The sequence below is a fragment of the Natator depressus genome, chromosome 2 (assembly GCF_965152275.1).
Source record: "Natator depressus isolate rNatDep1 chromosome 2, rNatDep2.hap1, whole genome shotgun sequence".
Classification (NCBI taxonomy): Eukaryota; Metazoa; Chordata; order Testudines; family Cheloniidae; genus Natator; species Natator depressus.
Window position 1 is genome coordinate 255,428,953 of NC_134235.1, and position 130,825 is coordinate 255,559,777.

A 130,825-nucleotide genomic window follows, 5' to 3' on the forward strand; every position below is an offset into this window, starting at 1 on the left:
CACTGTGGAAATACAGCTGCAGCGTAATCAAGAAGCGAAGAAGTCAAGGAAACGGTGTCCAGTGGAAGCGCAGGGAAAATATTAGGTGGGCAGGATGTAATTTGGCCAGGACATTAGTGTCTGTTTCCCCTACGCCTTGTGCAGTCATTTTGGCCAGTGTAAGGTGAACACACACCGCTATCAGATCAGAATGGTTGCACTTTACACTCCTTCTGCACCGGTGTGAATAGCGACACACGGCAGTGAAGAATCAGGTCCCAGGACTCTCATTCTCTCGCAGAAGATGCTGTCGGATCTTTTACCAACCCAAAGAGGTCAAACCCTGTGCTTTACTTCCTCATCCAGGAAACAGGTTCCACAGTATTGCCCAGATTAAAACCTGCTTGTGCTAAGCCTCGGAAGGTCTGAGCTGAATCCCCCACTCCATCCTCCCCAGTCTTCTGTGGTTTGATGAAATAACGAGCCTTGGTACCTGGCATGGAGAGTCAAAGCCTCTCAGGAGACGTGTCCCTGCATTTCACTGTGAACAAAGACGCACGGGATCCGGAGCGGAGTTTGGAACCAACCAGGATCCCCTGTTTCCAATCAATAGAAAAACAGCAGTGGAGAAAAGACAATGAGGTTGTGATGTAAGTGTCTAGTCACTGGAATAGGAGGAACCAATATTGTATGCCAGGTCCTGCCCCTTTAGATTGGTGGAGCCCCACTGAAGTCAAAAGACCTGCAGGGGTGTAAGAATCTGAGATGAAATCCTGGTCCCACTGAAGTCAATGGCAAAACTCCCATTGACATCAGTGGGGCCAGGCTTTCACCCCCATGTCTAGTTTAAGTAACCCATAGACCACTTTTCCCAGGCTCCAGCAATCTTCACTGAAGGGAGGGAAGGGATATTTAGAAAGGGAAGAAACTTGTGCCAACTGGAAACTTACTGCAGCTCTTACAAGGTAACCTGGAAAAAAAAAGAAAGGAAAAAAAGGCTATTTCAGAATGAAAGCCCTGAGAGACACGGACATTGAACACATCCTTAATTATACAGACCTGGGCCTTGTTCTAAATGCATTAGGGAGCTTTGTGTTGGCTATACAAGCATTACAAGGAAAAGCTCTATGTTCCACAGAGAAACCATTTGCAGGATTTCCAACCCCCAAACTTCAGCAATTGTGAATTTTTACCAGGGAGGGTAATTAACCATTGGCACAGTTTATCAACGGTCATGGTAGATTCTCCATCACTGGAAATTTTTAAATCAAGATTTGATATTTTTCAGAAAAATCTGCTCTAGGAATTATTTTGGGGAAGTTCTCTGGCCTGTGTTATGCAGAAGGTCAAACCATGTGTTCACAATGGTCTCTTCTGGCCTTGGGATCTATGAGTGAAACCCCCTGTCTCCCCCCGCCCCCCAACCCATGAGATTGGCTTAGAAACCAGAGATTTAAAAAATAATAAATTTGGGATGGGGGTGGTGGTATTTGCCTTCTGGGTTTTGAGCCTTTAGGGTTCATGTTTCCAAGCTTTACTCTGCAGCCAGGAAAAATGGAATCTCACCCCAAAAAAAAAAAAAAAAGCAAAAAAAGCTGGAGTCTGATGTAATCACATGACTCCAGGAACTGTGGCTTTAAAGAAAAACAGCAAATATTAAACTAATGATGAAATGGCAGAGTTGGCAGCACTGTGGGAGATTCACCCCTCCAAAAAAATACTGCTAAAGTTATTCAACAGTACAATGCAATCCATTCTCTAGGGAGGCAGTGTGGCCTAGTGGGTAGTGCCCTGAGTTGGTATTTAGGTAGACCTAGGTAGGTTCTATTCCTGGCTTGTCTGCTGGGTGACTTTGGCAAAGTCTTTTCCTCTGTGACTCAGTCTCCCCATCACTGAAATGGGGATACTGCTATTGATCTCCTTTGTAACTCTCTTTGAGATGTACTGATGATAAGAACTGGGGGTTATTATACTGCAGCAAAGTCTGGTGCCCAGGTTTAATAGCAAATTACACTGATTGGAAGGAAGTCCCACGTTTACAGTTCTGCCAACACATCCGTCACGTATGGAAGGATGGTCCAGTGACTAGGGTGCTAACCCCTGACTTAAGTGATCTGGGTTCGAGTCCCAGCTTTTCCACATACTTCTGGTGTGAGTTTGAGTTTGGGCAAGTTACTTAATTCCCCTCTGTGCCTCAGGTCACCATCTGTGAAATGGGGATAACTGCCCTGGCCTGCCTCACAGAGATGGTGTGAGGATACATACAGTAAAATCTGAGGTGCTCAGTTACCATGGTGTAAGTACCAGAGACAGCAAGCCATGCACAGGAACTCAACACTAGAAGGCCCCAAGTCAAAGCATCACCCATTCCAATATCTCCTCACTGATCTCCCAGCCCATGGAGCAAACAACCTCAGCAAAAAAAAAAAAACTGGAAACTGCTTGAGATACGAGAGCAGCTGGGATAGAACAAGTGGAAGCCAAGAAGCTGGGCTGTGGCAGAGCCCTGCAGCGAAGTCTCTTGCGGCAGCAGCCCCACATCCCTGCAGGAATATTCAAAGCCAGGTCAGACTCATGCCAACTGGAGCCTCTGTGACCATAACCTAGTGGTGAGACATAAAGTCCACTCTAAGCCACGAGGGGAACGGGCGTGCAATCAGTGGGCCCAAGGAGAGAATCATAGAATCATAGAATATCAGGGTTGGAAGGGACCTCAAGAGGTCATCTAGTCCAACCCCCTGCTCAAAGCAGGACCAATCCCCAATTAAATCATCCCAGCCAGGGCTTTGTCAAGCCTGACCTTAAAAACTTCTAAGGAAGGAGATTCCACCACCTCCCTAGGTAACACATTCCAGTGTTTCACCACCCTCCTAGTGAAAAAGTTTTTCCTAATATCCAACCTAAACCTCCCCCACTGCAACTTGAGACCATTACTCCTTGTCCTGTCATCTTCTATCACTGAGAATAGTCTAGATCCATCCTCTTTGGAACCACCTCTCAGGTAGTTGAAAGCAGCTATCAAATCCCCCCTCATTCTTCTCTTCTGCAGACTAAACAATCCCAGTTCCCTCAGCCTCTTCTCATAAGTCATGTGTTCCAGACCCCTAATCATTTTTGTTGCCCTTCGCTGGACTCTCTCCAATTTTTCCACATCCTTCTTGTAGTGTGGGGCCCAAAACTGGACACAGTACTCCAGATGAGGCCTCACCAATGTCGAATAGAGGGGAATGATCACGTCCCTCGATCTGCTGGCTATGCCCCTACTTATACATCCCAAAATGCCATTGGCCTTCTTGGCAACAAGGGCACACTGTTGACTCATATCCAGCTTCTCGTCCACTGTTATCCCTAGGTCCTTTTCCGCAGAACTGCTGCCGAGCCATTCGGTCCCTAGTCTGTAGCGGTGCATGGGATTCTTCTGTCCTAAGTGCAGGACTCTGCACTTGTCCTTGTTGAACCTCATCAGATTTCTTTTGGCCCAATCCTTCAATTTGTCTAGGTCCCTCTGTATCCTATCCCTACCTGCCACCGTATCTACCTCTCCTCCTAGTTTAGTATCATCCGCAAATTTGCTGAGAGTGCAATCCACACCATCCTCCAGATCATTTATAAAGATATTGAACAAAACCGGCCCCAGGACTGACCCTTGGGGCACTCCACTTGATACCGGCTGCCAACTAGACAAGGAGCCATTGATCACTATCCGTTGAGCCCGACAATCTAGCCAACTTTCTCAGACATGGAGACCCAGAGACATACACGGGTGAGAAAGAGGTTTTCTCAATCTTAAGCCTTCTTGTCACCAGGCAATGAGGGGACTCTGGGCCTGGCCAAGGGAGAGAGATGGCATGGGGATCTGGAGCAGTACTGCCAAATGGGCTCAGGGGATCAAGCCCCAAAGACTGCGTGCCTCTCTTCTGAGGGGCCTGCCATTTTCTTATATTTTGGCAACAGAAGTATAGCTTGTCTTGCCATTAGAGTCTCATAGGATTGAACTGTCTGCCTCCTGCATGTGTGTGTGTATCAGATACATGTATGTGAGGTGTGTCAAATGCATGTGTGTGTGTGAGCTGTGTTCAGAAGGGTACCTGTGTCAGATGCGTGTGTGTGTCTGAGCTGTGTTCAGAGCGGTATCTGTCAGATGTGTATGTGTGTATCAGCTGTGTTCAGAGGGGTACCTGTGTCAGATGCGTGTGTGTTGGGCTGTGTTCAGAGGGGCACCTGTGTCAGATGTGTGTGTGTGTCAGCTGTGTTCAGAGGGGTACCTGTGTCAGATGCGTGTGTGTCTGAGCTGTGTTCAGAGGGGTACCTGTGTCAGATGCCTGTGTGTGTTGGGCTGTGTTCATAGGGGCACCTGTGTCGGATGCGTGTGTGTGTCAGCTGTGTTCAGAGGGGTCTGTGAGTTGACACATCTGTCAGAGGGGTGCGTGCTTTGTGTGACTGTGCATTTGTGTCATAAAGCCGATGTGTGCAGGGAGGGTAGGTCAGAGGGGGGTTGTGTGTCAGAGGCATAAGTGGCACGCAGAGGAGAAAGAGAAGTGTGTGGGTGTGGGTGTGTGTGGGGGGGTAGTGAGTGTGACAGAGCCAGCAGAATAAGTGCCCTGTCTCTTTAAAGGCCCAGACACAGCCCCATCTGATGCGGCGGCTCCAATCAGCAGCCCCTGGGCTCTGGCAGCAGCAGGAGCCTGGGCTCTGCATTCCTCCCTCTTCCTAAAGGGCTAACATGGCGATGGCAGGATGAGGGTGAGGTGAAGACGCAGGGGGATGTGAGAGCAGCAGCTGCCCAGACACACAGGCGGGGCGGACAGCGCAGCAGGGGGGATTGCAGCTGAGGAAAGGAGAAGGGAGAGGAAAAAAAAAATAAAAAAAAACACCCAACCCAACATTTTCATGGAGAGCAAAAATCCCATGCAAGCTGGGGAGGATCAGGACTCCTTTGAGCTGAGACCCTTGCATCAAAATGGTAGAGCTGCAAACCTTTCCTTTCTCTGATTCTTCCTCTTGTTGATTTCTCCCCGGGCTTTGCAGACTTTGCAGAGGCCTCTGAAACTTGCCTAAATAATTGCAACCACGTTGGGGGAGGGGGTGGAGGAGGGCTGAAAAAGAGGTGCATGGTTTATTTTATGTGCATGCTGCAGCCACAGATTGTGTGAGGGGAAATACAGATCTATGCACACTATCAAGAGGCAGGGTTGGAGGGGAGTGCGCTCTTATTTCTGGGGGTGGAAGGGGGGGGTTGGAAAAACGATGCCAAGAGAGGGGCATCTCTGGATTTTGAAAGTGGATTTGCAAAGTGGGAATGCAGCTGGAGCAACGATAGCTGTCTTGTTGCATGCAAAGAGTTAAATTCCTTCATAGCAGGCTGATGCCTTTGCAAAGGGTTAGGTCACAATCCAAGCATTTTAATTATAAGTTGATTTTTTTTAATGCCCCGCTGCCCCCCCCCCCCAAATGCAGCACTGAGAATTTTGCTTGTAGGTGGGTGCAATAAAGATAATGACACCCCCCCCCACCCTCCCGAGGATCTTGAATTAGAAAGGGCAGCTGTTTGGGAATGAGACTTGGGCTGGGTTATTATTTTTCCGTTGGATTTATTTGCCCTCCCCTGTTTGTAACAAGGAGCAAGTTTGTACTGGGTTCCCCCCCTCCCCTTGCAGGAGAGGGGAGGTGGTGGAACTTGCATTGCAGATGTGAGCAAATGGAGGGTGTTGGGGCCTGGGGGGAAGGGGTCAGGTTTCTGCTCAAGGGCAGGAATCGAAACAGTTACTGTTTCTGGCTGTGGGGGTTTACTTTGCAAACGGGGGATCTTACCTGCAGGTGTCAGAGCTTGTTCTCTGGAATGTGGAAAATATTCAAGTTGGATTTATTTTGTCCCTTTGTGCTTAACACTCCAATAGAGAATTCATTCATCAGCAGCTCCCCCTGTGCCCCCACCCCTTCCAGATGATGCCCTCATTTAGACAACTTTCTTCCCTGCTTCATCCCCTTCATATGCGGTTAGCATTTTTCCATCTGAGTCCTAAGTGCTGGGGAAAGTTCTCTTCTCTTTTCTCCCAGTGCATCTGTGGAGGTGTTTGAGATTTAAAGCCCTGACCGCCACAGGCTTGCTGCCCTGATCTGGATAGCAAGAGGGGCATGAACACTCTGCCATGGGTGGAATGTATGGAGTTGAATGTGGGTTTACATATATCCCGGTGTCATGCAGTGCATTTCACTTTCCATTAGTGTCTGATTTTTAAGTTGATGTGAGATTCGAATCTAATGTGTTGTTCCATAATGGCTGACTTAAGGGCTTCATTCTGACTTCACGCTGGTGCAAATCAGGAGTAAGCACAAGGAAGTTGGTGGGAGCGCAATTGGAAATTGGAATCAAGTTGCAGATGTATATGAGTATGTATAGGCCAGGGGTAGGCAACCTATGGCACACGGGCTGATTTTCAGTGGCACTCATGCTGCCCGGGTTCAGGCCACCGGTCCGGGGGGCTCTGCATTTTAATTTAATTTTAAATGAAGCTTCTTAAACATTTTAAAACCCTTATTTACTTTACATACAACAATAGTTTAGTTATATATTATAGACTTATAGAAAGAGACCTTCTAAAAACGTTAAACTGTATTACTGGCACAGGAAACCTTAAATTAGAGTGAATAAATGAAGACTTGGCACACTGCTTCTGAAAGGTTGCCGACCCCTGGTCTAGGCATTTATCACACAAGTGGTGCTGTATGAATCTGTGTCAATAGCTGCATCGACTTGGCTGGGCCGTTTTGATTGGGGCTGCTAGGAATGCAGATTTGGGCCCAGTCCGAGCAGCAACAAACTTCCTTTGGGGTTGGTGGGAGTTCAGGGTTTGCAAGGGGTGTAGGTCCTGGCCCCGTAGTGGTGACATGCTTGAGGTGCAGACTTTTACAGCTGGGTAGTTTATCCTTGCAGAAAGCAGGCCTTCAACTAAGTACTGAAACATGTAAACAGAAATCCAGTTCCCCTCATCTAACGACAGCTCAGCAGCGTATTCTCCGGGAAATCTGCTATGAGTGAGGCCAATAATCCATGGATCTCACCAAACAAATACGCTCTAGCTCCTTTTTTTCCTCTCTTTCAGTAAAAGTCTACTATTATGTTATTGCCAGAGCGATGGCACCATGCCCATAATAACACAGACGGCAATTTGAGTAGCTTTTAGGAAATAGCAATAAAGTGCTAGGTTTGAAAATAATAACAACTTGGGCATATGAGTGTGCCCTGCTCTGGTGTGTGTGAGATAATTATTGGGATGTGCCGAGTTCTTTCCTTAACAAGCCTGCTGTTGAACCCGCTCAGCAGTGCATTGACCCACACTACGGCCCTGATCCTGCAGTGGGGCCCACACGGAGAGGCTGTGGGGTCGCTGGTGGGCTCCGTTGAAGTGGGTGGGTAGAAGGGTTGGTCCGTTATTAGTATTGTAGTAGCACCTAGCAGTCAACCGAGAATGGGGCCCTATTGCGCTCAGCGCTGTACAGAGTAAGAGACAGTCCTGAAGACACTGTCCTCTGTGTAGACAAGGCAAGAGTGTCAGAGCCTAATCGTAGTGCCTGATTCCTTGCTTACTAAAAATGACCACTGATGGTGCAGTGCAGGAGTGGCCTGGTGAGATTCAGTAGCCTCTTTAGGAGCAGCATTTAGAGGAACGCTGCCAGGTCCTTTTGTGCCCAAGGATAGAGTCCATGAGGTTTTACACAACAAATATGAATAATGTTTTATGACTTTTTTTAATAAACTGAAATGAGAGAAGCTGTTTTGGACCCTGATGCTGCAGTCTTGGCTTGATGGGAGTCTTCGTGGGTCTTGGGCCCCGCCACACGGATCAGACTGCAGGCTTGGTTTGGATTGAAGCATTCCCCCTGCAGAGTCTGCCATCCAAACACCACGGATCCAGCTAAATCCCTGAGAACTGGGAAGTGAAACTGACCAGTTGCGTTTCACTGTCCGGCGGGAGTCAGAGTCAAAAAATAAGCAAATGGTGAAAAGTAAACCAGATTTAAAACACAAAATCTGCTTTATTCGCAAGATCATTAAGTAACGTAGGAAAGCTGTTTTATGGGAAGGATTTTTTTCTAAAATCTTAATGTCCTTTTAATGTAATGTTTCTGGACCTGAAATAAAACTTTCTGCAATGCAAATGCAATGCTAGCACTCGTACTATTGCAATTTATCCAGTCAGTTGGATCTGGTTTTGAGCTGTAAGTAAATGCAGTGGCACAAACTTGTGTTTGTGTGTTCCCAAAAGGTAACCTAGCAGACTTGTACAATCTTTTGCTTCCTTCTTAGAAACGCAGGTTATCTTTGTTCTCTTTGCAAGGAATTTATCACATATTCGAATGTTGTAAGGCAAATGCTAGAATAATAAAAGTCAAACAGCCCAGTATTTCCATTCCCCTGCGTATAGGAAAGCCAGGTAATGTAGTTTAAAAAATAACATGGTGCTCTCTGTGAAATTTCTAGTGCATGAGAGACGGGGGAGATTGTTGCTTGTGAGTAGATTAAATATTGGTTATTTTTAAGATACGGAATTAATGTACAGGAGATCTGCTTAAGAAAAATAAGAATAAACCTTTTTGCATATGAACTGAATGTGTCAAAACATCAGCCGTTCTTTGAACATCTTGCATGAAACGCTTTCTGACTGCGTGTACGTGATCCACCGTATCTCACTAGACGATAAAACTAATCAGTCTTTGGAGCTGTTGCATTTCAGTTTGTCAGCTTAGAAGGGCATATGGGAAGGGTGCATCGCTTGGTCTCTCGCCTCTTTATGTATAAACTTTTTTCTTGTTTTTTTTTTTTTTAAATGCAGCCCAGAGGAAATGGGGAAACTCCCACGTCTCTCTGTTACTTGTATCGCAGATTACCTGAGCCCCTGCTGTAGCCTCCTACCCTCTAGTAGTCCCTCTGACGGCATGAGTGAAACTGAAGGATGAGCACGACAGCATAATGTTGTTGCTTTTAGGGTTTGATCCTTCATCTGTCTTTGCCTGTGATAAAGCTCTTATTGACTTCCTTTGACGCTTGGAGATGAAATACTGTATGTGTGGGGAGAAGGGGTGCTGGGGAAACCAGGTATTGTCTGTAGGGTTCCCCCCCCGCCCCCCCAACCTCGTGATCTATAGATTCTTCTCACCTCTTCTCCTGCCTGAACAACTTCAGTCTTGATCAGGCGTCTCCTGATGCCCGCTTATATCCAGCAGTTAAGGGTCCATGAAGATGGGAACCCTGGGAAGGGTGATGTGTGTGAGTTGTGGGTGGAGCAAGGAAGAGGTGAAAAGCCAAAAGCTCTGGGGGCTTGCATTTGCACTGTTGAAATCGGAGAGAGTCTTGCCCCTTGCTTCCATGGGAACAGGATTGGTCCTGGGAGAATCTGGCCGTAGCTCTGCAAGCTCTGAGCGCATGAAACCCCCTTTGGAAAGAAAAGGTTTCCCTGGCATAGCTGGGCATCACTCGCTGTACTTACGTGTAAAATTCTCTTGTAGCAAAGATGACCAGCATCTGGTCTGAGCAGGGGGCAGGGTGAGTCAGGGACTCCCGAGATCAAATCCTGCCTTTAACTCCTTCAAGTCAGTAAGGTCTTGATCCAGCAAAACTCTTGAGCACATGCTTGGTTCTAAGCATGTGAGTAATGCCACTGAAGTCAGTGGCACTGCTCACAGACTTATAGCTAAGCCAGAGGTCCCCAAACTGTGGGGTGTGCCCCCCTTGGGGGGCACTGAGGAACGTTCAGGGGGGACACGGCTGGGGCATGGGCCAGACCCCACAGGGGTAGGGAGGGAGCTCCACTCAGTTCTACTCCTGGCCCCGGCTGCCAGCCCGGGGCCCCAACTGCTGGCCTCAGCTCTGCTCCCACCTCTGGCTGTGGCCCCAGCCTCGGCCCCCTTGCCCCTGTCTGTGACCCCCCTCCCCCCCCCCCCCCGGAGCTGCGGCCGTGCTCCCGGCTCAGGGGGGAGGGGGCGTGCGAACTAGGGTAAGGTAAGGGGTGTGAGGTAAAAAGTTTTGGGACCACTGAGCTAAGCACATGCTTAAGTTCTTTGCTGGAGTGGAGCCCTGGCTGCTCTGTGCCTCCATTCCCCCAGTTGTACAATGGGAGAGATGGTTTGTATTTGACTTGCAAAGGGGCTTGGAAGGTTAGTTCACATCTCACAATGGAAGTACATAGCGCTGGAAAGCATCACCATTTATTATGCATTTGCTCTGTACAATGTGCAGCAGAAAACCCAGATGCTGAGGGATATGTAAAATGGTGAACAGCAGCTGGCTCACAGACACAGTGGCTGGAATAGAGAAATGACACCAAACCTTGAGGTAGGGGTGGGGCAAACTGGAGAGGGACGGGTTGGGGGAATGATGCTCCGGGGCAAATGCTCTTAACCAGCTGTGCAGAGTGGTTAATTGCAATCAGTAAGAGGCTTTTTTAAATTGTCTTTTCCAGTACCATGCGGCAGTCTGTCCTTTTCTGTGGAGCGAGGATTGTTAACCGATCTGATTAATGTCTCTCTTTCAGAGTTGCTGAATTTGCTGGACAGTGGCAATAAAAAATAAGTTACTCGATTTTTATGTGCCGTCATAAAATTGTTAAACCGTTGACTGGCAGGGGCTGGAGGGAGGACTGGATTATCTTCCAAATAATTCTGCATAGTGAAGGGAAATCTGATTTACATACCTTGGTAGAAAAGGGAGGCTGGATTTTGGATCCCAGCAGCTAGAGGTGGAAAATACCTATTAGGTTAACTCCATTCCACTCCAAGGGCACCTGCAGTCCCCACGTAAAGATGTATCCAATGTTAAATTAATACTCTGGTTGATCTTAGCAAACTGGTGAGTCAGTCCTCTGAGAAGCATCAGCCAAGGTGAAATTAAAATGATGATAAATGGTGTCAGTAGCTGAGACAGATTCCTGTTCTGGGATAGAAAGTTCTGAAGGAGACAAAAGGCCGTATGGAAACTGCAGGCAAGATACCTTTACCTGACACATTCTGTGCTGTAGCTGCGTGTCTGGGAAATTCTGCGCTCAGTCTTTCACCGCTGTAGCGATTTTGTGGCTCTTGAATAGTATATTTTAGACACCAGATAACAGATCTCGGCATTAACTGGCATCTAGCCCTAATCAGAGCCCTAATTAGGTTTGTCCAAACCTTTGATGCATGGAGACAAAATAAGAACATAAGAACGGCCATACTGGGTTAGACCAAAGGTCCATCTAGCCCAGGATCCTGTCTTCCGACAGTGGCCAGTGTCAGGTGCCCCAGAGGGAATGAACAGAACAGGTCATCATCAAGCTCATTCCCAGCTTCTGGCAAACAGAGGCTCGGGACACCATCCCTGCTCATCCTGGCTAATAGCCATCGATGGACCTATCCTCCATGAACTTATCTACTTCGTTTTTTTTTTTTAAATCTGTGGTTTAAACATATTTGTTTTAAAAGGACTGAATAATACAGACCATTCTTAGTTGTGATGATGATAAACAGCAATTTAAAACCAACCAACAATTGCGTCTCTGTACCCTGGGAGTGAAGGGAAGGGAGAGCTGTGTGTGTTAAAGAAACGTCTTTGTCTTGTTAAGGTTCTTGGATACCAGAGTGACAAGCCCAGTATAACTCCTTAGCTAGAGGAGTAGTTAAGCCTCATTGCTAGTGGGGGTTAGGAATGAATTCCCTCTCCCTTGCCCCCGCAGCCCTGTGAATAGCAGCATGGTCTAGTGGATAGGGCATCTGGCTATGAGTCAGAAGATCCATAGTCTAGTCCCAGCAATGCCATTGTTCTGCTGTGACATTGGGCAAGTGAAGACCTTCTCTTTGCCTGTCCTGTCTGTTTAGCTTGTAAGTCCTTTGTGGGTAAGGACTGTCTTGTTACATCTCTGTACCTCTCCTGGCACTGTGGAGTCCTGGTCTTGCTCGGGGCTTATATAGACAATATCATAATACAAATTGACCTGGATCATTACACAGCAGGATGGGATTTCCTTCTTACCGTGCCTCACTGACGCCTCTTCCTGCTTCGTGTCTCATTCCTGTACCGAACAGGCTCAACCCTGCTTCGCTTGAGATCCCATTCCTAGACGGCCGGGCTACTGTGCTGTCAGAATTGGCGCCTTTGTCCGGTCCACTGGTGGTCAGCAGATCTGTAAGAAGACAGTGAGCACTGAGTCTTACCAGGGCCTCTAGTTTTCTCCTTTACCTCCCATCCCTGGCATAAATTCCAACTTAAGCCACTGTAACGCCTTAGGCTGGTAACTAGAGGGGTTGGCATTTCTTTTTTCCGATTTCAGACCCTGACTAGCCAGTGGCTGATATGAAGAATGGAGCCCTTAATTGAGTACCCCGGGACAGCACTGTCCTCCTTCCCAGCAGGGAGAATTGTAAAATGAAGGCCGAGAGGGGATAGGATTGTGCTCTCTAAATCTCACCGAGCAGGGCAGGGGAGCACCAGGGAGGGAGAAGAGATATGTAAGCTAAAGGACAGTGCTGGCACAAGAACAAATGGGGATAAACTGATTATGAGTACGCTGAGTCTGGCAGTCAGAAGAAGGTTTCTAACCATCAGAGGAGTGAGGTTCCGTGAACGGTTTCCCTGTAGGAGCAGTGGGGATAAGAAACCTCGCTGGTTTTAAGATGGAGCTGGATCAGTTGTATGAACAGGATGATATGACAGAACTGCCTGTCAACTTGTGGAACTCATTGCCAGGGGATGTTGTGAGGCCAAAACTATAATGGGGTTGAAGAAAGAATTAGATAAGTACATGGGGGGATAGGTTCATCAATGGCTATTAGTCGAGACGGTTGCAACCCCATGCTTCGGGTGTCCCTAGCCTCTGACTGCCAGAAGCTTGGAGTGGACAGCAGGGCATGGATCCCTCTATGATTGCCTGTGCTGTTCATTCCATCTGAAGCACCTGGCATTGGCCACTGTCGGATGACCGGATTCTGGGATAGGTAGACCATTGGTCTGACCCAGTATGGATGTTCTTGTGGCAGGGGACCAGATTCAGTGAGCCAGGAGGTCCCTTCCCGCCCTAGGGAGCTTTCAGCAAACCTAGTCTAGGCATGCCCTCAGAATTCATTGGCTAACGTATGCAGCAAACACCGCTGTGCAGCATTCGTCCAGCTTGATACCCTTAGTGGGCCCGCCAAGCTATGTTTACACTGCCAGTGACCATCTCACTGGAGCACAGGTAGGTTTTGATTTAGCTAGCACATGGAACAATTGTAGTGTAGACATGGCAGCATGGGCTAGCAACCAGAGTATGTTCCCAGATTGCTAGCCCATGCTGAATTCTAAATCCGCCTCTAGGCTACATTTGTTACCCTGCTTGTTAGATTAAAGCCAGCACAGGTGTGTCTACCTGTACTCCAATCACCCTTTCCCTTGCAGTGTGGCCAGAGCCTACGTGTTTGAATATATGCTTAGAAATACCAGTGATATTCAGCACATATTTTCAACAAATCTCCTTTCCTGCTTGTTGACGGCGGCTGGCCAGAAAAAAGGAATCATTAAAATTTTCCCCCCAAAACGTATATCTTTTCCCATTTTCTTTTAGCTGATTTTTTTTGTTTTCATGGGCCTTTTCTAGCCAGCCCTGGAAAGAAGTTCCTCTTGATAAAAATGAATTAGAAAGTTTGATGCTAGTGTCTAATAGTGAAGGCAAAGAACTTGGTTGAGTTTACAGAAGTGCCTAAGTGAGTTAGATGCACAAGTCACATTGACTTTCAATAGGGCTTGTGTGCCCAAATCACTTGGGTGCTCTTGGAAAACCTCACCCTTATGCGTTTGCTTAAGTGCATTGCTGAATCAGGGCTTCATGGCGAGACTCCCCCCTGGGCTGCTGGAGAGGACATTTTGTTTTAATCCCCTTTCTCTCTCACATTCCAGCCTTGGGGGAAAAGAGCCATTTCCCTGCTGACAGGTAGTGAGCTTATGAACTCTTCCCTCCTGTTTAGGTGCGTGTGTGTGTGCACAGGGCTCTGGTTTCCCTCAGGAGGGGCCAGTGCTTCACACACACTCACAGGGTACGTCTACACTGCAATGTGGTGCCAGGTCTTTGAGCCTGGGGCAGCTGACTCGGGCTGGGGCTGCAGGGGACATCTGAGCTGGAGCCTGGGCACCCAATCTCCCCGCTCCTTGGTTTTCAGAGCCCAGGCTCCAGCCCAAGCCCGAATGTCTACACTGCTGTTATTAACCCCGCCCATTGACCTGGGCTCTGAGACTCAGCACCGTATAGACATGTGTGTGCACACACACAGCCCTCATCCTCCCCAGCAGGGGGCAGTGCTGCTCACCTCGTTCCTGGCCCACTGACAGCAGGCAGGGTTTGATTTACCAAGGACAAGTCTACATTTAAGAAGTGTTTAGTTAGGGGTGCGTGAGGCTTTTTACTGACACAGCTGTGCTGTCAAATCCCTCCAGTATAGACACAATTATATCAGGATAGCTTAGGCCAGTCCATAAGCTATATTGGTGTAACCGTGGCCACACTAGAGGGTTTTGCTGGCACAGCAATACTGGTGAAAGCCATATAGATCAAGCCCTCCTTGTGTAGTCAGGATCTTGGGGTCTGCAGGGTTGCTCCCTCAAGCTACAGCCCCCGCGGGTGGCCCCATGAGAGCCATGCTGCAGTACATCTCGTGGTCCAGCCTGCTTTGCCCGGCTGGCTGGGCTGAGACCTGCACCGGGGTCTTTTCATCAAGTTGTCGGTGGTGAGGGAAGGCTGGTGTCCTGGTTCAATTTCTGGCTCCATTGACTGCGTGGTCAGAGTCTGCTCCTGTTCCCACTGAGACCAGTGGCTGAACTTCCCCTGAGCGTGAGGGGACTGGGATTAAATCCGATGTGCTCCCTGCACGCATTGCCTTTGCTGTACACACATAGCCTCGCACTTCTACACGCAAGTCTGAGCAGCTTGTCTGCAGGGTAATGATGCTCACTTGGCCTGTCTGGGCTGGGGGCTTCTGGGGCCGCTGGCCACGGGGATTTTCCCTGTCACCGTGAACTGCAGCCCCAGCTCCACTGACGTGAGGGAGCCATTCGTTTCAATGGGCCGCTGGTACAGCACAGGAGAGATTTGCTCTGCGGAGCCTGCCGAGGAGAGGGTAAAAGGACTGGGACAGACGACTAAGGGGGGGATATGATAGAGGTCTATACAATGACGGCTGGTGTGGAGAAAGTGAATAAGGAAGTGTTATTTACTCCTTCACAGAACACAAGAACCAGGGTCATCCCTTGACATTCATAGGCAGCAGGCTGAAAACAAACAAAAGGCTTCTGTATTTCTTCACACCACGCGCTGTCAACCTGTGACACCCGGTGCCAGGGGATCTTGTGAAGACCAAAAGTGTAACTGGGTTCTAAAAAGAACTAGGTAAATTCATGGCGGAGAAAGGTCCATCAGTGGCTATTAGCCAACATGGTCAGGGATGCGACCCCCGTGCTCTGGGTGTCCCTAAACATTTGACTGCCAGAAGCAGGGACTGGATGACAGGGGATGGATCCAGGGGCACTGGAACAGGGGGCTAAGGGAACACAGCTGGGGGGGGAGAGGGTGGAGAGGAGCGGGTGAGGCCTCGGGAAGGGGTGGCACAGGGGTGGGGCCTTGAGGGGAATGGGCCGTTTAATGGCGGAGACTCTGCGGGGAAGGGACGGTAGTTCGGGCACTGGTGGGACCTCCCACTTTTAGGGAGCTTCTGTCACTCCTGGATGGATCACTTGATAACTGCCCTGTTCTGTTCATTCCCTCTGGGGCACCTGGCACTGGCCACTGTCGGAAGACAGGATCCTGGGCTAGACGGATCGTCGGCCTGACCCAGGATGGCCGTTCTTACGTTTTGATCCTTTTGATGCTTCCCTGTCCACTGTCTTGTTCTGCTGTCGCAGAGGCTACTTTGGTGCCTAATGGACCCTGCAGGGAGACTGTCACGGTTTGGGAAGCTCTAGGATGGCCATGAGAAGGTTGGTCCCCTGTGGCGTAAGGAGGGAAAATGCTTGAATAGAAATAGTGAAGCCAAGAAATGCAGCTAGGAGAAAGGGGGAGGGAGGATCGCCAGCCGCTGAGCAGCCCAGCATGGTTTTGATTACAGCCCAGCCAGCGAGTGCTGCTCCCCTGTTCTCCACAAGCGCTAAGTGTAAGTTGGATGCAGCTTTTAAGTCACTGCAATAAATGGACCCCTCTCCAACTCTGGGCAGAGGGCCCAGGATCTTCCTTTGTCTGCCAGCGGCTCTGTAGATTAGACGATGCTTATCTCTGTGTGAGCTGTTAGTGCCCTTTTTAATGTGACTTCTTTGGTTTGGCCTTGGTGAGGGAGGATGTCGCACGCTGCCCCTTGCCTCGCTCTCAGATGCGTCTGGGCTCGGTAACGCTGCGCTGACCTGCTGGAAGAGCTGGGTGCTCAATACAGCTGTTGCAATCTTCCTGTAGCGAAATGAACGTGTTGGAATTCGTCCGGGCGCCAGGTTAAAGGCAGAGTCACGTGGACCTCATTGACTGAGGACTTTGTTGATTGCACGATGTGACAGATGCTACTTAGGCGGCTTCCAGGAATCCATTCAATTCCTCAGTGATGGGCGCAGTAGGAGAACCATAAATCTGTAAAAGCCATGGCCTTCTCCTCCTTTTAAATCCTTCCTTAAAATCTTCCTCGGCTCTGGTGCCTATGATTGCATCTGTTTGGCTACTGGTCAGGCAAGTGGTGAGCTGGGACTTACTTTGTTTGTTTCATTAGCTCACCCACTTGCCTGTCTCTGCCCCTTTGCCGCCTTGTCCCCCCTGTCATGTGCTGTCTGACCGAGGGTGGCCAGATGTCCTGATTTTTATAGGGACAGTCCCGATATTCGGGGCTTTTTCTCATGTAGGCGCCTATTTACCCCCCTGCCCCCGTCCCAATTTTTCACATATGCTATCTGGTCACCCTAGTCTGACCCCTCCATGGTGAACGTTCTGGGGTGGGGACTGGCATCTTTATTACATGTCTGTACAGCGCCAAGCACAAGCTAAGTTTTCCTTGATGGGGATTCCTAGGTGCTAGCCTACTACAAATAATAAGACCCTGAACAGAAAAGGGGTTTGCAAGAATGGGCCTTGGGTTTCGCTCCACAAGGGTTTGCAGCCTCTAGCCCCACATCCTCTTCCCCTGACTGTGAATTCACAGATCTCGCAGTAAAATTCGGTCTGGCTCTCAGAGTTCCCATCTGATTCTTGAGCTGAAACCATGTGGATCTGCGGACACAAGTGTTGTTTTGCTGCAAAACCCCGTCCGTTGGCTCCAGGGTCAGGAGCCTTTTGCTTGAAGCCGGCCTGCGGTTCGTGTGGCTAATGAAAGCAGGCAGGCTCTGTGTGATCTTCGCTTTCTTGGAGAGAGGAGAGCGCAGCTTTAGGTAATGTCCCTAGCGGGACAACACGTCTCCAGCGTTCTCAGCTGGGCACCGTCTGGCGTTTGCTCACTAACAGCTGATCAGCACGGGGGTCGTTGATAGGGTGACGGGCTGGGGATGGTGGTGAGCATCGGGCATGGACATCGCCTCAGCGTGCTGCTATCTGGGCCCTCGTTACAAGGTACCCAGCTGGAGCCTGGGAAGGATTCTCCTCTGCTGGGGCGCACGGGCTCTGTAAAAACCCTGCGGGGGATTCCCTAGAGCAGGCCCTTTGGCCAGCTCCTCCAGGGCTGCATGTGCTGTGACTGCTGCCAGCAGACCCAGAAACTCTGCCTCTGCCTCTGTAACGTGGTGGGGGTGAGGAACGGGGTGGTGGTTAAACTGGTTGTGACTTTCGGAGACTTTCCTGACTTTGCCCAGGCTGCGAGAGAGCTGTGGGAGGCCTGGCCCCGCGTCCCTTCCTGGCCCATCGCTTTCCAGCACGGCCCCGGGCCGGGAGGGAGGGGCTGGCCTCCTGCCGCCTCTCCCCCGCTGGCCTTGGCCCGCCTTCTGTCAGGGATGGCTGGTGAGCTGGCCTCTCGCTCAGACACCTGGCCCACGGCCCGGGGGGGGGAAGTGCGTGTTGGGTTTTGTCCTTGTTTCCCCCCTTGATCTCCCTCTGCTGCTAAACCTGGTTTTTCTTGGTCCATTAGGGACTGGCCTTTTTGCCATGGAAGGCAAAACGTCCGCTGCCCTTCGTGGGGGCAGGATCTGGGCCTCTAATGCAACAGAGCGGAGGGGGTTACTTGGGGAAAGGGAGGACTGATTATCAGAAAGCCTGTGGTTCTCAACCCCCTCCCAGCCAGCAGTAGGGGAGAGCAGGGTGATCATGATTTCCCCCCCCCAGACTGAGCACCCCTGAATAAGTGGGTTAAACAGGAGGGATCGCTGCACCTTTAGGGCTCTGTCTGTACTGGCCTCCTCCCTTAAAATGTCCCGCGTATGGTAGCAGTGGGGCAGCTCCTGTGTAGACGGAGAGCCGCTCGTGTGTTCACCCTGCGTCACTTAGCTTCCTTCAGCACCCAACTGCGCTCCAGCGGCCAGATCCAAAGCCCACGGAAGCCAGCCGGGTTCCTCCGATAGCCTGGAAGCAAATGCAGCTTCTTAATAGCAGCCATATTTAGCACTCCCATAACCGACTGAGTTCAGGGCCCTTCCTTGCCCCCTCCATTTGGCTCCTTACGTTCTGGGGACAAAAGCCTTGGCTGTTGAGGTCTGACCTCTGTGTGCCACCCCCTGAAATCTGGGTGGCGATTTCAGGGGCCCTTCGCTGTCCAAGGGTTGTGTACAGGAGCCGAAGCTAATGGGAGCGCTGCCGCAGATTCAGGTGGCATCTGGGTCGGACCCGTGGTGGCGACTGCTCCCAAAACGGGGAATCTCTGCCCACAGCCGAGCTTACTGCACTGGACACAGGAGCATTCCCTGGCTTCCCCCCAAGGATACTGAGACCAGGGGCAGTTGGCATCCACGCCTGCCGATGGGTTCTGAACCCCGCCGCAAGGGGATGGAAAGCCGCTCTGGTGCACACGGGACGGGAGGCCATGATTTGGTACTGACTTTTGAGCCTATTTCAGTGCCCTCAAGTAGAACTGTGAACCCCTCCTATCTGCAGAGGAAGGGTGGCTCACTGGCTAGGGTGCTCACCTAGCACTGGGGAGACTGGGTGCAAGTCCCCGCTCTGCCACAGGCTTCCTGTGTGACCTTGGGCAAGTCACTTAGCCTCTCTGTGCCTTAGTTCCCCATCTGCACAATGGGGACAGTAACACTGCCCTGCCTTATAGGGGTGCGGTGAGGATAAATGCATTAAAGAGTGTGAGGGGCTCAATCCCATGCGATACGTACCAGCAATTTGTGTGTGTGTGTGGAATGGCTAAGCTGCCTGTTCTCGGGCATGGAGAATTCCCTTGGGATGCCAAAGGGGATTTGGGTTGCCTGTTCCAGAGCTGAACAAATTCTTATTTCTTGTACACTCTCTGTGACAAGCGAGGAGTCCCAGCTAGAGCCAGCTACAGGCCCAATCCAGAGGCCAGTCAGGTCTGTGGGAGCCTTTCCATAGGGCTCGGTGGGCTCTGGCTCAGGCCCTCAGTCAGAGTTCCTGGAGGATGGGCAGAAATGTGTAGCCCTGGACATGAGGAGCAGTTTCTTGTGCGGGGAGCATCTCCGTCGCTGACGAGACGGGGTGTTTCTGGGCTGCTGTGGCATAAGGTTAATGTCACTTTGGTGACCTTTACAAAATACATTGCAGGCACCTGTAGCTTAGGGCTGATGTTGGACTCCCTGGGGCCTGGATTTCCCTTTCTTGGGGGTTTGGAAATTCTTCCTGCTGGCTCAGTCCTGGGCAGATCCTGCCGGTCAGGTACTTGTCACTGCTCCTTGTAGGGCTTATTTTGGGATCTGCGCTGCAGGAGCTGCAGTTTTGGCCGGAGCTAGAACTCCGCCCCGACCGCTTCTCACGGCCCTGCTCTTTGCATTGATCGTACACCTAGCCCTCCCAAGAGCGGCGTAATCACAGTCCCGGGGTGGGGGGGGGCCTCTGGACACTGACCCATCCTCCCTCTCCTGTATGTGGCTCCCTGCCACGACAGGGCTTTAGCTGGGCACCACACTGGCTCTGCCCTGCTAGGATGGGGTGGGTGCATAGCCAGCATGTGCATGGGTCCGTGAATTCATTGCTTACAAACTCCCGTGTCTGGGGGGGTAAACGGGGGTCACAGCCCCGATTCCAGCAGGGGGCCCAGAGGGGTGGCAGGAGACGGGCTGCAGAGCACTGCAGTATCTGGGGTGCAGCCCCCTCTTCCAGCTTGCGCAGGCCTGGAGCAGAGGGAGGGTCCTATGCCCCTCCACGTTCCTATAGCGAAATTACAAGACTTGCCAGAGCTCGTGCTCTGTGTGCCGACCCCCAGCCGGTGCAGCTCTTTCCTCCACTGCTCGCCGGGGGCCGGCCCCCACAAGATGACTCTGCCCTCTCACCTTTCTGCTCTGGCTGCGTGGAGGCCACCTCTGAGCTCAGTCTCTCCCCCCCCCGCCGGTCTCAGTCTCTCCTTACCGCTGGCCTCTCCGAGAGGGGGACCTGCAGGATCAGTTATGGGCAGGGTTGGGGAGCCGTGCAGCTTCCGCGGGAAGAGGGAGGGAAACACCACCTCCACTTAAAGCCTAAAAAGCCTGGGGGGAAAACATGGCTCTTAGTCCTGTCTTGCTCCCTTCCCAGGGCTTTCAGCTCCCAGTAACATTGTCAAGTGCTGCCCACCCACAGCCACCTCGTTAGCAAGGGGAGTGTTACTGGATCAAACTGGAAAAGTCTCCCACCCCAGATGTCTCCCCCTGGGATATGAACTGTGCTTGGCCCCACCCTGCATTTGCAGCCTGAGAAATAACTTAGGGGCTTGTGAGATGAGAGGGCTTATCCCCATGAGTCCCAAGCCTTCAGAAATCCCGTGGTGTTGTCCGCTGGAGGGAGGTTTTGTCCAGCTTTACGTGGACCCTGGCCTTCCGACAAAACAGGATCTCCCAAACGGTTCTGTGGAGGGAGCAAATGTTGTTCCAGCAGCACCTAAAGGCCTCCGTTGTGCCGGGTGCTGCACACATGCAGAGCAAGTGACAGGCCCTTGTTTTTTATTACTGTAGCCCCTAGGAGTCTGGACATGGGCTGGGACCCCATTGTGCTCGGCGCTGTACAAATGCAGAACTAAAAGATGGTCCTTGCCCCAAGGAGCTGACAACTCAAGATAGATGAAGGTTAGAAGACAGGAAGTATTAGCCCCATTTACAGATGGGGAAACTGAGGCCCAGATTGCTGGACTGGTGACCCGTCCCCATCTCCAGAGAGTTTGAGGGAGTCTCATTCAGTCTGCAGAACCCAGACTGGTCTATCCTCTTGTTACTGCAGCCCCTCAGTATTGTACTGCCCTGCCTGGGTGTGTTCTGAATAACATACACAGACGGATAACTGTGGCTTGGTTGACAGCGGCCTCTGTTCTAGAACTTTCCTATGGGAGGAGGAAGGGAGAGGTAAACAAGTTTGTGGCGTGGTTTAGATGCTCTCCTGCATCCGGGAACTTTGAGGCCAGGGATCCCATGAGCAGAGATGGGCTTGTATGTGCCAGTCCATTCCTACTTGTGACCCACTGGTCCACAGTCCCTTTGAAAGCAGAATTTAAACAAACCCACTCCGTGGGTTGAGGTGTTTCCCCCCCGCATCCCTGCACCCACACCAGCCACCGCCGCCTCCACCCCGCACTTCCCCCAGCTACTTGTGTGCCTGGCACACCATTATAATAACACCCGTCCTGTTCACCTGGCAGTATCCAGAACCTGGGTTCAGCAGCACATTGGCCATCTGCACTTGGGAGCCTGCACGGGCCTCATAATTCTCCACAGGGCAGAAATGTGTGTGGTAATTAGTGTGGTGGGTGTGGCAGGACGGATTTCTCATGAGGCTGGGATTGCTGCATGCATGAATGAGTTATGCAGGTCACCCCATACGAGTGTGAATAACACCTTTCGTACCACACCGCGCTGCCGTGGGGAGAGGTGGCAAACTGACAGAGCTGGAGACGGAACTCTCTCCACAAAACGAGTCCGGATGGACAACTGCGGTGTCTCCCGGATGCCATTGTGTTTCAGCACTGATCTGGAGGGACCACGTCTGTGGCTAAGCTGGATCAGACTCGGTGGCTTATTGAGTCTTTGGCCTCTGCTCCTTAGATGCAGCCTCCTGTACAGTAACCCGAACCGGGCATATTCGTTCAGCCCAGAACGGAGGGTTGGAAGGCTGGGAATTTCTGGATATAGGGAGGAAGGTATGTTTGGGTGGGGAGTGGCTGTTACGATGGTGGTGGATAAATATTGGGACAGGAGTCTTTATTGTCAGATTTCAGTGCTGAAAGCACCTGCTTTCCCAACTATACATATAAAATGAGGGGGTCTAAAGTAGCTGTTACCACTCAGGAAAGAGATCTTGGAGTCATTGTGGATAGTTCTCCGAAAACAGCCACTCACTGTGCAGCGGCAGTCAAAGAAGCGAACAGAATGTTGGGACTCATTAGGAAAGGGCTAGATAGTAAAACAGAAAATATCATATCGCCTCTGTGTAAATCCATGGTACGCCCACATCTTGAATACGGCGTGCAGATGTGGTCGCCCCATCTTAAAAAAGATATACTGGAAAAGGTTCAGAAAAAGGCAACAAAAATGATTAGGCGTATGGAACAGCAGCCATATGAGGAGAGATTAATAAGACTGGGACTTTTCAGCTTGGAAAAGAGATCACGGGGGATATGATAGAGGTCTATAAAATCATGACTGGTGTGGAGAAAGTAAATAAGGAAGTGTTATTTACTCCTTCTCATAACACAAGAACTAGGGATCACCTGATGAAATTAATAGGCAGCAGGTTTTAAGACAAACAAAAGGAACACACAACGCACAGTCAACCTGTGGAATGTCTTTCCAGAGGATGTTGTGAAGGCCAAGACTATAACAGGGTTCAAAAGAGAACTAGATAAGTTCATGGAGGACAGGTCCATCAATGGCTATTGGCCAGGATGGGTAGGGTTGATGTCCCGAGCCTCTGTTTGCCAGAATCTGGGAATGGGTGACAGGGGATGGTTCACTTGATGATGACCTGTTCTGTTCATTCCCTCTGGGGCACCCGGCATTGGCCACTGTTGGAAGACAGGATACTGGGCTAGATGGACCTTTGGTCTGACCCAGTATGGCCGTTCTTATGTTTTCCATATGTACCTGGGGTGCTAAAAAGGAGTTTAATATAAAGAAGCAAATCTGCCAGCACCTATTTACAATATGAAACCACCCAGAATGACAAGCACTGAATCGACTGTTGTAAGCTCTTTGGGACAAGGAACATCCTTTTGTTCTGTGTCTGTTCGGCACCTAGTGTAATGGTCCCCTGGTCAGGACTGGGGATCCCAGGCACTGTGGAAATACAAATAACTATGTAGAGGTGCCGTCCTGCATTCTGCAGACTTGGGTGCAGTACTGGGCCCCACTGCTGACCGGTCTTCGCTCTGGCTCCCAAGAGGAATGGCTGGGGCAGTTAGATTTGGGGAGGGGAACTTAATCGGGTCTCTGAGCTCTGGCTTGGCTTGAGCAGAGAGGTCGGAGCTCAAAGCTGTCCCTGCCAGCCTGGATTGTTTCTCTGGCTCCTACCACAACAAAGCGTTACTGTGGCTCGGGTGCCCTGGGCTGTCCATGCAGAACAAAAGGAGAAAGATACACAGAAGAGCTGGCAAGGAAACGGGGCTTAAAAAAAAAAAAATGTAACCGACCCTAGTTAACCCTGTGCTGATCACGCTGCTGCGAGATCTCAGTGTTGCTGCGGGCGCTCCCAGCTGGAGTGAAGGGGTAAAGTTCCTGCCTCTAAAACCTTCACCCCCTGCTGTGCATGCAGTTCTAGGGACGGACAAGCTGGCTTAGATAAATTAGCCCCACCGCAACTCCAGCTGTGCGTGAACCTTTCCCCATTTGGATCAGCAGCTCTGGCTCCCCCTCTCCCAGCCCCCCGAACAGGCCTCCTTGCTTTGTTGAGATGCCAAGCTAGATTGCAGCAGGGCTGTCAGCCTCTGCTGGGCTGGCAGATCTTGTGTGTCCTGGGGCTGCATGGCTCGGAGTGCTTGGCAGGAGCTCTCTGACTCACTGCGCAGGAGGGGAGGAGGGGGAGCATGTGTCCTAGAAAGGCCTCGCTTCTCAGGGCCTGCCCCGTGACCCTGTCAAAAGAGGGGAGGGGGCTTCTCCTGGAGGGTCCGACCTGAAGAGCCGGTGGAGCCGAGCCTGCCGGAGCACAGCGTTCTCCTCCCATTCCCCTCGTGTCGCCGGTGCCCTTGTGCACATGCTGGCGGGGTGGCACTTTACACCCCCACCTTGCACGGGGGTAAGCGACTGTGCCAGGTGAACAGCAGTGGAGGACTGGCCCCGCCGCGCCACTGTCCTGTCCTCCTTCACACAGCTGTGGGAGCTGGTTGATGCTGCACGAAAACGGCTTGCTTGGGGCGTTCGAATTCCAACCCAGTTCCCCTCCGTCTCTTTCCTGCTCCAGAGCTGCTCCAAGCCCTGCCAGGTTGCTTCGGAGAGAGCTCGGCCACCCAACTCCCCCTTCTGCACCCTTCCCACTCTCCCTGCCACGCACCTGCTCACCCTCGATGGCAGGGGAGGTCGGCGGCTGTGCTTTGACTAGCACCCCCGCCACCCCCCCCCAAGCTGTGTGGGGTGGAGAACAGGGACCTGTCCAGGTTTTGCGGGAGACAGAACTCGACGGGCTGAGGCCAAGGGCAGAAAGATGGGATCTGGCACAGGGAAGGAAGCAGGGGGACCTGCTGTAAGTGACCAGTGACAAGCAACCCTCTTCTAGGAGCTGGATGGACGTGTTGAGGTTTTGGGGGTGGTAGGGTCAATCAGCCAAAATCCTTTTGAAGTTGGAGAACAGACTTGTCATGGCCAGACCCCAGCAGCCTGTCTCCTCCTCTTCCACTCTCCATGACTGGCGGGTGAGAGCCACAGAGTCCCCAGGCAAGGTGATCTCTGCCGTCCGGTTGTGCCTGCCCTGCGGCTGATCTCTCGGTGAAGAGAGCTCAGTGGAGGCAAGGTCCCTCCCAGCCAGCGTGGTGGGGAAGATCAGGGCTTCCAGCCTTCCGCAGTCCCACCTCTGGAAGCTGGGCAAGCCCCAAAGGTGCTTCAGTCTTTCTTGACCCCCTGTGTGTGGTTCCCAGTGGCACCTTCAGCCTTGGAACTCCCTAGCCACAGGGATCTGAACCCCTTCCTCAAGCATACCTTGAGCAGTGGCTCGCCACCTTGCCAGATTACGGTACCCCTCTCAGGAGTCTGGATTTGTCTTGCGTACTCCCAAGTTGCACCTCACTTAAAAACTACTTGCTTATGAAATCAGACACAGCAATACAAAAGTGTCACAGCCATGCTGTTACTGAACAGTTGCTGACTTTCTCATTTTTCTCATGTAATTATAAAATAAATCAATTGGAATATCAATATTGTACTTACATTTCAGTGTATAGCAGAGGTGAAAGTGAGGGTACGCCCTGGTACGGTGTACCGGTAAGAGCCGGTGCGCTGTACCGGGACCGGCTTTCCGAGAAGGCAATTTAAAGCCCTGGGGTAGCGGCGGTGGGGCTCCGGCGGGGATCTAAAGGGCCCCAGAGCTCCAGCCACTGCTACCACCCTTTGAATCCCCGCCGCCACTACCCCAGGGCCCTTTAAATCTACCCCCCCAGAGCCCTTTAAATCTCCACCTGAGCCCTGCTGCCCAAGCCCTGGGGTAGCAGTGGCGGGGCTCCGGAGTGGATTTAAAGAGCTGGGGCGGTAGCGGCGGCTGGAGCCCCGGGGCCCTTTATATCCCCGATGGAGCCCGGCCGCCGCTACCCCAGGGCTCAGGCGGGGATTTAAAGGGCTCGGGGCTCCAGCAGCCGCTACCACAGCGGAGCCCTAGGCCCTTTAAAGCTCTTCCAGAGCCCCGGGGTAGCGGTGGCAGCCGGGAGCCCCCAGGGCTCCTCAGTGATTTAAAGGGCCCGGGGCTCCACTGCGGTAGCGGCAGCTGGAGCCCTGGGCCCTTTAAATGGCCCCCGAGCCCCGGGGTTCCCAGCTGCCTCTGCAGCTGGTAGCTCGGGGGTGATTTAAAGGGCTCCAGGCTCCCGGCCACCACTACCGTAGCTGGAGCCCTGGCCCTTTAAATCAAGATTTAAAGGGCCTGGGGATTTAAGGGCCTGCCTCTTCCGGTTGAGGCCACGCCTCCTGCTCAGGACTCCGGTGTACCGGTAAGTCCTCTAACTTACTTTCAGCCCTGCTGTATAGTATATAGAGCAGCATAAACAAGCGATTGTCTGTCTGAAATTTTAGTTTGCACTGACTTTGCTAGTGCTTTTTATGTAGCCTGTTCTAATACTAGGTGAATATCTAGATGAGTTGATGTATCCCCTGGAAGACCTCTGCATACCCCCTGGGTGAGAACCACTGATCTAGAGTACTCAAATGGCACTGATCAAATCACTTTACCTGTTCCCATAGAACTGATATGGGGAGAGAGGGGTGTTCTCAGAGTAGTTTGCACAAATAGGGGTGCTGATACCTGGCACTGATTAATGCAGGCTCAGATTTTCAAGTGTGCACGCCTATGCACCCGCTCAGCGTGCAAATGAGATCTGTGCATCGGGCATTGCAAAAGTACAGGCAGGCCGCGAATTGTGCCTCGTCCCAAAGTGCTCTGCCATGCCAAGCAGCCTGGCTTGTGTCAAATGTGCTTACTTGCTCGCATTGACTGCTGTGGCTCTGTGCTGGAAGGCTGAGACCACCTGGGTGAGCAGAGGTTGCAGGATTGTTCCCGTAACTTTCACAGCAGTGACGCGATGCAGGGCATGGCAGCGGCTTAGAAGCCCATAGCAATGCTGCGCAGTTTGAGAGGACTGAGAAGCACCTGAAACTGCAGTGAGGGATTTTGGGAAGCAAAGTGTAATTCCCCGAGTTGGGCTCAGGATCCCGAAGCAGCTAACCTCCTTTGCCCAACCAGCCCCACCCACAAAGGGATCTTCCAAGCGTCACCTCCAGCTGCAGCACCATGTTCCCGACCTGGAATGTCCCTGAAGAAACACTCCACGCTCAGTTCTCACACACTGCCTGGCACCGTGATCCCCGAGCGTAGGGAGCTGCTGCGGGCGCATCACTAGACCTGGAGAGCGATCCTGTGCTTTGCTGACTCCTCCTTTGTGCTCTCCTGTGGGTAAGGTCTGGGATAGCCATTGCTGGCCCCTTCCAGGGGACGGATGGACAGACAGACAGCTGCTGTCATGCAGGGTTTGTGCTACACTGAGGAGGGAGTTCTCCCCTTTCTTCCTCAAAGCTGTATGTGGAGTTGAGTGGTCTGGCCACTTCCCCTTAGCCCAGCTTGGGTGGGGAAGGAGGAAGGGACCAGCTTGCCGGAGGGCGGTGCTGCTGTCACAGGAGACGGTCAGGCAGTCGTACCGCTCTGCTCTACAGAGGGCGAGGGCTGGTGCGGTTCAACTTCTCCGGCCATAGCAGGGCTCTGGCTCCTAGCCCGTTCCCTGCCCTAGGGCTGGCTCTGGGCTTTAGGAGATCCTGGAAGGCACAGCCCCCGCTCACTCCAGTTCCACTTTCGACCTAAAGTAGCTTGACAGTTCTGCCCCAGCAGAGCTGTGTTTGCCAAACCAGGGGGTAGCCAAGAGCCACACTCGCCCCTTTCCATGCCATGTCCCCCGCTAAGAGGCCGGCAGGCTCCTCGCCTGGCTGGGGAATGCTAGACCCTGCTCCCTCTGGAGCCCCGGGGGTTCTTGAGTGGACTGGCCCCAGGGAATGGGGCTGCTGAGAGGCCAAGATGAGGTGTTTCCCCCGCCCTGAGAGCCTAGGGTGAAGTCTGACCCCACTGGCCCCAGCTCTCTCCCTCCCTTCGCAGCTTCCTCTGTCACTGGAGTGAGCAGAACTGGAAGCGCTAGCGTAGGGCCGGCCATAGTGTCATCCAGGCACGTCACCTGCCCTCCCTGTACCTCAGTTTCCCCATCCGCAATACCTCCCTCCCCCACCGCAGGGGAGTGGTGATTCATTGACGCTTGCTGAGTGCTTGGAGATCTCCAGCTGGCAGGCTCTCTTAGGAGGGCACAGAGTGTCACAGGAGAGGCACCCGCGCCCCGTCAGACCGTCCTCCCCGGCCAAGTCACCCTGTCCGCTCGGCCAGATGAACTTTGTGCTGCACAAGAGGGAGAATGCCTCGGATTGGCTGCCAGGCTTGGCTGAGGCGGGCTGGCTGAACGGGCCACTTGGACCTCTCTCCCACTCCAGAGCCAGCCCTGCTCTCCAAAGGCTGTTTATTTTCACACCTGGGACCTGGCTGGAAAAGTTCCTGCCGCATGATAGCTGGCCCGGGTCGAGTAAACAGCAAACCTGCCGGACTCAGCTTTTGCCTGGGGGTCGGGGGGAGGAGGAGGTTTCTCTTGGCGTGAGAGCAGGTGTCTGTTTCCAATCCGCTTACTGGAAAGACGTGTCTTCAGCTGAGCCCAGGGCTCTATAAATATTGAATTCTGGGAAGTAGTGTCCAGCCTCGCCCTGGCCAGCCGGGGTAAACCCAGCTCTCTGTAAAGCAAGGACAAGAGGTTGAGAATTGTTTCTTGTCGTTGTGCTATTCACGGTCAGCAGGCCCTCAATAGCCTTCCCTTCTCCTGCCTCTTATCCCCTTTAGCCTTTCATGGCCAAAGGCAGGCTGGCTGAAACCTCCCTTCTGAGCCACTTGGCTTGGCCGCCGGGGGGTCACTGCAGAGCCTCCCAAAGGGTTCCTTCTCCCTGCTCGCCTGGGAGTGGAGCGAGAGGCCCCTGGGGAGTGAAATAGCTCCAGGGTCTTCCACGCTCTCCAGAGGGCCAGCAGCTCTGCTTGGATCTTCCATGGAATCCGGCCCCAAAAGCTCGTACTGCCCGTAACTCACGCTGGCTTCGTTGCACCCCGTGTGAAGCAGCCGATGGCCTCCTCCCCAGAGGCAGAACCTTGTAGGCACAGAAGTGGGGTGGGGAAGCACATGAAGGGTTGCGCATTCCCAGCACAATCTCTCACTCTGAGCCATTGCTCCTCCCCCGCTATCCCAGATCCACCTATGCTGTTCCCCATAACTTCCCACAGCCAACCTGCCCTTGGACCCCCAGGTCTAAGCCTGGACCGTGCCTGTCTGCGGGCAGCAGTGTCTGCGGGCAAGACCTGTGAGTGTGGAAAGTCCTGCACTAGGTGCTGTGTGCCCTCCACTCCCCTTGATTTCCTTGGGACTCTGCAGGTGCTCAGCACCCTGCAGGATTGGGTCCAAGGTGGGTGCAAGTTAGGGGCGAAGGAGCAGTGTGTTACGTGGCTCAACGGGCTAATTGGTTTCCTGCTCTCAGACGTGAGCAGACCCCATTAATGGGGCTGAGGGGAATGGGGCATAAGGCAGCTGGGAAGGTTACGGCTGAGCTGCCTTCTGCATATCCCCTTTTTAAATCCAGTTTTTCTGGAAGGCCTCCATTGGTTTGTCTCCCCCCTCCCGTGTCCTCCCGTTCCCATCGATTCTGTCCCTTCCCTTCTATCACAGCCTCTGCAGGGGGACCCCGGCTCCCTGTGTGCACAGGCCGGCCCACACAAGATATAGGGTCCCAAACGGGCTGAGGGCCCTTAGCTCCCACTGGCTGCGTGGGCTGAGTGCCGCTGAACATCAAGCCCGTAGCTTGAAGCCCTGATACCTGTTCAAAGACGCCCCCAGCAAAACCCATAGCCAGCCGTAGCTAGTCAGTAACGTGCTCCACTGCGTGTCCGCTGCCTCTTTTACGACCGCCAAAAGCGGCTGACCTTGGCGTGACTGCAGAAGCGCTGAGCTGTCCCCTTTTAACGAGCAGCCCATTGGTATTCAATCAAACTCCAGTGCTAGCTGCGTTAATGCCTTTCCCAATCGCCATCTAGATGATTTACTTGTGGACCCATCAATCCACTCCTAAAACTTCCTGATTTTGATTTTCATGTTCAGCCCAGCTAGGATCCGATTCCAGCGCACAGACAGGCATGCGTGCGCTCCATAGCAGCTCTCTATGGCATAAGAAATTCCCTTCAGCTTCCTATGAGGTGGTTGAAGAACATTTCACATTGAATGTTTTGCTGGTTCTGCATACTCTGTGGGGATGTGAGGGGTGGAAGCTGGGTTCCTTGCCTTGAATCCATGGCATAGTCAACCGGGGGGGTTGGTAGTCGCTGCTCTGAGGAGTTTTGATCACCTCTCATGTCTAGAGAACAGCTTCGTCTAGTCATTTAAGACTTAGGCCTCCAGCACTTTGACGTATTTGATCGGTGAATCTGAATAGAAATTAGGGGTGGAAAAGGCCTATCATGGGGAGGATTGTTACCTGCAGTCTGTACTGAGGGCTAGCAGAATTGTCCCCTCTGTGGCGTATTCCCCAGGCTCTGCACCCCAGCAGGTGATGGGGACAGGGCAGGAGTTTCCCCTGTGGTGGATTGTCCAGTGTTTTGTCCAGTTTGGTTTTCAAGTGCTCTATGCTCTGGAAAATGACTGTGTCAGAGGCCCGTCAGAGGCTCCTGGGCTCCATGCTTAGTGTCTCTCCGGGACTCCAGAGCCCGGGGTGTTCAGCTCCCATGTTTAATCAAACCAACCAGTCGTCCCCCTCCCCCTGCCAGCTCTGTTGGGCTGAGCTGAGTGCAGCCCCGTCCATCAACCATGGGTAACGGAGGGCAGGCTCTTCCGCAGGCTTCACTAACATGGGGCTGGAGCCGCCAGAGCCTCGTCTACACTAGAGCTTTCACTGCTACTGCTGCTGGTTGATTTGGATGCAGACCCGACAGGGAAATAACGCTCCACTCCCTTGCTGCCTAAACCCTTCCGTGATGAATGTGTGCAGCCCTCTGCATTGCACCAGCCTTCTTTGAGGTGGTGTCTCACTGAAAGCCCTGGCTGAGTGTCTCTAATGTACCCATCACCCGGCTGTCAGGATTGAAAAAGGATAGTCTTGTGGTTAAGACTGAGTTCACGGTGTCGCTCTGTGCCTCAGTTTCCCCAGCTGTGAAATGTCTCCTGGGGTGTTGTGTCTCACATGTCTCATATCCTTGTCTCCGGGGGTGTTGTGAGGATAAGTCCATACATACTTGGCAGGTATTTGGATCTTACGGTGATGAAGGGGCCTGGGCAGGACGTAGGTAGAACAATATAAAATTAGGGCTTGCTCCTGTCCACAAAGAATCCAGATTTGCACGTAGTGTATTGAGCTATCAGAAATTACACTGGGCTGGTCTCTAGCCCTTGTCTCTGAGGGAGGGGGCTTGTGGGAATCTGTCGCATGTCACAAGCTATAGTGGCCTCTTCTGATCCTTCGCAGTCAGAGGCCCCTCTCCCTGCGTCCCAACGGTTTCACCGGTGGCTCAATCACCCTCGGCATCCCCGCTGATGGTCTCGCAGATGATGCATATGACCCGTGAGGCATGTTGTCGCTGTGTCCTTAGACACTAGACACCAGAGACTCCAGCTGAAATCAGGGTCCCATTGTGCGAGGCTAAATAGACTAGATGGAGGGTAAGGAGAAAGGGGAGCTGAGGTACGGAGGATAAGTGATGTGCCCATGGTCTGCCGCGGAGTGTGTAGCAGAGCTAGAAATCAAACCCAGCACTCCCGAGTCCCGTTGCCGTGACATAACCCCAAGACGACCCTTCGCCTCGGAACGCGGCTTGTGCCCCATGCACTGTTCCTACCCCCTGGGACAGCACGAGCTGGTCAAGTCTGAAGACACTGTTGCTGCATTTGTGAGACTGAGACTAGAGCAACTCGGGCAGCCTTTAAAACGGCTGCAAATTTTGGCCTCTTGTGTGTGTGGACTTCCCTATTGTGAGCTCCAGCTCCTCCCTGAAAAGCAAAGGGCAGAATAAGCCAGCAGCAGCCGCGGCAGCTAGACTGGGGAGGGATGGAGAGTTACTAACTGTGAGCCACCTGCACGCGGGGGTGGGTGGGAACAGTTCACATCTTAGCAGTAGAGACCACAGTAATTAGCAGACTTTCCACTGCTCTTCACGCTGGGTGTCTGTTCAGTCATGACAATAGTGTTCCCCTGGGAGCAGAGCTGGAGGGAGGCCGGGGTGGAAGTGACCTTGAATGCCACCAGGGGCTCGGCTGGAGCCGACTTTCAGCAGCCATCACCCCATCGCTGCTGTTACTCAGGGCTCTGAGGGGTGGAAGAAAGGCCTCAGAATCACTGAGAGGCTTTGCAGAATTTTACCCCCAGCGCTCTGTGGCCAGCACCTCCCACCTCAGCATCCGGAAGCGCTTTCCCACTGTTCATCAATGCTCCTCGCCCCGCTTATGGAGGAGAAGGGCCGGAATCGTTATCCCTGTTTGACGGATGGGGGAAACTGAGCCCAGCGAGGGGGAGTGACTTGCTGGCGATCACACAGCAGTTCTGTGGTAGCGTGGAACCCAGCAGTCAGAGGCGATGCTGGGGGGGTGGGTGGGGGGTACATGGGGTCACATGCCCCCCCAGATTTTTGCCAGGATTTGCTGGCCCCGCTTAGTCACATGGTGCAGTGAGCCGGTCACAGCAGGCACCATCATCTTTGCCAGGAGTCCTGCTGCGGTCTCCCTTTAGAATTGTTGTTTCCCTGTGTACTCAGTACCTGGTGCAGCTCTTGCTGCTCAGCCATTGGTTTAAGCCCTCTGTCCATCACTGTCCATCAACCTATGACGCTGTGACGTTCCCCTCTGGTGTTATCTGGACCGGTGATCTGCTAGGTCACTCCAATCCTTGACTCTGGGAGCCAGCCTTACCCTGCTCTGCTGTGAGAACCCCCACTCCTGGGCTGGTCACACACAGCCTCTGGCATGTAAGCTGCTCCTTGGATCATTTTGTGCAACTGAATGACACTAGCCAATATCTCCCGTCCCAGACCCAACCCTGGGAACCTCCGTCTTGCAGTGTCCAGTTAGGCCCCCTGGACGCTGCAACCTTATATGAGTTTATCAATTTAACAAAGAAATTGATATGCACCAGGCTTCTTATCCCAGGGGAGTCTCTGACACTCTTCAAACCAAACGCACTGCTTCAGGTAGAATAAACAAACAGATTTATTAACTATAAAGACAGATTTTAAGTGATTATAAGTCAAAACGTAGCAAGTCAGATTTGGTCAAATGAAATAAAAGCAAAACACATTCTAAGCTGATCTTAACACTTTCAGTGCCCTTACAAACTTAGATGCTTCTCACCACAGGCTGGCTGGTCGCTCTTCAGCCAGGCTCTCCCCTTTGATCAGCACTTCAGTCGCTTGGTGTGGTGTCTGTAGGTGGGAGAGAGAGAAAGAGCATGGCAAATGTCTCCCTTTTATCATGTCCTTTCTTCCCTCTTGGCTTTGCCCCCGCCCCCCCCCCCCCTCCGGCTTCAAAGTCATAGAATCATAGAATATCAGGGTTGGAAGGGACCTCAGGAGGTCATCTAGTCCAACCCCCTGCTCAAAGCAGGACCGATCCCCAACTAAATCATCCCAGCCAGGGCTTTGTCAAGCCTGACCTTAAAAACCTCAGAAGAAGGCAATTCCACCACCTCCCTAGGTAACCCATTCCAGTGCTTCACCACCCTCCTAGTGAAAAAGTTTTTCCTAATATCCAACCTAAACCTCCCCTACTGCAACTTGAGACCATTACTCCTTGTTCTGTTATCTGCCACCACTGAGAACAGTCTAGATCCATCCTCTTTGGAACCCCCTTTCAGGTAGTTGAAAGCAGCTATCAAATCCCCCCTCATTCTTCTCTTCCGCAGACTAAACAATCCCAGTTCCCTCAGCCTCTCCTCATAAGTCGTGTGTTCCAGTCCCCTAATCATTTTTGTTGCCCTCCACTGGATGCTTTCCAATTTTTCCACATCCTTCTTGTAGTGTGGGTCCCAAAACTGGACATAGTACTCCAGATGAGGCCTCACCAATGTGGAATAGAGGGGAAAGATCACGTCCCTCAATCTGCTGGAAATGCCCATACTTATACAGCCCCAAATGCCATTGGCCTTCTTGGCAACAAGGGCACACTGTTGACTCATATCCAGCTTCTCATCTACTGTAACCCCTAGGTCCTTTTCTGCAGAACTGCTGCCGAGCCATTCGGTCCCTAGTCTGTAGCGGTGCATGGGATTCTTCCGTCCTAAGTGCAGGACTCTGCACTTGTCCTTGTTGAACCTCATCAGTTTTCTTTTGGCCCAATCTTCTAATTTGTCTAGGTCCCTCTGTATCCTATCCCTACCCTCCAGCGTATCTACCTCTCCTCCCAGTTTAGTGTCATCTGCAAACTTGCTGAGGGTGCAATCCACACCATCCTCCAGATCATTAATGAAGATATTGAACAAAACTGGCCCCAGGACTGACCCTTGAGGCACTCCACTTGATACCAGCTGCCAACTAGACATGGAGCCATTGATCACTACCTGTTGAGCCCAACGATCTAGCCAACTTTCTATCCACCTTATAGTCCATTCATCCAGCCCATATTTCTTTAACTTGCTGGCAAGAATACTGTGGGAGACCGTGTCAAAAGCTTTGCTAAAGTCAAGGAACAATACGTCCACCGCTTTCCCCTCATCCACAGAGCCAGTTATCTCGTCATAGAAGGCAATTAGATTAGTCAGGCATGACTTGCCCTTGGTGAATCCATGCTGACTGTTCCTGATCACTTTCCTCTCCTCTAAGTGCTTCAGAATTGATTCCTTGAGGACCTGCTCCATGATTTTTCCAGGGCCTGAGGTAAGGCTGACTGGTCTGTAGTTCCCCGGATCCTCCTCCTCCCCTTTTTTAAAGATGGGCACTACATTAGCCTTTTTCCAGTCGTCTGGGACCTCCCCCGATCGCCAAAGAGTCAGGTGAGCATTACCTCATCGCAGTCCCAAACTGATCAAAGGAAGGGGGGTGACTCACTCGGGAGTCCAACAGATCCTTTTGTTGCTGCCTAGGCCAGCATCCTTTGTTCCTGTGAGACCAGGCTGGGTTTGTCCCATACATGCCCTGATGAGGTGTGAACTGCCTCTCTGCTTTTGGAGAGTTTTTGCCTGGACTTATTTTAAGCCATGAAGACACATTTTCAGCCTCATAACTATATACATGAAATTATAACCTATAACATTACTGTAACAACAATGCTCAGTGCATCATGAGCCTTCCAAAGACTCCCGACATGACAAACTTTGCACTGGGTACCACACAGTCATTTTACAAGGATGAACATGGGGGTGCTGGGTGTTCCCCTGAGGTTCAGAGCATAACAGAGGCCCAGTGCCTCTCTCAATGCCTGGCTTGGATTGAGTTCATTCAGTTTCTTCCAGCCATTTGGATGACTGGGTTTAATGTTCGCTAACTTTGCCCCTTAGTCGTTAGGGGGATTTGGGCTGGGGTGGCAGAACAGCCAGGGGCTGTTGAGAGTTGAGAAAGTGGCAGCATGGGTAGGCATTGGCTTGGAAGGTGGGAGAGCTGGGTTCTAACTGCAGCTCTGCCACTGGGCTGCCGGGTGGTCTTGAACAAGTAGCTTCATGGCTCTGTGCCTCAGTTTCCCCATCTGACGATGATGCTGACTTCCTTTTGTAAAGTTCTGTGAGATCTACTGATGAAAAGTGCTACCTAAGAGCTAATATGATCATCTGTGCTCAGGGTGGGGGGCTGCCTCTTGCTGTATATCTGTACAGCACCTAGCACAATGGGGCCTTGATCTCGGTTGGAGCCTCTGGGCACAGAGTCCAGAGGCAGGTGGTGTGCCTGGCTGAGCAGTGTTGATTCGGCTGGGATGGTGGGCTGGCCCTGTGCTCATCCTGAAGGAATCCAGGCTCTCGGCGATTACCCCCTCAGGGTGAGGAGCCTGGTTCTAAGTCACCAATTGAAATTCCCAACCCCACGGAGCTCGTTGTGTGAGCGGAGCTGATTTTGTTCTGGCCTCCTCAGGCGACCCTGGCCTTGGCCTTCCCTGGGTGGCCCTGAGACTTGAACTGGTGGCGTGGAGAAGCACTCGATGCAGGGAGCAAAGAGGCAGCCCCTCAGCTGGGGCTTCCTTCCCTTGGATGCCATCCTGCTACGGCCCCCTTTTCTAATCCCCATGCTCCCCGTTAGCCTGGGGATGCTTTTGTATTAAACATGGGGCAGGCACAGGCAGAGTCTCCGGGAGGTGGGATCTAGCTCACACCATGTCCTGGTGATTAACCCTGCACAGCTAATTGAGCGCAGGGAAAACCACCCGCTGCTCTGTTGTGCTACACGACTTCCTTCAGGTTTCAGGCCTCCCGCTGTGGCTGCCCAGGCCCTGGATTTCGCTGTAGACACAGAGCCCTGCCCTGCCCTCAGGATCCCATCAGACAATATTGGAAGGGCTCAGGCGTAAATCCCCCTTGTATTTTTTTTTCCCCATCCAACTTTTCTTCCTTTCCCTTTAAGCGCTCGGCTGCTCTGAGTGTTGTTGGTAAACATTTACCTGAGCGAGATCTGAAGCGAAGCAGCAACAGGTGTGACAATAGGGCGCACGGTCGAGCGGGGATGCCCTTGAACAAGATTGCTCTGGAGCGCTGCAGAGGAATCCTAGCTGAAGAGAGACCGATTGCTGATGGAAGCCGATCTCTCACTCCTTAATGAGACAGCTGGCTGTTTTGTAGGGGCACAGGCACCGAGTGTGGGATTTCCACCCCAGGATCTGCTCCCACGTGAAGCAAACTCACCCCCATTGTGCCCCTCCACATTCTGCTTTCCAGTTTCCCTTGCGCCGGTTCGCTTGTGAACTCACTGTGACTGTCCGGTGCAAACGTAATTCTTGCTCGGAGCAAGACAAAGAAAGCCTTCATCTGTAGGAAAGCTTGGGATGCTGGGAAATCCCAGCAAAGATATTCAGTCAGCTGGGCTCCTGACTTGCAATCCCAGCCCTGATGCTGGTCTCCCTCTGCCTCAAAACATACAGTTCCTTAAGAAGAAGGAAAATCCATAAGGGGGCGTTTTCCTTTGATTTCATTATCACAGGGAGAGAACAGGGTGAGCCAGGGCTGGGAGCCGGGAACTCCTCAACCCTGAGTGTCAAGTGCTGACCTTGGCCAAGTGACTTTTCTTGGCCCTGTCTCTGTTTCTCCCCCACCCTCCGTGCAGACAATGCTGATGAGGCCCGACTTCGGTTCTGAATCACTGTAGTGCTGGGAAGGTGCTTGGAGGAGGGAAAGATGCTGAAGAGGTACAAAGAGATGCTGCTTGAAACAAACCCTGTGACTCTGGAGTGAGCCTTGGGGGCCTTTGACCCTCAGGCCAGGATTTTTTTTACTACCATGGCAGCTAGTTACATGTGTCCTGTTTAGAAAGGCACTGATTTTGGTTTTGTGGTAGGTTCTAGCCGTAAGGTGTGGGTGGGAGGCGATCCAGGAGTGGGCAGGGGATTTTAACTTCTAAGTAGGATACTTTAGACTGTCTCATCTTAATACATGCACAAAGCTTTCTGCAACCTTGGTTGCATGAGTCACGCTTCCTGAGCTTGAAATCCTGTGGAGTAAGCAGTAAAGAGCAGCAGGCCTGCAGGGACCTGAGGTGAATCTGGGCCTTGCGGGACCCTGTGCGAAGGAATTCCAGCGTGGATTTTTGCTGGCTTTCCATTCCCTCTCCGTACCGGCCGTGCCGCACCATCCCCTCTCTTTGTCGTAAGCAGTCAGATTGTTCCTTCCTGTGCTGAGCAGCTAAGCACAATTCAGGGTCCCCTGTAGCCTCCTCACTTCTCATCTGCTCCTTCTCCCACCGCGGCTTGTCCAAGTGCTGAACGCTGAGAAACCTGCCACCTGTGACCGGAACTCCCTGTCCTTTGTACAGCTGCGTTCTTTGTGCAAGGAGGAGGGTAGTTTTGTGGCGACAGCCCTGGCCTGGGACTCAGGAACTCTGGGTTCAAGTCCCAGGTCTGCTACAGACTTTCTGTGTGTTCTGGGGCAAGTCACTTAATTTTTCTGTGCCTCAGTTTTCCATGTGTCAAATGGGGATAGTACTACTTCCTTTGTCTTGTCAAGACTACAGCATGGACCAAATTAATCCCTGACAGCCGATTGCAAGCAGTGGGGTTATTATACCAGGAATGAATTTGGCCTCAAATCTTTAAAGTCTCTCTCTAACCAAACATCAGCTCCTCCCATAGCCAGAGCTATTAGGCTGAGTGAATGACCAGGTTAACTAGCTGCCTCCTTCCGCTCATGGACTGTCCTATGGTCAGATCCTAATGATCTCAAAACTAGTTGCTGCCTCAGTCTGCTTGAACAAATGCTTGACACAACTCTTCCTCCCAGGATGGATCTTAGACAGTGTCCTGGTTCGCTGGACTCAAAATTTCAGCTTTGCTGGTTAGCACTGCTTGGTGACATAAGTCATGTGCTGTTGTTTCGTTCTGTTTCGATCTTGAGAGCTGCCAAACTGCAGAATGCTACTAGGTCAGTGTCCACGACCCATTAAATCCTTGCTCTCCTCCCTAAGGGTGGGGTGGGAATTTGGTCCCAGTTGTGATCGTGAGTCTTAATATATGAGGCTGACATCTGCCCCATTGAGGGTTGGGACCGAGACCACCAAGCTAGTTTCGTTTAGGTGTGGGTGTATCATGGTGGTGGGTGCCTTGGAGACCGTCAGCATGGGCACCAGGTGCTGCTGTGTTATCTTAAATTAAACCTGGTAGTTCACTTGGAAATATTGACTACAATGGTGCTTGTGTTCCTGTCTCTTAGGTAATTGAATGGCCCCCGTTGCTTGAGCACCTCGGTGTTTAATGTAACACCCCTGTGATGCAGGGCAGTGCCGTTACCCCCATTTTACAGATGGGGAACTGAGACACACAGAGATTAAGTGACTCACCCAAGGGCATACAGGAAGTTGGTAGCAGAGGAAGGAACAGACCCCAGGTCTCCAGCTAGAACCCTACCCCTTGGAACGTTCTTGCTGTGTCAGCTGCCTCTTAGCCTTTCATGTTGTGGAGCTGTAGATCCAAAGGTCAGTAAGAGATGGGAAGGGACCTTTCAGCTCTGGGGTCTCTGGTTTTCTCCATCACACTGAAACAGCCAAAAAGCTTCAGTGTCGCTCTCACTGCTGGCGGCAGGACAACAAAACCTGCCCTTGTCATGGGCAGCCTCTGTCTAAACGAGCCAGTGGCCTCACCTCTGACTTTCCCCTCCGCTTCCTTTGGTTTGTAGCTTCTGTGTTTTGAGATCCCCTTGTCCTGGGAAGGCTTAAAAAAAATCATCCCACGCGCTGTTCTGCAGCAGCACTTACTAAGCTCTTAAAAGTTACTGAAGACCTAGTGCTTTGCTTGTCGAATCCTTGCCTTGTTTGCCGGGTGTTCCAGAGCCAGCGCTGAAAGCAGCCCGCTGTGGGCGCTCTTCACCGGGAGCTCTGAGAGAGCAAGGGTGAGCACGCCTCTGAGAGAAGGCAGGGCGATGCAGCTCTTGTGGTTGCTAGGAGATGGCGGGCCTAAGTGAAACGTGCCTCTGTGTTCCCACCTGTTTGCACCTGTCTATAATGTGTAAGGGGACGACAATCTAAACTGCATGATCATCGGGGATTTCAGTTTGAGAGACACATGCTGGAGGTCTCCTAGTGTCAGTGCTAAAACATCCTTGGAATGTCTAAATATTATAGATGACAATTTTCTACTGCGAAAAATTTTTACAGCCAATATGAGGACAGAGGTGATGTGTGGGAGGGGCTGTGCGGGCTGGATGGCCTAGTGGCTAGAGCCAGAGTCAGAAATGAGAGTCATGGGGCAATCCGGGGTCAGGGTCTTTTCATGTACTTGTGTATTTATACCTGCTACTGTATTTTCCACTCCATGCATCTGATGAAGTGGGTTTTAGCCCACAAAAGCTTATGCGCAAATAAATATGTTCATCTCTGAGGTGCCACAAGGACTCCTCGTTGTTTTTGCTGATACAGACTAACATGGCTACCACTCTGAAACCTGTTGGAAGACAGGATACTGGGCTAGATGGACCATTGGTCTAACTTTTACGTGCCTCAGTTTCTCCAGGGTCACATGTAAGTCAGTGGCAGGTATGAAAGATATTCAGCTTTCTTGATATTTTGTAGGGTTCTTTTTTTTTTTTTAATTTGTTTTGTTTTGGAGCCTGGGGCCATGCAAACATGTAAGAATCTCAGCTTTCATTTAAAAAAAGAAAAGTTAGTCTTTCGCCTTCATAGTTGTGACAAAATGCCTCATGACATGACCTAAAGGCTTAGAAAGGAGAGGACAAATAAAAAGAACCCCACGCTTATTCTTTTTTTAAAAGGTTCGTGTTTTTTTTTTTTAAATCCAATCTAATTTTTCAGGGCCTGACTCACGATTTTTGAATTCTGGGGGGTTGACAGTACTGTAGATGGTGCATGGATTTCCTTGCCTGAGGCCAGCTATGTAGTGGAGTGGCTTTTTATGCACATGCATCATACCAGGGAGAAATAAACTGCAACAGGAAATTGTATTTCTATTAATAAAAGTCCTGCTTATAGGACTAACAACTTGAGCCGGTTGAAAAATGTTGATGGAACAGTTTTCTACTGAAAAATGCAGCTTTTGTTGAAATCAGAGTGTTTTTGCAGGAACATGGTCATTTCTATGACATTTTAGAAGAGGAAGGGGAATCAAAATGTTTTGTTTAAATGTTTATGCTGTACATATTCATAATATACGTAATTATAACATATTCAAGTAATAGTTTCAGGTAATATAAAAATCTAAATGAACTATTTTGATGTTCCTGAATCAAAGTTTTTAGGATTTCTGTTCTGCGGGAAATTCTGAATTTCGGCTTTTCATTCCAATTCTGAATGGATTATTCTTCCCCTCCCCAGTAGGCAGAACTTCCTGGGGAACAGGAATTCTGGTTCCCGACCACCTCTGCTAGCAATTGTATTAAGAACAGAAAGTGAAAATTTCGCAGCAGCCTACCCCTGTCTGTGGCACTGTGTTAAAGCCATAGCTGCACTAATTTTGCCAGGAGAGGCAAATTAATGTTACTCTTGGGTCCTAACTATTGTATCCCTTTATTTTACCGTTTAATCCAATCATTTCATTTACCAAGTGGGGTATAATCTGGGCAGCCCCTTCACAGGCGGTGTTGAAGCTTGTACCCCATTTAGTAACTTCTGATGTGACTCATGAGCTCCATGTCAAGGGGTATTCATGATCTCAGCTGCCATGGTGATGAGTGCAATAGTCTCGGCTATAAATAAATAAATATGCAAGCAATGGAGATGTTTCATGGAGTTGCTCCACCTTTCATGGAGGTAGTATACATGCTCTTATGTCTTGCTTTGTTCCTGCTGTTGAGATTCATTGATACTTGGGTTTGAGGAGGTTTTCTCGGGATCACAGTATTTACCACTGGTCACAGACTCCTGTAAGGAGCAACCACAGGTGCGCAGGCCTGCTGGGTAAGCACGGTGGACCCACAGGGTGTGATAACCCTTCATGTATTAGGGTGCAGTTTTTCAAAAGGGCCCACAATTGGCCTATCTCACTCACCTCCCATTGGATTCCCTGGGCTTTTTACCACCATGGGAGAGGTTTGAAGCCGGGGCTGAGTGGTTTTGAAAATCCTGAAGTGTGAGCAGCACTTAATGTTTGCAAACTACTTTGTTGATACTTGCAGTGCCCCTGTGAAATGGGTAGGTGTCAGTATGTCCATTTGACAGATGGAAAAACTGAGGCACAGAGAATGACATTTCCAGGTGACATTTTCCAAGGGTGGAGAGGAAGCTGGTGTTAGAGCTGGGACTATAACTTAAGAGATCCTAATTCCCAGTCCTGTGATCAGACCGCTAAACCGGGCCTGTCTCTTGTGAAAGAATAAAGTCCTTTAGGAGAACGTATCAGTTTGTGTTTAAATTTCAACTCTTCTCAATGCTCTAAAATCTGCATGGTTGCTTGGATTGCCTTGAAATTTGGTGCGAATCATAGAGCTGCAGGGTTCTGTCAGCGATCCAACTTTGGGGCCATTTGACTAAGGGGTTCCTGAGATACAACCACCTGAAAAAAAACAGCTTTTCTTTAAATGTATATAATGTGCCAGTCGGGTCACACCTGGGCTTTGCTTTCTCTCACCGCTAGCAGGGGTAGCTTAGGTCTGTCAGTGCTGGAGGGGCAGCCCCTGCCCGGGGCAGGCTCCGATCACAAGAATTCAGTCGTGGTTTCAGAGCTTGCCCGTCCCCTTGGCAAAGCGTTGTCTAGTGCATCCCCTGCGGCCACTGCAAGAGCGTTCCCTGCAGTGCATTGCCTCCTGCTCCCAATGCCCTAGCGTGGTGGAAGCGCTGGGTGACTTCTGCTTCCCCAGGAGAGACTCTCCCAGGATCAAATACGTGTCTCCGGTAGCAAACATTTCCCGATATTCAGCTTTTGCTTTTTCCCTTGTCATCCTGTCGCTCCTGGGCTTTTCTCCCTGTAAGATTAATAGGAGCCAGCTTCCTCGGGCCTCCAAGAGAAGGAAGGAAATCTGGGACTGTCTGTACATAAAAAAATGAAGGGCAAGAGAAATGTGAGTCAGAGCCTGCTCAGCAGTTTGTCCGTAAGTTCACAAGGAGGGTATGACCTTAGCTAACCCCTGGTTGGCGCCCCTCTGCCACCCGAATGCTCTGAGGTTACCCCGAACGTGCAGCAATATTTGGCTTGGCGTACTCTTTCCCTCCACCCTTCTGTGTGTTTCCCGTCTCTCTCACCCTGCCACACTTACATAACGCACATGCATGCATGGAGCTATGGATTGTTTCTCTGCCGTTTGGTAGCATGAGTGTGGAAGGATGGTTATTGCTGGCTCTGATCTGGGTCCCCTCAGTTTCCACATCCGCAATTAAACACCCCCCCTCCGCCCCCCACCGCAGGGTGCAGGGGGTATGTGATCCAGGCTCTGCAACGCTGCAGCTTGGGACTCAGAAAGCAAAATGCAAGCAGCTGGACTCACTCAGCTGCCTGCTGATCCAAGGGCTTCAGGCTCCCTTCTCATCAGTTGGCTTTGTCCATGCTTCCTCTGGGTCCTAGAGACTGTCGTTTTTCCAGGTTTGACCTGCCGGGTGTTCTCTGGGTGTTAGCGTCCATGTGGTAAGGAGAGGAAGAGTCGGAGATGGTCTGGGACAGACAGTCAAAGAAGGTTGCACAGATTTGAGTGGGAGGATGGCTTGGAAATGCTCTCACAGGTAAAACTAGAGCTGCAAAGCAGAGATAAATGGATCTTGAGAAAGAGCGCTTGAGGGTCACTGGGTCGGTGTCCTTCCCCTCCGCCCTTCCCTGTGGATCCAGGCTTCTATAGTTTGTTTATTATTGGCTGCCCCCGGGCATGGCGCTGCTTTTCAGTCCCTTTCAGGGGACTTCCATGGTGCTGACACTTTGGAGACGGAAGCTGGAAGTACTCGGCACCTTTGACAATCCAGCCTCCAGTTTTGCTGAATTGGGGTTAAATTCCCACTGATTCCAGTAGTGCAGGGTTGCTAGTGAGTTGGAGGGGCGGTGGGGGGATTGGAGGGGAGAGCAGGATTTAAACGAACAGTGCTGGCTGCCCACTTCAGCCTGGTTGGTGTGGAAGTGCTGGGTCTGTCGGTGCAGATCAGGGAATCTGGAATCTACGCCAAGCTGCCGGGGTTTTCAGAGAGTTTGTTTGGTTCATGCTAGTGTGATGGACTGGGAACAGCTCTGTAATAACGCGTGGGTTTGACATGTTCTGTCTGTCATTGCGGTGTTTACTACATGCATAGAGTGAGTGAATTCAATAGCAGGTTCAGCAGAAAATGCAGGCAGGTAGCCCAGATAACATCATCTTTGCAAACACCCGTGTCCTTCGTCTTGATGCCCTGGTGCAACCATGTGGGGAGCTCGCCAAACTGGTTTTGGGTCCCCAGGCCAAGCGTGGGACCTCTGGCTGGATTTGAAGAGGCCACAAGGATTTGAGGGGCGGAAGCAGGTTGTTGGGGAACAGACTGATGCCCTGTGGTCAGGGCCTGAGGTAGGATATCCTTGCTCTTATGTCTTGCTTTGTTCCTGCTGTTGAGATTCAATGATACTTGGGTTTGAGGAGGTTTTCTCGGGGTCACAGTATTTACCACTGGTCACAGACTCCTGTAAGGAGCAACCACAGGTGCGCAGGCCTGCTGGGTAAGCACGGTGGACCCACAGGGCATGATAATGTGCAACATGGTCTCAGAGTGGGAGATGCAGGACTCCACTGAGGGGCACAGAAGCATGAGGCCTCTGACTGTGTGTGGGGTGCACTCAGAGAGACCAGGGAAGGGGTCAGAGGTGCAGCTAGCCCGGTAACCATGATGTCAACAGTAGGCCTGGCACCACACAAGCACAGTATGGAGAGAGAGTCCTTGGCCTCAAGAGCTTGCCACTTGAGGCAGGTGTGACGTTATCTGATTAAAATATGACCATGCAAATCAGCCTGTAACGATCCACTCCCACTCTCAGCCGGGGCCCCTTGTGACTTGCCATTTCTAGAGCTCACAAGAAAATAAGACCCAAGCTTCTCTCAAGTACCTAGTGATTTTTGGGTGCCCCATTTGAGATGCCTTTAAAGGGGACTGGCTATCTGAGGGGGGCGCTAAGCACTTTCTGGAAATCAGGCCCTTTTAAGGTGTCTCATGTTGGGCACCCGAAATGATTAGTCCCTTGAGAAAACCTTATATACACTGGCATGGTGAATCTGCTTGTCTTGCTGTGTATTTCCTAGTTGCTACCATGCACTGACACCGAACAGCTCCCCTCTTTGTTCTGTATTCAAGAAAAACTCCCACTCGTTCAGTGTGTGCTCTTGAATGTGGCTTTGCCTTTGATTCTTTAGCAAATGTATTTTTCCACTCTGTAGGTTTCCATTAGTAAATGTACTTTGGCCCCATGTCAGGCTGATATTCAGTAACTGGGCCTTTGCACACTTTTTGTGCACCTGTTTTCATGCACGCTGCTGTACGTGCATTTGCAAATTGGGAATTTGGGGAGGCCAAGTAGGCATCAGTCCAGGCTTCTGCAAACCCATTTCCTTTGCAGGCTCGGAAGTGTTGGTGTGCAATCCACAGAAACAGCTTTTTTCTCCCTCTCTAATGACTGGTCTGTGTCAGTCCTTTTGCTCAAACAGGGAAGGCTGACGCTGTTAGCTCTGAAGGATCTGGGTTCAAATCCTGTTGTCGGACCAAGCATGGTCAATTACACATGCAACTTCAAGGGAAAGCAAAATCAAATAGAAATGTTTTCATTTATTTAATTTCTTAGTCTAATAATATTTTAAACCGTCTCCCTCCAGCACTGGCTACAAACAAAACGACTACCACAGGACATGGCTACAAACAAAATGAAACTGCTGAGTCTTGTTTCACTCTCCAGTGCACAAAGAAAACTGCCTCTGATAAGTAAATTGTCCAGTGCAGTTCTGCTCTGAAAAGCGATCTGGGGAAAAGGTATCGGGAATCCACATTGACTGGACCAGATCGTCACCTCGTGTCTGTTGGCACAGTGCAGTGGGAATCACTGGCACTACACTGGTTTTTTGCACCAGCTGAAAATCTGGTTCATTATTTCTCTGTGACTCCACATCAAACGTGTTTAGTTTACAAGCGAAGCAATGCTTTGTGATAGGGTTTAAATCGCCAGGCCTGGAAGATGTGAACGTCGAACTGTGCTCTCTCTAGCGCGTAGGTAGCAAAGATTCTGCAAGCCAAATGCTCTGTTACTCCCGTGCAGACCACACAACCACACAAAATATGTGCTGGGCGCCTCACCATGACAAGTGCTGTCACGGCCCTACCCGAAAGAGCGTGCTAACTAAATTAAACATTGCAGGTGAGGATCAAAGACAGGCACATGAGTGCCGAAGTGAGACGGCGGTGGCACTCCCTAGTGGTTAGGACGTTAGATCAGGGCTTGGAAGACCTACATTCTGTTTCCAGCTCCGCCGCCGACTTGCTGTTTAGCCTTGGGCATGGCATTTTACCTCTCTGTGCCTCTATTTCTTCTATGGCTTCTTTGTCTTGTCTATTCAGATTGTGAGCTTTTTTGCGCAGGGCCTGGCTCTTACTGAGTGTATGTACTGCACCTAGCACAATGGGGCCTGGTTTCCGACGGGGGCCAGCCTCTAGGTGCTACAATCATACCAATATTAGATAATACCAAGGATACAGTGGCAGTCAGACCACATGGTTACTGGGTCAGGCATGTGCCCATGGTGACAATTCAGTTCTTTGTTCCCTGTCCTCCCCTTCTCATAGGGTTAGCCACAGGTGTGAGTTTTCAGCAGGGATCTGAATGACACAAAGGAGGTGGCTTGACCTAAAGGCTTTGTTGAAAGCCTTCCAGTCATAAGGGGGTGGTGTGGAAGTGGGTATGGTGATCCCTACATGAGGCCAAGATGTAGGGTAATGAGGCTGGCTTGCTTGGGGAAGGGAGGAAAGACTCCATGGAAGACCAGGTGGGAGCTGGAGGCAGGGGCCACGTGACATAGGGCAAGGACAGGAAGGGTGAAGCTGAGTGCCATACAACAGGGAGCCAATGCAGTGACTCCTCGCTGATGGGACGTATGCCATGGTCTACGTGATGCACGAGGAAGCAGCAGCATTATGGATTGTCTGGAGAGGCAGTCAGCCAGGTATCAGTGACCCGAAAGAGGGAGCTGTGGATGTGGATGAGCGATTTGGCCGTCAGGACAGGGAGGAAGAGGCAGAGTTTAGCAGTGTGGAAATCAGTGACCTGATTTGTGAGTGGGCCAGGAGAGGAAGGAGTTGACGATAACGCTGAGGTGCTGAGCCTGGGTGGCAGGTAGGACACCGGCATGTTCAACTGGGAGGGAGGCTGGAGGAAGTGGAGAAGGCATGGGAGGAAAGCTGATGAGCTTGGCTTGAGCCACATTGAACATGAGATGATGATGAGCTAGGTGAGGAGAGGTAGGGACAGAGGGATCTGGAGGCGAGAGGTATATTTGAGGGTCAGCACAAAAGTGCAAGCAGGTGAGGTCACCCACGGGTAGGGAACAGATGGGGCCTGAGAACCAAGACCTCTGGGATTACTGCAGCACAGGGGAAGAGGAGGAGGAGCCGCTTAAAAGGATGAAGGGCTTAACACATGGGAGCCTCCCATCCACCCCCATCGTGCCCTCGAAAGTCCCCTGGAGCAGATCTGCTGCTGCTCTTCATGACCATAGCCCTACAGACTTCAGTGGCGCTGTGGCCAATTTGCACTAGCTGAGGCTCTGGCCCTCTGGCTTTAGAAATGTTCCCTTGTAACAGTCTGCTCTTGAATCTCTCCTGACTTGCAAAGTAGCCTCCTCTTCCCATCACTCTCCCCTGGATCCAACTTGATGCAAACTGCTGCCTCTCCCCTCCCAAGCCAGCACAGTCTGGCTCCCTGTGCTCCAGGAGAGAGAGTTCTAGCGTTGTCCTCTTTCACCCCTCTTGATGTTAGCGCTCCATGCCTGTTACTTCAGCTGCGCGAAGGTGTTTTCATATCATTGCCTGCCACAGTAAAGCTACCTGTGCAGTGGTCAGTAGTAAGACTGCTTAGCGCTTGTATTGTTCATCTCCGAACGCTGCATGAAGATGAATGCCCCCCGGCGATAGGTAAGGAAGCAGCATGACAGATATTTTATAGATAAGAGACCTGAGGAAGGCAGGTTGAGGGCCTTACAGAGGCTCCAACGGTGATGTGTATCGGAGCTGGGGCTGGGAGTTCCTGGATCCCCGTTTCCTGTGCTTGGATGACATCGGATCCTCTGAGGGGAGGGAAGAAGAGTTGGGGAACCCCTCAAAACCAAGGTGTAGTAGTGCAGGGCTGCCACGAGCATGTCTGTTGGCCAAAGTTGTTACAGCCCATCAGCCCGCCTGTGGCCCAGCCACCACGGGAGGGTGACGGCGCTACACCGAGCGGGTTATGCTCACTGATCAGAGGGTGGCGTGAGTGATAGCTAGGGCTGCTGATTTGGCAGAAATCACAGCGCCCGCGTGGAAAATTCAGTCAGAGTCACGGGGTCTGTGACTGCTCTGCAGGTTCGACAAAAAATACCCTGACAGAGGAGGAGGGACTGACTGCTTCAGCATGCCCTCTTCCCCAGCAACCTTAATCCCAGCCCCATGCTGAGGGGAGAGGTGGCCCCGGAGTGGAGAGGGCTGGATTGTGAGCCTGTCCCGCACTCACTCAAGGCATGGGCAGCAGCAGCTCCTGTGTTCCCCCCGGCTTGGGTCCAGCTCCCCACTCTGGGTGTTGCGACCCTGGGCCCTTCATGGTAGAGGGGCAGCTGGGCCAAACTTGAGTTGGGCTGCGACCCTGAGTGCCAAGTCACAGTGCCTGGAGTGGGGAGCCGGCAGGACCCCTGCGGGACAGGAGCTGCAGAAGCCACCGCTGTGGGGTGAGTCATGCAAAAAGGTCACAGCCAAATGGGAAAATGTCACTATATGTGACTCTCTTCCCCACCGTGACATACTTGCAGACCTAGTGATATCTCTGGTGTCCCTCAGCACCAGACACGCAGGTCTCTAATCCACTGGGTTTACAGAGCTGCTTGTCCTACCCATCACGGTGATATCATCACAGATGTTGGGCTGAAGTTTTATTCATATACCAGGCTGCACCTAACTCCTGTTGATTTCAGTGGGAGCTAGGCGCCTAAATACCTTTGAGGATTTGGGCCTTCTCTATCTGAGACATCTTAATAACTTTCCCAACCCTGCAGAAGGAGTTAAAGGCAGGGTTAGAACTTGGGATGCTCCCAGTACCTAAGAGCTGTTTCTAGCTACATTAGTGAAATCTGGTGTTTCCAGTGAGGGAGTCCAGATGCCTAGATTGGGTGATTGGTTACAGATTCTGTCCACGCCCGTGCAAATGTATCATGTTTCCAGGATTTTCATGATCCTTTCAAGGTTAGATCGAACTGGCATCAGGAAAGGCCTGCTCAGCAAGTTTGACATAATCCAGGGGCGGGGGATGAATATACAGATCAAGAGTTAAGAACAAAAATTATATGGTATTTTTTTCTTTTATAAGTTACAGTATGAAAAAAAAAATCTTTCTCTAACCACAAATGTTCATTGGACATCCCATCAGTGCAGACAGAGTCACCTAGGCTGCTTCGGGAACAAATTTCTCCTGGGAGGAGAAAGTAATTTACTGTCAGAGGTGATTCCTTGGTTGAATCCCTCAATCCTGACTGTTCCTTGGTACATATTCATAGGGTACCAGTTGCCATGCTGTCTGTTTGCTAATGAGGAGCTCATTGTTTTCTACTGAGTGCAGCGAGTGATGGTTTGATCTGATAGTGCGTATAATAATTTTTTCCCCTTTTATTTTTATATTGTTCTGGCAAAACCTGATTGCAGATTCTTTTCTGTTGTATCCAGCACTCCCTGAGGCAAACTGGCCATAGACCCTGCTGTGTGGTTCTTGTTTGGAAAAACAGAATAAAAATTCTTCTTAATCTAAAGAGAAAAAGGGGAATAGATTTGTGGTCTGGGGTTGCCGTTGGCTGCTATTGGCCATTTGATCTGTTAGAATCCATGTGATCGCTTACCGGATAAATAATTATAGTTCCTTTATCTACACAGAAATATGTTGTAAAGAAACGTTCTGTAGTGACATGGAAGTGGTCAAACTCAGTGTGAGCTTATGTTTTAACTAGAGCTAGTCGGAAAATCATTTGGGGTGTTTTTCAGTGAAAATCTGAAAGCTGAAAAATTTCAATTTGGAATTGCTTCTGCAGTACCTAATGATTTCCTTCCCCTCTCTAGGCTGAGCTGCCTGGTCTGACTGCATTTCCCAGGATGTAACCCAGTTCACCCTTTTAGAGAGAAGAGGTGGTGCATCATGGGAGTCCCCAGTTGTGGTGTATCATGGGAGATGTAGTCCAGCTAGGGAGCCTGGCAAATCGAGGAAAATGGAGCCATGAGACAAACAAACTACAATACCCATGAGTGACTAGCAACATATCCAAATAAAAATATTTTGGATGTTGGCTGCATTATTTAGGTTTTCAGGCTTCGATTTATTTCAAATGTATTTTTCTGGTGGAAAGCAGACACTTTGCACAAAAAAATACTTAGTTTAGTCGAAAACCTAATTTTCCATCAAAAAATGGTTTGGTCAAAAATTTTCAACCAGCTCTAGTTTTCACTTAAAAATGGCAGAAAGCATCCTTGGAGGTGAGTGAAACAGTAAAGCAAGGTATTGCTGAGCCCAGATCTCAAACGCGCTCGAGCGTCTTTCTGGGCAGCACAGAATGCTGGGAAAGCCGCTCCAGTTTTCATCCTGTGCCAGAACACCTCTTGCGGATGGTCCCTTGTCCCTGGACTTACCGGGGATTTGTGAGGCGTCCATGCAAACAAAGTCAGGGTCTGAGCCTGACTTTCTGAGCACCCCGCAGCTACCCCGGGACGCTGATGAGAGCTCTGAGGGCTCTAACCTTCCCGGGATCAGGACCACTTCTGCATTTCAGCACCCGGAACTGTGCCCCGTGACTATAATAAACACAAATGTCCCTTGGCTGAAGGATGTCCAGAGGGGCACATATTCTGTGATGCAATGGGACTGGCCAGGAGGAGTGAGGGCCTGTGGCTGTGAGCTTATCTCCTCTATTTTCAGGTGCTGGCGAGCTGCAGTTATGCCGCTGCTCTTTCTTGTGGCTCGTTTCATAACACATGCTGGCGGCGGCTCTTTCTTTCTGCAGATGGCTTTAATAATTCCCTCCCGCCTCTCCGGGTTGAATGTATTCAACCCTTCCCTCCTGCCCAATATTTAATGTATTACATCGGTCCCCAACAGAACAGAGTTATTAGGACTCCTGGGAATAGCGCTGCAGATCTGGGCAAGTCATAACGTTTTGACGGTGAAGTCAAGTCAGGCCAAGGGGGGAAAACTGGCCCAGCTCCCTCCAAACAAATTGCCAGCAAAGCTCTTAGCTCCAATGCAGGAGGCATGGTGAGCTCAGAGGTCGCTAACTGCCAGTGAGAGATGCCAAAAAACCGCTTGCCCCAGCTCTTCCTTGCTTTGCCTTTTATTCATAGAATATCAGGGTTGGAAGGGACCTCAGGAGGTATCTAGTCCAACCCCCTGCTCAAAGCAGGACCAATCGCCAACTAAATCATCCACATTTTTTTTCTTTTTGCCCCAGATCCCTAAATGGCCTCCTCAAGGATTGAACTCCTTGAGCAGGCTAGTGCTCAAACCACTGAGCTATCCCTCCCCCCCGCCCCCATAGACTCAAGCCAACGCCAAGCACTGGGCTCAGACCCTGATTTGGTCTGTCCTGCACCTACTGGCAAAACCTGCCTGTTTCAATTCGTTTGAAGCTAGTTGGGCTTGAGTTGGTGGCACTGGATTGGGAGTGCCCCAGGACGAGGGAGGGTGAGTCGACAATAAAAATAGCAGCACTGGTATTTTGGGATGAATTAAGCTGAGCTGCACCGGTTGTATCTCCTAACAATAAATAAGTTTAAAAGTAGCTTCTCCCCTCCCATTGTTTCCATGACCTGTATGGGTCCTGGAGATTGGAATCAGTGTCTCTCCAGGTCATGGTGTGGTGGGGATTTGTGGATTGATCTTAACACTGCCCCAGTCCATGATGTACTTGCTCTGTGAATAGAGAGCTCTTTGGCCTCTGGGGCTATCAATCCGGGCACTGATTTTTTGTTGGTATTGCCAGAGGCTGGCGAAGTCCATTTCATAGAACACAGGTATATTCTCTCACCTGTGAAAGTGACGGGAGGGTGCTCCAGCCAGCTTCCACCGCTTCACCAGGGTTGTTGCTTCTCTCGAGTCAGATGTTTGGTTTATGGACCGCATGGAGGTTCCCTTCTGCCAGGGTCGCCGTGTTCCTGCCAAACTGAAAGACGAATCAAAAGCAGGAGACGGAGGCATAACAAGATCAGTGGCCAGAAAATGAAGTCAGTAAATGCCAAACTAGAAACAGGACCCGTGATTTTTTAACGGTGAGTGTCATTACCCGTTGGAACAGGTTATCGGATTGTCCCTCACATGGGTGTATTCCAAATGGAGTGCAATGTCACAGAGACCATGAAAGCATCTGATATTAATAATGAGCAAATCTGTTGCTGAAAAGCAAAGCTTAGGTCATTGGCAGGACGCAGCTAAGACGTGCGTTGTCATCGCTGATTCTGGGATTGATTAGAGCTGCCTGGTGGGATAAAATACGAGCGGGGGTTGCGGATTTCACGTGTGCAGAATGAATTTGTTACGAGGAGCAAGGCAGCACCGAGATGGCTGCAACTGTGGAGGTCGACTTATATCGGCATCACTTGCTTGTTAGTTTCATCCTCACTCAACAGGAGGTTGGCTTATATGTGGGGTGAGTTTTACACAGGTCCATTCAGTAAGGTAGGGTCCCTCTCCACAACTCACATAGCATTCCAAGTGTTTCCCTGGCAAGCAGTCTGCATTCTAGATTCTAGTGAATTCCTGTTTTAGTAATGACACAGCGCCTTGCACACGCACAGTGCTATCCAAATAACGATCCTTTTTTAAAAAAAAAATACAGTTTATCATCATAGATAGATCCACAGATCTCACCGTGGGTCTGCAGCCTGGTTGCAGCTTTGCGGGCAGAAACCAGAGCTGTCAGGCACTGTCAGTGAGACCTGTCACTCTCCTAAAGAGCCTGCCCGTCTGCTTCTGCCTTCATAAGCTGCAGTGGGGTGGATGATGGATGCCACCCTGGCCCTTTCCCTGCTCCCCCACAGGGCCCTCGGGTCTTTCTTTAAATCCACCCCAATATTTTCAAAACAATTTTTTAGTGCGGTTGGGCTCGGATTGTTTTTAGTTTCTGGGAGATTTAATCAGACTCAAGTATTTTGCTTCCATCGGTAAGGGCCTGCTGCTTCACGCTTCTGGCACCTCTTCCACGCCCGAAGCCGCTAAAGGAAAACGGGCAAGAAAAGCTTTGTTCCTCTCCACTAACTGAGAGTACTGGCCTGCCGCATGGACATCCCCTAGGTCTCCTTTGTACGGGTCAGAGTGGAGCCAAGCAGACGTGGAATGGGTCGGCCTGTCCTGTCCCCGCTTGCTGGCCTTCACGCTCGAGCTGCTCAAGAGATGATTTTTATTCCAACCAAAAATGTTGATGAAAAAGTTCGAGTCGTGGAGTTTAAGGCCAGAAGGGACTCCCAGTTCTTCTAGCCTGACCTCCTGTAGATCGCAGGCCACCACTGCCACCCAGCACCCACACACTGAACCCAACAACCAGAATGAGACCCAAGTGTTATAGCCCACAGAAGGCTATTCTGTGCCACAGGAAGGACTGAAGTGCCTGAGGCCCCCGCAGTGGCAGGGGAATCCTTAAATGAGATGTACCCAGACTATCCTGGCAGGTGACACGCACCCACATGCTGCAAAAGTGTTTCATTGAAAACCCGACAATTTTTCTGCCCCAAAATCGAAATTTTTCAGGTTTGTGGTTTTTTTTTAAGCCAACACTCCCTCCCCCCGCCCAAATTCGCACTGAAATGTCTGTTTTGACCAAAAAGCCATTTCTTTTGTAACCCCCTTCCTGCTCCAAACATTTCAAATGAAACCTCTGCTTGAAATGTTCTTCTGTCAAATACGGGAGACAGTGCTGCCTAGTGGATAGACACTGGCCTAGAGGGAGAGGGGGGTTTCTATTCCCAACTCTTAAACTGAATTGCAGTGTGATCTTGGGCTGTTTCCCTGCGACCCCGTTACCTGTCCTAACTATTTATGTCGTGCACTGTTTGGGGTAGGGACTGTGTCTTATTACGTGCTTTGCAGAGCACCAAGCAGGAGTACTTCTAGGCATTACTGTAATGCAAATGAGTAGTAAAGGGCCTCAGAGCAGGCCCACCCAGAACAACTGTCCTTTTATTGGCATATGAGAGGGTCTCGCGCTCTGCAGTAGGCAGCGCTGGTTGTCAGTAGCAGATTTGAAGGTGATAAGGAAAAGGCATAATGAGATTCTTTGGCTGGAAGCTGAAGCTTCAGACTAGAAATAAGGTGCAAATTTTTAACAGCGAGGGAAATGAACCATTACATAAGAATAGGAGCATAAGAACGGCCAATATGGGTCAGACCCATCGTCCATCTAGCCCAGGATCCTGTCTTGCGACAGTGGCCAATGCCAGGTGCCCCAGAGGGAATGAACAGAACAGGTAATCATCAAGTGATCCATCCCCTGTCATCTGGCAGTCAGAGGTTTAGGGACATCCAGAGCATGGGGTTGCGAACCTGAACATCTTGACTAATGGCCATTGATAGATCTATCCTCTGTGAACTTATCTAGTTCTTTTTTGAACCCAGTTACACTTTTGGCCTTTACAACATCCCCCGGCAACGAATTCCACAGGTTGACAGCGTGTGATGTGAAGAAATACTTCCTTCTGTGTGTTTTAAACCTGTTGCCTGTTAATTTCATTCGGTGACCCCTGGTTTGTGTGTTATGTGAAGGGGTAAATAACACTTCCTTAATCACTTTCTCCCCGCCAGTCATGATTTTTCCTCTGTTTTTTTTCTGCGCCTCCCCTTTCTTTCTTTTCCTTCCCCGTATATCCTCCCAAGTCCATCGTGAGCCCAGTGATCACCATTGAGTTGCTCACAATCCCCCAACAGAAAGTGTTTAATTGCTCAGAGCTGAGCCTGCAGCCTTCTTCATGCTGCAGCAAGGCCAGTTAGTGCCCTGTCTCGGCCTCTGACAGCCTCTTTCACTCGGCTGCTTAGCCAGGGTGGCATGTTTGGCTCCCTTACTGGTTTTGTTGATTTGGTTTGAGCCTTTATTTTGGTGTATTTAAAGTTTCCATGCAGCTCGCAGGCATTTCACTCTTGTAACTGTTCCTTTTAATTTCCGTTTATCTGGCTTCCTCATTTTGATGGAGTTCCCCTTTTTGAAGTTAAATGCAACTGTGCTGGGTTTCTTTGGTATTTTCCCTCCTACAAGGATGCTAAATGTAATTACATCGTGGTCACCTTTACCGAGCAGTTCAGTATCTTGGACCAGATCCCGTGCGCCACTTAGGACTAAATCAAGAATTGCCTCTCCCCTTGTGTGTTCAAGGACTCGGAGCTGCAAGAAGCAGTCACTCATGGTGTCTAGAAACTTTATCTCTGCATGCCATCCTGAGGTGACACGTACCCAGTCAATATAGGGATAGCTGAAATCCCCCATTATTATGGAGTTTTCTGTTTTTGTAGCATCTCTAATCACCCTGAGCATTTCACAGTCACCATTACCATCCTGGTGAGGGGGTCGGAAGTATATTCCTGCTGCTACACTCTTATTATTCAAGCATGGAATTTCTATCCATAAAGATTCTGTGGTACAGTTTGGTTCATTTGGGATTTTTGCTGTATTTTACTCTATGCTTTCTTTCATATATAGTGCCATTCCCCCACCAGATCGATCTACCCTGCCATTCCTGTATATTTTGTTCCTGTATATTTTGTACCCTGATATTACTGTGTCCCATTGATTCTCATCATTCCACCAAGTTTCTGTGATGCCTGTTATATCTATATGCTCATGTAAGATCAGAAACTCAAGTTCACTCATCTGAGTATTTAGATGTCTAGCATTTGTATACAAGCACTTATAAAATGTGTCAGTATTTAGTTCTCTGCCTTCATGTGATGTAATTGAATGGGACTGTTTTTCATTTGACTGTTTCTCTTCAGTTCCCACCTTTACATTACCAATGTCTATCCTCTCCTCTTTACTAGAATACAGAGTATCCTTTTAATAAATCCTCCCCAAAGGGATGTCTCTGTCCAAACCATGTGATCCTCTGCACCTGGCAGCATTCCCTAGGGTTGCCAATTTTGGTTAGGTGTATTCCCAAAGGTTTCATCATATGACACCATCTTTAATTAAAGATTAATCTTTAATTCCTGGAGACTCCAGGGCAATCCTGGAGGATTGGCAACCGGACTTTTTAATTTTACATGTGAGGAATCTGGTCTTTTAGTTTAGGTGGTGCCCATTGTTCCAGAGAGACTCCTCCTTTCCCAAAATGTTCTCCAGTTCCTAACAAACCTAAATCCCTCCTCCCAACACCATCATCTCTTCCACACGCGGAGACTCTGCAGTTCTGCCTGCAGACCCTGCGTGTTTCACTGGAAGCATTTCAGAGAATGCTACTATAGAAGTCCTGGACTTTGCTCTCTTACCTCTCTGGCGTCTCTGTCCTACTTTAGGGTTGCCAACTTTCTACTCACACCAAACTGAACACCCTTGTCCTGCCCCTCCTCCTAGGCCCCGCCCCTTCTCGGAGGCCCCGCCCTCTGCTCACTCCATGCTCACTCTCCCGACCCTCATTCACTCGCTCATTTTCACCGGGCTGGTTCAGGGGTTGGGGTGCAGGAGGGGGTGAGGGCTCCGGCTGTGGGTGCGGGCCCTGGGGTGGGACTGGAAATGACGAGTTCAAGGTGTGGGAGGGGGCTCCGGGCTGAGGCAGTGGGTTGGGATGCGGGGTGGGGGTGAGAGCTCTGTTCGGGGATGCAGGTTCTGGGGTGGGGCAAGGGATGAGAGGTTTGGGGTGCAGGAGGGGGCTCCAGGCTGGGGGGTGGAGCCAAGGGTTTCGTAGTATGGGAGGTGGCTCTGGCCTGAGGCAGTGAGTTGGGATGTGGGAGGGGGTATGGGCTCTGGGCTGGGGGTGCGGGTTCCAGGGTGGGCCCAGAAATGAGGGTTTTAGGGTGCAGAAGGATGCTCCAGGCTGGGACTGAGGGGCTTGGGGGGCAGGAGGAGGATCAGGACCGGGGCAGGGGGTTGGGGTGCGGGGGGATGAGGGCTCTGGCTGGGGGTGCGAGCTCTGGTGTGAGGCCAGAGATGAGGGGTTTGGGGTGCAGGAGGGTGTACCGGGCTGGGACCGAGGGGTTCGGAGGGCTGGAGGGGGATCAGGGCTGTGCCACTGACAGCACTTTTAACGCCCCGGTCAGCTATGCTGACCGGAGCCGCCAGGGTCCCTTTTCAACCGGGTGTTCTGGTCGAAAACCGGACGTCTGGCAACCCTACATGTAGCATGACCACTGGATCCTCTGCAGCACTGCACATAAGTCTGTCTAGATGTCTCAAGAGGGCTGCAACCTTGGCACCCAGCAGGCAATTCACCATGCTGTTCTCCCCGCCATCACAAACCCAATGACCCCATAACTATTACCTGTCTCTTCCTAATAATGGGGGTCCCTTCCCCAGGAGGGGTATCCTCAGTGCGAGGGGATACCATGACATCATCTGGAAGGAGAGTCCCAGCTGTGGGATCCTTTCCTCCACTCCAGCTTGATGTTCTTCCTCAAGACTTTTATCATCCCAAACAAGCACAGAGGCTGTCAGTCTGGGGGTCGGACCACTCAACAGTGTCCCAGAAAGTCTCCTCGGTGTACCTCTCTGTCTCCCGTAGCTCCTCCAGTTTAGCCACTCTGGTCTCCAGAGCCTGTACTCGGTCTCTGAGGGCCATGAGTTACTTGCACCAAGTGCACACACCTGCTGCCTGCCCACAAGACAGGAAATCACACATGCTGCATTTGGTGCAATAAACTGGACTGCCCCCACTCTGCTGCGGGACTTCTGCCTGCATTATTTTTACGCTGGCAGGGGTCTTTTTTGTTTGTTTGTTCTTTGTTTTTGGGGGCGGTTATTGGCCTAAATTGAGAATTTGTATGTTAGGTGTATCTGCCTCCCTCGCAGAACTCCCCTGTTTGCTGCTCCTGTTCGCTAGCCAAGCTAGGAATAACTTATCTAGGAACACCAGGGAGTCTCCATGGCTTGCAGTCTTTAAATGAAGACTGCTCTCTCTCTAAAAGAGTTGCTGTAGGTCAAACAGGGCTGGATGCAGAAATTGGGTGAGGTTCTATGGCCTGGGTGACGCAGGAGGTCAGACTAGATGATCGTCGTGGTCCTGTCTGGCCTTAGGCTGCATGAACGTATTCCTAGAGTTGCTGCTTAAATACCCTGTGCTGTACTAGCTGTGGACAGTCGCAGGTGGCGGACGCTTAAGATGGAGGGGTTTCTCTCTCGCTGGGGGTGATTAGATCCCTGTCTGGCAGTGCCCCAGAACTGCAAGACACATTGTAGGATCTAGGGACCTTGACCTTCAAAAGAAAAGCAAAGTACAGCTAGAGAGGGAGCAACCAATTACACTGTTCTCCAGCCTCGGGCTGCTACTAAACAGCTGCAGCCTGGCTTTAAATTTTTCCAGGTGATGCCTTGCCTTAGGCAACAAGAAATACAACAGCTTAAATCCTCCTAACCAGGGCTGATAATGAGTTAAATAATGGGAGTTGGAGTGTTGTGTCCTGTAATTGCGTAATTGCCTTTAACAGGTGTGTGGGTTTGGCAGGCAGAATGCAGCACCTTTTGAGAGACCGCTGCGGGAACTTTTGCTGCGCCCTGTTCTCTGTCCAAGAACATAGAGGAAGCTAGGCCAGCTGCTCTTCAAGTGAGCAGTAAAACCCCCACTGACTTCAATAAATCCATTCTGGGGCTGACCTAGGAGCCCTGAGTGAAAATGTTCCCAGGCAGGTGGCTAAAGAAACCAGACTTGACTCATGAGGCTGAGCAACATCGGCCGTATTTTCCATTATTTTCCATTAGCTTGAGAAGTCGCTATTGATTTGTTCCGATGGTTTGCTGACCCTGCTGGGCAGAGGAGCGGGGGACGAGGGGATGAGTTATCCCAGTTGCTTAACAGCACAGCTTTCATTCCCTGCTTACAGCTTTTTTTTCTTTTGAGTCTTCATTTAATAGATGCGAAAAAGACCAACCTTTTGGTTTTGAACTCTTCACCGTGCCAGGGGCCCTCTCATTCTGCAAGGTATGTACTTACAGCTAGGGGGTCAAGAAGAGAATGCCATCTTCCATAACAGTGAGAGAAACCATGTTGGATAGAGTAGCCACGTAACTTAGCACTGAAGTGAAGGGGTGAAGGGGTGGGAGGGAAATGGGAAACATAGCCTAGTAAAAATTAGAAGCTAGTATACGTTGTGATGTACTAGCGTTGGGTGTATGAGCAAGTGACGTTATCCTGTGGGCTCGTTGTAGACAAGGGATGTATAACTTCTGTCTGAGGTAGCACAGTGCAGTGGTTAGGGGCTAGACTGGGACTTGGGAGATCTGGGTTCAACTTCCTGCTTTATCACAGATTTGCTGAGTGACCTTGGGCAAGTCGCTTTGTCTTTCTATGTCTCAATTCCCCACCTCTAAATAGAGAAGGCGATTAACCATTGGCACAATTTACTAAGGGTCATGGTGGATTCTCCATCACTGGCAATTTTTAAGTCAAGATAGGATGTTTTTCTGAAAGATCTGCTTTAGGAATTTTTTTGTGGGGGGGGGCGTTCTCTGGCCTCTGGGATGCAGGAGGTAAGACCAAGTGATCACAGTGGACCCTTCCGGCCTTGGAATTTACGAAAGTGAGGATGTCATGGTTACAGGGCAAGCTGTACTTCTGGCCCCCCTGAGGGCAGCCCCTCACGTCCTGGGCCTCTTGCCCTTTTCCTGTCCCCGGGTGGAGTTCCCCATTCTTCCCCTCACAGACCATGATCTGGTGACACCACCTCTTCCTTTGCAGGTCCATCTGGGTACAGGCACCTGATTTTCTTCCCATGGGGAGCCAGTGACCTTCTTAAAACCTTGTGATTTTTATTTAACAGTAGGAACAAGCACTAGACAAAAAATGATTTTACATTAACAAACAGCATATACACGTCTATCTTACCTAAAGGTCTACCATCCCAGAAGGGCTGCCTGGCCTAGAATCTCCAGACATGCCCAGTGGGTTCCTGGGTCTGATTCTAGTTGCCGTCTGGTTTCCGCTGCACTCCCCAAGACACTGTCTGTCCTGTTAAATCTTGCCAGCCTTCTTCGTCCTACAGGAGGCTTATTCAAATCTTGGTGAGCTTTGGCCCGTGCTGGTCCATCCAGTCAGGTAGGCTCAGTGGGGGATTGAGCTAGCATCACTGGACTAATAATCCTTGCATTGTCCCTTTAACAGTCTTCAGTGTCAGCTGGTAGTTGTCTAGGTCATCCTCTCCATCTTCCCTCTACTCTCGGCTGAGTGAGAAATACTTAAACCCAAACACGGAAAATACCATCCTGATAGCCAGGCCCAACATGCAGCAGTAATAAATTCTCACAGGGCAGTTCCATATTCACTAGAGGGGATAATACGTTCCCTACCTTACAGGGGTGTTGTGAGCAGAAATACAGTAAATAGTGTGAGGTTCTCAGATACCCCAATGATGAGAGCTGCATAAATGCCTTAAGGGCTTTCCTGTGTGGGAAAGTTTTAGCAGTTATCCAGGTATCGTTATACTGGTTAGAACATCATCTTCAGTGTATAATTGCTCTATTATTCTGCTATATAAAAGGGTTGTTCTCAGTTTAACTTACACACTGTCCCAAGCAGCATGAGCTAAACTGAAAAAAAAAAAAAAAAAAGTACTCTTACACCAGAATAAGTGAATGCCCACGCAGGGGGTTACACCAGGATGGCTATTTCTGGTAAAATTCACACCTTAGGTTATATAGAAAAAACTTTCCCATGTAGACTGGCCATGGATGGATGGATAGATACATATTGTCACCTATGGGCGCTCTGAAGTAATAAGGGCCTGTAATTTTTATCCCCTAGAACTGTAGGACCAGCGTTCTAGCCCCAGCTCCCCATGTGTGTGTGTTTTAGACAATCATTGTTTCTTGTCTGCAGCCTTTGGGTTTATCTCACTGTAACGTGTGTCTGCGTGTGGGTGTGTGTACAGTGCAGTACTTCGCTGCAGGATGCAGGCTGACTTGCCGTATGGAACGCTGAGCGCCACTGAGGTTCTGATCGTGCTAAGCTCAGAGACGCTAAGTAGTAGCAGGGGAGGGAAGCAGCTGAAATCACTACAAGCCTACATGCTCATCTGGTTCCTTTTGTGGTTTGAGGAAAGAAGCCAAATTGACCCTCAGGACTTTTACTATAAATTCCAGCTCTTGGGTTGAGCAGGAATGCTGTGCCTGCTGCAGCCCGCGGTGATGGATGCCGAGGGCACGCTGGCTCTCTTGTGACTTTCCCCAGACTTAGAGTGAGATGTGTGTGGTGTGTGCCCGGTGATGCCTTTCCCCCAGATCCTGCAGAGTCACAGCCCACGTGAAGCAGGAAGGAACATAGCACTTGCATGCTGCCACTCTTGTCGAGTAAATTCTCATTTACGCCAGTGCCCCTTGGCACAGCTCTGGCAGGGTATAGGAGCCTTCAGGTGGGTGTAAGCTTACTCTCCTTGTAAGGCCCCATTTACACTGCCAGTGTGGGGCCAAGGGGACGTTCGTGTAGATGAGAATCGCGCCCTTGGTCTTCAGAGCTGCTTCTGAAAGAGACAAGGCTTATGTGAAATGTGGTCTCCCCTCTCCATACGCCCACATAACACCCGTTAATTCCCAGCTGGAGGGGCTGTGCTCTCGCAGCTGGAAAATCATGCTGCCCCCCTGCTCAAGCGATTTAATTGGGGATTGGTCCTGCTTTGAGCAGGGGGTTGGACTAGATGACCACCTCCTGAGGTCCCTTCTAACCCTGATATTCTATGATTGATTACCGAGTCGGGGGGAAAAAATTCCCGTCTGTCCGTCATCAGAACCATTTATAACCTTGCTTATAAATGTACCCTCCAGGAGCTGTGTGGAAGGCCCTGCAGTGGGAGTTCTTTCAGCTGGCCACAGACCAGGAATGGCGGAATGCAGAACAAACTGCACCCACGCTGCCCTGCCAGCCAACATGCTCTCGAAAAGCCAGGGGCTTTTCACGAGCCGGGAGGGGAGTTCAGTCCTCTGGGCCCATTCAGCTCTTGGAGGCTTTGCTAAGACTGCTGACAAGGGTCGGTGCTCTGGATGACTCTTTCTGTGCAGGGAGGGTCTTGCATACCTGGGCACTCCATATACCTGGGAACGTGGCCACATCCTGTGCTGCTCTCCAATTTTAATTCCTTTTAGCCTCCCAATGCAATTGATGCGTCACTGAGCTAGTGGCTGAAAAACTCCTAGCTCTTAGAAGAGCTCAGCAGGTGCCATGGCGGATGATCTACTACTTGGAGTCTTGGTCGGTGCTGCCTTGTGGATAGACCATTGACCTGAGAATCAAGAGACCTGGGTTTCTATTCCTGGCTCTGCGGCTGGCTTGCTAGTGACTTTGGGCAAGTCACTTTGCCTCCATCCGTCTCAGTTTCCCCATCTGTAAAAGGGGGATATTGATACTGACCTCCTTTGCAAAGGGCTTTGAGATCCACTGATGACAAGCACTGTGTCAGCGCTGAGGATTGTTACTATTTGATTTAAATCTGGATAGGAGGTCTCTCTGAAAGTAAAGCTTTAGCAGCTACTGGGCTTGATTCAGGAATTACTGGGCGAACTTTGGTGGCCTGTGTTATGCAGGAGGTGAACCTAGATGATCACAAAGATCCCTTCTGGCCTTTCCATCATGAACGTGAGCCATTGGCTTGCTCTGGATCTCCTTGTGGTTTGGTTTTGTTCTCCCCTGGCATTACGGCCAACTTGCCTCAATTTTGATCTGATGGCACTTTCCCTGTGTCCGTTCATTCAGTCGCTGCTGTTCTACATAGGTTCTTATACTGTGCTCATCACTGTAGTATCTGAATGTCTTCCAGTTGTGCATTAAGCGACTAACATCTGCCACATGTTGTTTGTTCTCTCAGCCTCTCCCCGGGGGAGAAGCGTATGCAGTTTGTGTAATTTTTTTTTTACTATCGATACCTGTTGCTCTATGTTTTATATTACAGAAGGCCAGGTCTAAGAAATGCGCCTCGCACTGGGAGCAGAAGGTGGTGAGGTTTGTAACGGCCCTTAGTTCCTGGGGGAGTTCATTTCACAGTCTTGAACTAGCCCCTCAGAAAGCTGTCTCATGCAGACGAGCTTTACCCTGATCGTAGAGAGTTCCATTATGCTAGAGGAGCAGCGTTGTCGACCATGGTCTTCATTGTGGAGCTTTAGACGGACTTCTAGCTATCCTGGGCCCAGGCCATTGAGCGCCTTGAAGATAAGGACAGAGACTTTGAGCTTGAGTTGCTCTTCTCCCGGTGTAGAGAGCAGAGGACAGGCTGGATGGTTCATGGTAGTCTGTGTTGCAGCGTTCTGTACTAGTTGGAGTTTCCTAAGCACTGAAGTTTTCATGCCCAGGTATATCCCATTGCTATAGACCAGCTGAGAGGTGATGGAAGCGTGAATAACTGAGGCTAGGTCACCGTCTGCTAGGATAGGACCGAGTCTCAGCGCCAACCAGAAGTGATTGAAAGCGTTACTCATGGATGCTGCTCTGTGAGAGCTCAGCATCAGCAAGGATTTCAGGAGTACTCCTAAACCACAGACTGAATTGACCAATTGTGGGGATGTACTTTTAACCAAAGGAGACTGCACTGTGCTGGCAGCAGACTCTTCAAAATGCTTTCCTCTGCCCACCAGCATGACTATTGTCTTGCTCGGGTTCAGCTTCAGACAGCTGTTCTTCATCCATGAACTGACCTTGTCCGAGCACTGGGCCGTCTTGGTGGCAGTGGTGTGGTCATAGGTGATGAAGGATGAGGTAGAGCTGTGTGCTTCTCCAAAAGCAAGAACACTGCATGAGGCACCTAGCTAGCTGTGCAATGCTGTGCTCTGCGGTGGTGAAATATTTTCTTCCTGACCCTGGTGGACAGCCCTGAAGCATGAAATCTGATCACCTTGATCTTCTCCTGCATGCTTGTAAAAGTTGTGGGTCATAAGAATGACTTAGCCCTTCTTAAAACAAGCTAGCTGTAGTATTTTACTTGCTCTCCTGCAACAGTGAGTTCCACAGGGTGAGTAGGTGGCACACATGTGTGTATGTTTCCTTTATTTGTCCTAAGGCTAACGAGTAAAATCTGAAAATGTCTATGGGACTTAGGTTTCTGCATCACTTTGGAAAGTGGGACTTAGAGGCTCCTTTGGAAATTTTACCCAAAATGTTCAGATTTGGGTATTTAAAGTTAGGTTCCTAAATTCTTATTTAGACACCTGATTTTCAGAGACTCGGCTCCTCATGTGTGTGACTTAGTCCTCATCATCTCAGAAAATCAAGTGTCTGCAACACACACACACACACACACACACACACACACACACTCTCTCTCTCTCTCTCTCTCTCTCTCTCCTCTCCCCCCCCCCCCCCCCGGGTACCAGGAAGATCAATGCCTTAGTGATACCTTGTCCCTGGGGCAGGGAAAGGGTTAATCTTTCGAGCATCTGAAATCTTCATCCAGAGTTCTAGGTTACTTACACATTCTGACTAAATCTCTCCCCCACTGCCCCTCTGCTAGGACCACAAGAGCCTGGAAGGTAATTGCCGCTCACAGATACGGCTGGAATTACTTTCGCTGGGAGCCCATTGCTGCTTGCGTTTCTCAGAGCAGTTGTTAGGAGGCATCTTTAATCCACGGGTTGCGAATAAAAGGCACAACAGTTCTAATAACGGAGATGAGTTAGAGCTGCATGTAGGGGTGGGGGAGGCCAGCAATCCGGCATGCATGCCTCTCTAGTAGCTAGGTCTAGATTCTCCTGGGCACGCTCTTATCTCATGATTTTATTATGGTGGATTTTTGATCAGCTGAAACAGAGAACCAAGGGGCTAAAGCTATAAAGTGCTCTGAAGACAGCAGGCCTGACTTATGCTAAGGATGCTTTAAGCCATTCCAGTAGCATAGAGGGAGCCTTAAAGTGATTGGAACAAGCTGTCCTGTGCAGCGAGGCTGCCTGGCTGGTATGTAGTGGCTCTCCGACGGCCTAGCTCACAGCCCCAGCATCGGAGGACTGGGCTGGTGGAAAATTTTCCATCAGAACTGTTTAGATGGAAAATTGGGTTTTCAGCTGAATTCAGTTTTTCACAGAAACTGTCTGCTTTCTACACACACACTTTTGGGGGGCGGGGGGGGGGGTCAAAAACTCGCAGACCCAAAAATTGAAATATTTTGACTGAAAGCCACAAATGGCATCATGGGGATCATAGAATCATAGAATATCAGGGTTGGAAGGGACCTCAGGAGGTCGTATAGTCCAACCCCCTGCTCAAAGCAGGACCAATCCCCAACTAAATCATCCCAGCCAGGGCTTTGTCAAGCGGGGCCTTAAAAACCTCTAAGGAAGGAGATTCCACCACCTCCCTAGGTAACCCATTCCAGTGCTTCACTGTTAGGCCAGGCAGGCCGGCCTAGAGAGGAGAAATAAGAGCATGAGGTACTTGAACTACAACTCCCATGAGGCACCAGGGCAGTGTATCCAAAGTGGAATATTTCTGTTTTTGGTTAAAATATTTTGAGTTGTTGCTTTTTTGCCAAGGAGTCAAATTTTTCTGTTGAAAATGTGGGGTTTTGGAGAAAATTATTCTTTTTTTCATCAAAATTTTCTGTAGAAGAAAGCCCATTTTCTGACCAGCTCTTAACTAGGAAGCAGTTTGGGGGCGTGGTCAGAGAGCACTGCCCCAGGACTGTTCTGTTTTTTGTACAGCCCCGAGGCTGCTCTGCCATATGGTGGGAGCTCGGCAGGTCCCTGAGCAGCCCCACAACACAGGCAGCAGAGCAGGTTGGGAAATGGTCTTTTGTTTCTGCAAAAATTATGATGAAAATAACTCTTGTTTCGTTTTTTCATTGAAATTTTTCTGCAAAAGAACTTTTTCCCCAAATTTTCATCAAAAAACTGGAAAATCCTAATTTTTTGGCCAAAATCTGGATTTTTTTGTTTTGTTTTCAGATGTTTTACAGAAATATTTTGATTTTGGGGCTGAAAACTTTCAGGTTTTGTTTTGACATTTGAGAACCTGAAGAATGTTGTTGGCAACCGATACATCCCATGGAGGTTTCTGTGTTGACAACAAAGCCATTTTTCATAGGAGGGGAAAAAAAAGTTTTGAATGAAAAACATTGACCAGCCATAATGGGGAGTGCAAAGGTAGCTTAAAGTCCTCTTTATCCCCATCTGCATTCTCTGTCCCTCCCTCAAGTGCCGCAAGAGAGCAATTGGGAATTGGGCCCATTCCTTCTGGGCATTTGGGGCATATCAGGGATGAAGATACTAGTATCTAATGTGCTATAGTGGAGATGGACCTCAATCCGAACCCAAATCCCCCCCACCAGTTGGGGGCATTCTGATCTGTGTCTGAACCAGGCAGTTCTGGCCACGTCTCTGCAGTCATAGTCCAAGTGACTTTGCCCCTTTGCTTAGTGGCTCAGGTGCACCTTCGTCTCCATTTCAAATGATCATTTAAGCCTATTCAGGGCTGCGTTGGAATGGTAATGACTGAAAGTTGATGGGGTGAGGGAGGGGAGGGCGTTTCACCATTCATGGTGGCGTAGGTTTGGTGTTCTCAATCCAGTTCCCAGGGAACAGGCATCCGTTGAGCCGCAAATTGCGTTTGTCACAAATCGTTGACAGTTTCCGCAGACGGACGAAGCGTTGAACTGGCCTGAACTCCCCTTTCACACTGTGGATGAGACTGTGTAGCCAAATTCTTGAAGAACTCATATTAACATCAACCTGGGGCTTTGTCTCCCTCTAGTGGCTGGACCTTGTAAGGAGGTTTGAGTCAGCTATTGCATTTATGGACCTGGGCTTTCAGCTCAGGTAGCAGAGCTTCGTGCTTTTGAATCCGGAGGTCCCAAATTCAGACTGCACAGATGACCAGAGCAGGGTGGGTGGGTAAGGAGATGGGGACAATGCGTGCAATGTGTGCAATGCGCTTGTCATCCAGGGATCTCAAAGCACTTTATGGCAGTGGGCAGATATTATTGTTCCCTCTTCACAATTGTGAGGGGACAGACGGGGGAGGAGGTGGAGGCCAGGGCCATGTTACGGAGAAGTTATCAGTCACGGAGTAGAGCCAGGTGTATTCGTTATCAATGTGGTGGTCTGACTACTAGGTTAAGCTGCCTCCCTTGGCATCTAGCTTCTGTTGTGGGAAGGGAAAGGAGGGACCATTTAAAGGAAAAGGTTTTTTCAGTCTTGAATTCTTCCATCTCCTTTCTTCTCTCTCCCTGCAGCTGATAGTTGAAAAGACAACTGACTACCCTTCCGCTGAATACTCTCTGGTGGAGGATGTAGCCCTCCACTTCACGTGTTTGATGGACAGACTGAACGAGCAGCGCCTGTTTCAGCCGGACCTGTGCGACGTGGACATCGTCCTAGTTCAGCAGAAGAGCATCTTCCCCGCCCACAAGGGGGTCCTTGCCGCCTACAGCCAGTTCTTCCACTCTCTCTTCACCCAGAACAAGCAGCTGCAGCGGGTAGAGCTCTCCCTGGAGGCCTTGACTTCCCAAGGCCTCCAGCAGATCCTCAACTTCATCTACACCTCCAAGCTGCTGGTGAACGCCTGCAATGTGCAGGACGTCCTGAACGCTGCCACCGTGCTGCAGATGAGCAACATCGCCTCCTCCTGCCAGGAGCTCATCAACACCAGGTCCCTCAGCCTGGCCATGGCCAGCGACATGGCCCTGCCCCCCGACGCCTGCGGCAACGCCGTCCCCCCGCAGTACTACTGCGAGATTAAGCAAGAGGTGGACTCTCCGCACCCCAAGATCTACGCCCGGGAAGGTACCGATCCGTACTCAGTGCGAGTAGAGGACAGGGTGGGTGGAGGCGGCAACCAGCACCTCCCGACTGTGGCTGCCAAGCAGTATTACAAGGAGGAGAAGGACGGTGGCCTGGCCACCATGTGTAAAATAGAGGGTGGGGAGTCGGAGGAGGATCTGGACAGCCAGGGCTCTTACAACCGGGAGCAGATCATTGTGGAGGTGAACCTCAACAACCAAACCCTCAATGTCTCCAAGGGGACGGAAGGGAAGCCCACCGCCAATGAAGCTGCCGCCGTGATCACCCGACCAGACGGGGATGGACGTGACACCGAGGAGGAAGGGGAGGAGGAGAATGAGGAAGTGGGGGAGGAGGAGGAGGATGCTGAGGTGGGGGAGGAGGAAGAGGAGGAGCACAGCGAAGAGGAAGACCTGGAGGAGACCACCGAGGAGGAGGAGGAAGAGGAGGACGACGAAGAGGCGTCTGAAGTGAAAAGGGAAAAATCTGGGCAGCCCCGCAGGGGGAGCAGGTCGTCCAAGGCCACCAAGTCCACCATGTCCACCAGGTCCCAGGATCTAGCCAAGGTGGTGGAGGATGAGGAGGGCCAGCGTGGGAGGAAGAGGAAAAAGGAGCAGGATGGGCTGGGCCCGAAAGTCAAGCTAGAGGAGAAACAGCAATACCCCTGCAAGAAGTGCCCCCGCGTCTTCAACAACCGCTGGTACTTGGAGAAGCACATGAACGTCACCCACAGCCGCATGCAGATCTGCGACAAGTGTGGCAAGCGCTTCCTGCTGGAGAGCGAGCTCCTGCTGCACCACCAGACGGACTGCGAGAAGAACATCCAGGTGAGCCGCCGTCATGCCCCGCCTGGCCCCAGAGTGCTGCAGAGGGGCCCGGGCACTCTGTGCCACCGCCTGGTGACATGCCAGAGGTATGCGGGGACTGGGCATGGTACTCTCCCAACAGAGCCTCAAGTGATGCTCCAAGTACTCTGAGGTTGCGGCTGGTGCGCCTTATGGCAGTGGGGTTTGTGTGTGTTGTCCTGGGGCTCTAGTGGTACCAGATCTTACTTTAGCTCCCAGTTACCCAGCACAGCCCGATCCCTAGTGGGTGAGGAGGAGAGGCAATAAGTGATCTACACTGCATGGCTCTCACCACCTTATAACAGGAACAAAAACACTGAGGTAAAGTAGAGGCGTGGCCCAGGATACTGCTGTGTCCTGTGGGGTTACTATAGCCTTCTGAGCTATTGCTGGAGAGCTTTGTATTTTAAACAAGGGCAGGCAGAGGTGGGCTCTGTCCAGTTTTCCTTACTGAAAGACTTGGAGGGCTGGGCGGTGGGGATGTCTCTAAATAACAGGGTCTTTGAGTGGCAGGAATAAAAATATAAACATGGGGGTGAGGGTAGCGGGTAGGGAATTGAAAGGATCCTGGAAACTACATGCCCTGAAATGCTGTTAAAGGGGCTCATAATGAGGATTAAAGGATTGGCCTAGTGTCAGAGAGCACTGGCGTGGCATCTTATAGAGGGCAGGCTGTGGGCACAGAGAGAATATGGCATAGAAAGCTAGGAGGCTTAAGGCTGTGATGAATGGCTGGCGCCAGTGTGTTTGAAGCCCGTGTTAACAGTGGCATTGCAGATCCATAGCTCTGACACCAGAAAAGTTCCCACCAGAAAACATCCCACCGCTCCGACATCAGACCCACGGGAGTTCTCTTACTTTAGGGCAGTGGTTCTAAACCAGGAGTACACGTACCCTGGGGGTACCCAGTGGTCTTCCAGGGGGTACATCAACTCATCTAGACATTTGCCTAGTTTTACAACAGGCTACATAAAAAGAACGACCGAAGTCAATGCAAACTAAAATTTCCTACAGACAATGACCTATTTATACTGCTCTATATAGTATACACTGACATGTAAGTAATGTTTATATTCCAATTGACTTATTTTATAATGATATGGTAAAAATTAGAGAGTAAGCAATTTTTCAGTAATAGTGTGCTGTCACGCTTTTGTATTTTTATGTCTGATTTTGTAAGCAGATAGTTTTTAAGTGAGGTGAAACTTGGGGTACACATGACAAAGCAGGCTTCTGAAAAGGGGACAGTACTCTGGAAAGGTTGAGCATCCGATGAAGTGAGCTGTAGCTCATGAGAGCTTATGCTCAAATAAATTGGTTAGTCTCTAAGATGCCACAAGTCCTCCTTTTCTTTTTGCGAATACAGACTAACACGGCTGCTACTCTGAAAACTGCTTTAGGGTGTTGACAAATGTCAGTTGTAGAACTGCAGTGCCAACTGCTGGAAAGAAACTAAATTGCAGCACTGCAGCAAGTGGACAGTGGTGTGCATCCTCATGTTATTGTGTAAACGTGAAATATGAGCAACAGGGAATCAAGGAAAACGCTGGGTTTCTGTTACCCCAAACCACTCAAGCATTTCTATCCTGTTCTGCAGTCACTGCCCCCTGACCCCCAGTGTGTTACACTGAGACACAAGGAAATTCCTTATCTACCGGTGTGAGTGTCTGGGCAGCAATGGGTTTGTCTGGTACAATTGGAACCTCGAGCAGTAATGACCAAGGATTTTATCAGGGTTGTTTAGTATATAGACGTGAGGAAAAAGTAAAGCTGATTTCTTTGTGTATACGTACGTGTATACACACACACACACACACACACAGCATAACCCCACAAACAGAGCACAGCCCCCTCCCAACACACACACACAGCACAACCCTTGTATCCAAATGCCCTGATCCAAGGAACTGCTAGCAGGTCTGTTTCCGATATTCCCTCCCAATTTACCCAAATACATGCAGTGTCACTCAATCAGTTCGGATAATCCATGATGCTACTGTATATAGGTACTTATCTAACGTTTCTTGTCATTTTTATACATGTACTTAGGCCTTGTCTATAGTAGAAACGTTGCACCAGTTTATTCAAATTGATTTTAAACATCGGTCAATCAATCCAGTTACGTTGACACAAACTCCTAACATAGACACACGTCAGCCAATTTAACCCTGTCTTAAATTGATTTAGCTTAATTTGGAAATTTGCTGCGTGAGATAAAACAGCTTTAATTCTTGCTGTACATCGGTTTAGCTTTTGTGTCGACGCATTTCTGAATTCAGCTAACCTAGTTTAATCCTTGCTTAAATCGCTTTAAGTATGTCTGCTTTAGAGGTTTGTACCAATTTAACTAGATTTAATGGATTCTTAAAATAGATTCAGTTAAACCAATGCAACTTTTCTAATATAGACCAACTCTTCTTTAAGACAGGTTTCAGAATAGAAGCCGTGTTAGTCTGTATTTGCAAAAAGAAAAGGAGGACTTGTGGCACCTTAGAGACCAACACATTTATTTGAGCATAAGCTTTCGTGAGCTACAGCTCAAGTTTATGCTCAAATAAATTTGTTAGTCTCTAAGGTGCCACAAGTCCTCCTTTTCTTTCTTCTTTAAGAGTAATTTATTGGCTGGCTGCTACATTGGAACGTTACAGATGACATGAACCAATCAGAATCCAGGAAAAGTTTAATAATACTGAATGCTGCAGCTTCATTGGTTAAGCATTTTTAAAAAATTCTCCAGTGAATCTTCTAATCCATGTTGAACTGACAGCATCTTACAAATATCATTTTTTTTAATATAGATAAGAAAACCCTAGACAGTCCCATGTTATCCTTCCAGTGCTTGAGTGATTTCTTTTTAAATTAATCCAGGTCTGATTTTGTGTGGGTTGTCCCTAAAACTATAGCTATGGGCCATGAGGTTGGTGAAGCCGCCTAAAATTCAAACTCTTGCCCTTCCACTACCCACGTGTGAGGGACACTGAGGGATAAGGACTTGGTGTAAAAGATGCAGGAAGTATAGGAATGCAGAAGGCTTCAAATAAGATAGGTTCACTCCAAGCGTAAATAACATTGCTTATAACCAACTTCTTGTGTCAATATTTCTGGGGGAAATAGGGACGCTCAGTATAGGTCCACCATGGTTGCGAACCTCCCACAATGGAGAAGCCACATCAGAAGGAGAAAAAATAAATGGTCCATAGTTATGGGTAAGGCTGCGATTTAGTCACAGGTATTTTTAGTAAAATCATGGTCAGGTCATAGGCAATAAAGAAAAATTCACGCCCCTGACCTGTCCATGACTTATACTATAAATATCCTTGACTAAATCTTGGCGGGGGGAGGGGAGGGCAGGCGCACTGGGGAGTCGCTGCTGGGGGGAGAGGCGGGGCCAGCCATGACACCGGTGGCCAGGGGCTGCCGGAGTAGCGCTGCTCTGGCCACCCTGGAGATGGCTGCTCAGGCGGTCCCTGGAGCCAGCTGCTTGGGTTCAGCCACACTGGCCGCAACAGAAGTCACAGAGGTCGCAGAAAGTCACAGAATCTGTGACTTCCGCAACCTCCATGACAGACACGGAGCCCTAGTTACGGGCCACGTTCTGGTATCCTTACTCAGGTTGAAGAGTAGTTTATCCCAAGCGTTCCTATTGAAGTCAGCAGGCCAGATTGTCACCTGTTGTAAGTCAACGTAGCTCCATTGAAGTCAATAGCTACATCAGCTCCACCAGCTAAGGTTCACACCCATTTGCATCCACTCGTGGAGTAAGGCACTGCTCAATGTGAGTTTGAATATCCGAACCTGGTCCTAAGGTCCTGAAACTGAACTTAAAGCAGAATTTAAACTTCGGTGTACTGTATCAATTACATACACAAAAACCTAAAATATTAATATTAAAATATTAATATTAAATTAAGTTATTAATTAAAATATTAATATTAAAATATTACGGTTGCAATCTCCATCATTCAGAAATGTCAGAATTAAGGTTGCCTGTGCAACCTTAATTCAGCCCCTTGCATGTATGCATTATGGTACAATCTTTTTAGATGATCAGATACCGTTTTTTTTCCACAGGACCTTTGCCTCATTCCGTGCACAGGACAGTTATTCAATATTTGGTTTTCTCCTCATTGTTCAGAGTGCACCCCTGTGTTATTTTACGGCACACTATTCAAACCCTGCTATGAAGATGAAATCATTAATGCCCTTATGGGCTTTTCTGTGGCCCGCATCACTGTCTATCCAATTGCTTCACAGACAGTCTATCTTCCCATCACCCCTGGGAGGTGAAGGGATGGTATTTTTCCCATTTTACAGATGGGGCATTGAGGCAGAGCGAGATTAAGGTTAAAAGTTTTCAGTGATTTTGGGCAACCAGTCTGAGGCAGCTAGGACCTGATTTTTCAGAGTACTTTGCATTAAATAGCAATTTATGTGTTTAGGGCACAGCTCCCATTGACTTCACTGGCAACTGTGAGTGCTCAACACTTCTGCCAATCTGAAGATGACACCCAGAAAATGAGGACACGCAATTAGTGGCTGCCTGTGAAAAGTTTGATTGAAGTGATTTGTTCAGCATCACATAGGAACTGTGCAGGGATAGAATCCAATTTCCAGGGCAGCATTCAGCTGCCTTAATATTGTAACCCCGGGTGTGTCTACACTGCTTTTAAACTCCCATAGCTGGCCTGCGTCAGCTGACTCAGGCTCGTAGGGCTTGGGCGGCGGGGCTGTAAAATTGCAGTGTTGATATTTGGGCTCAGGCTGGAGCCTGAGCCCTGGGACACTACGAGAGGGAAGAGTCCCAGAGCCCAGACTCCAGCCTGAACTGGAATGTCTACACAGCAGTTTTTAGCCCCACAGCCTGAGCCCTGAGCATGAGTCACCTGACACGGGCCAGCAGCAGCCATGCTGCTGGTCTTTTGTTCCAGTGTAGACATACTCAATAAGGCAGAAGTCCCATGGAAAAATGGTGGTAGATCATATAATTAAAGATTGTATCATAATGCATACGCACAAGGGAACAGAATTAAAATTGTACAGACAACCTTAATTCTGGCATTTCCTAACTTTTGAGTGCTGGACTTCAACCAAAATTGCCACTTTTCTGAGAATTTTCAGGCACATATTTTGATTAGTTTGAATTTAAACTAATCTATTTTATAAATCAACCTACAAACTATTGTGCATGTGAAGGATTTTGCCTGGTACTGTTTTCTTGTACAGTTGAGCCATTATTTTAAAATCTTAGTGAAAATCTATAGAAGTTTTTGTGCATTTTTGTGGTAAAATAAGTATTTTGAGTGAATTTATGTTCTTTCTGTGTCTGACAGTGATGCAAAGCTTGTACAGCCGTGAGACGTTCAGTTCTTTGATCTGTGGATTGAGGGGAATAGCACTGTGGAATATGAAGAGTGCTGTGACGTTGTGCCAGGTTGGGGAAAGTACAAGTATCTAACAGGAAGGAGGTTAGAGAGTAGGGCTGATTGAAAACACGCGGATGACATTTTTTTTCAACAAGAAAATGGCTTTCTGAATAATATGAATGTGCTGGACAGTGCTCACAGCATAACTGGGATTGTGTAGTTAATGAGGTTGTTCTCTGTGGGACATCCGGAAGCTGCAGAAGTTGTGTAGTGAATGAGGTAGGGAACTGCAGGAAGAGAAAGGAGGGTCTTGTGGCTAAGGCAAATGCTGCCTTGAAGAATTGGAATCAGTCCCTCCCTCTGCCACTGAGTTACTACATGATGCTGGGCAAGTCACTTAAACCAAACTTCCCAGGTGGCCATTGTGTTGTCTTTAGTTCTTTCTTTCTGGGTTGTCCACCTTCAGACACTTGGGGCGTGACTTGCCGAAGTGCTGAGCACGCCCAGTCTGAAGTCAGTGGGAACTTTGCTTTGGACGTATACAGTGCTGGTAGCTAATGCAGGGGAAGGAAAGCTCGTTCTCGGGAAGGGCTGAGCTACGCCTTGTGGCCAGAGCGTGGAACGCTGAAGACGAGCTGTGAAAGCACTCGGGTAGCATGCAGGCCTGTTGAAGATCCTGGGAGAAATACGGGGAACTGAAGCAGCAGATACATCTGATACCAGCCCTGAACGGATCCCACAACACTTCACACACATGGCTAACGGATGTCGAGCGAGGCTGGGCAGCGAGTTGGGCAGGAAAGGGAGAACAGTTTTCCCTCCACACTGAGAATGCAGATACACTGGGATTGACAGAATAAAATGGCCAAAACTGGAGTGAAGCCCGGATGCTAGATTTACCACATCAGTGATTACACAAAGTGCCCTGGGGGTCTTCAGTGACCACATATGTTTGATTTTACAAGCCCCATCCAAATTACAGCATGTGCCCCCCCTGCTGGGGCTTTGATTATCTTGGTGAGTCAGTACTTTGTCACGTCTTTCAGCAGTCTCCAGACCTTGGGGTTTGGGGGTTTCCCATCCAAAACCTTGGGGGTTTCCCATCCAAATGCTGGCCACATCCAACCCCGTTTAGCTTCTGTTCTCACCAGCCCTGGCGGCCAGAGGTGGCGTGGCAGCGGAAGCGGACTGAGCTGGCACCGTGAGAAGCAGAGAGTGGGTTAATCCCTGCAGTTTTGGCCGTGCGTTGAGCTGTGCTCGTTAAACGGGTCTTGAAACCAAATTTGCAGTCAGTCTCCTCGCGGAATGTGACGGATACAAGCTTAGGGGACGGGATAGGGGTGGGGATTAGCAAAAGGAGAGGGACTTGGGAGGCCAATAAAAGAGAACTGCTGCCTGTGAAATGTGAAGGGGCGCTGTGTCTTTGTGTCTCAGTAAATCATTGCTGCTGGGTAAACACAGCGAAGGGATTATAGCAAGCGGCACTATCCTGTCTCTAACTCCTTCATGGTAAAGGTGTGTACAGGACACTGGGATGCTTGATCATCTGAAGTCAGCGATTCCTTAGCAGTCCTGTGACTTGCCTATTCCAAGGGGTAGCTCTTTCCCCCCCGGAAAGTTTATCGCCTGAAAGCTGAGCAGAGAGAACTAGAGCCAGATTATGGCTCTGTGAGCCACTGACTGTTGGGTAGGGCTAGTGGGGAAATGCACGTCGTTCCTGAGCAGGGTGGAGCAAGGTGATGTGCGTGTGCTTGGCTTAGTGTCTCTAGGGGGGCAGCACCCTGAGCAGCTGATGCGGTGGGGCAGCTCGTATCTTCGCTCTTCCCTGTTGAGCAGCAGCAGATCTCCAAGAGACAGAGGAGCTGCAGGGAGTGGTGTGGTAATCCAAGAGGGGCAATCTTTTCTGGGCGGTTGGTGCTGAGCCAGCGCCCAAGCATGGCAGTAGGGGCATTGTGCTGAGAGAGGCCCTCGTCTGAATGTGACATAAAACTGAAGCTGTAGCCGACTGGCCATTAATGATCCCAAGGCAGCTTTTTGGTCAGATTCCCCTGAGCTAACTATATTCAGCCTCCGTAAATCCCTCCTCCAGTGACAAGTGGGATCGGTATTCTGGTGTTATACTGTGTTAAACGTCTCATCTCCCGACCCAGAGAAGGCTGCAATTCAGCGTGGGGACGAAGTGCTCCCTGCATGTCCTGTAGCAATGAGTGGGGCTTGTCATGAAAAAGTTTTTGGTGAAGCTGTATCAACTCCTGCCCTGCTCGCTCTTGCCCTCAGCGACGGTGCTGCTCATTCACACTGTCATTCCCCTTCGCAGCGATGGCTCCCCGCGAAAGCATCGGGGGTGCGGTGAAGGTGGAGCCTCGCTCATGGGGCGTGACAGGTCAGTTCCAGCCGAGTCCCGTAGCGAATGAACTCTGGCGCTGCAATGCCTGCTCCTGCAGGAGGGCTGTAACCTGCAGAGCAGCGTGTGATAAGGGGCAGATTCAGGACTTTGTGGGGTTCTTCGTGATCCGGTGCTAGCTGGAAAGGCAGCGAAGGAAACCTGGGCGTGCGATGGGCTCTGATTGCGAGGCTATAGGCGGTTATGCCATGTGAGCGTTATTAGTTACATTACGGTCGTGCCTTGGAACCCCAGTCAAGGATCAGGGCCCGCATTGTGTTAGGTGTTGTATAGGCAGGTAACACAGACAGTCCCTGCCCCAGAGAATCCATGGTCTTGGCGATTCTGCGCCCAGCTGTTGCTGATGTCTGGCTGGACTCCTTTGGGATGGCTGCTACTTTCATGCTAGGTCTGAGCCAGCATGGGAGCTGGTAGGGCCTCAGGGGAATACAAGGAGCTTGCATGCAGCAGGAGACTAGCACTCATTGCATGCTGGGATACCACCATCCCCAGCTGGCAGGCAGCCCCAGGGAATCTAGTTCCCAAGGACAAGCTGGTCCTGGTGCAAGTCCCACACTGTAGTGCAGCTAGCAGCTGGAAGGGTGTCTCCAGGCTCTCTCTGTCCTCTGCCTTCCCCCTCCCTAGAGTATGTACAGCCAGGGAAGAAACTGGCACTAGCCTGAAGCTGAAGAGAAAGAAAGGCTGAGTCAGGCCAGTCTAAGAGGTTCTGGCTGAGGTTTGCTCCGTCTTTCGGTTCATTTGAATCCAAAGCGAAGCTCAGGAGGAGCCTAATCAATCCTGCAAACACCACTGGGTTTTGCGTCGATGCCCCCCAGCATTGCTGATGGTTTGAAGACACATAGGCTATGGCTTACGTTCAGAACGACACCCCAGGCTTGCTGTGGTCTAGGATATTCATGCCCCTACCCACATGCTGCTGCTTAGTCTGTTCACCGTAACTCTGTTTGCCTCTCTGCTTGCTAAAGTAAAAATGGTAGCGTCCTCTGCCCAAGGGAGGAAAGGGAGGATCCACACAACAGCAGATGCCCAGCCCCACCACCACGCATGTCCCACTCCCTGGGATCCAGCCTGCATGCATCAGGATCTGGATCTACAGCACAGACCCTCAGCTGCACCCTGTAAACGAGGGCTGGTCAAGAATTTTCCATCAAAACTTTTCTGACCGTAGATTGGATGTTCCGCTCAAGCCGAACGAATACTTCTGGGTTTTTCAACCAAAGGTCACCGTTTTCTGAGAGAAAATTTCAAGAAACTCATTTGCTTTCATTTTTGTCAAAAATGTTCCGGGGTTATCCCATTTCCCGAACTGCTCTGCTACAACCGCATCGCCCCCATTGCGGTAGCCAGCTCCATTGGCTGGTGCAGAACGGCTGGGCTGAGGTGTTGCTCTTCCATGCGCTCTCCTTCTCCGCTGGAGCACGGTTGACCTTGTATCACACAAGTGGGCAAGAGGAGTGCGATTGTTAGGAGTGCACAGGGGAGGTGCATAGAGTGAAAAAATTCTGTCCGCACCCCCTATTGTACCCACCCACTGTAAGGCGACAGTTTGTCCCATGATGCTACGTTTAATTTTGTAAGCTGGGGCTGTATATTTTCCCCTTCTGGCATATTTCAGCCCCTGTCTTATTCCTCTCTTCCCTTGCAGTGTGTGACATGCGGGAAAGCGTTTAAGAAACTCTGGTCTCTCCACGAACACAATAAAATTGTCCATGGCTACGCAGAGAAGAAGTTCTCCTGCGAAATCTGTGAGAAGAAATTCTACACCATGGCACATGTGCGGAAACACATGGTTGGTGAGTGGATGGGTGTTTGTGCTTGGGCCGCAGGGGCATCGCACTTAATGGAGATGCAGTTTAAACCTACCCCCAGACTGTGCTGAAGAGGTTTCCCACGTATCTCTTAAAAAACTGAAATTAGAGCTGGGCAAATGACAGATTTTTCAGTTCAGTGGCAGTTCTGAAAAGTCAGGAAAAAATAGATTCCGGTTGAATTAAATGTTTCATTGGACAAAATCAGACCATTTCAATTCTGACCATTCTTAATGTACTTGAAATTTTTAAATAAAATTTGTTTCAAGACAAAACATTGAAACCGTTTGGTTAAAAAATGTCTAAACAAAATGTTTTCATTTTTCTGAATTGCTTTCAAATGAACAGTTCAGCAAAACTGACACCTGAATTCGTGAAATGTTTGAGTCTTGTCAAACCTGCATTTTTGCTTGGAAAAAAAAGAATGGCCAAAAAATTTCACCCTGCCCTGCACTAAATGAAATGTAAGTGTTCTCCAGAACTAGTTTATGGAGGAGATGCGAGACGGGCATTTTAGAGACAGTGCTGTTTTCCTTATGCTAATAAAGTTCCTCATTTAGTGTTAAAAGAAAGCAATTCTTATGGTGAGTCTTTACTACTGGCAGGTTGTCACACTTTCAGGGTAACTGCACCTGTACTTTCCCTCTGAAATCCACTTCAGAAGTGCCCAGTCTGGTCTCTGGCCTCCAGTCATCACCTGTCTCTGGGCAGGGACCGTTGTCCCACTCCCTTCTGACTGGCGGTTTATGGCTACACAGCCCCCTGGCACACCCTATGATATCTCCAGCGGATCTGACAAACTCCTAGTCCCCCGCTGTTTAGTTTCTCTCCAAAGACAATGACAGGGTTGTTGTTTTTTTACCGGTGACCACACAGCTCTTCCAAAGCAAAGTACATTTATTCTGAGAGCAAAAGCATCACCAAGAAAATGTATACCAACCAATAAAAAGATTTAAACACTCACCAAACATACCAGGAATCACCCGCGTTCCACATGGAGGGAGCGGTAGTTTTTCCAGTCCTTCCACCAGGTTTGGGGCTGCCCTAAGACCAAAGGTCCTGTCTGTCTGCTGAATCAAAAGGAAGCCTCTTTAAACTCAACCTTTTATACCCGAAGTCTTGCTTTGTCTCCCAGCCTCCTGAAAATGGGTAAAATCAGTCGCTCCCCCAGTGCCCCAGGAGCTCAAGCTTCAAAGGCTGGGAATCTACATAGCCAGCTTTGAGATTTTGCATAAATCACTCTCTGGTGAGTCCGTATTCTGCAGGAAACCAACTCAACAGGCCGAGAACACTCAAATACACGTTGCCTATATCGGTGCATAGGGCTATGAATAGTCTACAGTTCATACTGTTTGGTCCGTCTCAAAAGAATGCCTTTTTGAGGTTTTCCTGATTTAATCATAAAATACAATATGTCCGCCCCAAAGATGATGCATGTAGTTGTAATATCTGTCACAGGTCTCAAGTGGCTTGTGACAGAATTCAAGTGGGGGTCTGCTCAGAAAGGTGACTATATAAATGTGACCCTTTCTTTCCAATGGCTCTCAGTCAGAGTCAGAGGAAACTGAGGCAGGACGAGCTTTTGGTGCTTGTTAGCCCTGCAGAGCCAACACAGCTATGGGAGGGTGAGCTAGGGTCTCTTCCTCCTCGTGCATGATCAACAGGATTGTTAATTAAGTTACATGGTCAAAGGCTGCTCTTCAGTCATTGAGGACAGTGGGGCTTGAAAGGAAGTAGGGCAGGCAAAATTTGGCCCGCTCGTTATATGCATGAGAAGGAAAGAATCCAGCTGGACTCTCAGATCCCAGGAAGAGTTTTCAGGGCTGTTGGTTAGGAAAAAACCTCTTTACTGAGCAAGTTTGACCTGGATTTATTGAAAGACAGTAGTTACTACTCTTTGTTAAAAAGAAACAAAATAGGAGACAGCATAATTTTTTGTTTCATAAATATTGAAAGAGAGGGTGATGAATACAAATGTTCAGAGAATACAGTGGCGGCTAGGCAGCGCGGCCAGTGAGTTATGGGAGGTGTGTGTATTGTTTCATAAAAGTTATCACTGTTTTTTAAAAATTACTTCATGCCTTTTACCCCATCTTTTTGAGCTAGCTCAGCTGTTAATCTAACACAGACGTTAAGTAGCTCCATTTCGCGTTCATTCACATGGCAGCCCTCGGAGGCGCGAAGTCCAGATCGCCTTGCTTTGGCGTGCCAGCAATGGTCTCCATCTGGCGGGAGCACCGGCGCGTTCTCACTATTACGGTTATGTTGTATCACCTCCACCTTCAGGTCTTATTGCCTTTTTGTCTTCATTTGTAGCTCACACCAAGGATATGCCGTTCACATGTGAGACGTGTGGGAAGTCATTCAAACGCAGCATGTCCCTGAAAGTCCATTCTCTTCAGCACTCTGGAGAGAAGCCTTTTAAATGTGAGGTAAGAGAAGAAATTCTGCAGACACCCCCTCCGCAAAAAAAAATCCCTCCTCTCACACCCTCAACATGGTGAGTCACCTGCTTTCTGCTGGAGACTTCCAGTCTGAAATTAGCACACACTCATGCCTGGCCCCCACCTTCTGCATCTGAACCCTTTTGTGCTAATCTCTTCCATTTCTTGTAACCCAGAGGATCTTTCTGTCATCCAAGCCTCGCCATATGCTTAACAAGGGCTAATTTAGCCTTCCATAAGGCCCCTGGGAAGGAGATAATATCTAACGAACCGGCTAGTCAACACCAGGGATCCTAGTTTTCTGTGATAAAAAAACCAAAATTCTCTAATTAAAAAAAACTAGGGCTGTCAAGCAATGAAAAAAAATTAATCGCACTGTTAAACAATAATAGAATACCATTTATTTAAATATTTTGGGATGTTTTCTACGTTTTCAAATATATTGATTTCAATTACAACACAGAATACCAAGTGTACAGTGCTCACTTTATATTTATTTTTGATTACAAATATTTGCACTGTAAAAAGCAAAAGAAATAGTATATTTCAATTCACCTAGTATAAGTACTGTATTGCAGTCTCTTATAATGACAGCTGAACTTACAAATGGAGAATTATGTACAAAAAATAACGTCATTCAAAAATAAAACAATGTAAAACTTTAGAACCTACAAGTTCACTCAGTCCTACTTCAGCCAATCGCTCAGACAAACAAGAATGGTTACAATTTGCAGGAGATAATGCTGCCCACGTCTTGTTTACAATGTCACCTGAAAGTGAGAAGGAGGCGTTTGCATGGCACTGTTGTTGGTGGTGTTGCAAGATATTTACATGCCAGATGCGCTAAAGATTCATGTGTCCCTTCCTGCTTCAACCACCATTCCAGAGGACAGGCGTCCATGCTGATGATGGGTTCTACTCGATAACGATCCCAAGCAGTGCGGACCGACACATGTTCATTTTCATCATCTGAGTCAGATGCCACCAGCAGAAGGTTGATTTTCTTTTTTGGTGGTTCGGTTCTGAGGTTTCCGCATCGGAGTGTTGCTCTTTTAAGACGTCTGAAAGCATTCTCCACACTTTCTCCCTCTCAGATTTTGGAAGGCACTTCAGATTCTTAAACCTTGGGTCGAGTGCTGTATCTATCCTTTGAAATCTCACATTGGTACCTTCTTTGTGTTATGTCAAATCTGCTGTGAAAGTGTTCTTAAAACGAATATGTGCTGGGTCATTATCCGAGACTGCTGTAACATGAATATATGGCACAATGCGGGTAAAACAGAACAGGAGACATACAATTCTTCCCCAAGGAGTCCAGTCACAAATTTAATTAATGCATTATTTTTTTAACGAGCATCATCAGCATGGAAGCATGTCCTCTGGAATGGTGGCTGAAGCATGAAGGGGCATATGAATGTTTACCATATCTGGCACATAAATACTTTGCAATGCCAGCTACAAAAGTGCCGTGCGAATGCCTGTTTTCACTTTCAGATGACATTGTAAATAAGCAGTCAGCAGTATCTCCCGTAAATGTAAACAAACTTGTTAGTCTTTGCAATTGGCTAAACAAGATGTAGGACTGAGTGGACTTTTAAGCTCTAAAGTTTTACATTGTTTTGTTTTTGAGTGCAGTTATGTAACCAAAAAAAAATCTACATTTGTAAGTTACACTTTCACGATAAAGAGATTGCACTTCAGTACTTGAATGAGGTGAATTGAAAAATACTGTTTATTTTGTTTATCATTTTTACAGTGGAAATATTTATAATAAAAAATAATAATATAAAGTGAGCACTGTACACTTTGTATTCTGTGTTGTAATAGAAATCAATATATTTTAAAATGTAGAAAAACATCCAAAAATATTTTAAAAATTTCAGTTGGTATTCTATTGTTTAACAGTGCAATTAATCGCAGTTAATTTTTTTGAGTTAATTGCATGAGTTAACTGCGATTAATTGACAGCCCTAAAAAAACCCCATACATATCCGGGTTTTTCTGTGATTAAAATGAAATCTGATGGCCTGGGCCCCGCCGTCCGGGGCTGACAGCCCGAGCCCCTCCAGATTCTCTGTAAAAATGCAAATTCCGTGTTTTTCCGGAGCAAACGGATTTTGAGGATCCCTGCTCATCACTAGTGTGAGTGTTCATCACTGCTCCCTTTTGGGTGTAAATTGAATAGCCAACAGTCTCCTTCTAGCCCAGGTAAGCTATGGTCTATGTGGATGGCCACTCTTGCCATCAGTAGCCATAGCGGGCAGCAGACTAGTTACATTAGTACTGTGCTTATTTTACAGGCAGGGAAACTGAGGTCTTAGAGGTTCTGACTTGCCCAGACTCTCATGAGTAAATAGCCAGGCTGGGGAACTAGGACTGAGTGAACTTGTAGGCTCTCAGTACTGCATCTTACTCACAATCCCATTACTTCTGTCTGCTACCAGCTTTCACTCATTGTCCTGTGGAGCAAGTTAAGGGCTTAAGCCAACCTGTAACTATTGAGGGTCAGGAAGAAACTTTCCCAGGAGGGCAGGTTATCCCATAAAGTACCTACCTGATCTACCCTCTGAAGCAGCTAGTGCTGATCACTGTTGGAGACAGGATACTGGACTAGATGGACCGTGAGTCTGATCCAGCTTGGCAATTCCTGTGTTTCGTGGAGGAAAGCAGCAGGATGTTTTGGGGATTGGTATTGAGATACAGAGGTTTATACCTCCCAGGTCACCAGTCCACAACCACTGACTGTTTTATGAGGGATCTTTGCCCAGTTCTTATTGGACAGGCATCCATGCCACAAAATCAGCACCGCAACTGGCACTAGTTGCTACCCTCAGTGGATATAGTGTATTTAGGTTTTCAGAAAGCCTTTGTCAAGGTCCCTCACCAAAGGCTCTTCAGCAAAGTAAGCTGTCATGGGATAAGAGGGAAGGTCTTCTCATGGATCGGTAACTGGTTAAAAGATAGGAAACAAAGGGTAGGAATAAATGGTCAGTTTTCAGAATGGAGAGAGTGATGTCCCCCAGGATCTGTACTGGGCCCAGTCCTATTCAGCATATTCATAAATGATCTGGAAAAAGGGGTAAACAGTGAGGTGGCAAAATTTGCAGATGATACAAAACTACTCAAGACAGTTAAGTCCCAGGCAGACCGCAAAGAGCTACAAAAGGATCTCTCAAAACTGGGTGACTGGGCAACAAAATGGCAGATGAAATTCAATGTTGATAAATGCAAAGTAATGCACATTGGAAAATTATACATATAAAACTATGGGGTCTAAATTAGCTCTTACCACTCAAGAAAGAGATGTTGGCATCAGTATGGACAGTTCTCTGAAAACATCCCCTCAATGTGCAGCATCAGTCAAAAAAGCGAACAGAATGTTGGGAATCATTAAGAAAGGGATGGATAATAAGACAGAAAATACCATGTTGCCTCTATATAAATCCATGGTACGCCCACATCTTGAATACTGTGTGCAGATGTGGTCAGCCCAACTCAAAAAAGATATATTGGAAAAGATTCAGAAAAGGGCAACAAAAACGATTAGGGGTATGGAACGGCTGCCATATGAGGAGAGATTAATAAGGCTGGGACTTTTCAGCTTGGAAAAGAGATGACTAAGGGAGGATATGATAGAGGTCTATAAAATCATGACTGGTGGAGAAAGTAAATAAGTTATTTACTCCTTCTCATAACACAAGAACTAGGGGTCACCAAATGAAATTAATAGGCAGCAGGTTTAAAACAAACAAAAGGAAGTATTTTTTCACACGACACACAGTCAACCTGTGGAACTCCTGGCCAGAGGATGTTGTGAAGGCCAAGACTATAACAGGGTAAAAAAAGGAGGACTTGTGGCACCTTAGAGACTAACAAATTTATTTGAGCTTAAGCTTTCGTGAGCTACAGAACTCGATAAATTCATGGAGGATAGGTTCATCAATAGCTATTAGCCAGGATGGGCAGGGATGGTGTCCCTAGCCTCTGTTTGCTGGAAGCTGGGAATGGGTGACAGGGGATGGATCGCTTGATGATTAACTGTTCTGTTCATTCCCCCCTGGGGCACCCAGCATTGGCCACTGTCGGAAGGCAGGATACTGGGCTAGATGGACCTTTTGGTCTGACGCAGTGTGGCCGTTCTTATGGTCTCATTGCCTGAATGAGCAGAGGGAGCCAAGGATTGAATGGGCACAAGACTGAATGACCGTCTCGCCCACTGAGTGGGTCCTCCTGGCTCTGTGTTGAAGCACCTTGAGAAGGCAGCACTGGGGATAGTTTGCACCACCTCTGCCTCTGCAGTTGCTACTGGGTGGATGCAAAGAGAGCCCCGCGCTGGAGGCCTCTTCGCTCTGGCGCGCTTCTCCATAATGGTTTTTTTTAAATGGTAATAAACATAACACTGTTCGAGTTAAGAACTTGTGGTGCCTAGTGCAGGGCTTCCTCTTTGCTCTAGATCGGAGTGGCAGTGCTAATAGTTGCTTATGTTTCCCTATTACTGCTCTGATCTCAACTTTGGTGCTCAAATGCAATCCCGTCGAGTGGAACAATCTACAGAGGTTAGTGCAACTGCCCTCTTTTTGTTTTAGGAGTTTTGGTGTAACCCACATTGATACCAGGATCTTTGTCCCCTCTCTAGCGGCTGGATGACATATAGGCAGTTATGGACTCCTTCCTTCAAGTTAATGGACCAGGTCCAATAGCTCAGGCAGTCGAGGTTCGTGCTTTTAGATCCAGAGCTCTTAGGTTCAATCCCTGCCAATGACCCACCCAATTGTTACTTAAATGGTCCTGACATCAGTAAAACACTGCTTCTCCATGTGGTTATGGCTGCTCAAACCAATAAGCAGACAAAATCTCTGCCCTGAGGAGCTTACAAACCACTCTACAGCCAGCGCAGACTAAGCCATTTGGGTACCAGTGTGAGTTGAAAGCAGAAGAATAATCTTGCAGCGGTAGCTTTGGAAATGGGATTTATATGCCTTTCCATCCACCGCCACCTCTTAAAACTACCTCCCCCTCTTCCCCATCCCCCAGGATATTTTTCCCCTAGGATCAGTTGATCTGCTGATTTAGGATGGTGCACGTCAGCAGGCTCTCTGGGTATGTCCACCCTGGAGTCGGAAGGTGTAATGTCCACCTTGAGCAGCCATCGCCATGCTAGCTCTGATGGAGCTAGTGTGCGAAGTGTATCCGTGGAAGCACAAACGGCAGAAGGGGCAAGCCACCTGAGTACATACCTAGGCTCTCAGACGGGATCGTACGTGGGTCAGCGAGCCCCTTCCGCTTTTAGCTCAGCCCAAGAAGGATTCTTTCTGGGAAGCTGGAGCCCTTTCAGGATTTAGTGCACTATGCATGGCTGAATTATTATTTAACCTATTAATCTTCAAGTCTTTAGGAGAGGTCTTAATAAAAACCGAGCAAGGGCTTAATAAAAGTTGAGTAAAGGCATCAGGGTTTGGCCCCTACTCATAAGCCTAGTTATTTGGAATGGCTCATGATAAAATTTAGTTCATAGCTAGGAGTCCCTATTCTGCCACTGACTCCTCGTGAACCTTGGGCAAGTCACTTAATCCCTCAGAGCCTCAGTTTCCCCTCTGTAAAACAGAGATCCCCACCCATGACTGAGCTTGAATGAGTGAGAGACTGCTGCAGCTGAAAACCTCTCCACTCCTGTTCTGGGCTATTGCTGTTCAGCCACCTGCCTTTGTCGCTCACTTCATCCTCTCCCTTCCAGAACTGCAACGAGCGATTCCAGTACAAGTACCAGCTGCGCTCTCACATGAGCATCCACATCGGACACAAGCAGTTCATGTGCCAGTGGTGCGGGAAGGACTTCAACATGAAACAGTATTTCGATGAGCACATGAAAACGCACACGGGTGAGAACTCCCCCGACATCCCACTTCCCCACCCCCAGGTATCGGGGGCACCCTGCTTTAGCTTCTGCCTCCCCCAAGAACCTCTTGGAATGTGGAGCAAGGAATATCTCTGCTGCTCCCTGTTAGGGGGCTTATTCCTTCACCCCTCACTTCCCTGGTCATTCTCGCATGAACAGAGAGCAACAATACCCGAAGTCCAAAGGTGCAAACAATTCAATGTTTATTGGGGTGAACTTCCAGCAAGCATGATTCCAGTTTCCTTCCTTAGTATCCTCCTTCCCAGCTCTGACACCACAGAGCCTTACACCTGTGTCCCTGTTCCCATTCCTGCCCTTAGCCAAACATGATTCCAATTTCCTTACTCCCATTCCCTGTTCCCATCTCCCCCTTTAGCAAAACATGATTCCAATTTCCTTACCCCCATTCCCTGTTCCCATTTCCCCCACACACACACACACACACCCACCCCCACACCCACCCCCATTCCCTGTTCCCATTTTCCCCACACACACCCACCCCCCACTTCCTGATTGACAGCAGACTATATAGTAAAACTTGAGTTCTGCTTAGCTATACCTTAACCAATCACTTTCCTGAAATTTAACTAACCAATCCTAACATATTGTAACATGATTATGTAACCAATTATATCCCACCACCTTAATTAGTTTACAACCCGCAAAATGAATTATACAGCAGACAGAAACAATCACAGAACCAGACAGAGATTATACAGACAAACAATAGCAAAGTGGGAACTATAATGACAAAACAATACAGAAGTGAGGATTTCACATCCCAGCTATTGATAAGTGAGTTCTTGCCAGACAGGATGCTATCAAACTAAGTTTCCTTTTACATCTTCTAGGCACTTCCCTTTCTCTGGAGGCGATAGGCACTATCAGGACAGGATTGTATTCCTAACAGCCCAATAGCACCTTCTTTCAATGTGACTAGTTTGGAATGTGAGGAGGTGACCGGTCGCTTCCCAGCTTATGGCTGCCTCTGCTGCTTAGCCAAAGGCCTTAGCCTAAGAACAGGGCCTCAGACTGTCACAGTAAGAGAAGGCCCTTACACCGGCAGACAGTGATTTTGATTCTTTCTTTTATACCTCTATAACTAGCCAAGTGATAAGAATACACCTAAATTCTTAAAGTACAGGCCTTTGCAGACAGGCCTGAATATCTATATCCTAACACTCCCCTTCCCCCCCGCCCCAATTCCAGTGTGTCGCGTCAGGTTCTGTTCTGCGACGGGCTGTTCACTGGCACCTGGATAATAATGAGATGGGAACGTTAGCGATGCCTAGGAGCTATAGCCGATGAGATCCCAGGATAGCCCTGCTGCTCCCGTCGAAGGGCTGGGTGATCATAAGCAGGCCCAGCGCAAATCTGGCTCTAGGTGGGAAATGGAGCTCGGGATTACTCATCCACCCTACGGAGAGGAGGAGCTAACCTCCTACCCGGGGAGGGAGCTCCCCAGTCTGGGCTCTGTTGGTGAGCTGGGAATGGCATTGATGGGCTTGGGAGGAACTCCAGCTCTCCCGAGCTAAGCGGGGGAGGCTATGGGTGGCGAGGGCCAAGCCCTCCATTGAGGGGGAGATGGGCACCCTCACGCAGAGGTGGGAGCGGTCCCTGAACCAGCCATCCCCTCATCCCCCAGGTGAGAAGCCCTACATCTGCGAGATCTGCGGCAAGAGCTTCACCAGCCGCCCCAACATGAAGCGCCACCGCCGGACCCACACGGGAGAAAAGCCCTACCCCTGCGACGTGTGCGGCCAGCGTTTCCGCTTCTCCAACATGCTCAAGGCCCACAAGGAGAAGTGCTTCCGGGTCAGCAACCCCCTGGCTTCGGACACCGCCAACCCCGCCAACAACGGCGGCAGCCTCTCCGCTCCCCAGGGTGCCCCTTTGCCTCACTTGGCACAGCACCCCCACGCCCTTCCTTTGCCGCTGCTCCACCCCCTGCCCCCTCCTCCGCACCTGCCGCCTCCACCTCCCCTGTTCCCAGCCGGGCGGGTCAATTCGAACAACTAGGCCAGCGTGTGCACGGACTGCTCTGCCATGCAGGGGGTGCCCAGCGGGCTGCTTGTTCGCATGATGCCGGGAGAAGGAGGGAGGCAGTTAATTCTCTCTCTTTCGTTTTTTTACCCCCCCATGGTTTTATGATGAACCCGTCAGCCTTCGTCAAAAGGACAGGTGCTCTGGGCCACAGCAAGCTCCCAGGCCGCTTGGCGTGCCAGCGTTCAATCAGGGTGTAGACAAACGGCTCTTCCTTCCCTCCTCATTCCATGGCTTTAGCGTTTCCCAAGCCCTGCTCAGACTCCTCCTCCCACCTCACGAGGCATTGTTTACCTCTGCCGCCTAGTGCACTATTGTATCAGGGTAGCCCTTGCCACAATGTCTTCCCGCTTTCGTGTGTACCTGCATGTTTCGTGCAATTACGTTAGACTAACGAAGCGCACAATTCACGCTCAGCCCCATCAAGCCATTTCCACGAGTTCCTCACAGCAGCAGTAGGGTTTTTTTGGGTGTTTTTGTCTCATGAGGCAGCACTTTTAGCTTTGCCTCTGGCTATTAGTCAGGAACTTGTCTGCGATGCATCCTGTGCGAAATGTTTAATCAGGGTTCCGCCCCTCTTTAGTATGCTGCTGAAACAACCTGAAAAGACTACAGATCCCAGCATGCAGTGCTGTTCCGAATGGCTTTCTGCTGGGAAGAGGAAGGAAAAGAGCATGCTGGGAGCTGTAGTCTTTGCTTGTTATGCGTCTGTGGTAAAGATAAGGGTTGCCACATTGCACGCGTTGGGATGTCTGTAGTGCTGTCAGAGGTGTCACTGCGTCACCTGTCGACGTACCTGAGCTAGCTTTGAGTTAGCTAGCTTGAGGAATGCTCGCAGTGAAACTGCAGGGGCACGGGCTCTGCAAGCCCATCCAGGGTCCTGACGAGGTGCTCAGACAACTAGTCTGTACTGCCGTAGCCTCACCTCTCTTGTTTTTGGATCTAGCTAGATCAAAGCTAGCCTTTGGCATGCCTACATGTGCTGCCGTCACACCCCTCTGATTGCAGCGTAGACCAACCCTTTGGTAACCCTGCTCTAGCCACCGAAATGGAACTTTCAGCCCAAATCATCATCCTCTGGGAAAATGGCACAAGGCATGGGCACACAGAGATGCACGGATGCATGGGAACTAGACTCCCTTTGAGATTGGCCAGCGGGCTATTTCACACAGTGAGTCAGCCACAGGACTAGTCACAAGGAAAGGCAGAGATGCTACCTTATTCTGTGCATTGCGGGCGGAGGGGGGTTTCTAAGTGACACAGGCTATGAAAACAAAGGATGGTAATGTTTCATGGCAGTTATGCAGATTAGAGGTAGTGGCTGTTATAGGTAATCTAGCGTATTTGTGCTTGAGCCCGTCCCTTGTCCTGAGAGGCTGGTGCTGCAGGAGAGATCTTTCGATGAGTTCACCACTTCATTAGAGGAATCCAAGCCAGGTTAGGGAGGACGAGACGTTACCACTAGCTGGCATCTCCAGTGGCCCACATGACACGAGTTAGGGGGCTGTGTATTCCAGTGGCCCACGTCTCAAAACCCACCATCACAGCCTGCTCTCGTTAGCAGCCCTTGTTATGTCTTCCCTCCCAACCGGGATTCCACACCCCGCCCCCCGCTTCCTCTGTAATTTCTTAGACTAAAGTCCCAACCCAGACAGCTGGGTTTAATAAAAGGATTCACTAGCTGGATATGATTTTTTCCCCAAAGGGGTTAAGACCCATGATAATCCCAGCTCCAGTGCTAGAAATGAGCTCCATATTTCTAGGAGACGGGCTGGAGCTGTTTGTGGCCGTGGCCATGGAGCTGCAGCGTTCCCGTGGTGAGCGCTCCATTGGTCTTTAGACTAAAAGAGAGGTTGGAAAGTCGCTGCACTCCAGCCTGAACGGAGCAGCAGGATCTAGTCCTAGGCTGAACTTCCTTGGAAGTTACTCTTCATAATAGTGCCTTACAGTTACTGAAAGTAAGCTCCCGGTGTGTGCTCGGGAGTCTGGTTAGCCTGAAGTCTGCTCATCAGATCTGATAACCTGCCTGTAGGACCAAGGAAGGGCAGTGGCTCAGCTCCTTCAATCTCCTTTTCCTCCTTTTATGTCTTATCTGATAGGCCCTCGGCCCCAGTACTTAACTCTCCTTTAGGAGTCTAGTTTTGCCTTCAGTCACAGCACAGTGAGCCTTTGTACACAGGGAGTGCATTTGAGGGCTTTAGCATGGAGTTGCAACTAGAGTTCAGTGGCTAGTCAGAGGCTACCTTATTGGTGAAGGGGCCTGGCAAGAAGGACAAGCACCTTATAAAATGTTGCAAGCCCATGTGAGCTTCAGGCCCGGCAAATTTAACTACCTTCCCTGGCTCCAGGATACTGCTTGACTGATGTGGGATTGTGCCACGTTACTTTGAGTGCCATTTCAGGCTAGGGAAGCCTTTTTGCATTGGCCTCTAGGGGGAGATAGCTCAGGCCACTGAAGTTTGGCCGAACAGTACCGATCCCAGCCTCTGCTGGCTCTGTCTGAAGCTGCATCATTCATATGGGCTTTTCTGTCTCTTACATTGACAATTCTCATCTTGCATTTCACTTATTTAAGGAGCATTTTGCGCTTGTGGAGTACAGCTTATAACCCTGATGGCAGGTGCCATCATCCCAGAGTGGCAGATCATTTAGGCCCTGTCTAGAATGGCTTTCTTGTTACCTGCCATGGCCTAAAAGTAGGGCTCGCAGCTGTGTGACTTACCCCAGGATAAGCCCTGTTTTGCAGCAGTGCGGTGTCCTGTACCTTAGAAGGTTGCAAGGGTGTAACCACACTGATGTAATTACCCTAGTCTAGTGGCTTTCCCTAGTCCAGACAAGCCCTCAGGGCTAGATCCTGCAAGATTCTAAGCACCTCCTAGGAGGCAACTCCTTCAACTCCCATTGGTGTGTGTTGGAGGGTGTTTTGCACAACTCTAAGAGCTGCTCAGCACCTTGCAGAGTGGCAGAGGGCAGTGCTGATTGTGGTCATTTTATTGCCCCTTACGTGTCTACTTAATGGTCCCAGTGTGTGGTGGAGCAGGATCTAGGAGAAAAGTACATTGGCCAGATTCATCGTTGGCAATGTGAGCACTGCCACTGGGATATGAAGAAGGGAGGCAGGAGGGAGAAGACATAAAGTCAGCTGAAGAAGCCCTTTCTTGTTAGCAGTTTGTTCTGTTGGCTTTATAGCTTCAGTTGAGACACCTATATGCATGGGGATTCTGAGCCGTGTCTGGCTAAGGCAGAAGCTGCAGTGACGTGTCCTTGTAGCCCCAACTCATCACAGCATTTAACACATGCTGAAGGCCATCTTTATTTAACAGCCATGTGTTTAAGCCTCATTGAAGTCAATGGGATTTAACCATGTGCTTAAAGTTAAGCATGAGATTAAGTGCATTGCTGACTAGGGCAAGACTGCTGACTTGTGACTTTAAATGACTGACCCACTTTTAAATGACTGATCCACTTCCCTCCTGCTTGGCATCCCAAGCGGACCTCCAGTGCTGCCCCCCACACCTGGCACCTCCTCGTTCGAGCACCAGCTGACACTGAAAGGCACATCGCTTTTCACGTCCATTGACCACTTCTCTCGCCTGTGTCAGCCTCTATATCGCAATCAGTTAACGTCGTGTATTGCAGATTCTGTGCTCACAGACAGTCTGGTTCTGCTTCATGTAAAGTGAGGCGGCTGCTGAATGGGCTGCCGGTATGGCTGTGAGCACCTTGCAGCTTCTCGGATCAATGGCAGATATCCCATGGGACAGGGTGTCCAACTCAGCTACTTCCACAGGTCCAGCATCCTGGGTTTTGTTAGGACTGTCCAGCATCTTTCAGATATCACATGTGTCTGTAAGGAGACCTGATGGCTCAAGAGCTTGGCAATGAGCTAAGACACTCAGGCATTTAGGTCACTGGTGTGAACCCAACTCACTTTGGTCATGACTGGAAAGTCTTATCCTCTGAAGATGGCTGGCTGAAGGCCTATGCCATAGGGGGTTTGATGGTCTCATCCCAGTGGCTCGGCGTTCATGTCATTAAAAGCCACCTCCATCATTGTCCCTCTTGCCTAGCCCTTGTGGGCAGTCTCAACAGAGGTCATGGAAGGAAAGGGCCGTGCGCACTGATTTCCCCTGCCACTCCTATTCTTCCACCTCAGGGTTGCGGCAGGTGAGCAGGGCACCGTGAGGAAAGGTAGCACTGCCCGTAATGGGGCTGTTCCGTGGCCAGAAAATGTAAGCCTCCATGGCTGAGAAACCGGTCCCTTTCCCCAGCACTGAATCGACTCGCACAAACGCACACTATCCAAAAGGGAAAGTCACTAATTGCCTAGAATCTGATCAGAATCGCTCACTTCTCCCCCAGCCTGCTGCAGTTTCTCAGTGTGCCTGTCTCAGGGGCCTGTTCTTCCCCACAAGGAGGGGTAAATCCAGTGGGATGCCGTCTGTGTACGCAACACATACATTGCATGCACAATCGGCTGTGTATTGTCCAACTGGCAACCCGTGGGATGTCCCCTCGGGGGACCCCATTCTGTAAAACAAAACGGCATCCTCCGTCCAGTGTGCTCTCGCACATGCGAGGTCACGGCGCATGGAGGGCGCTGTTTTAGATTGCCTAAGATGTGCAAGTGAGTTGTTGCATGTCTTACTAAAGCTGCCACAGCATGCCACTAGGGGACCTGGACGTGACCCCACCGAAGGCAGCGTCAAACAGGTGTAAGCGGGAGGAGAATTCTGCCACTTGGTGATACGGCTGCTGCAGCTGCCCGGCTTAGACCCTGGTGCATAAAGAACCCATCCACGCCTGTTTGCCCATTTGGATTCATTTTAAAACGTTGCCCAGAGAGCAGCCTGGAGACAGCAGAGCAGGGCATGCACATGAACCCCTGGGGAGTCAGATCCCTGGTGCCCCAAGGCCAGGACTGAGAGACGCCTCCAGGAATCCTGCGCCGTCTCCAACCCTTTTGTCTACACCCTTATTGAGTCTAAATGTGTCGATTTGGGTATCTTTGTGACCGTACTAAGAGCTGAAGCGAATGGTTCCAGAAGCGTATTGGCCCCTGTTCATCCCTGGTAGAACTCCTGCAAAGCCTCTTGAGTTCGACCAGGGGAGAAATTCGGCCTGTTCTTGTAAAGCATTTTATTCTTTGAATTCTTGCACCTTAACCCCTCGCATCCCTCCTACAATGCACCACGAGTATGAGAGGGGCTTTATTTCCACTAGCAGTTAATGAACGTTCAGCAAACAACTCTGCGCGCACACACACACACACACACAACCCTGCCCACTCGCCCTGCCTCATTTTCTTGTGTTGAACTTGCAGGGAGGGGGCAATTTCCCAGGAGCCTGGTAGGCCAGACCAGTTTGCCTCACAGTGTTCATAAAGCAGGGCTGGCCCCCTGGACGACAGCCATAACGAGAACGCAGCCAGAGGGGTAAGGGACTGAGATGGCTGTGACACAGTGCAATAGCAAATTGGCATCAGCTGCTGGACAACCTTGATTTTTAACTCTTTGCAGACAAGACAGACACCTTTTGGTCCACGTGGATGGAAGCCGCTTTCCAGCACAGCCCTGCCTAGAGACACGTCATCCATGAAGGGAAGGGATGGGTAGAACCTAATAAAAGAACAACCTCGGTAGCATGGAACTTAAAGGAAACAAATGGACAGAAAAAAAAAAAAAACCCACAAGCACTTCACTTGCCTCAAACTAGTTTCTAATGCCTGACGTTTGGCTGTGTATATTTTACGGCATTCAGTATCTGTCGCCCAAACATGCCAAGTAAAGAGTATATTGGTGGCTCTACTAGTTGTGAACAAAATAAATGAAGCACTTTATTCTGTGTAGATACGGGGAAGGGGGTCGGGGGAGTTTGGATGCTTTCCAAAAGCGTCCTAAGTAATGTTCTAGGAAATGTATTATTACGACGTTTTTTTTTAATGACCAGGTGTAATCAATATATGTTTATCTTTAACTCCAAGTTCGGCAGCACTCTCTTTGGGATGGTCTGATGTGCGGGGAGGGTGGGAAAGCAAAGGTTATCCTCTCTCCTGTTGGAGGAGATCATGGTGGCCATTGGAAGAGCGCCAGCAGCTACAGCAGGCGCATACCAGTATGGCTCAGCCGAGAGCCACGTGGGCAAGTTGTTGGGAACCTGCAAGGGTTGCACCAAATTGCCTGAGATCGCAACTGTCCGTCACACTGGAGGGAAACCTGTGAAGAAGACCCCAGGGTGCATTTCCATCCAGGTGGTCTTTTGTTCAGATCGAGGCGCACCATCGCGCTCTGGTAGCTGCCAGCTGCAGCTGCTCAGGAGGAACGTGCACCGCATTGCGCATCTCCCTGGGCTGAATTTGTGGTCACCCTTTGAGACCTGATTCTGACCTCCCACCAGGGCAAATGGGGAGTAAACCCATGGACGTCAAGGGCGTTGCACTGGTGTCTGAGATCAGAATCAGGCCCTTGGGTCTGCACCCTACCAGCACAGTAATATTCTGACTGTTACCAAAGAGGTCACAAGAGGAAGGCTTGAACCAATAAACAATCTGCCTTTTATAAAAGAAAGCATTAGCTGTCATTCAAGCCCATCACTTTCTGTCTCTTGTCCCCTTTTCAGGAAACCCTGTGGCGAAGAGGGGCTCTGGAGGATTGGCCCGTTTGGTACTTTGTGGCCCAATCCTGCTGCACCCACATCAGAACTTCTGGGTTGGGCCCTGAAAGAATAGTGTGTACTGCTAGCTGGTGGCTTGAGAGAGAAGGAGACAGATGCGGACATATTTCTCTGGGGCATTATTGAAAGTGGCTGTTGAGGGGGACAGTGGGTGGGACCGGCACATTGTTGTGCTGCTGAGTGGCTTAATGTTTTGTCTCCGTGTGCAGCTGTGACTGGAATCGTGTCGGAGCTGGAAAGTGAGACCAGGCAGGTTATTTCGTCTGCCCGTCTGGCCAGCAGCGGGTCAGAATGTCCCTGTTTGAATAACGGCATTGGCCTTACCCAGCCTGTTGGTGCCAGGAACCTAGCACCTCTGGGGAGAATGATCATGTTGTGAATATTTGTTGAGCCATATCCTCAGCTGGCGATGTGAAGCAGCACAATTCCACTGACTTCAGTGGAGATACATTGGCTTCCACCAGCTGAGGATCTGGCCCTCTTATCTGTAAGACCATTTCTTTTCTTTTTTGGGGGGCGGGACTGATTCCTTAGCTGAAAAGCCCTAGTCTCCTTTCTGGCCCCTGGCCCTGACTCCTGGAGCTGTACATTGAATTTGAAGAGCAAGGGAATCTGCTCGGCACTCATCAGCAGTTTCCATTGCAGGACAGAATTACAGGGTGAGCAGCTGAGGACACTGAAGCTGCCTTACTCAGTGATTCTCCAGCCATGATCCAGGGACCACTGGTGAGCTAAAGAACCATGGGATAAAATATTTTAGGAACCAAGCGGTGTGGAATCAACTGGCTCGGGACGTCACTCAAAAACCTGGTTCTTATTAACTGGTCTTTGGTATCCCAGTGCCAGAAAGGTGTTGGTGGGAATTAACCCTTTTCTAAGGCAAAATGTATTGCACAGAGATCTACTTGATATCATGTACCAGGCTTGGTCTAAGATAATAGCATAGGGAAGGGGAAGGAGATTGGCTTGACTGGCCCACAAATAGCTCTTACTAATGGAGTCTGATCCTCAGTTATCTTTTGCTTTTTTTCTCCACCAATTATAGCTGTGTGAAGTACTCCCCGGTTTATGTTGGAGTGCCCAACAGGTTGTGCCAATGTGTACTTCAACATGTGTTTGGATCCACCAAGGTATGGGGGCCCCAGGTGGGATGAAAAGCTTTTTTCTGAATGCAAACATACACACCTGGGCTGGGAACGGCAGGAGGCAGCCAAGAACTGATGCTGCACCAGAATGCTGCTGAGACAGTCTAAGAACATCAGTCATTGAAAAGAGTATATCTGTGTATGGAAGGTGGAGATATTCACTAGACGCAACCTTGCTTTCTGGGATTAGCAGTGTGTGTGAGAGACGGAGTGCCTGCACTATGTCTTGTCGAGCTGTCTTTGAGTGTTGTTTCGTGTGTTTTTGATGGTTTCTATGTAGACCACCTGTACCACCAGAGGAAGCCTCATGAATCACCACAGCCAAAAGCATGGGATACATATTGCAGACAGTGGCTGGGAGCTGGTTGGAATCCAGCTTCCTCAGCTGCATTGGCAGAGCAGGAAACGTGGGATCCTGTGTACTACATACACCTCTAGCCCCTCTCTGGAATGGATTTGCACATGGGCCCATGTGGCAGGGTTTCTTGGAGGAGGTATGTGAAGATCTCGCCTTGGGTGAAGACAATCTGAGATGAAGTGGCTTGGGAGAATGTGAGGAATTTTTGATAACACTTAGAAATTGCACCTTTTGCACAGCTGGTAGAGTAATCACCTGAGAATGCCAGTGATTCTAGAAGTTGCTGGTGCTTCAATCGTTTGTCCCTGTGAATTTATGTTCTTAAGCTATCTCCATGGAAAAGCCCTATAGAATTGAATGGAGAATTCTATCTGTGTTGTAGGACTGATTAAACATAACCTTCAGGAAGGACTTCACTGTCCATTAAAATCTATAGGATTTCAAAAGTGGTTTCTATAGCCCCTACCAATTTCTGCCCTAATATGTTCCATAGGACTTTTCTACACGTGGCCCCTTAGCAGGACATGCTTGAAAGTTCCATAACGCAGAACACTCCTGACCCCCTCCGGTGTTGAACAGAGGCTGCCTCTTCCAGCAGGTGGGACATACTTAGGAAGAGAAAGTCCACTTCGCAGCCATTGCCATGTTCCGTTTTGTGACGTGTGAGGAACGGGAAAGTTCAGTTACATCTGAGCTTTCTTGATCAGAGCCATTGAGAATCTCTCCTGGGCTTCATTCCAGATTTCTAGGTATCGCCTCGGTGGGATGGAGAAGGTGCCTTGTTCTTGCTCTGGGCTGTGGGAAAGTCACTGGGAGTCATGGCCCCAAGAGATTAGCATGTGAACTGCTCGCTGGGCCTCAGTTCTACCCCAGGGATGTGGATTGTGGAGGCTCTTATGAACTAAGGACCTCGTCCAGTGCCTGTTGAAGTCAATGGGAGTCATTCCGTTAATGTCCGTGAGTGATGGACAATTCTTGAAAGGCCCCGTCCTTCAGACGCTGCTACAGTACAGTAGTATCATCCCAATGGGCCTTGTTCTGCCACTTTTGCCATGCTCCACACCTCGTCTTGTTGATTTCATCAGGAAGACTTGGAGAGTAAGGTATCAGCACGAGCACAGGTAGGAAAACCGGGCCACTTTGATGTAGTGTTCACACTAGTAAGCACTATGCTCAGTAGTTTTCAGGAGGCCGGTGTCCAATTCCCAGTTGGGCATAGTGGGTTCCAGTGCGTGACCTTTACATTGGACACCTCCTGGCTGTGAAGTCTGTTCTGGAAGCAGTCACTTCTCATCGGCACAGCGGCAGTTCTGAATTGGTAACGAGGAGAAGGAGCTGCCTTTTCCTCCTTGGGGAGTGATCCAGTACGTGCGAGAAGGGTTATGACAACAAACAAGTGGGATAAGTGCAGAAAATCCTGGGTCTGCTTCTGATCTCTTGCCGGCATGTAGATCTGGAGTCACTACACAGAAATCAATGGAGTTACTGGAGCTGAGAATCAGACCCACTAACTCTGGGACAGTGATAGGGGAACAACATTAGGATGGTCTCTAATCCATTTGTCATATTGGTTGGCTTGTGAGTGCTTCATGTGACTCTCCTGTAGCTCACGAAAGCAGATGCTCAAATAAATTTGTTAGTCTCTAAGGTTCCACTTTGTTTCTCCTCCACATGTTACTTATGTCAACCCTTTCCTATCAGTAGAGTTGCTATTGAGAGGTACCTGTTAATTGCGATGCCAACGGGTGGCCTCTGATCATCTGTTCGCATATACACAACATCACAGTGATGGTTTGCATGTCTGTGTAGCCTCCCGCATAAGGAACTATATATATATATTTATACCTTATCGCCAACTGACTGGTTTTGAGAGCCCAGCAATAAAAATGAGTGGTTGTGTCCAAATACCCCACAGCTACAGGTGCTCTTCTGCTGTGCCAGGAAATGACTGATTGATGGATTGATTTTATGCTATGCACAGGAATTTTTCTTTCCTGCCAGGAAGCTATTGTATATGTGACGTTTCTTCTCCAGTTAGTTTTAGAAGTCTTCTGTGTCCTCTCGGGAAAAGTCCTGTAGAATTTAATAGAAATTAACCTTTCTGTGGATTTTATTGTTAACCATCCTGTAACATTTAAAAAGACCCAGTCAGCTTGGGTTGGTTGGTTTGTTCATTTGTTTTTAAAATGTTTGTGTTTCTGATTTGATTTTCCTTTATGTAGACTGTCATGGAATGTTTTAAAGATATCCATGGAAGAAAATCAGGGAGCAGATGCTGATACACTTACATATGCTGAGTAGTATCTTATTCCATAGGTGGACCCACTGATTTCAAGGAGATTTATATCTGGAGTAAAAAGAAAAGGAGGACTTGTGGCACCTTAGAGGTGAACAAATTTATTTGAGCATAAGTTTTCATGAGCTACAGCTCACTTCATCAGATGCATTCAGTGCTGTAGCTCAAGAAAGCTTATGCTCAAATAAATTTGTTAGTCTCTAAGGGGCCACAAGTCCTCCTTTTTGTGAATACAGAGTAACACGGCTGCTAGTCTGAAAGCTGTCTGGAGTAAGATAGTGTTGCCAGCTCTTGTGGTTTTTATTATGAACCTCACGATATTTGGTGGGGTTTTTTTTTGTTTTTTTTAAAGTCCTTGGTCCCACTGTCATGATTGTGAGACTCTTCCTCTTCTAATATATTTGTAGAACGTTTTCTTGTTACTCTTTCAGTCATCACAGGAAAGGAGGGCTTTAGGAAGATAATGAGTTAGTTTTGCAGATGTTTACGGGGAGCTCCTCCCAAGCATGAGGGCAGCATAAAAGAAAGTGAGAAGGTGCTTGTTTGAATATAACACATAGCCAATGGAGGATGACATGGGCCAATCAGAGGTGGGAACTGACCTTTTGATACTGAATGAGAGAAGGTAGGTTAGGTGTTACCTATAAAAGTAGTCAGTGACCACATTTTCAAAAAGAACTTGATTTTCTGAGTTGAAGTTTTCTCCTGTAACATAAATGATATCCTTGCTGTAGGCTGGATTTAAAAGAAGCCTATAGAAAGGATCTCATTCTTTATTGAATTCTGTTGGCTTTTGTTCTGTAGAACCCCATTATTTCTCTGATTCATTTAAGCGCTTAAGCAGGTGCCAAAGTCTCCTTGAAGTCAATAGAATGGGAAAGGCTTAAGAGAGGTAAGTGCAGTTCTGAGTACAGATGGACTTTAAGATGGAGTTTAAAGGCTCTACTGATTTGGGGCCAGTGATGGGGTGGGACTCACCACCATGGCGCCCCCTGCTGGATGTCCCGGGGATCAGCTCTGCTAGCCAGTGCGCCCTCTTCTGGTAACGTCTCGCCGCCGTCACTTCTGCTCCAGGCACCCACGTCACTCCCTGGATCGTGGTGTCTTCTTCATGACACTATTAAATTCTGTAGGATGTTCCATAATGGATCAAGCTCCAGGTCTTCTGTCCCATTTTTTAGGTGCATTGGTTGTGTGCTTATGTTTGCATGTCTGCCTGAATAATCTGTTGCTTGAAAATCTGGGTTAGACAGCTGCAACTATCAGTATCTTGCAAAATCTAAGGGGTACATTTGTCCCCTTTCCGTATGCACCAGTAACCAGTATTGTGTTATCAGTGGGGATTATTATTATTATTATTTAATTTATTGTAACACTTAAAGATCACACCATCTTGGACTCCGTTGTGTTAAGTGCTGTACAAACACATCTTAAATGACAGTCATGGATGCACATGAGAAGCGGGGAATCACAGTTGGGTTTGAATTTTGCATAAGCTCATCAGTCCAGTTTTAACTTTTCAAAACAGGGATGGTTTGCAGCAGAGTTTGCACTACAAAATTACAGTTTGTACAATTTAACTCACTGTACAGAATTTCAGGGGAAGGGTGAACTGGGTTAGGGTCAATTGTTCAGTTTTTAGATTGCTTCTATAGTGGAGGGTGTGAACTGCCATTCCCACCTCCAAAGGGTTTAACAAAGGTTTCAGAATCCTTTACATTCAATAAACTGAACATGTAGGATAGTAGGTGTGTGTTATGTGCATGTTGATACACACACATACACCAGAGCTCTGTAAAATACACACTTCCTAATTGCAGAATCTCACATGACAGTTTTGTCCACTTCAACCAGTTTCATAGCCCTTCAAGTTCTATTTTAGTTGCAGGATTTGTTTTCACTTAGGCAAAAGGATGGAAAATGTTGCATGAAAAACTCAAAAGAGGTGTGTGCTTCTTTATTTAAAAAAATTTGTTTTATACAAAGGCTGCTCTTGCTCACCAATGGTTGTATATTTGCTTGGGCACCATCCCTAGTCTCACTGGAAAACAAGTTTACAAATTCTTTTTCTTGAAGCTTTTCATTCTGTAGTCAGATTTTCCAGAAAAATGAGATGATTTTTGAGTTTGTAACGAAAAGGGAACTCTCCCTCCCAAACGCTGAAGATTTTCATTTGCTAATAGATATTCTGCGCACCTCGAATGGGACGCCCTGCAGTTGTTCTCTGCTCCTGCAAATCATGTGCTCAGCTGGATGTAAAACACATGAGTGAAGATCTGAAAGTCTAGTGCATCTTTCCTTCTCCTCCCCTCTGCCCCCATCACAAATAGTTTGTAATATGGTTTTGTTTTATCTTGTACATCCACCATTCCAACACCGGTTGGATGAATTTAGGCTTTAAAGACTCATTGGACACAGTTTTCATTTTGTTATGTTTTAAAGAGCATTGTATCAAATGATCATCTAGGAGACTGGAGTGAATATGCTGCAACTGGAGATGGCAGAGGACTGAATTCACCACCAGTGCTGTCAATTTTTGGCAGTTGATTTTGTCCCATTCCCCCAAATTTGTAGCCACAACACCTGGAATTTTTCACCTGATTTCAGGGTGTTGCGGTGGGATTCCTGTGTAAAATATGCTCTAATTCAAACAGGAATTATTTCAGAGAAGTTCTCTGGCCTGTATTATACAGGAAATCAGACTAGATGATCACAATGTCCCCTTCCTGCCTTGGAATCTGTGAATCTATACCTTATTAACTGTGCTTATTAACTGTCTCCTACTGAACAATCTCCAAACAGGAGCACACGCTTCTGTGTTCATGTGTCACTGATGCTCTCCCAGACTTTTCTTGTTTCCCCAGTTTCTTTAACAGAGTCCTAGCCACCAAGGGTAGGTGTGGAAGGTGGGAGAGATAGTCCAAAGATCTGAGTTTTTCAGGAATCAACCACACCGCTGTCGGGGAGGAGAAAGAGGAAGGAGATGGCTTCCCTGGTCCCTCACCTAGAGCTGCCTCCAGGACCCTGGGTTCAGTCTACCCTTTTGTGCCAAACTGTCCATCCTCAGTGTCAAGTGCTTGAAAACCATTTGTGTGTAGATTGCTTTGGGGATGGGGAGGGTGCACTTTAAGAAAGGGCAGATTGTTTCACATGAGCAGATTTTACCTTCTCTTTGTAAATCAACTCTGCACTTTGGCCCAAATCTTCGTCTACTGGGACGCCACATAGCCTGAGCAGCTTCGTCTCCCGATTTACCCCAGCGTAAGTACTGCTTTTTAAAAGAATGGCTACAAAACCAGATCAGCGTAGTCACGTGGGACCTGATCTCCCACCACGGAGGCAAGTGAGAGCTTTGCCATTGGCTTCAAAGGCTGCAGAAGAAGCACTTAAGCACATGCTTAATTTTGAGCAAGTGGCCAAGGGCCTGATCCATGCCATGAAGTCAATGGAAAGTCTCCCAGTGATTCCAGTGGGCTTTGAATCAGGCCCTTAGGCCCAGATCCTCAAGTTAGGAGCCTAAATTTGCTTCCATGGATTTCAGTGTTGTTTTGCTGAATAGGGATAGAATTGCGCATGTGCTTAAAGTTAAGCAAGCAGTCACACCCTGTACTGCTCCAGGATCTCACAGTGCCCCTCCCTAGTTTAACAAAGAAGCCAGTCAGATGTATGTATCCATGATTAATAATTTTCCCTCATAACCACAGAGTTGTGTACATAGCATTATAATGTTAAACTCCTGTAGCTGTGCTTAGACAAAGAGCAGTGGGGGAAGGCATCTCTGTGGGGGGAAGCAGTGGGGGAAGGCATCTGTGGGGGGAAGCAGTGGGGGAAGGCATCTCTGTCCACTGGTGCTAATAATTACTAGTGGTCTGTGTTCGTTCTGTTTCCTCTGATAGTACTGCTGAGTGCATAGCATCTGTCATTCACATGAGACGGAAACTGAATACATTCTTTCAGCATTAAATAATGAAACTAATGACCGTATATTCGTTAAATGGGGTGCTCTCTTTCCTTTCTTTCCTCCTCGATTCAGCTTCATTTTGACTCCGGGTAAGGACTAAAAGTCACAAAGTTACAAAAATAGTTATTTTGTTTTTGTTTTTAAACTATCCTCTGGGTAGGTAGCATAAATATGGCCACAAGTAAGACTCATTTTCTTTCTTTTGTTTTGAATACCGGGACAACAAGAAACTGCTGAGAATGTTGGCAAAATTTGTTCAGTTTTTCCCGCAAAATCTGTGTGATTTTGTTGTGGTTGTGGGAGTTTTAGGTACAATCCATACAATTTCGTCCTGGATTTTCTCACTTGGAGCCCAGTCCTGGAATATGGTGATCTCTCTCCACCTTCATCGACCTTGATGTGAGTTTCCAGTGCTCAGCAGTTTGTGGGATCGGGCCCTTACATTTTAGCCCTGCTTCACCTAATTCCCATATTTTAACACTGGATCCTATTAGAAGATGATACATGGGAGAGGGAGCCCTGATTCCAGTCTCTCACTCGTTCTCCACTAAAGTAAATCTCTTGTTGCCACTTCTGGTTTATGCTGGTAGAAGAAGTAAGATCAGAATGGGCCCAAGGAGAGTAGCTCAAGATATTGGATTGGAGCCACCGAGCAATCATGGTTCCTCTGTTGGGGAATCAAGCGTCTGGTGCCATCCTGCCTCTGTCAGCATGAGAGAGGAAATTAGCTGAAGTAGCCAAGAATCTTCATCTCCTTCTCCTCTGCCTACCATCGATGCGTCCGCATGCTAACCACCATGCAGCTCAGCAGAGGGCACCCTGTAGCATTGGCCAGCTGGGAGAAATAGGGGCAGGGAAAGCTACACGTGGTCTATTGATGGGGCTGGGCAGGGAGACCGATCAAAGGGGCAGGGGCAGAGCTGAATAGAAATAATTGGTGGCTTCCAAAGGCTGTTTTTCAGGAAGAAAAGAGAGGGAGATGAGAGGAGCAGAGCAGGAGCCATGGTGAGTGGCTGTTAGGCCCACAACTGACCCAATGGCGTGCGCTGGGTTGTTGGGAGCGAGGCACTGTTCTACCTGCTCTGTTCTGGGTGACGTTCTTTCCCCCGTGGCCGGCTAGGCCAGGGGGCGACGCGGCTGAGGTGGTAAATCCCGACCACTGCTTCTCGGCCACATTTTATAGACCCCCCCCACCCCCACCCCCACCCCTCCAAAGCGCCAGGAGTCCAACGCTCTGCCACGGGCTGTGCTGTACGTGTCGTTCAGAGGACAGGACATGGGACGAGGACTCGGGAGACCTGGCCTCTGTTTGTGAGACAAACCTGCAGCCAAACCAGAGCTACTCGCTCAGGTGCTGCGACGAGTCAGCCCTCAGGCAGGCAGCAGCTCCCTATCCCCGAGCAGAGCCTGGGTCGGATGACCCCCTGGCCCAGGTATTTCCACAGCCCTGGCAGAGCTGCAGATCAGTCTGAGCAACAGCATTACTTGCCCAGGAACCGTCCTGCTGCTGCCTCGCTCCAGAGACTCGCAGCCTGCTCCTGCCCCAGCCTTGCCTGAGCCCTGCCCTGGCCCCGCACTAACCTCATTCCAGCCTCGCCACTGACCTGCTCCTGCCTGGCCTCCGCCTCCTGATCCTCCCGACACCCTCGGACTCTCCCTGGCTTTTGACATTTGACGCGTATCTGGACCCTGGCTTCGGTCCCAATTTGGCCTGTCCCTGGATCTCGATTCCAGGTCCACCCTTGGTTCAGGCCCAACCCTACACCTCGCTGTGACCCATGCTCCAACCACTAGGCCTGATTGTCAGAGGCAGTGCCTGACACTGTCCTCAGCTCAGCCACTGACTGCCTGTGGGTCTGGGAGCAAGATACTTCACCTACCTGTTCCCCCTCCCACCCTGTGTCTTGTCTATTTAGATTGCAGACTTTTTGGGGCTAGGGACTGCCTCTGACTATGTACAGCAGCCAACACAGTGGGGCCCCAAGCTCCACGGGGGCTTCCAGTTGCTACTATGATGCCACCGATAAATATAATAATAGGAATTAGGTTGGTATAAAAGCTTAGATAGATGATGTGTTCTCCTTAACGTGTGCATGAAGGAAGGGTGACCTCAGATAATCAAGGTCAAGGTTGCTGGCACAATAACCAATGCACTGAACTGACTTTTATCATACTAATTTAGGCTGCCAGGTGTAGGTGGCTGACCTAGTGGATGGAGCAGGGCCCTGCCTGGTGGGTGTGGCGGCAGGGTTGAGGAATGGTGAAGATAGATTCAGGAGTCAGGTCCCGGCCTGAGGATGAAGCCAGAGTCTGGGCCGAGGAGCCAAGCCGAAAGATCAGAACCAGAGTCGGGATTGGGAACCCCAAGCTGAAGTCGGGTGAGGAGCCATGCCAAAGGTCAGAGCCTGAGTCAGAATGAGAGCAGGAAAGGAAGGACTAGACTGAAGTGGGCCAGGGGCAAGGCAGGAACAGGGCTGGAGCAGGAAGTGGAAGCAAAAGCAGGGCACGGCATGGTACACGTTGAGCAGCCACCGTGCTGCTGAAGCTGCCAGACTCAAGTAGCGGGCTACTGGCTCCTGTGCCCAATTAGGAAGCAGGACCATTTGAAGAAGGCTCAGTGGGACCAGCTGAGCTCATGACAATTAGTTTCCAACTTGTTCAATGCAGCTGCAATTTGATTCTAATGTTTAGTTGCTATGAAATGGTCACAGAATCATAGAATATCAGGGTTGGAAGGGACCTCAGGAGGTCGTCTAGTGCAACCCCCTGCTCAAAGCAGGATCAATTCCTAACGAAATCATCCCAGCCAGGGCTTTGTCAAGCCTGACCTTAAACATACCTAAGGAGGGAGATTCCACCACCTCTCTAGGTAACCCATTCCAGTGCTTCACCACCCTCCTAGTGAAAAGTTTTTCCTAATATCCAACCTAAACCTCCCCCACTGCAACCTGAGACCATTGCTTCTTGTTCTCTTATCTGGTACCACTGAGAGCAGTCTAGATGCATCCTCTTTGGAACCCTCCTTTAGGTAGTTGAATGCAGCTATCAAATCCCCCCTCTTCTCTTCTGCAGACTAAATAATCCCAGTTCCCTCAGCCTCTCCTTGTAAGTCATGTGCTCCAGCTCCCTAATAATTTTTGTTGCCCTCTGCTGGACTCTTTCCAATTTTTCCACATCCTTCTTGTAGTGTGGGGCCCAAAACTGGACATAGTACTCCAGATGAGGCCTCACCAATGCCGAATAGAGGGGAATGATCACGTCCCTGGATCTGGCAATGCTCCTACTTATATCTCTCATCTCTGTCTGTCACACGCACACACACACACTCATAAACACACTGTGTGTCTTTCACATTTTTTATTGTAAAATACAACACTGGTCAAGTAACATAGGAGTCCTTAGACTTTCACTTCAACAAAGATTTGTGTCTACTAGAAGTATAATTGTGTTTCTACCAAAAATTGTTATCGGCGCCTAAAAAATGCACATTTCATTGGTAGGATGCTTCCACTGATTCAAAAGCTGCTGAGATCTTGATTTTTACTGATCTATTTTGCAAACTGTGATTTAAGAGAAAATAAGGAAAGGACATTACAAATTTCCGTGACATCATAAATATAAAACAACCCCATGAAAAATGAAATTTGATGCAACAAAGCCTTTCAAAGTTCTGTGTGTGATCATTGCAGTCTGTGATTTGTTGGTTCTATTATTGTGAAGAACAGGGTGATGCAGACTCCAGGTAGTTAATCAAACTGAACAGAAATAAAACTACCAGGACTATAGGGACAAGTCAACTGCTTCTGCAGCTGCTACCACAAATATAGAGGATTTCTCCCACGTTGTAGCCCTCACCTCCTTGGAGCAGGCATCAAAGTACTGCTCTTAAGCAAATAGATATATCAACTTGTTATAGATCTTTACCTTTACTTTTTACACATTGATGCAAAGGAAAGCTAGAAAGAATAGTAAAAAGCCAATATGGCTCCATCAGGAGGTCTTTAATGACCGGAACATCAAAAAGGAATCCTACAAAAAGTGGAAACATGGATGAATTGCTAAGGAGGAGTATAAAAGAATAGCACAAGCAGCTAAGGACAAAATCAGAAAAGCTACGATACAAAATGAGTTACATCTAGCAAGGGACATAAAAGACAATAAGAAGAGGTTCTTTAATTACATTAGAAGGAAGAGAAAGATGAAGGTCCTCTACTTAGTGGGAAGGAGAGCTAATAACTGATGACATCAAGAAGGCATTTTTCCCCTTCTGCCTCTGTAACAGTTGCTCAAAGGAAGCAGAAACTGAACATCTGAATGCAAAGATTAAATGAGGCCCAGGAAATAAAACTCAAAAGGCAGGTGTGGAGGTCAGTCTGAGGGTGTGTGTCTGTCCTGAGACATCTATCACCATGGTCTGGTCTGGTCTGGTCTGATTGCATCTGTTCTTCAGTGCTCACTTCTTTTAGCCCTATCTTTCTCTTGTGCTGTTTGCTGTTCGAGCATGCAAAATCCCCCTACCCACTCCAACACTTACTCTTTTCTTTCTATGGTGAGTTCCGCTCAAAAGAACGGCCAAGACTTCTCACTTGGCTTAACGCTACATGCTTCAGACCAGCTCCAAACGCCTACAGCACAGACCTCCTGCTTCCCTTGCTGCTGACAACTGACCCCTGTGTGGTAAGGCTGGCTACCGGGTGTGGGGAGGAGCTGAGTTTGAGATTCCCTTGCATGGGTGACTCTTGTGCCATTCTGGCTTGCTCCATTCTTTTGGGATCGGCCTCCAGCCTTCCCCAGTCAGAAGAGTGGTTGAGATGATGAAGGGCCTTGTTGGATGGAGGGAGAAAATGGGGAAGGGGAGGATGTGAATTCCTGGAAAACAAAGGATTCTGCCCTGAAGGGAAAATGTGGTTACTGTTCCTTTCCTGACCAGGAAGAGGGAAACAAATCTGTTCCGAGAGATAGAATGAGTCCAGTGCTCAGGCCACCACAGCTCCTTGCGTTCTCCAGATCTGGGTTCTAAGCAGTGCTTTAGCCTTTAAGCTCCTGTAAGGGTCCATTCTAATTCTTTCCCTTCCCCTTTCCCTGCTGGGTGAAGTAAAATGGCAACAAATCACAGATATAATGTTTCTCTGGCTTAACCAATAAAATCCCTCCCCACCCCATTCACATCAATAAATGCGAACTTAGAAAAACCCAGGAACGACATAAATCATCACGTCATTTACATCTTTGTTAACCGTAAAACATTCATGCGCACGGGAAGGAAGGTGGCGCCTGAGGCATACTGGATCTCTCTGAGGACACCTTCCCACTTCTTCCCTTCTTCGTCATACCTGAAGGGAGGGAGACAAAATATTATGGTCAGCAAAGAACTCTATTCTCAGCTGTGTTCCCCATCCCAGCTTTGGCTATGACAAATAGTCAGATTCAGTGTTGCTCTAGTGAGGTGTTTACTTGTAGTATGTTATTCAGCCACTAGATGTCTCTGTGTGTAGAGTTCCAGACAGAGTGCGGTGTCTGGTAAACAAGAGAGACAGAAGTGGAACTCAAGCAGTGTGGAAACCTGTTTGATTGTGTCAGTAGCTGTAGTTTGTTTTCTTTAATACATGCCTCTTGTTTAAGGACTGTGATTCCATATATCATGACAGCTACCAAGATTGGTAGGAAGGACTTGTTTGGTCAGTATCTGTCATTTGAATATCGACTTAGGCCTTATCTAAAGTCCATTGAAGTCAACAGACTTTGAATTTGGCTCTTAGAGCTGATGAAAAATGCCAGACTGACAGTTCTGGAGGCTTGAGTCCACTTCACAGAACTGCTACAGTACAGGCATCAACTAGCAAATTTCCTTATGATACCCTGCCAGTATACCTGCCCCCCTGCCCCTGATGGGGCACATTTAGTGGGGAGGAATAGGTCACTTCCTAAGGACTGAATGGCAGTGGTCTCTCTGCTGAGACTGCTGACGAGGGTGCCAGTTAGAGCGGTCTTGGGGAAGTAGGTATTTTTCCAGTGGGGACTGGACTGAGGCCCCCAAGACTCAAACAACCCCCATCGCTTGGTAAATATGCACCTAGCTTTGCTATGATCCCATGCCAGAGAAGTGACAGAGCCACATCCTCAGCTGGTATAAAATGCCGTAGCTCAAATGAAGTCAGTGGAGCTCAGGGAATTGACACAGCTGAGGATCTCATCCCATAGATCCCTCTCCTCCCAAGTTTGTTAGGTCTTGACAATCAACCTGCTTTGGAAGCGGTCTCGCATTTCATCTTGGTTCAAAGCAGATTTGGCCAGCATTGCACTTAGAACACTGAGTTGCCTTTTGGCACCAAGATTAAGCACATACCAGTGGGACTCAACCCCAGAGTTAGCAATAGCGGGAAACTTTGTGCAAAATTTCTCTAGTGCAGACAAGGCCTTGGTTAAAGGGTGATTTAATTTCCAGTTTCATAGACTTTGAGGTCAGAAGAGACCTTTATGATCAACTAGTCTGACCCCCTGTATAACACAGGCCATATACTTTCACCCAGTTACCCCAGTTTTGGGCCCAATAACCTGTGTTTGGCTAAAGCGTATCTTCCAGAAACGCACCCAGTCTTTATATGAAGACATCAAGAGATGGAGAACCACCACTTCCCTTGCTAGTTTGTTCCAGTGGTTAATCACCCTCACTGTTCAAAAACAAAAATGGTGCCTTATTTCCAGTTTGAATTTGTCTGGCTTTAACTTCCAGCCATTGGCCCTTATTCTGTCTTTCTCTGCTCAATTAAAGAGCCCTTCAGGACCTGGTATTTTCTCCCCATGAAGATGATACCCTGTGCTTGTCATTTCCCAGTCGTCTTTTCTATAAGCTAAACCAACTGAGCTCCTTAAATCTCTCACCGTCAGGCATCCTCAGCAGCCTCTGAATCTTTTTTGTGGCCCTCATTTCTGTACCCTCTTTCATTTTTTAAATCTTTTTAAAATCACTGGGGAGAAGTGAGTATTGCTTAAAGGCAAGAGAATAATGTATCTTAAACCATCACTGGTTAAAACCCCAGAAGAACTCAGCCCCCAGCCATGCCCTTTGCTTGCAATGGCTACGTCCCTTACCTCCAGATGTCATTGAGCTCGGTTGGCACCAGTTCTCCTGACTCCGTCTCCACTGTGGCAAATCCACCAAGTAAATACAGACTGCCAGCCAGACTCACCAGGCTGACAGAGCTGCGCTCCTGGGGGAATTCAGTGAAGGGCTCCCACCTGCCAGGCAGAAAGGTTAGACTTGTTAGCAAGGTGTTCTGGGCACCCTCTATCAGTGCAGCTATGTCAGCATGGATGTGGGCCTGGAATCTGGTGAGTTCGGCTCGCTGGCTTGTGTGGCCCTCAGACAAGCTGCTAGGTCCAGTTTTTTCAAAAGCAGCCTCCAGTTTTGGGTGCCCTATTTCAGACATCCACAGCCTGATTTTCAGGAGTGCTGAGCCCCCACAACTCCCCTCGGTAGATGCAGAAGACCCTGGATACACCAGAAACAATCTGTCCTATTCTGACCTGTATAGGTTCTTATATGCCCCAGTAAGGAGTGCAGCATGAGTGTCTGCCTGTCATGCTTTACACAGTGTGACTGGTGGGCTTCTGCTGAGTGTGTGTAGGAGGGGAGAGGGGAGAGTTTGCACCTCCTTGCATACTACAGAGCACAAAACTCACCAGGGGCTTTTGGGGTAGGGCAACGGAGTGGATCTAAGACTACACAGAACCATGGAGGGGCAGCGTGGTCAGTCTGAGGGCTACTACAGCCCTTGGGAGGATTCCTCCCCTTCCGAGTTCCTAGAGCTATGTGGCCTGTGCATGGAGCGCTCTCAGGGGTTGATCTCACGCCCATTGAAGTCAGTGGGGATCAAACTGTTGGTGAGCAGGAAGGAGTCAGAAATCTCCCCTCCCAGGTGAGTTTCGTTCAGACCCTCGCCAGGCTGAGAAGTGAGAGTTGCCCCTGGAAATTGCAATATATCCTGATATCCAGACAGGAAGGCGACCCCATCCCAATGTCTGGGTCTGCAACGGCTCAGGCCTTCCGCCTCCATCCTGGTTGAGTGACCCCACTCTCCAGGCTCTCTGGGCATTCAAGCTATTGATATCGCCCCAAGCCTCTGGCGCTAGACAAATGCCCCCGGCCCAGCACTGGAAATTGGCAATAACTAACACCAGACGAAGAGGTGCATCAGTTGCACAGGGAACTGAATGGATGGAACCTAGACAGCTTCAAATCATTGGCTGATTGGGGGCAAGTTGTTTCCTACATTCCTGCAACTGCTCCCTAGAGCATTTTCATCCCGAGGATGAGCCATGGTACGTACTTGTTAGCTGCAATGTCATATGCTTCCACCGAGTCAGTCAAGCCAGAGTCGGTCACACCAGTTGCCACATAGATCTTGCCATTGTGTACGGTTGCTCCAAACAGAGAACGGGCAGTTTTCATGGGAGCCAGCTCCTTCCACTCAAACTTCTTCGGGTTGTAGACGCACATCTTGTTCAGGCACTTCCTGCGAAAGGGCAAGAGGGAAAAGCAGCCTCACTGAATTATTACATGGAATGGTTGCATTGTGCCGAGGGATGGGAATTCTGGAGTATCGATCTAAGTCGGCAGCTGGTTGTAACTTTCAGACTCTGCTGCTACACTTGAAATTGGGGTTGGTGTGTTTTACTGTTGAGCCCAGTTCAATAGATGCCTTTCCTTTGTAGAACATGCACCTTTCTTGTGTACACGCCATTGACCATGAGCACCCTGGTATTGTGTATGTAACATTTCACTCCATATTCTTCATGAAAATATGCTGATGGTCTGGATATGACATAACTGAGATGTACTTTATGCAAGATGGGACTTGTAAGATATCATTGGAAAGGTTATGATTTACTGAATGCAATTATCCAGTTTGTATGCCTGTATCATTTCTGTATCTGAAGTTAGGAATATTGACTATGTATCTGTATTTCAGCTATGCTGCTTTGGGTAATGCCCACCGCTAACACTTCAGGTACAACAATGGAAAAGCCAGACAGGGCTGATGGCCCATCAGAGAGGACAATGAATTGTGAAAAGGCTTGGCCTTCCAGCGGACCTTCCATACTGCCACTGACTCATGGACGCTGTGATTCTACAGAGTCAGGTGGTCTTATCACCTGATACTAAACATTACCTTGGACTTCTTGTAACTTTCCACTGGAAGGGAAGGGGGGTCATCTTTGGGAAACAAAAGATTCCCGCCTTATGTAAATCCTATTTAAGTGGGGGGAGGAAGGCAAATGGGACTCCTCCTTTCCAGACCTGTCTGCCCAGGAAGAAAGACTGAAAAAGACACCTGAAGGGAAGACAAGGGGGAGTCCAGACTGAGCCAGGGGTGACTGAGCCAGTCTGAAAAGGAATGTAACTGGAACTCTGAAACACAGAAACTTTGCAACCTGCCTAAAATAACATTTAGGGTAAGAAATTACATTTTATAACCTGTTTCTTAAGTATATTGAGCTTAGCTTGAATACTTTGGTTTATTTGCTCAGTAATCTGCTTTGTTCTGTCTGTTATCTCTTCTATTCACTTAAAATTCACCTTTTGTAGTTAATAAACTTATTTCTTGTTCATAATTCAGTTTATGTAATTTCTAACTGGGGGTGGGGGGGAGAAGTTGTGCATATCTCCCTCCACATTGAGGGAAGGGGCGAATTTCATAAAACCTTTGGGTTTGTACCCCTTAAAGGGAGTGGGCACCAGAGTGCTGGGGTGAGCACCCTGAATCATCCCAGAATGGATCTCTGTCTCTCTGTACAGCTGGGCGTGGCCCTGCCTGTGTGCTTGGCTGGAAGAGGCATGTGAGCCTAGCCCAGCAAGACCAGGTAAAGGGGACCCAGGCTGGCAGAATAGGGTGGCTTAGTGGCATCCCAGCACATCAGGTGACACCCCAAAGGGTCCAAACCCGTCAGAGTGTACACTCATTACTAGCTATGTGTCTGTCTAGCTATACGCAAATCAGGGATCTGTATGCATGCACCAGCAGCAGGCCTTATTTGTTAAGTACTGATGATGAAATTTGATACTGTATCAGAAATTAATAAAAAGAGTTCCTGCCCCAAAGAGCTTACAATCTAGGAGGTATATGGCTGTGTATATACCCTCTTTCCAGACTCTAATCTCTTTGGTGCAGGGCCTATCTTTGCTGTGGTAGGCCAGGCTTATTTTGTCAGTATTTATTTTTGCTGTTTTACAATGGCTGGAATTTTCATTTAAGGCAGCAGGTTATGCTGAGGCCTTGTTCCCTGCAGATAACAAATGGCAACTGGGCGTGAGGGACTTTTTTGTGAAGTTGTTTACTACCGCTGCGGCTGCGACAGCTGGATCTTGCTGTGCCACACCAGCCTTCTCCCAGGCTGGGCTCCTTGGTTTGATGACAGGCAGCTTCCCTGCTAAGGGGATTCTCATGTCTCTTCTGTCCTCTCCTGCTATTTGTTATGCTTGTTTACATGGGGAAGGAGGAGGATATCCTTTCTCCATTGTGGCCTTATATTGTCCTTTTTCCTTGTGCAGATCACCCATTGATCTCAATGGAGTTAGACAGGCAGTCCAAGGGCCCCAAGAGAAACTTTAGCAACACAATCAAGGCTGGACTCAGACCAGAAGCCTGGAAGTGAAGGGTTCCATGTCTTAGGCCCCCCACAGTCCCATTTGATCCGTCTGTTCCCCTCCACTCCTTAATCTTCTGGTTACCCTAGAATGCTACTTATGTACCCAACAGAGCTCCTTCCACAACTTCCTTCTTGTAGTCATGACCTAGGGTACGAAAGCAGCCAAACCCATGTGCCATCAGAGGTGTTTTGTCCCTCCCACTCCTTTTATATCCCTTGCTCTTTCACTTACTTGTCACTTCTTTTGCCTCCGATGACATAGATTAGATCCTTGTCTGATACCACAGCATGGCCATAGACTGCGTAGGGGAGCGGATCTGACTCGCCCCATTTAAATGACCTGTATAAGGATTATGAAAAGCAAGGGTATTATATTGTTTAGATGGGGGTAGCATCCAGAAGACATGAGGGGCTTTCCAACCCTGTAGGTGGATGGATGCAGTTCCTGCCCAAAGTGCATGGAGTCTAAAAACTCATTAACAAAAGTCATAGTCAACCACTAAGAAAAAGAAACGCCATACGGGATACTTGCTATAATACGCATTCTTTTCTGTAGTGTCCTCTCGGCAGCTTAGCTTGTTGTATCTGGCTTCATCTTTATACAGCACGTTCTATCCCAGGATCTCAAACACTTTGCAAACATTCATTGATTGATACCTCTGTAAGGTAGCTAGTCCTGCATTATCCTTGCTTTACAGAGGGGGAGGTGCTGATGTACAGAGAGGTTAAGGGTCACATTTTCAGAAGTTACCGCTAATTTGGGGGTAGCTCAGTTTTCAGGTGCCCTACATGTGACACTCAGTTGGGGTTTTGGGTGTTCGGCACCTCTTAAAATCAGGCTCTCGTTTTCTAACGTTGGGCACCCACATATGGAGGCACCTAAAATTCAAGCCCGCGTCTGAAAATCTGGACTTAAGTATCTCGCCTGCGTTCCCAAAGCAGGTCACAGTCAGAGCCCTGACTAGAATGGAGATCTCTTGACTCCATCTTGTTCTGTAGCCACTCGACCATTCTGTACAAACACTGCACACACCACTCCCCCATGCTGTACAAACAATCCCTCACACACAAGGACAAATTTCTCTTTCTACAGACTGAAGACCAGAGAAAGGCACTTCCATAGAAACCGAAAAGTTCTGGATTGAATTGGCCTTAGATCTACCAAGTCTAACCCCCTAATTCAAGCAGGAATAATCCATCCGTCATTAGATAAGACTGTTTGCTGAAATTTCAGCTGTCAATAAAGTGGGGCCGTGTATGATTATTGTGCTGGTCACTTTGAAATCCAGTTGCATAGAAGACGGTCTGAAAGCTCTCCCTGGTTATAATCTTTTTCAGCTACATGCACTTCAGGCCACTTAGCAAAGAGAGCTCCCGCCCCCAAGAGAGTTTTAGGGCACAGATAAACACCATGGTTGATAGGAACGGGAATTGGTTTGAAATCTCTGCCTATGAAACAGACATGCCTAAAGAAAACAGCCCAGACATGTCTAAATATAAACTGAGTAAAAGACTCCAGCTCACTAGCTATTCCAGCTTATTGCAGGCCGACAGGGAGATTGTTTGGCATTTCTGTTTGCCTTTCAGTGAGATTTAATATTTCAGGCAGTTCATAGTTCAGTATACAAAGCATACGCTAAGATTAGTTTTAACCACTGTGGGGAAGCCGGGCAGCTCCTGTAATTCCAGATTAGTGGGAAAAGACAGTTTGATGGTTTTTTCCAATGAGAAGAACTTACAGTGCATGGGACATGTGGCTTTCTGCAGAGTAGATTAAAGCTAGGTGTTGGGAATGGATATGTTATGATTCACAGATTCATAGATGATAAAGCCCAAAGGGATCATTGTAATCATCTGGTCTGATCTCTTGTATAATACAGGCCATAGAACTTCCCCCAAATAATTCTGGTTTGACCTAGACCATATCTTTTATGTGCTATCCTAGTCTTGGATGGAAGTGGGTGAACCTCTATCTTTCCAGATGACTCGTTGCTTCTTGCTCTTTAACAGCTGAGTCCATAATGGGTTGCACTGGATGACTGGATAATGGAAAATATAAGAGCCGGAGGGGTGGGTGTACGCTTAATTTTTCAAACTGTGCATCATGGCTCTCAACCTAACTGGAATGCAAATACCTTGAAACAGAGAAAGGGAAATACTTTCCACAATGAATTATTAACCCTGGGAATTCCCTGCTGCATGATATTAATGAGGCAACTAGCTTTACAGGGAAATGACTGGTATGACACCACTTTCTCTGCTCCCATAGAGGAAGAAGAATTTGGTAGGGTGCGCTCTCCCTTTCTGGTCTCATTGCCAGAGGGGAGGGAAATCAGGCTGGTCCTTTTGGTGCCAGATCAGCCTTAAGCAGTCACTTGCATCGCTTATTCTTGTCCACAGCTACGCTCGCTGGGATTGAGATGGCAAGGGCAATTGATGTTCATGCTTCTGAGCATATGATGTTCAACAGCTGGGTGGCAAAGGATAGCACCCTATGGGGTGTATTGGGGTCAGGGGCTGCAATCCTCCAGGAAAAGGGTCATTTCAAGTTTGGTTGTAAATAGAGGCCAACAAATTCTCCCTGAGCCTGATCCTCTGAGTATCCTCCACAAAACCTTGAAGGATCTGGACCCTTGAGAGGTCTGGGTTTGAGAGATTCTGAATCCCTTTATTGGCATCATTCTAAACAGCGGTTGTGACCAGAGTCCAGTTTTGTTGCCCGTGACCATCTACCAGGGGCATGTTTGCTGATGGCTGCCCTCTTAGGGCTGTTACACACCCATGAGACTGCCCCAGCGCCCAAAACATTAAGGGCCATATCCTGCCTTCTGAGATCTCCGGGCAGTTCCTGTGTGAATATAGCCAAAGGCACAGTCTGGCCCTTGATAAAATTAGTGTTGATTGGCTGCCCCTTAACGGCCTCAATCCCCTTTCCCTTGGAGGTTTCAATTGCAATAAACCCAACAGATGGTACCGGAGATGGATCAGAGCCGCAAGGGAGGGATTTGGATTTGGGACAATTCCACTTGCTGGGGTGACTGGATCTATCATTCAGAGACTGTCTCTAGATGAATTTTTAGATCCCTGTACAGATCGATTCATTCTCACACCCCAGCCTAGCTGCTTCACTTCTCAGGCACTTACAATCGGTCGTAGCACATGACGGAGTCCAAGGTCTGTTCTCCTTCTTTCAGTTCTTTCCCTCCTACCACGAAAATGGAGTTTTCTGCGTCTCCCAGGCCAAAGAGGCAGCGGGGGGAAGGCAGAGGGGGCATGCCCAGCCAGTCAGAGTCCAGGTGATCATACTGCAAGGAAACGAATAGCCATGAGGGTAGAGTATGCACTGATTTAGTTGGTGTTGGTCTTGCTTTGAGCAGGGGGTTGGACTAGATGACCTCCTGAGGTCTCTTCCAACCCTGATATTTTATGATTCTATGATTCTATGCGCCAGTCCCTCTCTGACGTATAAATGGATTTGCTTACTCTGTCAATTTGTTAAATTAAAATAAAATATCAGGGGCCAAGTGTGCAGTGACAAAGCACTGAGCCCATTCCTACAGGTACCAAAGGGCACACCCAGTTCTGCAGCTTCTTGCTTAGCAGCCCCAGGGTGGAGATTCTCTGCGGGTCCTTTCCTTGCTTGTTTCCATGTGCTCCAGTTGTACCCACCTGCTGGCTCTTGCCTTATACTTAGCTTGCAAGGTCTTTGGGCAGGGACTGTCTTTTTGTTCCGGGCTCATACAGTGCCTTGCACAGTGGGGTCCTGCTCCATGATGGGGGCTCCTACATGTATGGTGATAAACAGGACCCAAGTGCCCTGTAGAAATGGCCTCTTCTCTTTTCATGGAAGGCTACTCGACGATGACTCGGCACGTTTCTATACAGCTCAGTCTCCTTGGGCTGAGCTGGTCTCAAATTTTTCGGTTACTGAGCAATCGTGCCAGGAGGAGCTCTGATACCATAACCACCTCAGCTTTAGCTCCGTCTCCCAGCCTTCAAAAGAGATTTCATCAGAATAGTTTTTGGCAATGGGACTTAACTGTGCATTTTCTGTAATGCAGCCCACTCCCCCGAGTAACGTAAGAATAAAATGATGGTTCCGTGCTTTTCCCACCCCAGCACTGCTCACCAGGGCTGCAAAATCAAACAGTGCTTATCCTGGTGCCAGCTCACAAAACAAGTTGCTGTTAGAGAGGGACAAACCAGCTTTGAAATAAAAACCTCCCTGATAGATGTCAAGGCCAGCAGAGACCATTATGATCATCTAGTCCAACCTCCTCATAACACAGGCCAAAGATCCTCACCCAGTCGTCACCACATTAGCCCTATTTGGAAATTCCAAACTTTTTGCAACTCTAGCTATCTATCTATCTATCTATCTCTCTATCTCTCTATCTCTCTATCTCCATACTCTCTCTCTCTCTCTCCAATTTGTCTGTCTCAGAGTTTTCTATAGTACCATCATGCGAGATCTAAATATTTTCATGGCCTACATATTACTATGTAACAAGCCATTGACTTAATGCGTAACAGTGAGCCGTATTCAATCAGTCTCTACAATGTCTGACAGAGCAATAAAATGCTTGTGGCATGCATTTTTATAAGGGACACACAAGCCAAATACAACTAACACACATGACGGTGAGTTGCATTGGCTTTGTGCTATACAGAACCTAAAAATCAGCGATCCTTCTAGTGGACCATAGAAGCAAAAGAGTAACGAAGCCGGTACCTGTAAGAAGTAGGAGCTCATGGGGTCCTCTTTGTTGTCCTCATTGTAGTACAGTCCCCCTGCTATGAAGATCTGGTTCTCTTTGGTTACCAGACTGACATGATTCTTTGGGATCTGAGCCGAGATGGAGGCAAAATAGCACTCGTTAGCGCTGGGATCATAGGCCACCGCCCCAGCACTGCTCACCATGAAAATGAGGTCCTGGAGGAACATCCCAAAGCGCATTGTGTCATTTAAGATCCCTGGGAGGACATCCTCCTCATTATCATCCCCCTCGGCCACTTCTCCATTGACAGCGTTGTCCCCAGCTGTCGTCTCACTGCTTTTCTTCACCTTCTTCTTTTTCACCACCATGAATTTGCCTTCGTTGGCGTCCTTCACCACCTGGAGTTTCTTGAGCAGCTCCGGGATGGACTTCACAATGGGGTGCTTCTCCACATGGTCCCTGATGTAGTCCTGGGGCAGGAGGCGGAAACGGATGCTCTCGAAGACCACCGGCAAGGCCTGGATCCGGCTCTCGCGGTCCTTGGCTTCCACCCACTTCATCACCGTCTCAAAGACCGCCTCCTCCTTCTCAGTGTTAAGGGAGTCAGTGGATATGACAGCAATGAGCTCATCAGGGGAGAGCTTGTAGAACTCCTCATCCCGGGAGACCAGGGCAAAGCGGTCGCAGATGAAATCCCGGGCGGCCACTGCCAGGCGGGCACAATCCAGCATCAAGCCTAGCCTGAAGATCGCCAAGCAGTTGCTGAGGCAGAGACGCTTCTGCAGGAAGGAGACACAGACTGTGAAGATGGAGGGGATCTGGAACATGTTGGCCACGGAGAAAATGTCCTGCACGTTCTGCTCGGTGAGCTCCAGCTCGGAGGTGTAGATGTAATGGAGGATCTTGCGCATGACTTCGGGGTCCACGTCCTCCAGGTCGATCTCCCTCTTCTTACTCTCCTCCATGTCTGAGAGGAACATCGCCCGGAAATAGGGGCTGCAGGCTGCCAGCACCAGCCGGTGGCAGGGGAATTCCTTCCCCTTGACTTTCAAGACACAATCCAGGAACTTGTTGTGGTCCAGCATGTCTTTGAGCCCATCCTGGAGGAGCGTCTGCTGGTAGAGACGCAGCTCTTCTGCTTGATCTATTGGCAGTGTCATGCTTGAAAGTAATGGCTTGTTTGCTCTTCTCCTTTTTTTCCCCCCCTATCTCCCAGCTGAGAGACTTCCCCGAAGCAGTGCAGCTCTCCCTTGCTTCCTGACAGCTGGAGCCCTAAGAATGTGAAGCACTTGCTGCTAATACAACTGGCTGCAGCCTCAGCGAGGGGCTTTATATATAACTGCAGCCTCACAAAGCTTAAGGCCCCCATATTGGAGCATGTGTAAGCCGATCACCCTCTCATAGGACACATTGGACAACCGGGAAGGGAGGGGACTGGAGGAACAGCTGTACGTGCAGCCTGGACCCATCAGGAATGGTCTGTCCGCTCATGAATCAGTGCTGGGCTTTTCCGGAAGGCCAGCGTGTGACTGGCAGCCTTCGTCATAGCGTCAGATGAATCAGAAAGGAAAAAAAAACAGCCCCCAAGCCGGTGAACTGTAGGGTTTGTTATCCCTCTTCCCCCTCCCTCTCTTCAACCTCGAGTGCAGGACTCACCTGGCTAAAAATACACTATGACGCTAAATCTGGAGATATGCAATGAGGTGTCCTATCGTACTGTCATTGTGACGCAGCTAAGGCTGTCCCGGTCATTTGGACAGTTGATTTTCTGGGGGGCAGAGGGGAAGGGAAGGGAGACATTCCAGTGACCTGCTCCAGGGTAACTGTTGGTGGAGGGAGGAGTGTTTTACATGCTCAGCTGTGTGTCATAGCCCTCTACTGGAAGCAGCTAAAGGAGGTTCTCCCACAGAACATGTGGTAGGGGCCTGTGGTTTTGGAGGATGCGGCTCTGGGGTCTGTTCTGTCTGTGGTATTTTTATGGAACCCCATCACTGTTGTGTCAGAACAGGCCCCACGGTTTTAATGTATTTTTCCTCCCATCCCCTCTGGGAGGCAGAGCAGTGCTACTATCCCCATTGTACGGAGGGGGAACTGAGGCACAGAGAGATTAAGTGACTTGTTCAAGGTCACACAGAGTCTGGTGGAGCCGGGACACAAGACTGGCGCCCTACTCACCGGGCTGTCCTCCCTCTCTGTTGCCCCCTATTCCCTGCTATCTAGAGCCAGCTGGAAAAAATTCACAAATTTTCAATGGGAAAAAAGGGCCGCACGTTTCATAATAACTTCTGAGAAAGATGATCCAGTCTGGGGGCCAGCTCTGCTGCTGTCTCTGTGGCGTTCCCAATGGCCAGGGTATGTAGCATCAGGACACCTGAGGTGCTCCGAGGTGGCTGCCAAGATATAGTGACCATAATAAAGCAAAATTGTGACAGCTCAAAAAGCTCATGGGAGCGTTTTACAATAGATGAACCAGGCAGGGGAACCGTTATAAATACCAAAAAGAAAAGGAGGACTTGTGGCACCTTAGAGACTAACCAATTTATCTGAGCATAAGCTTTCGTGAGCTACAGCTCACTTCATCGGCTGCAACTCTGAAACCTGTTATAAATACCGTTATGTTATCACTATATAGTGATAGTTTTTACTCAGACATCAATTTGCACTGCAACTTTTCTGTTACAAAGGTCAATCCCTGCCCCCTAACCTGCACCTCTTTCCCTCCCCCCTCCCAACTATTATGAACGGTGCGCCTACTTTGTACAGTTAACCCAGGCTTTTATCCAGATTTTAGCCCTAACCCCTCTCCCATCCGCACAGAAAATCCTTTGACCCCGGTCTGGAGGTGCTTGACACCTGAGCTAGCTTACCCAGCAGGGGGTGGGGCTGGAACCTGAGCTCCGCTTTACCTCACCCTGCCTCCGCACTGCAAAATGGGCAGTCCCAGCCTAAGTCCCTCGGATACTGATGGTACTTCAGTGCCTTTCCACAATTCCCCCAAAGGACAGAGAAGTTCGCTGGCAATGAACACAAGAATCCTGGCTCCAGAGAGGTAGCCGGGTTAGTCTGGATCTGTGAAAGCGGCAAAGAGTCCCGTGGCACCTTCTAGACTCACAGACGTATTGGAGCATGAGCTTTCGTGGGTTTTCGTGGCATCCGGCGAAGTGGGGGTTCACCCACGAAAGCTCATGCTCCAATATGTCTGTGAGTCTAGAAGGTGCCACAGGACCCTTTGCCGCTTTTACAAGAATCCTAGAGCGTCTCTGCACAACCACCCTTGGGATAGGCCCCCAGACACCAGTGAGAGCAGAAGCAGTGAGGACTCAGTAATTTGGGCAGGGATTGGCCATGGGGCTGCTCACGCCTGGGCTAAGCTAACCTCTGTGCTCAGACCTGGGTGCTAATAACCTGGGTTAACTGTGCAGTGTAGACCTAGCCGAAAAGACACAAAGGCCCTGTCTGAACTGGGGACATTTGTATCAATATACGTAGATGTGAACCCCAAGTGCAGATGTGCTGCGTTAGTGTAATCTAGAGTTTGCAACGGTGTGGTCTACCCCTACCTCAACCACAAGAGCCCTGTGCGGATACAAATTTATATCTGCGGATGCGGATATCCGCGGATATAAATTGGTATCCGCAGAACCGCAGGGCTCTCCTGGGAACCATAGCGGTGAAAGGAGCAGAACATGGGGCTGCCGCTCCCAGGAGCCAGTGCCCCATGCTGGCAGCTCTTCCAGCATGGCAGCCCTGGCCCCAGCCCTGCCCCCCGTCTGTCTCTCCCGTCTGGGGGAGTGTGTGCTGCTTGAACACGAGAGCACAAGCAGGGACAGCTGCCGGTGAGCCTGGTGCCTGCCCCAGCGGGTGGGGTACTGGGGGCGGTGCAGCCCTGCTGGAGGAGCTGCTGGCGTGGGGGATGAAGACAGGCACTGGCTCCTGGGAGCGGTGCCCCCACGTTCTTCTCCTTTTCCCGCTGCGGTTCCCGGGAGAGCCCAGCGGGTCCACAGATACCGATTTATATCCGCGGACGCATCCGTGGATATAAATTTACATCCACGCAGGGACGGTGTGTGGGTCAGGCCTTGGGGGCAGCCCAGTGCGCGGGGGGGGGGGGGGCAGGGTCATGATTCCGGCACCTGTGGTCCCCCAATTTTAGGGTGCTTCTGCCACTCCTACTTTCTAGCCTTACTTTATGTTTATGAATCAGTACAAATACCCCCAGTATAGACAGGCCCAGAGAGGAGAGAAGATCTCCTCTTCTCTTGGGGTAAGGGGAGGGATAGCTCAGTGGTTTGAGCATTGGCCTGCTAAACCCAGGCTTGTGAGTTCAATCCTTGAGGGGGCCATTTAGGGATCGGGGCAAAAATTGGAGTTTGGTCCTGCTTTGAGCAGGGGGTTGGACTAGATGACCTCCTGGTCCCTTCCAACCCTGATATTCTATGATCTTGGTTTTCACTTGTGTTAGGTCTTCTCCCCTGGGACAGAACATCCTTCTGGCATTGTCACATCAGAGGAACAGAAAAAAGCCTGATTGAAACTCATGGGGATACATGCTGGCTCCTCCAAGCAGTTCTTGTAATGGAATAACAATGTGTAAACAAGACAAAGATAGATAGAAGGAAAATTGCTGTGTACCTGAAGATTGTGACGAGGTAAATTAGTTTTGACAGACTGACGTGAGGAGAGTAACTACAGTATAACAATTCATAGCTCTTGTAAAATTGGTACATAAGTTTCTTTTATTTTCTTCCCTTAATCTATAGCCTCACGGGTGGTCTGCACACAGAAATTGCACCAATTTAATTAAATCAATGTAATTAAATCAGCACAAAGATATCAGCCACTCTTACTGGTGTAGTTAAAGCAGTACAACCCGTTCCCTGCAGTGCGGGCATCGTTATATTCGTATAAAATTGCCTTATGGTTATTCTCCGACCTGAAGGGGGGCAGCTATCTATACTGGAATAACTACAGCCATGCTACTGGTATAACTATTTCAGTGAAAAATCACAGCCCTCACTGAAATAGCAATACCAATAAAAAACTGGGGTAGACCAGGCCTAAAATGATTTAAGAGTGTCCACACAAGAAGAGTGCACCGATTTAACTAATTTACGTAGAGACAGGTTTTCTTAACTTGGTGCAATTTCCGCGTAGACTGGGCTTTAGATTTGAACTTACCACTGTTATATTGGAATCTGGATGGCTCCAGACCGAGGAGGGCCTCTTCTCCTAGATTTAATCTGGGTGCAGTTTAGAGGTGGCAGAGCTCTCCTGAGTTTTCTATTATGGATGGTGGAAGCCGCCTAAGATCAACTGATCTCACCAAAGTGTTGTCATTTGGGGATGGAGGTCTGCGAGAACAGCTCTTGAGATTTCGGTGCCATCAAAGCCAGAACCCTGGTTTGGCCTGGAGTCCAAACACCAGACCCATTATTCAGAAAGGAAGCAGCTGGGTGGTTGAGTGTGTGTGAAAATCTGGAACTAGGTGACCCACCCAAGGTTACACAGAAAGTCTGAGGCACAGCCAGGAATTAAGCCTAGGTCTCCAGCTTATTATATGTGGAGCAATTTGTCCATCCAGAAGATGGAGGGAAACATCCAGTTGATAATGAGCTGAAATGAATGGAAGACAACAGAGACTCAACAGAGACTCCTCAAGATACTGGAACCTTGCAAAGTGTCACCGAGTTTGTGATAACAACAGTCTCAGATATGACCCTATCTGTCTCGTCGACTGACAATCAGTTTTTATTACAGACCAAATACAGCTGCATCCCATTCTGCTCACGCACCAAAGCTGATGGAAACGGCACACTGTCCTAAGGGCTGCCCCTGAACTGGCAGAAGCTCAAGGAGTCTGTAAGCCAGGGACCTGGATGTTTCTTATCTGCTGTTGGAGCGCTGGCTCCGTTTGGCTCAGGTGGGTTTAAGCTACGCGAGCAAGTTCCTACAACTGTATGGTGGGAAAGAGGGCATCATTGTAGAGCTCTTCATCTTCTTTGTTTCTATTGTATGTTTCTGCATCTTGGAGTTCGAGAGAGACACAACCCATCATGATGCAATGCGTGCTCTTTAGCCGGCTGTGCGTGGGTTGCATGGCCATTTTACACACAACATCTCTGATGCCATGGTGATTCCTGCATGCCCAGCAGCCCGCTGCCTCTGCTCAGCTACTTTGATTGTCTTTTTCAGGCAGCGTCTTCTGTGGCTTTTAAACTGCAGCATTTTAGGAGCTGGTTTTGTAAGCTGTGTGTCCGTTGGAGTGTTGCTTTTTGGGGCTGGAGGCTGTGGCTGCTCAAAGCCAGGTTCCAAATTCTCCCTGCCACTGAATATCTGGGTTTTGGATTATTTTCCCCCTTATGCATTAGTTTCGACTTTGCCAATATGAATTTCATTTTTTACCCATGTCTTTAATCTCTCTAGATCCTGTTCGTTTCTTTGTCCCTCTTGAATGGTATCATCTCAGTTTTATTAGTGCGTTGTTTATTTATTCTTCCGGGTCATAAGGTGAAGCAATTCATTGAGACTGGACCTAACCCAGTTCCAGAGAGCAGCACATAAGAATGACCACACTGCGTCAGACCAAAGGTCCATCTAGCCCAGTATCCTGTCTCCCGACAATGGCCAATGCCAGGTGCTAGAGGGAATGAACAGAACAGGTCATCATCAAGTGATCCATCCCCTGTCGCCTATTTCCAGCTTCTGGTAAACAGAGGTTAGGGACACCATACCTGCCCATCCTGGCTAACAGCCACTGATTGACCTATCCTCCATGAATTTATCTAGTTCTTTTTTTAACCCTGCTACAGTCTAGGCCTTCAAAACATCCTCTGGCAAGGAGTTCCACTGGTTGACTGTGCATTATGTGAAGAAATTCTTCCTTTTGTTTGTTTTAAACCTGCTGCTTATTAATTTCATTTGGTGCCCCCTAGTTCTTGTGTTATGAGAAGGAGTAAATAAGTACATATGGAGTAAAATGATCCTGAAATATACATAGGTCATGGTTTCTTTCACTCTAGTGTCCCACATGGGGTCACAGTGACATACCGGATCAAAAGCCGAATTGAATTCTCCATTGATTTCAGTGGGTTTGCACAGGGTGTAAGAACCTAATCCAAAACCCACTGAAGTCAAGGGGGGTCTTTCCATTGAGGTTTTGGATTGGCCCCTACATCAGTGCAGAATAGTGGTGCTAATGGTACAATCTGGCTGCTGTGAAAAGTTTTTGTCCTCTGATGATTGTACAATGGTGGAATTTGTTGGGATTGTGCAATGGTGGAATCATTTTGGATTTTAGCCACATGTAATTAAAGCAGCAACTATTTGTAACGACGTCTCCTGGTGGAGACTGCCATTCTTTGAGAGAACCTGATCACGGGAGGAGTGAAACACGATAATGCTTAGCATTGACACCTGGAATCGAGCCTCACAATACCTCTGTGAGGGAGATGGGCAAGTGCTAGAATTCCCTATCCCCACAGAATTGCATAGGTGAGGAAACTGGGACCGCAAGTGACTTTGATTCATAGACTCTAAGGCCAGAAGGGACCATTGTGATCATCTAGTCTGACCCCCTGTAGAACACAGGCCAGATGATTTTCCTCAAATTATTCCTGTTTCAACTAGAGCAGATCCTTTAGCAAAGCATCCAATCTTGATTTAAAAATGGCCAGGGAATGAAACATTGTTCAGCCCCAGGCTGGGCACTGAGCCGGGATTAGAACTCAGGCCTTCCTCATTCTTTCCCCTACACCAGGCTGGCTTTTAACATCAGCTGTAGCTTAGCAAGACAGTAGTGGGGTTAACCTCATGTGGGGTGGGGGGTGGGGGGGAGAACCAGATCTTTCATTAAGTGTCTCTCCAGCAGATTGCTCCCTCAGCCAGCTTCTAAGATTAGCTCCGGCTGAAAGTTCCAGCAGGTGCAGCTGCACGTTAAATTTAGACTCTTAGGGAATGGATTCTTTTTTCTCCAAGTGCACCGAAGGCAGAACTGGCCTGCACGGTCACACAGAGCTTTGCCACTTGAGTCATTCATTCTGACACCCGTGGCTGGCTGAGCTCTGACTGCTCTTGCCCGAATAGTCTGCGCCCTGACTCGAACCTCCTGGGGACAGTCCAAGGGATCAGCACAAAGCAACTCAATACATCTTCAGCCTCCTTCTGGAGGAGACCTGCATTTCATTAAGAGGAGAAGTGACTCTTCTGACTGTGTTTCTGTCACTGATGGGTAAATTTTGCATCTCTGGGGCTGTTGGCTGTGCCAAGAAACATGGGCCAAGGAGGCCCAGCAGCAGAACGTACGTTCGGGTAGGGGCTGGCGTCTGAGTGGGTTATATGAGATTATACAAGGGAGAGACTCCACCAAAAGACAGTGCCCGTCCTCATCCCCCACGACATTGGACCAGATCCTCAACTGGAGCACATCAGCCTGGCTCCTTGATTGTCTTACAAGACATCCTGACACTATGGGCAGGCGTCGCTCCAGTTTTATGACAGTGTAACTCCTTTGAGTTCAGTGGCATTACAGCAGCATGAAACTGGAGTAACAGAGAGTGTGTGTCTGAGTCAGATCTATGTGTCACTCCATGGGGCCTGATTGTCCTCTCGGGCCTGCTGGTGTCAACTGGAAGTCACTCCAGTAACGTTAGTGAAGTTATATCTTGCGTAAATGAGTGTGAGTGGAGAATGAGGGCCTGTGGGCTCCTGTATGGTGGTTTTACCCTGATGCATCAGTGGAGTTACACCAGCGGAAGTGAGGTCAGAATCAGTCCTCTCCATGTGTGTCCAATCACATCATCTTGTCCCTGTACACAGGGAACTTCATAAAGTCCCTTCCCCCCGAGGATCGCAAAGCTCCTCCAGAAATATTAATGAAGTCAGCCTGAGACTGAGAGGGATAGGAATAGTCCATGGGGAATCTGAACTGCCCCAGGGTTAAGTGACTTACCCAAGGTCACAGAGAGGTACTGAGTCTAGTCTCACTTACACAGATATGAATCAGGAGTAAGATCATGAAGTCATTGGCATCTACATGAACATGTGTGAGACCAGTGTCAAGCCAAGCGATTCTATCAGGGAGCCAGGAGTAAGACCCAGATCTCCTGACTTCCAGTGCTTTAACTACAGGATACATAGATTCCAAGGCCAGAAGGGACCATTGTGGTCATCTAGTCTCACCTCCTGTATAACCCAGACCATAGAACTTCCCTGAAAAAATTCCTGTTGGAACTAGAACATAATTTTTAGAAAAACATCCACTCTTGACTTACAAATTGCCAATGATGGAGAATCCACCACGACCGTGGCAAATTGTTCCAATGGTTAATTACCTTCCCTGTTAAAAATGTATGCCTTATTTCCAGTTAGAATTTGTCTAGCATCACTTCTTAATCTTCTCTTTGTAAGGCTAAACAGATTGAGCTCCTTGAGTCTGTCACTGTAAGGCAGGTTTTCCAATCATTTAATCATTCTTGTGTCTCCTCTCTGAACCCTCTCCAATTTATCAACATCCTTCTTGAATTGTGGCCACCAGAACTGGACACAGTATTCCACAGTGGTCACACCAGTGCCAGATACAGAGGTAAATATAACCTCTCTACTCCTACTCAAGTTTCCCCTCTTTATGCATTAACCCAGTGGTTCCCAAACTTTTCCCCTTCACGACCCCATTTTCAGATATATTGCTTCCCGTGACCCCAGACAGCCTGGAGGACTCGTTTTTAAAATGGCGTTCTCCACACAGCATGAGCTCACACACGTCCTGTACACGAGGTCATGCTCCATGGAGGATGCCATTTTGTAGAGCAAAATGACATCCTCCATGCGGCGTGACCCGGCGAACGCCATATTGCACGCTCATGCGGTGCAGAGGATGCTATTTTACAATCCCGCACACTCAGGATTGCTGCACCCCCATCCGCTGATGGCGTGACACCCCCCCCCACTTGGGGTCGCGACCCATAGTTTGGGTAGGGCTGCATTAGCCCTTTCAGCTGTCGCATTGCACTCGGGGCTCTGTTCAGCTGATTATCCACCACAACTCCCCAGAGCTTTTCAGAGTCACTGCTTCCCAGGATAGTGTCCCTCATCCTGTAAGCAAGGCCACCATTCTTTGTTCCTGGTTGAATACATTTACAGTTGGCCCTATTACAAAGGCCTATTGTTTCCCTGTGTCCAGTTTATCAAGCGATCCAGATTACTCTGCATCAGTGACCTGGCTTCTTCGTTGTTTGCCACTCCCCCAAGCTCAGTGTCATCTGCAAACTTTATCGGTGATGATTTTATGTTTTCCTCCAGGATCATCGTCCCCTCTGACGTAGCTGTGTGTATAAAACACATCCACATACACTAATTCAATATATTTCAAAGGAGCAGTTTCCCAAAGCCACACAACATTTCTCAGCTGATCAGCGTGTGTGTTTGCCCATCAGCTTCATTCAGATTAAGCCTCTTGATTCTGTGTGTGCATCTGCTCATCCATTCACATCACCGGCTCAGACTGTGAATCTGTCGGAATCACTCAAGCATTATATGGAGGGTCTCAGCGGCTGAGTGGTGGGAGTTTCTTACTTCTCAATCACTTGTCTGAATTTGATCCTAAGCCTTTTCAGTGGCCAGGACAAAGTAAACTAGTGTGTCTCTGTTTGATTCCTTGGGGACAGGTATCTGTGTCACAGAAACCAACATCAAAAATGTCATGGAGGTTGCACTACTCTCCTAGCCCCATGGGTGGTGCCCTTCAAGTCAGGCTCGAGGCATATTGGTGGAGCATTGGGTGAGACGTTTGCACTGTGGTTGCTTGTAAGTGCCCATTCTGGAGGTCAGGACAAGGCCTCGCTCTCCCAGGGTGTCATTCAGGCACCTTTCACCAGCACTAAATAGACTTAAAAATGTAATTGATGTTAGAGGAATTTAAAAAGAAAGGCTAAGGGCCTGTTTTGCAGCAGAGTTGAGCACTCACTGATGCTGACTTCTTTGCATCCGTCTTCAGCACAGAAGATGTTTGGAAACCCCTGCTCTTTTCAGCGCTGCTGCTGGCCCTCTTCATTTATGTATTCATTCATAGAGTCTTAGAATTTAAGGGCAGAAGGCACCACTAGTCTGACCTCCTGTACAGCAGATGCATGTCTCCATGCATCTGAAGAAGTGGGTTTTTTACCCACGAAAGTTTATGCCCAAATAAATCTGTTAGTCTTTAAGGTGCCACTGGACTCCTTGTTGTTTCTGTGGATCCGGACTAACATGACTACCCCTCTGATACTGTATAGCACAAATCCTTCAGTTTCACCTTGTTGCCCCTGTATTGAGCCCAATAACTTGATTTTGACTAATGCACATCTTCCAGAGCAGCATCTTGATCTGACGACATCAAGAGATGGAGAATCCACCACTTCCTTTGGGAATTTGTTCTAATGGTTAATCACCCTCACAGTTAAAAATGTATGCCTAATTTCCAACTTGAATTTGTTCTTGTTATGCCTTTCTCTGTTAGATTAAAGAGCCCTTTAGTATTTGCTATTTTTGTTAGGATATAGATATTCAGGCCTGTCTGTAAAGGCCTAGACTCTAAGAATTTAGGTGTATTCTTATCACTTGGCTAGTTATAGAGGTATAAAAGAAAGAATCAAAATCACTGTCTGCCGGTGTAAGGGCCTTCTCTTACTGTGACAGCCTGAGGCCCTGTTCTTAGGCTAAGGCCTTTGGCTAAGCAGCAGAGGCAGCCATAAGCTGGGAAGCGACCGGTCACCTCCTCACATTCCAAACTAGTCACATTGAAAGAAGGTGCTATGGGGCTGTTAGGAATACAATCCTGTCCTGATAATGCCTATCGCCTCCAGAGAAAGGGAAGTGCCTAGAAGATGTAAAAGGAAACTTAGTTTGATAGCATCCTGTCTGGCAAGAACTCACTTATCAATAGCTGAGATGTGAAATCCTCACTTCTGTGTTGTTTTGTCATTATAGTTCCCACTTTGCCATTGTTTGTCTGTAAAATCTCTGTCTGGTTCTGTGATTGTTCCCATCTGCTGTATAATTCATTTTTCTGGGTGTAAACTAATTAAAGTGGTGGGATATAATTGGTTACATAATCATGTTACAATATGTTAGGATTGGTTAGTTAAATTTCAGTAAAATGATTGGTTCAGGTATAGCTAAGCAGAACTCAAGTTTTACTATATAGTCTGCAGTCAATCAGGAATTGTGGGGGGGAATGGGAACAGGGAATGGGGGTGGGGAAATTGGAATCATGTTTAGCTAAAGGGGGAAATGGGAACAGGGACACAGGTAAGGCTCTGTGGTGTCAGAGCTGGGAAGGGGGACACTAAGGAAGGAAACGGGAATCATGCTTGCTGGAAGTTCACCCCAATAAACATCGAATTGTTTGCACCTTTGGACTTCGGGTATTGTTGCTCTCTGTTCATGCGAGAAGGACCAGGGAAGTAAGTGGGTGAAGGAATAAGCCCCCTAACAATTTTCTTCCCTTGAAGGTACTTATATACCATAATCAAGTCTGTTTTATTTCTGGCAAGCTGAAGGCTGAGCTCTCTAAGTCTGTCACTGTCAAGCATTTTCTCCAGTCCTAATCATTTTGGTGCTTTAAGATTTTGGGGTTTCTTATATAGATGTTATGTTGGCCTCTGTTGTTATACAGAGATTAGATTGAAACATATGCATAGCACCCAGAATGCATTATTGAAGGGCTGGGTAATTTTCAGATCCATACTAGGAAGCTATAGTTAGATAGGATAAGAAAACAGTAACCAAACTGCATGCTTCA

The 130,825-nt window shown here is 49.0% G+C and overlaps 2 protein-coding genes across 4 annotated transcripts; one reads left to right on the forward strand and one right to left on the reverse strand.

Moving 5' to 3' along the window:
- The first annotated feature begins 4,524 nt into the window (after positions 1 to 4,524).
- ZBTB47 (zinc finger and BTB domain containing 47) lies at positions 4,525 to 93,945 on the forward strand. 3 transcript variants are annotated; one of them, XM_074946407.1, is made up of 7 exons: positions 4,527 to 4,942; positions 66,901 to 68,274; positions 77,705 to 77,852; positions 80,184 to 80,299; positions 86,046 to 86,190; positions 87,853 to 88,022; positions 93,770 to 93,945. In XM_074946407.1, the coding sequence occupies exons 1-7, from the start codon at positions 4,940 to 4,942 to the stop codon at positions 93,863 to 93,865; spliced, it is 2,052 nt and encodes a 683-aa protein (XP_074802508.1). In that variant the 5' UTR covers positions 4,527 to 4,939; the 3' UTR covers positions 93,866 to 93,945. The 3 variants fall into 3 exon arrangements, with proteins under 3 accessions (XP_074802507.1, XP_074802508.1, XP_074802509.1); XM_074946406.1 differs by having other exon boundaries at positions 4,525 to 4,942; positions 87,853 to 93,945; XM_074946408.1 differs by lacking the exon at positions 87,853 to 88,022.
- Positions 93,946 to 106,071: 12,126 nt separating this feature from the next.
- KLHL40 (kelch like family member 40) lies at positions 106,072 to 119,473 on the reverse strand. Its single transcript, XM_074946409.1, has 6 exons — positions 118,065 to 119,473; positions 116,477 to 116,637; positions 113,565 to 113,672; positions 111,013 to 111,198; positions 109,775 to 109,921; positions 106,072 to 108,015 (listed from the first exon to the last, which is right to left on the reverse strand). Exons 1-6 carry the CDS (start codon positions 119,208 to 119,210, stop codon positions 107,904 to 107,906), a joined length of 1,860 nt encoding a protein of 619 aa, XP_074802510.1. The 5' UTR covers positions 119,211 to 119,473; the 3' UTR covers positions 106,072 to 107,903.
- Between the last annotated feature and the right edge of the window lie 11,352 nt (positions 119,474 to 130,825).

Excerpts from the sequence above, each read along its gene's own strand:
- KLHL40 (XM_074946409.1), bottom strand. The coding sequence starts at position 119,210 with ATGACACTGCCAATAGATCAAGCAGAAGAGCTGCGTCTCTACCAGCAG. Across the intron at positions 113,673-116,476 it reads GTCATGTGCTACGACCGATT|GTCATTTAAATGGGGCGAGT; the intron begins GTAAGTGCCTGA and ends ATCCTTATACAG. Across the intron at positions 111,199-113,564 it reads GGAGGCAAAAGAAGTGACAA|GAAGTGCCTGAACAAGATGT; the intron begins GTAAGTGAAAGA and ends GCCCTTTCGCAG.
- ZBTB47 (XM_074946406.1), top strand. Across the intron at positions 80,300-86,045 it reads AGAAGCCTTTTAAATGTGAG|AACTGCAACGAGCGATTCCA; the intron begins GTAAGAGAAGAA and ends TCTCCCTTCCAG. Across the intron at positions 86,191-87,852 it reads GCACATGAAAACGCACACGG|GTGAGAAGCCCTACATCTGC; the intron begins GTGAGAACTCCC and ends CTCATCCCCCAG.